Genomic DNA, 117849 nt, shown 5'->3' on the forward strand with positions numbered 1-117849 from the left:
ATTGGTGAATCGGATTCCTGTGAGTGTGGCGTTGATGATCCGGTGTGTGTTCTCTATTTCTGTGTTTTTACGAGAGAGGAAGAAAAGGATAACCAATTCCCATTCCTAGACGTGATGGTATAGAGAATACCGAATGGAGAATTCACCACAAAGGTATACAGGAAAGCCACACATACAGACCAAGTCCTGAACTATAAAAGCAACCACCCCAACACTCACAAACAAAGTTTAGATTAGATTAGATTACTTACAATGTGGAAACAGGCCCTTCGGCCCAACAAGTCCACACCGCCCCGCCGAAGCGCAACCCACCCATACCCCTACATCTACCCCTTACCTAACACTACGGGCAATTTAGCATGGCCAATTCACCTGACCTGCACATCTTTGGACTGTGGGAGGAAACCGGAGCACCCGGAGGAAACCCACGCAGACACAGGGAGAATGTGCAAACTCCACACAGTCAGTCGCCTGAGGCAGGAATTGAACCCAGGTCTCTGGCGCTGTGAGGCAGCAGTGCTAACCACTGTGCCACCGTGCCTGCCCTTTTGCATCAAGACACTATTCAAAAGGGCCACAACACACTGCAAAAAGAGGAAGAAGAACACCGAAACAATGTATTTGCCAAAAACGGATACCAGCGCAATTTCATCAACAGATGCCTAAGGGAAAGACAACGGAACGAGGACATGCCGCAACCCAAAGGACTAGCCACACTACCATACATCAGGAGCATTTCCAAACTGACAGCCAGACTACTGCGACCACTAGGATTCATAACAGCACACAAACCAACAGCCACTCTCAGACAACAACTCACCAGAACGAAGGACCTGATACCCAACATGAGCAAAATCAATGTAGTGTACAAAATCCCATGCAAGGACTGCATAGGACAAACAGGAAGACAGTTAACGATCCGCATCCATGAACACCAACTAGCCATGAAACAACACGACCAGCTATCCTTAGTAGCCACACACGCAGATGACAAGCAACATGAATTCGACTGGGACAACACTACTATTATAGGGCAAGCCAAACAGAGTACAGCCAGGGAATTCCTAGAGGCATGGCACTCATCCACAGATTCTATCAACAAACACATCGACCTGGACCCAATATACCGACCACTGCAGCAGACAGCTGGAACTGACAACTGGAAGTGGCAGATACAAATCACTATAAATGCCGAAGGAAACATCACAGAAGCGCTTCACAGGAGGCTCCCAAGCACTGAAGATGTCACCAGACAGGGGACAAAACGTTTGCAACACAAATTCCCAGCTCGGCGAACAGAACCCAAACAAACTCAGCAATGATTGCTGGGAAATTATCAAATTGCCATAAAAAGGGGATTCCAATGCCATACGCAGCTGTAAGTATGGCTGCCAGTGAGGGAGAGTTAGAAACTGAGGATGCACATGAGGCCAAAATTGGAGGCATGCGGAGATCCTGGAGGATTGTAAGGTTGGAGGAGATTACAAATATAAGTGATGGAGAAAGCTGAAAACATGTCTGAGAATTTTAAGATTGAGACATTAACTGTACACCGTTGCCAGTGAACGCTGGGGTGAGAGGGTGAGCTGGATACAATATGACTTCTGCTATGGATAGCTGAGTTTGTGGATGAGCTAACTCTTATAGAGGGTGTAAAGTGGGAAGTTGGCCAGGACAATGTTAAATTTGGAGGGAACCCAAAGGCCTCGAGAGAATTGCCTCAGTAAATGGGCTGGGGTGGGGCAGAAACAGCCAAATTTTTTGGAATATCTTTTTAAGTGGTTCTGGTCGTACAGTGGACATTGGGTCAGAACTTAACTCAGGGTTAATTAGATTGGAGTTGAACTTGTCAACTTGTCAATCAGTAACCAGGAAAGAGCATGGAGTTTGTGATGAGAGAAGAGAGTTTGTAACAGTGACTAGTTTGGCTCTTCCAAATACTTTGTTGAAGGGAAGTTCCGCTCATCCAAAACTGGATGCTGAACAAACACTATGGCCAATCAGAGACAGTTGACGAGCTGAGAGAGGTGGCCATGATGTCGAACTGAGTGAGGTCAGTATACATGTGAAATGTATTTTCGGATAATCACTGAGGGGTGTTATGGACCGGGCCAGACCCCCTTAAAACATTTCAAGAAAGTAGCACAGACCCTAACTTTGTTAGTTGTTTTAAGCAGGTGTAACGTGGATGTATCAGGAGGGATGTAATTGGTCAAACCATGTAGTTCTAAACAAAACAGAATTTATTTACAAGATTACCAAATGAAATACAAACAAAAGAGAACAGAATACCAAGTAACTTAATCTATCTGAAAACCCAACAAATTATACCAATTTAATGAAGCTGTTCCGTTAGGGCGGCACGGTGGCACAGTGGTTAGCACTGCTGCCTCACAGCGCCAGAGACCTGGGTTCAATTCCCGCCTCAGGCAACTGACTGTGTGGAGTTTGCACATTCTCCCCGTGTCTGCGTGGGTTTCCTCCGGGTGCTCTGGTTTCCTCCCACAGTCCAAAGATGTGCAGGTCAGGTGAATTGGCCATGCTAAATTGCCCGTAGTGTTAGGTAAGGGGTAGATGTAGGGGTATGGGTGGGTTGCGCTTCGGCGGGGCGGTGTGGACTTGTTGGGCCGAAGGACCTGTTTCCACACTGTAAGTAATCTAATCTAATCTAAATACTAGCAACGATCCCCCTAAACACCCCTTTGGCACAAAAGGAAAAATCAAACCCTGGATCTTACAGGAGAGATGTCAGAGAGAGAGGATCAGCCTGGACCTGCTTTGTTGGGTCCAGCAGCTTTTTCTACTGCCTGACAGCTTTCAGTATACAGAGGAAGCTCGATTCTTTGGCATTCGATTATCCAAATATCGGATTATCCGGCAAGATCACAAAGTGCCGATGCTCGGTTAAACTATATTATCCTGCATTCAATTATCTGGAATTTGGTTAAATGTATGAAATATTCCCCACCTGTGTCCTTTGGATAATGGAGGTTCCTCTGTATAGCCAGACAAGAGAAAAGCTGAGCTCGAAGAACTGGCCACTCCCCTTTCATTGTATAAGTGTTTTTTAAAATTTAATTTAAAAGCCTGTTAGCTATAATCAAACTGGCCCTAAAACCCTTCAACTTAGATTTTCGGAGTCCGTGTCTTTTACAACCTCACTGAAAAAACAACAAATACAAAGGAGCAGCTTTGTCACAGTGGAAACGGTTAGATGAAACATTGGAAGGTGCCAAGTATAAATTCTACACGCTCAGTTCGTACATAATCACACACAAAGGAACAGGAGGAGGCCATTCAGCCTGTCAAGCCTGCTACACCATTTAGTATAATCATGGATGATTGAACATTTCAATAACTTTTGCCCACATTATCCCCATAACCCTGTACACTACTGGTAATCAGAAATCTATCAATCTCTACCTTAAACACATTTTCACAGCCTTCTAAGGTAGAGAATTCCAAAGGTTCATAACCCTCTGAGTAAACCAATTTCTCTTTAGCTCAGGTCTAAGTGACTTCTCCTCATTATGAAATGTCTTCCCCTGGTTCTAGATTCACCAACCACAGGAAACATCATACCAGCATTTAATCTGTCAATCTATCCCTTTAAGTCTTTTTAAGTTTCAATGAGATCACCACTCATTCTTCAAAAACTCTGGAGAATGCAGGCTTATTTTCCCCAATCTCTTCTGATAGGACTGTCTCATCATCCCAGAAACAAGTCCAATATACCTTGATTGCCCTCTCTCTAAGGCAATAATTGCCTTCCAAAGTTAAGGGACCAAAACCACACATAGTACTCAAGTTATGGACTTACCAATCCAACTGAAGGAAGATCTCAATACTCCTGTACTTAAATCCTCGTGTGGTAAAGGCTAACTTACAATTAGCATTCGTAACATCTTGCTGCATTGGCATGCTAGCCTTCTGTAATGTATTGCTAAGAACAGTTAGGTCCCAATATGCATCTAAATCTAAACAATGGAATGAGGAGTGAGTTGCCTGCAATAGACTGGGTAACTTTATTAAAAAGCATGGTAGTGAACAGACAATGGTAATACTTAAAGAGCAAATGCACACATTATAGCAGTTATCCATTCCTTTTAGGGTTAAAGGAGCTCACAGGAAATGTGGCCCAACCATGGTTAAAAAAGAAGTAAAGGATGGTATTACATTCGAAGAGGAGTCATATAAAGTTGCTAGGAAAAGCAACAAGCCTGAAGACTGGGAGCAGTTTTGAACTCAGCTGCTGGGAGCCATCCCTCTGCCCTTGCTTCCAGATTCATCTCCCTCACTCTGCCTGAAATTACTAACTCCAACTTACTTCTCCACCCACCCCACACCTTGTCTATACACATGACTTGCTTTACACCTTGATCCTCTATAATCCTGGGCCTCTATAATCTTTCTGGCAGCAACTATGGTTACCTCCAGGTCAATGGTGTGAGAGATTTTCTAGCCTCTAACTGGCTTCATTGTGTGGGACCTCTGCTCTTGTGGTCTCAATTCCACGTGAAAGCCTGAGACCATGGCTCAAAGAGTCAGCATGGTTCTCTCACCAGCTGATGTGACCCTCTGCATCAAGTAAGTTTGCAGATGACACCAAAATTGGAGGTGTAGTGGACAGCGAAGAAGATTACCTCAGGTTACAATGGAATCTTGATCAGATGGGCCAATTGGCTGAGAAGTGGCAGATGGAGTTCAACTTAGATAAACGTGAGGTGAAGCATTTTGGGAAAGCAAATCTTAGAAGGACTTATACACTTAATGATAAGGTCCTAGGGAGTGTTGCTGAACAAAGAGACCTTGGAGTTCAGGTTCATAGCTCCTTGAAAGTGGAGTGGCAGGTAGATAGGATAGTGAAGAAGGTGTTTAGTATGCTTTCCTTTATTGATCAGAGCATTGAATTTAGGAGTTGGAAGGTCATGTTGCGATTGTACAGAACATTGGTCAGGCCACTGTTGGAATATTGCATACAATTCTGGTCTGCGTCCTATCAGAAAGATGTTGTGAAACTTGAAAGGGTTCAGAAAAGATTTACAAGGATATTGCCGGGGTTGGAGGATTTGAGCTATAGGGAGAGGTTGAATAGGCTGGGGGCTGTTTTCCCTGGAGTGTCGGGTGCTGAGGGGTGATCTCATAGAGGTTTATAAAATCATGAGGGGCATGGATTGGATAAATAGACAAAGTCTTTTCCCTGGGGTCGGGGAGTCCAGTACTAGAGGGCATAGGTTTAGGGTGAGAGGGGAAAGATATAAAAGAGATCTGAGGGGCAACAGTTTCACGCAGCGGGTGGTACATGTATGGAATGAGCTACCAGAGGAAGTGGTGGAAGCTGGTACAATTGCAACATTTAAAAGGCATCAGGATGGGTATATGAATAGGAAGGGTTTGGAGGGATATGGGCTGGGTGCTGGCAGGTGGGACTAGATTGGGTTGGGATATCTGTAGATCATTGACAAGTTGGACCGAAGGGTCTGTTTCCGTGCTGTACATCTCTATGACTCTAAGATTACACCCAAAGCCACAGACTCTCACACAACTGACAACATAGGCAGCACATATTCAGTGGCACAGAGTTAAAATCCTTTTCTCCATCTTAGAGTTGCTGCATGACTTGTTGAATGTTTCCAGTGTTTTTTGTTTATATCTATATTTCAGATTTCTAGTGAGTGTGGTATTGCTGTGACCTAGTTGTTAATAGTAATGTTTAATATGGAACAAAGTACATTTCCAGATTCAATGAGAATAGAAATTGCTGGAAAAAGCTCAGCACATCTGGCAGCATCTGTGGAGAGAAATGAGAGTTAATTTCTGTTAATTTCATGTCTGATCTGAAACCTCCAGGTCAATGGTGTGAGAGATTTTCTAGCCTCTAACTGGCTTCATTGTGTGGGACCTCTGCTCTTGTGGTCTCAGTTCCACGTGAAAGCCTGAGACCATGGCTCAAAGAGTCAGCATGGTTCTCTCACCAGCTGATGTGACCCTCTGCATCAAGTAAGTTTGCAGATTACACCAAAATTGGAGGTGTAGTGGACAGCGAAGAAGATTACCTCAGGGTACAATGGAATCTTGATCAGATGGGCCAATTGGCTGAGAAGTGGCAGATGGAGTTTAATTTAGATAAACGTGAGGTGCTGCATTTTGGGAAAGCAAATCTTAGAAGGACTTATACACTTAATGATAAGGTCCTAGGGAGTGTTGCTGAACAAAGAGACCTTGGAGTGCAGGTTCATAGCTCCTTGAAAGTGGAGTGGCAGGTAGATAGGATAGTGAAGAAGGTGTTTAGTTGATCACTTGATCTGAAACCTTAACTCTGATTTCTCTCCACAGATGCTGCCAGATTTGCTGAGGTTTTCCAGCAATTTCTATTTTTGTTTCAATTCCCGTTCTGAGTTTAATTTCAGTCGAGAGGGTGACTTACAGAGTTAGTTAGTCTCACTGTCCCTGAGATATGTGTGTGAGTGTGGAGAGCTTCATTACAGCATTGCTAGGATGTCCTTCTAAAATCATCTCTCTGGACTACAGAACAAAAGATATCCATCTGAATCACGGTATCCATGGATATCTCAAGAGACATTTTTGGAAAGTAAAATCATTCTGACAGTAGATGTTCAAAGTTGCGTCATGATACGGTATTTAATCAGGATTGGTTAGTCATGATTAAAAATTGACAAATACTGTTAGACACTCATTTCACATCCTGTTGAACCCAAATGTGCGTTAATTTTAACTCAGTTGCAGAAATCGTCAATCAGTAATCCAGTTACATTTTTCTTTAAGGTTTTATTGTCAAAACATTAGTTTCCATTCAAAGATCTGCTGTATTCAAGCAGCAATGTTTTCAATGAGCAGTCACACAGCCTCTTGCTGTTAGTGCTGCTATTCCAATGCCAGCCCAGTGGTAGTGTTCCTACCTGCGAGCCAGGAGGCCTGAGTTCAAGTCTTACCTGTCCCAGAGGTGAATAATAACATCCCTGAACAGGTTAGTTAGGAAATATCTATAAAGGAACAAATTTGCTCTGAATACACTTTAAGAGCAAATGGGATGCCTCTGAAGTGTTGCCATTGATCTAATGTAGACAAGACCAAGCCGCACACAGCAAACTCACTAAAACTTTAATGTAATCACAGTAATTGTTGGAAAAGCTCCACAGGTCTGGCAGCACTATGGAGAGAAATCGGAGTTAATGTTTTGGGTCCATTGATCCTTTCTCAGAAGTGAAACAAGATCTCATTACTCCTGCATGCAAACCCTCTTGTGGTAAAGGCTAACATACCAATAGCCTTCCTAACATATCGCTGCACTGGCTTGTTGGCCTCAGATGATGTCTTGATAAGGACATTTAGCTCCCAACATATATCTAAATCTAACTACAATGGAACTCAAAAGGAATGGGGGAGTGAGTGGGCTGTTCTGACGAAGGGTCACTGGACCCAAAACGTTAACCCTGATTTCTCTCCACAGATGCTGCCAGACCTGCTGTGCCTTTCCAGCAATTTCTACTTTTTGTTTCTAATTTCCAGCATCCGCAGTTCTTTCAGTTTTGAGAAATGTAATCATGACCTGATAACATATTTTATCGATGCTCATTGAAGGGTAAACAAATCAGCTCATTGGGGAGGATGCCACCTTGGAACAGTGCTGTGGGATATTTTCCATTTACCTGGGCAGGCAAACTGGGGTTTGGTTTCAAACTTCATCCCAAAGATGCTACATCTGACCATTTTGCATTCCCTCAGTATCCCAGCGGGACTTCAGCTGAGACTCAACCTTGATGGGAACCTCACTTTAGGAGGAATGTCAAGCCGTTAGTGATTTGGGTGAGATAGCTTTAATGCCACTAGACCAGCAGGTTGGAAGCTCAGGTTAGTGTTCTGGGGACACAGGCTCAATCCCACTATAGCATCTCATTAAATTTAATTTCAGCTGATAAATCTGGAATGCAAAACTAGTCTCCATGGTAACTATTGCCAATTGTTGCAAAGATCCATCTGGTTCACTAACGCCCTTTAGAGAAGGAGATCTGTTGTCCTTACCCAGTCTGACCAACGCATGACTCCATTAGGTACAGCAATGCAATTGACTCTTGACTGCCCTCTGAAAGGGACTTGCGAGCTGCTCAATTCCAGGGCAGTTAAGGATGGGCAACAAATGTTGGCCTTACCAGCAACTCCTGTATCCCAAGAAAGGAGAAGGAAAATAAAATGTAATGGTACCAGGATGAGGGGCTTCAATTATGTGGAAACAAATGTGTTCACCATACAGCACAAGGGTTAATAGGGGATTCATTCAAGATTATAAAACAATGGACGGTTTTGTTAAGAGTAAATAAGAAAAATATTGTGCCTGCTAGGTCTGTGACTAAAGGTCAGAACTTTAAAATGATTAGTAAAAATGAGGATGAGAATGACCTTTGTATGTAACAAGCTACTGTGATGTGTGGACTATACCACATGAGATGATAGTGGAATCAGATTCAATTCACTGTTTCAAAAGGTTATGAAATCTAACGGCTCCACGATATTTGCTCATATAGTCCAACTGAATAGTGCATCACTCAATATCCCTTAGATAACAAGTTGAAGCTATCATTGACCAGCATATAAATGTTGGCTACAAGAGCAAGTTAGAAATGGGAATTTTGTATTGTGTAACTCACTTTCTGACTCCTCAAAGACTGTTCACCTTTTGCAAGGCGCAATCAGGAGAGTGATGGAATACTCTCCATTTGATTGAACGGGTGCAGTTTGACACAAGGAGCTTGACACAATCCAAGAAAAAGCAGTCCACTGGCACTCACTCCAGCATTTTCAACATTCTTTCCCATCACCACTGATATACAGTAGCAGCTGTGTGTACCATCTACAAACGGCCTTCAGTAACTCAGCAAGGTTTCTTTGATATCACCCTCCAAACCTTCAACCTCTGCAGTCTAGAAGCACAAGAGCAGCAGATATATGGGGACACCACCTCTTGTAAGTCTCCCTCCAAGCCACTCGCCATCCTGACTTGGAAATATATCGCTGTTCCTCCACTGTCACTGGGTCAAAAACTTGGAATTCCCTCCATGACTGATCAATACCAGAGCGTAAACTGTTTTTATTCTAGGTCACATATACCAACACTAATATCATTCATGACTTGTTCCCCTATATACACCTTTTCAAGTTCTCATTCAATTGCGCTCAATTAGCACATTACCATCACTTGTTTCCTAGTTCCATTACTTCAGACACCTCTCCCAGACCTCATTACTAATAACATAACAGTATTTGTTGGTATTCTCCCACTCCATGGATTGCAAGAAAGCAGCTTTTTTCATTCATTCATGATATGTTGGCCTCATAGTGTCATGGAGTAATACAGCATAGAAACAGAACCTTTGGTCCAACCAGTCCATGCCAAACATAATCCCAAACTAAACTAGTCCCATCTGCCTGCTCCTGGCCCAAACCCCTCCAATCCTTTCCTATTCATGTATCCATCCAAATGTCTCTTAAATGTTGCAATTGTACCCACACCTCCACTTTCTCAGGAAGTTCATTCCATACGCAAACCACCCTCTCTGTAAAAGAATTGCCTCTTACATCTCTTTTAAATATCTGTCCTCTCACCTTAGCAGTGTGCTCCTTGATCTTGAAATCCCCCCATGCTAGGGAAAAGACAACTACCATTAACTCTACCTATACCCCTCGTTATTTTATAAACTTCGATCAGATCGCCTCTCATCCTCCTATGCTCCAGTGGAAAAATGTCCCAGCCTATCCAGCCTTTCTTTATAACTCAAACCTTCCATACTCGGCAACATCTTGGCAAATCTCTTCTGAACTCTCTCCAGCTTGAAAATATCCTGGTAGGACCAGTATCTATTGCCTGTCCATCGATGCCCAGAGGGCAGTTCAGAATCAGCCTCATTGCTGTGGGTCTGGAGTCACATGTAGGCCTGAACAGGTGAAGACAGAATTTTCCTTCCCCAAAGGACATTAGTGAACGAGATGGGATTTTCCTGACAATCAGCAATGAAGTCACAGTCATCGTTAGGCCTTAATTCCAGACTTTTTTTAAAAATTGAATTCAAATTTCAGCATCTTCTATGGCATGATTTGAATCTAGGTCCCTAAAACATTACCAGAGTCGCTCGATTAACAGTGAGGCAATAACACCATTATTCATTCTCTTCCCATTACCACCGTCTTCCTGACGATGGTTAGGAAAGGATAATAAATTTTGGCCCAGCCAAGTACTCCCACATTCTTATACTAAGTTAAATCACCACAGGCTTACCCGACCATTGGGTTGCTCGCTCATTAGAGAGAGACGACTAGTGGCGCAACCTGAGGGAAAGGAAGGAAGTTGCAAAGGAGAATCTTTTACAGTAAGCTCAGCTAGTGCAGGAATTGAACCTGCACTGTTGGCCTCACTCTGTATCATAAACCAATCGTCAAGTCGATTGAGCTAACCAATCCCCCAAGACCTGTGGATGAATAAACAAAAACCACTCTGTCCCAGAGATCTCTAACTTGACACTCAGTCTCCTGATCTGTACAGTGCTTTTACATGGAATGCAAAAGCAGAATATTTCTGGTTTAAGGAAAGAAAGGGCATTTGTGATGCAAACAAACTTGCTGCTTTGTTTTCTACTTCTGAGCCTGAGTTATGCCCAAAACATTATACTCTGCTCTTGATCTTTCTGAATGTTCAAAGGCCTTGCTATGTTTTCTGAAGCCCAGAAATGTATGCCGTGTTCCCAGCTGGGACCTAACCAGTGATTAATAAAGAGTCCATCATAATATCTCGATTATGTGTCCTACATCATGACATCAAGGATGTGAAGGCATTAGACAGAATGTGGAAAAGACCCATAAGAATTTGCTGGGGATGAAGACACTCAGTGATGTGGTGAGTTGGAGAGGTGGTGACCGTTTTCCTTGAGAGGAAATGACTGAGAACAGATTTGATAGAAGATTTCAAAACCATGAGGTGACATGTCGGAGTAGATAGGAAGAGGGCATTCCCACTGATGAAAGGCTTGAGAGTCAGAGCACACAAATCGGATGCAATTGGCAAAAGGAGCAACATAAACATGATGGAAAATGTGCTCACGCTGTGAGTGATTAGGAATTGGAATGCAATGCCTGAGACCATAGTGAAGGCAGACCCAAGCAAGACTTTCAAGAGGGGATTGGATTATTATTTGAAAAGGAAGAAAGTGCACACCAGTCATCTCTCTGTCTCTCTCTCACTCTTTAATGAGAGAGCACCCTTATGGTCTGGTAAAACTATGGTGATTGTTCCTTATAGAGGGATGCAGGAATCTCTGGCTGGGCCAACATTCATTGCCCCTAACCATCCTCAGAAAGTACACAGATGGAGGCAGGAGATTAGGTGAATTGTTGCTTCAGAGATCCAGCACAGATATGATGGGCTGATTCGCCTCCTTCAGTGCCTTGACCAGTCTGTGTTTGTGCGACTCTGTGCATGATGATGAAGCTGCTCTACATTTCTGAGTCATTTCTTTGTCCTTCAGTTTGTTTTCCTCTCACATACACCCAATAATTAAATATACCAAAAAAAAGACGTGTGAATGTTTGCAAAAGTCCAGATGATTACTGAGCTTCAATTCATTATTAATCAGATTCCTTGTTTTCCAAGTCTTTTTTGGTCTTCTTTGAGTCATTCTAGCATCATTCCATAGGAAGTGTTAAGTCAGGTAACGGTGAGCTATCAGACACATAAAAGCAAAGTTCTCAGGATGCAGCAGATCTGAAATAAAACAAGAAGTGTTTGACAACTTCTGTGGAGAAAGAGCAAAAATTTAAGGTGAACAAATATTACACTTCATCCACAGCCCTTTATAATGTAAATGTGAAACCATGTCCCAAGGTCAAAACTGGTCAAGGAATTTCCCAGTCTGCTGTCACTTGACCTTGTTGCTCTTCTCAGGAGCAAGAAAATTGACGGTCCAGGCCGGAGTCTTTCATCAGGAATGAGGCTGGAAGCTTCAGGGGTGGGGAGATAAATGGGAGGGGGGGGGGGGGGGTGCTGGGGGGAAGGTAGCTGAGAGTGCAATAGGTGGATGGCAGTGGGGGTGAAGGTGGAGAGGGGGTTGGAGGAGCGGATAGGTGGGAAGGGAGATTGACAGATGGAACAGGTCATGAGGATGGTGCTGAGCTGCAAGGTTGGAACTTGGGTAAGGTGGGGGGAGGGGAAATGAGGAAACTGCTGAAGTCCACATTGATGTCCTGGGGTTGAAGGGTTCCGTGGCGGAAGATGAAGCGTTTTTCCTCCACGCGTCGGATGGTGAGGGAGTGGTGGTGGAGGAGGCCCAGGACCTGCATGTCCTCGGCAGAGTGGGGGGGGGGAGTTGAAATGTTCAGCCACGGGGCAGTGGGGTTGATTGGTTGATTGGTGGGGTTGATGTTCTCTGATGTAAAGGAGACTGCATCGGGAGCAATGGCTGCAGTAAATGACATGTGTGGATGTGCGGGTGAAGCTTTGATGGATGTGGAAGGCTCCATTGGGGTCTTGGATGGAGGTGAAGGGGGAGATGTGGGCACAGGTTTCGCAATTCCTGCGGTGGCAGGGGAAGGTGCTCTGATCTTGACTAATCTTGACTCTGATCTCCAGCATCTGTAGTACTCACTTTTGCCTAGTTGATTTTAACCTGACTGCGAATCCTCTTCCAAGGATGCCTACCTTGAAGAAGTTCTCTTCTTCTCTCTACAAGGGTCTCAGCGAGTCTCTCTCTCACTGCAACCACCAGGTCATCTCCTCTGCCCTGAAGCTCACACCCTCCACCTCCTCCAAGACTTCCGGTTCCCTGGCCCCCAATGCCTCATCTTCACCATGGACATCCAGTCCCTTTACACCTCCATCCGCCATGACCAGGGCCTCCAAGCCTTCAGTTTCTTCCGCTCCTGACATCCCCACCAATACCCTTCCACTGACACACTTATTTGTTTGGCTGAACTGGTCCTCACCCCAGCAATTACTCCTTCCAAATCCTCCCACTTCCTCCAGATGAAAGGTGTAGCCATGGGCACCCTCATGGGCCCCAGCTATGCCTGTCTCTTTGTCAGTTACATAGAACAGTCCATCTTCCGGAGTTACACCAGCACTACTCCCCACCTTTTCCTCCGCTACATTGATGACTGCATCAGCACCACCTCGTGCTCCCACGAGGAGGTTGAACAGTTCATCAACTTCACCAACACATTGCACCCCAATCTTAAATTCACCTGGACCATCTCTGACACCTCCCTCCCCTTCCTGAACCTCTCCATCTCCATCAACGGTGACCGACTCAACATTGACATTTTTTACAAACCCACCGACCCCCACAGCTACCTGGGTTACACCTCTTCCCACCCTATCTCTTGCAAAAATGCTATCCCTTATTCTCAATTCCTCCGCCTCCGCTGTATCTGCTCCCGGGAGGACCAGTTCCACCATAGAACACACCAGATGGCCTCCTTCTTTAAAGACCACAATTTCCCCTCCCACATATTTGATGATGCCCTCCAGTGTATCTCATCCACATCCTGCACCTCCAACCTTGAACTCTACCCCTCCAACCGCAACAAGAACAGAACCCCCCTGGTCCTCACCTTCTACCCCACCAGCCTCTGCATACATCGCATCATCCTCCGCCATTTCTGCCACCAAACAGACCCCACCACCAGGGATATATTTCCCTCCCCACCCCTATCCACATAAAGACCATTCCCTCCATGACTACTTGGTCAGGTCCACGCCCCCTAACAACCCACCCTCCCCTCCTGGCACCTTCCCCTGCCACTGCAGGCATTGCAAAACCTGCACCCACACCTTCTCCCTCACCTCCATCCAAGGCCCCAAAGGAGTCTTCCACATCCATCAAAGTTTCACCTGCACTTCCACACGTCATTTACTGTATCTGTTGCTCCCGATGCGGTCTCCACTACACTGGAGAGACTAGACGCCTACTCACAGAGCACTTCAGAGAACATCTCCGGGACACCCGCATCAAACAACCCCACCGCCCCATGGCTGAACATTTCAACTCCCCCTCCAACTCTGCTGAGGACATTCAGGGCCTCCTCTGTCGCCACTCCATTACCACCCGACGCCTGGAGGAAGAACGCCTCATCTTCCACCTTAGAACACTTCAACCCCAGGGCATCAATATGGACTTCACCAGTTTCCTCATTTCCCCTCACCCCACATACCCCAGTTGCAACCTTCCAGCTGAGCACCATCCTTATAACCTCTCCCATCTGTCAATCTCCCTTCCCACCTATACGCTCCACCCTCCTCTCCGACCTATCACCTTTACCCCCACCTCCATCCACTTACTGCACTCTCAGCTACCTTACCCCAGCCCCACACCCCCTCCCATTTATCTCTCCATCCCCGAGGCACCTAGCCTCATTCCTGATGAAGGGCTTTTCCCCGAAACGTCGATTTTCCTGCTCCTTAGATACTGCCTTTCCTGCTGTGCTTTTCCAGCACCACTCAAATCTGGACTCTAATCTGCAGCATCTGCAGTTCTCACTTTCGCCTTGTTGCCTTGAGGTCTGAAAACCCACTGTAAATGTGTATGTGTGTGATCCTGGTTTAGTGAGTGTGGGTTTATACAGGTGTCCAAGACAGACTGGAGACTTGGAGTGAACCGGGGACGGTTGTTAGTGTGGGTTCTGGTGTGGGTGGTCAGACCATGTGTGACCCTGCACTCAGCTACTGCAATGTAATGTTTATGTGTAATTTGTTTATATGGCTTTAATGACAATCCTTTTAACTATGTCTTATTTCTATAAAGTAATGCACTACTTTTCTTTTTATTCCTCTTTTTTGTATCCAAGATTTATACTGAGGTTGGCACCTTAAGAGGCAACATTGTGAAACTTTTCATTGGATTCCTGTACTTCTGCATTTGGGTACACATGACAATAAAGGGTTATTTTTCAAAACAATTTCTGTAAATGTGCGAGTCTATTATCTTGGTTCAATATATATGTTGGGGTTGGTTAGCTCAGTTGTCTGGACAGCTGGTTTGCAATACAGTGTAATGCCAGCAGTATGGATTCAATTCCTACATTAACTGAAATTGCTACTCTCCCCTCACCTGAGGCACAGAGACCCTGGGGTGAAACCACCACAAGCACCACTAAGGCTGTGACAACTTCACCTTTTGAGAACAGAGGTGTGTTGATTAGTCCTCCAATCAAACCTTTCGAAAACTTCAAGCAGCACATGTTCTACATCAGGAACACAGCCATTTCTTCATCTCCAGCACCACCTGTAATGTCAGTTTCCAGGACCTTTGCAACAGCAGGCTTCTAATCCTGGCTGATCTCAGGCTTGATATCTTCCCCATTTAACATTCAGCATACACCCTTTCCTGTTTCTCTGATTGTGTTACAACAAAGGCTGCTGCATTATACAAGAGCACCTGGTGTGGTGGGTGCAGTGGGTTAGCACTTTGACCTGGATAAAAGGAGGGAACAGAAACAGGATAAATGGATCTTTTTCAGGTTGGCAAGCTGTCGGTAGTGGAGTGTCCCAGGGATCAGTGCTGAGACCTCGCCTGTGTTCCTGATGTAGAACTTGTGCTGCTTGAAGTTTTCGAAAGGTTTGGTTGGAGGACTAATGTGGGTGGCACAGTGGTTAGCACTGCTGCCTCCCAGCACCAGAGACCCGGGTTCAATTCCCACCTCGGGCAACTGACTGTGTAGAGTTTGTAAATTCTCCCCGTGTCTGCGTGGGTTTCCTCCGGGTGCTCCAGTTTCCTTCCACAGTCCAAAAGTGTGCAGGTTAGGTGAATTGGCCCTGCTAAATTGCCCGTAGTGTTAGGTGAAAGGGAATGGGTCTGGGTGGGTTACGCTTTGGATGGTTGGTGTGGATGCGTTGGGCCGGAGGGCCTGTTTTCACACTGTGAGTAAAGTAATCTATTTACAATCTATGTCAGTGACTTGGATGAAGGGATTGAAAAGGTGAGAGCTAAATTTGCTGCTGGTATCAAGAGAGGTAGGGACCAAGTTGTGAAGAGAAGGTCACAAGTCTGCAGGTGAGCGGGTTCAGCAGATGGATTCTAATATGGGGAAATGTTAACTATTCTGCATTTACAGGAAAGAAAAAGCAGCATTTTATTTGAAAGGAAAGAGACAGTCTGGGTATCTTTGAACATGAATCCCAAAGGTTGCAAAAAATCTCAAAAAGTTGTTTCTGAGAAAAACTGGAGAAATGGAGACACCAACTGAAAATATACTATTCTAAACTTGGTGGACATCACCCTACAATCTCAGGGCTGGTGTATTAGTGTGAAACTTTTCAATTTTGTGTGCTTATCTTGGTGCCTGTCTATATATCTATGTGACAATCTGTGTAACTGTGTGTCTGTCAGTAGATCTGTGCATCTGAGTGCCTGTCTGTATATCTGTGTGCCTGTCTCTCTGCATTACTGTCTGTATATCTGTGTCACTGTCTGTGTATCTGTGTGACTGTCTGTACATCTGTGACAAACTGTGTATCTGTGCGCCTGTCAGTATATTTGTGTGACAATCTGTGTGCCTGTCTGTATATCTGTGTGCCTGTCTGTACATCTGTGTGCCTGTCTGTATATCTGTGTGCCTGTCTGTGTATCTGTGTGACTGTCTGCGCATTTGTGTGCTTGTCTGTATATCGGTGCACCCGTCTGTATATATGCGCGGCTGTCTGCATATCTGCGTGCCTGTCTGTATATCTGTGTGACAATCTGTGTAGTTGTGTGCCTGTCTGTATGTCTGTATGACAATCTGTGTATCTGTGTGTCTGTCTGTATATTTGCATGACTGACTATATATCTGTGTGTGTGTCAGTATATCTGTGTGACAATCTGTGTATCTGTGTGCCTGTCTGAATATCTGTATGCCTGTCTGTGTATCTGCGTGCCTGTCTGCGTGTCAGTATGCCTGTCTGTACGTGTGTGCGCCTGTCTGTATATCTGTGTGACAATCTGTATATCTGTGTGACCGTCTGCGTATCTGTGTGCCTGTCTATATATCTGTGTGGTAAAAACAATAACTGCAGATGCTGAAAACCAAATACTGGATTAGTGGTGCTGGAAGAGCACAACAGTTCAGGCAGCATCCAAGGAGCAGCAAAATCGACGTTTCGGGCAAAAGCCCTTCATCAGGAATAAAACATATATATCTGTGTGCCTGTCTGTACGTCTGTGCGCTACTCTGTATATCTGTGCATCTATCTGTGTATCTGTGTGCCTGTCTGTATATCTACATGACTGACTATATAGCTGTGTGTCTGTCAGTATATCTATGTGACAATCTGAGTATCTGTGTGCCTGTCTGTATATCTGTGTGCCTGTCTGTGTATCTGTGTGACTGTCTGCGCATTTGTGTGCTTGTCTGTATATCGGTGCACCCGTCTGTATATATGCGCAGCTGTCTGCATATCTGTGTGACAATCTGTGTAGTTGTGTGCCTGTCTGTATGTCTGTATAACAATCTGTGTATCTGTGTGTCTGTCTGTATATTTGCATGACTGACTATATATCTGTGTGTGTGTCAGTATATCTGTGTGACAATCTGTGTATCTGTGTGCCTGTCTGAATATCTGTATGCCTGTCTGTGTATCTGCGTGCCTGTCTGTGTATCTGTATGCCTGTCTGTACGTCTGTGCGCCACTCTGTATATCTGTGCATCTGTGTGCCTGTCTATATATCTGCATGACTGACTATATAGCTGTGTGTCTGTCAGTATATCTGTGCGACAATCTGTGTATCTGTGTGCCTGTCTGTATATCTGTATGGCTGTCTGTATATCTGTGCATCTGTCTGTGTATCTGTGTGTCTGTCTGTATATCTGCGTGACTGACTATATATCTGTGTGCCTGACTGTATATCTGTGTGCCTGTCTGTATATCTGCATGACTGATTATATATCTGTGTGTCTGTCAGTATTCTGTGTGACAATCTGTGTATCTGTATGCCTGTCTGAATATCTGCGTGCCTGTCTGTGTATCTGCGTGCCTGTCTGTATATCTGTGCACCTGTCTGTATATCTGTGTGACTGTTTGTATATCTGTGTGACTGTCTGTATATCTGTCTGCCTGTCTGTATATCTGCATGCCTGTCTGTGTATCTGTGCGCCTATCTGTATATCCGTGTGACAATCTGTGTATCTGTGTGCCTGTCTTTATATGTGTGCCTGTCTGTATATCTGCATGACTGTCTATATCCATGTGCATGTCTGTATATCTGTGTGACCGTCTGTATATCTGTGTGACTGTCTGTATATCAGGGTGTCTGTGTGCCTGACTGTATATCTGTGTGACTGTCCACATGTGACAGTGTATGTGTACAAATGTTTGCACCTGTGCTGGTGCAGCACGCTGTTTAAGTTCAACCTTGAGTTCATCAGGGGTCCTTCAGCAGCACCCGCCAAACACACAAACTCTCCTTCTTGGCAGAATAAGGGCAGCAAATATATGGGACCATCACCACCTGCCAGTTCTTTTCAAGCCACTCCCTCCTGACTTGGAAAAATATCACCATTCCTTCAGTGTGAATGGTGAAAATTTTGGAATTCCCTCCCTAACGTCATTGTCAGTTGCCCAACAGCACACAGACTGCAGCGATTCAAGAATCCAGCTCACCACCTCCTTCTCAAAAGCTACATTGGCAATAAATACTGCTTCAGCCAGCAATACACCACCTCCTCTGACCAAGTGCTTATAACCTGCAATCTGAGCTTTCAAGGGCACCCTTATTTAGCAGATTGGAGATGGGATTCGGAACAAACATTACACCTCATCCCTTCCCATGTTGTCATCTCATTCTTTATCATACCTTAAATAATAATAAGTTTGATTGAAATGAAATTCAGGCATCACCCTCAGCACTGAGCATGTTGTATAACTAGAGGAGCTTCAGCAATCTGCGTTGCCATGGTGTCGTGTTTTAATGCATTGACCTTGCTGTTTCTCCAGGCCGACAATCTTTGTGCTTTTCAGTACAATTTGCTGCAATACATTTAAAAATCAAAAGCAAATTACATAGGAGGCTGGTGTACAGAGTCAGATGCCCTCTCAGAGTTCTGCAGTGGGCCATATGTTTTAACAGAATGTATCCCTTGTTACAATCAGGTGAGGAACAGCAAATCGTCTCCACTCTTTTCGACATCTTTGGTTGGCTACATCGAAGATTTATTTATTTATGTTCTGTTTAGCATGAAGCTACACCCCATTAAAATGTTGCTAACACGTTCACCTCAATCTTCGGACTAAAAGGATCAAAGGGTAACAGGGGAAGCGGGTCCCGGGGACTGATAAGCCATGATCATATTGAATGGCAGAGGAGACTTGAAGGGCCAAATGGCCTACTCCTGTTCCTATTTCCTGTTTCTGTGAAACAATCAACAGCAATTAATAAGGCTTTCCCGCATGAAAGAGCAATTTCCCCAAGTAAAATAAGAAAGAAACCTTATCAAACACAGACACACACAAACAGATAGTTATAAAAGGGTAAGTGTTCAGTTCAAAAGGAAGTTGACTAGAATATATCGCTAACAGTCTTAGAGCATACTTAAAGCATACAGTCATGAGGTTCCAGGTATTAAAAGCACATGATAGATTTGGAAATGAATAGAGTTTGTTTTTTTTATCACAACATTGATATTGTGTATCAACAATAAAACTCCTGGACTTTTTCTTTCTGTTATAACTACATCCAATGCTTTCACAAATCGATAAATGCATTCGGAATCTCACGCTCCCTCCCCCTTTACACCTGTGCTAAAATCCCAATTTATTCTGGATTACCTTTATTCTATAAATCTATTCCAGGATCTAAGTATTGAGATGAGCAATCATTGGACATCTCTAGTTGCCCTTCCCGATCACTGTACTCCACATACTAGATCCACCCCCACATCATTGAAGGCAGATTAGATTACTTACAGTGTGGAAACAGGCCCTTCGGCCCAACAAGTCCACACCCACCCTCCAAAGAGCAACCCAACCAGACCCATTCCCCCTTCATTTACCCCTTCACCTAACACTATGGGCAATTTAGCATGGCCAATTGACCTAACCTGCACATTTTTTGGAGTGTGGGAGGAAACCGGAGCACCCGGGGGAAACCCACACAAACAGGGGGAGAATGTGCAAACTCCACACAGACAGTTTCCTGAGGCAGGAATTGAACCTGGGTCTCTAAGGCTATGAGGCAACAGTGCTATCCACTGTGCCACTGTGCTGCCCACTATGGAGCTTCCAGGATTTTGATCCCGTGGCGATGTTACCCTCCTGGATGCAGTTGAAATTTTAAGACCAGATTGAGATTGTCAGGAAAGGACAGCGAAGGGTTATGTAACCTAAGAAATAGTCTGACCATATGCTGACAGGATTACCTTTCTCCTGTGAACTAAGTGACCAGTTCTCAGGATGAAGGGTGGTATCATTTACTAGGAACTGCTTCAGCAGCAACTACATAGAAACTCCAGTGTGGAAGTAGGCCATTCAGCCCATCAAATCCTTCCAAAGAGCATCTCAGCCAGACCGAGCCCTGTAACTCTGCAGTTCCTATGGCTAATTGTCCAACCTGCACATCTTTGGATGGAGGGAGGAAACAAACACAGACACAGGGATAATGTGCAAATTCCACACAGATAGAGAGTGGAATTGAACCACAGATCCCTGGCCCTGTTAGGCAGCAGTGCTAACCACTGAGCCACCATGCCACCCTGTATGTCACATCATCCTTGCAGTTACCTCACTACTTTTCTTGGGCTGTAGCTATGTAATCTTGCAGTAAGGACACAAGTACATTTCTTTGCCACCAAGTTGAGGCCTTGGCCAGTTCAAAACTTCCCCATGTCAAGTTTTAGCACATGCCTGTTCCCATGAGAGTTAAATGGTTACATGTCCATGTCAGGTCTGCGATTCAGTCATTTGGACCAGCTGGCTACCAGTATCCACCAAGTCAAATATCTATCAGTACTGTCCTGTCCTGACTCCCAGCCCCCACCCTTCATTACACTGAACTAATCCAAAACTCTACTCACTATATTCTAATCACATGCCTCATACCTTTATTCACTGATTTACATTCTCCCCTGGTCTGTTATGCTTCAATTTTAAAACGCATACAAATATCCTTGCCACTCTTGTGTAATCCTATGTAATTTTTGCCAGCTCTCCGATCCTTCATTCATTTTGCGCTCCTCCATTTCTGGCTTTGTGCATTTTCTGACACTTCTCGCTTCATCACTGGTAGCCATGCCTACCATCGTGAGCGTAAGAGTCATAGAGTCATAGAGATGTACAGCATGGAAACAGGCCCTTCGGTCCAACCCGTCCATGCCGACCAGATATCTCAACCCAGTCTAGTCCCACCTGCCAGCACCCGGCCCATATCCCTCCAAACCCTTCCTATTCATATACCCATCCAAATGCCTCTGAAATGTTGCAATTGTACCAGCCTCCACCACTTCCTCTGGCAGCTCATTCCATACACGTACCACCCTGTGTGAAAAAGTTGCCCCTTAGGTCTCTTTTATATCTTTCCCCCTCACCCTAAACCTATGCTCTCTCGTTCTTGACTCCTCGACCCCAGGGAAAAGACTTTGCCGATTTACCTTATCCATGTCCCTCATAATTTTGTAAACCTCTATACGGTCACCCCCAGCTCCAGGGAAAACAGCACCCCTGTTCAGCCTCTCCCTATAGCTCAAGTCCTCCAACCCTGGCAACATCCTTGTAAATCTTTTCTGAACCCTTTCAAGTTTCACAACATCTTTCCAATAGGAAGGACACCCGAATTGTACGCAATATTCCAACAGTGGCCTAACCAATGTCCTGTACAGCTGCAACATGACCTCCCAACTCCTGTACCCTGACCAATAAAGGAAAGCACACAAAACATCTTCTTCACTATCCTATCTACCTGCGACTCCACTTTCAAGGAGCTATAAACCAAGTTCTCTTTGTTCAGTAACACTCCCCCGGACCTTACCATTAAGTGTATAAATCCTGCTAAAATTTGCTTTCCCAAAATGCAGCACCTCACATTTATCTGAAATAATCTCCATCTGCCACTTCTCAGCCCATTGGCCCATCTGGTCAAGATTCTGTTGTAATCTGAGGTAACCCGCTTCGCTGTCTACTACACCTCCAATTTTGGTGTCAACTGCAAACTTACTAACTGCACCTCTTATGCTTGCATCCCAGTCATTTGTTATTATGTAAATGACAAAACGTAGAGGACCCAGCACCAATCCTTGTGGCACTCCACTGGTCACAAGCCTCCAGTCCTAAAATCAACCCTCCACCACCACCCTCTGTCTTCTACCTTTGAGCCAGTTCTATATCCAAATGGCTAGTTCTCCCTGTATTCCATAAGATCTTACCTTGCTAATCAGTCTCCCATGGGGAACCTTGTCAAACATCTTACTGAAGTCCATATAGATAACATCTACTGCTCTGCCCTCATCAATCTTCTTTGTTACTTCCTCAAAAAACTCAATCAAGTTTGTGAGACATGATATCCCACACACAAAGCCATGTTGACTATTCCTAGTCAGTCCTTGCCTTTCCAAATACATGTATATCCTGTCCCTCAGGATTCCCTCCAACAACTTGCCCACCCCTGATGTCAGGCTCACTGGTCGAAAATTCCCTGGCTTGTCCTTACCACCCTTCTTAAACAGTGGCACCACATTAGCCAACCTCCAGTCTTCCGGGCATCTCACCTGTGACTATCGATGATACAAATATCTCCTAAGCTCTGGAACTCCCTCTCTGGCTCTCTGTCTTCCTTTAAAACAAAGTGCTGACTTTCCCCAATAAATCAGCTCAGTGTCAATCTCATAGATTCACAGAATTCCTACAGTGCAAAAAGAGGCCATTCAGCCCATTGAGTCTTCACTAACAGTTCAAGAGCTGCTCCACCCACCTCCCACCAAGGCTCATGCTCTACCACATCCACCATTGTCTGCAGCACCTTCGCTCAATGGCTCTTGTCCACCCCATTCCACCATATTGCAACCCTTTCTGCCTACTGTGCTTCCTACTCACTGACTCAGCACACCTCACCACCTTTTCCCCATCTGCACCAGTGCTAACAGCTGTACCACTCACTACCACCTCACTCAGTCCTGACCACTGTTTCACTGCAAGAGAAAGGGTCCACGGTAGGACTGGAAGAGCCAAGATGGTGACAAAGTGCCCAACACCCAGAATAAGGAGGGGATTCAAGTGCTTGTGGGAGAGAGTGGGGACCACGTGTGACCTGGCGGGCCCATTCCCCAGAATGCATCAATAAGAAACCCCTCAACTTGATTGCCTTAAGTGACCAACTGACTGCGCCCAAGGCCCGGAAATGATGACTGATGATGCCCTCGACTGTGCCAGTGTCCTGCTGAGTGCCCTGGACTTGACTGAAGATGTCATACATGGCCATTTCGTGGAAATACCCCTGGTGTGTTTATCATGGGAGCTGCTGCCTCATTGTCCAGTTTTAACATGATATCATCCAGCAACATTTCCACTCCCTTGACCGCTATCACACAACACTAGCTTATCATCCAATAGGTTTATTTGAAATCACAAGCTTTTGGAGCACTGCGCCTTCACAGGGTGACTTCACCGAATGAAGGAGCAGCACTTTGAAAGCTTGTGATTTCAAATGAACTTAGAGTCAAAGAGTCATAGAGTCCTAAAGGACAGAGACAGGGTCTTCGGGCCAAACTGCTCTATACCGATCAAAACATCCATCCACGCTTTCCCTGCACTTGGCCCATATCCTGCTAATCCTTTCCAATCCATGTATTTGTCCAAATGCAATTCAAATGTTGTTACTATACCTGCCTCAACCACTTCCACTGGCAGCTTATTCCATATGCGTACCACCCTCTGTGTAAAATAGTTGCCCCTCAGGTTCCCTTTGATTCTTTCCCCATTAACCTTAAACTGATGCCCTCTAGTCCTCGACTCCCCAACCCTGGGAAAAAGACTAGGTGCATTCACCCTATCCATGCCTCTCATGATCTTATACACTTCTATAAGATTCCCCCCTCAGTTTCCTACGTTTTAAAGGAAAAAGTCCTAGCGCGTCCAACTCCTCGCTATAACTCAGACCAATGAGTCCTAGTAACATCCTTATAAACATCTTCTGCACTCTTTCCAGTTTAGCAATATCCTTCCTTTAGCAAAGTGACCAAAACTGAACACAATACTCCAAGTGCAGTCTCACCGACATCCTGAACAACAGCAACCTAACTTCCCAACTTCTATACTCAACTAGTTGGAATACAATCTGGTGTCGTGTGACGTTTGACCTGTCCACCCTAGTCCAACATAGCACCTCCACCCCCTTGAAGACACCAGTGAGTCACAGCACCTGCTCTGACTTTCATGGTGGAAATTATCACCATCTCCCCACTGTTTAGGAGAACAGCAAACCGCTTATAAATGAGGTGAGATTTGGCAATGATGAGATCTCACTGCATGTAGATATGACCTTCATCATTCTCTGGTGAGATTCTCATCTAACTACTTCAATCATATGTGTGCAATCGTCCTTTTTTTCTCCATGATGAGAATCCCATTTTCCGTTCTCATAATATTTTCCCAACAGACTCATCAGTGCCCACGTTGTTCCCAGTCTGGGCAAATCCTTCCCCATCTTTGAGATTTAAGCTCTTTACCTTCTGCCTTAATGTCTCCTCCTTTGGTTCGGTCTCAAATGTTACTTGTTCACATTCCTCGAGGTGTTAAAAACAATACAGATTGTTGTTGATCGTGAATGCATTACCACAGGAACGGAGAAATAATGAGCATTTATGAGATTCAGTTTTGAAGCCCTAATGGTTAAATTCTTTGTTGATAAGCATTGTCTAGGTGCAGCTGTTAAGTTTGGTTGTAAAACACTGTGGAACATCTTCAAGTCACAAAAAAAAAGTTAAATAAATGCAGGTTGGTTTCTTTCTACCTTAGCAGATGGACCAAGCTGTACTCCACCACATTAGAATAACTCAAACTGCTGTCGCATGGTTAATCACAAAATAAAACTTGATGTCAAGTCATGTAAGGGTGTCTTAGAACTAATGGACAAAAACTAGCTCAAATGTCAAGTATTTGAGAAGTGCCTTGAAAGGGTGGTGAATCTGTTGATCTCAGGAGGGTGTGGATGCCAAGTCAATGAGGGCGGCACGGTGGCACAGTGGTTAGCACTGCTGCCTCACAGCACCAGGGACCTGGGTTCAATTCCAGCATCAGGCAACTGACTGTGTGGAGTTTGCACATTCTCCCCGTGTCTGTGTGGGTTTCCTCCGGGTGCTCCGGTTTCCTCCCACAGTCACAAAGATGTGCAGGTTAGGTGAATTGGCCATGCTAAATTGCCCATAGTGTTGGGGTAGGGGCGGGTTGCGCTTCGGCGGGGCGGTGTGGACTTGTTGGGCCGAAGGGCCTGTTTCCACACTGTAAGTAATCTAATCTAATCTAATCTAATCTAATCTAATCTAATCTAAAATTCAAGACAGAGAAAGTTAGGGCCTTGGTTAGTAAGGGGATTAAGGGTTATGGGGAAAAGGCTGGGCAATGAGGTTGAGGAACATATCAGCCATGATTGAATGGTGGAGCAGACTCGACGGGCCTTATGACCTAGCACTGCTCCTACACCTTATAGTCTTATGGTCTAAGGATAGAGAAAGGTAGAGAGGTGTAGGGAGGGAATTCCAGAGATTAATCCCTCGGCAGCTGAAGGCTCAGCCATCAATAGTGCAGCGTTAATGTCAGGGATGTTTTGGGCTAGAAATGTTGCTGAGGGCTGAAGGTAGTGGAAATAGAGAGGGGTGAAGCCAGAAGAGATTTATAAAGAAGGGCAAGAATCTTTTAATCAAAGTGTTGCTGGACTGGGAGACAGCATGGCTCATGGAGTATAGGTGAGGTGAGAGATGGGTGGCTGGTCAAGACTTTGCATGTTAGCAGCAGAGTTTCGGATAAGCCCAGGTTTACAGAGGGTGCAAGGGAGCAGCTCATGAGCTCTTAACCAACATGTGTATACTGCGAGTGAGATTGGAATCATGTACTCTGCTTGCTAAATTGTGTTTTCATCAAGCTGTTTGAGGATTTGTGATTGGCAAGCATTTGAGGAGCAAAGCAAAACAGTCAGTTATTTGAGTCACTTATTACAAGAATTGAAAAGGCCTTAGCACTGATCCAGTAAAGCAGGTTATCACTTTGTCCCCAACTTTATAGGTAATCGTTTGCTCCTCATGACTGCACCTTGAGTCATCAATCACTTTTGCAATCTTTTGAAAGTGGAAACCAAAGATTAGAATTTTTAACCTTTGATTGTGCCTGAATGAGGTACACTTGGTTCAACAGTGGATGTATGACAGTCGGATGTCAGCTGATGTCAAGGTCATGAACTTGATTCTGCTCCACCTGATCTGAATAAAAAATTGCTGACTTTCAGCATGGATTGGGATCGAAAACCTCTGCCAATGTAAAGGTTTCCCTTGTCGACTCTGTCCAATTCTGCAGCAGCAACCTGCATTTATATAGCACACTTAACATCATTAAAAATTCCCAAGTTGTTTCATAGGAGCATGAATGGACAAAGAATCATAAGGAAACATAAGATCAGGTGACCAATAATCACATCAGAGAGGTGGGTTTATAAGAGTCTTAAAAAAGCAGAAAGAATGGGAGAGTAGATTTAGGACTATTGGTAGCTGAAAGCAATGATAAAGGGCTTTTGCCCGAAATGTCTATTTTCCTGCTCCTCGGATGCTGCCTGACCTGCAGTGCTTTTCCAGCACCACTCTAATCTAGCCGAAAGCAGTGGCCCAATGGTCAAGGTGATTTTACACATTCATGGGATGAGGGCATTGCTGACTAGGCCAGCATTTATTACCCATCCCAGGGGGCAGTTAAAAGTCAACTGCAGCTCTAGAGTGGCATGTAGTCCAGATAAGGACAGCATTTTCTTTCCCTAAACGGCATTAGTGAACCAGATGTGGTTATCATTGACAGTCAGCAATGGATCCATGGTCAGCATTAGACCCTTAATTTCTAGATATGTATTGAATACAAATTCTACCCCAGGTCCCCAGAACAGTATCTGGATCTCTGGATTAACAGCCAATTGAGAATGCCACTAGAGAAAGTGAGAACTGCAGATGCTGGAGATCAGAGTCGAGAGTGTGGTGCTGGAAAAGCACAGCAAGTCAGGCAGCATCTGAAGAGCAGGAGAGTCGACATTTCGGGCATAAGCCCTTCATCAGGAAAAAGGCTTGTGGGTGGGGGTGCCTGAGAGATAAATGGGAGGGGGCTGGGGCTGGGAGGAAAGTAGCTGGGAAAGCAATAGGTCGGGGGAGGTGGAGCGGATAGATGAGAAAGGTGATGGACAGGTCAGGAGGGCGGTGCCGAGTTGGAGGCTTGGGACTGGGATAAGGTGGGGGGAGGAGAAATATGGAAGCTGTTGAAATCCACATTCATCCTTTTTGGTTGCAGGGTGCCAAAGTGGAATATGAGGCGTTCTTCCTCCAAGCGTCGGGTGGTAACGGTTTGGCATTGGAGGAGGCCCAAGACCTGCATGTCCTTGATGGAGTGGGAGGGGGAGTTGAAGTGTTCAGCCACGGGGCGGTGGGGTTGGTGGGTGTGGGTATCCCAGAGATGTTCTCTGAAACGATCCGCAAGAACACGTCCTGTTTTCCCGATGTAGAGGAGATCACATTGGGTGCAACGGATATAGTAGCTGACATTGGTTGAGGTACAGATAAATTTCTGTCAAATATGAAATGCCACTAGGCTACCAAGTTCCCGTGTAAGTAATGTAGGGAAGCCTATCAGTGTGTACTGGGCTATTTAGGTAGCATCCATTTTCCTTAGTATCAGACATTAGTGTTGCATCAGTTTTATTTGGCCCATCCTTCATTAAGTCATAGGCGCAGGAGGAAATCATTCAGCCCATTGAATCTGCTCTACCATTTAATACAATCAAGGCTGATCGAATACTTCAGTGTCTTTTCTAGACACTGTTCCCTTAGCCCTTTACACCATTGATAACCAACAACTTACCAAACTCGATATACACTCAAAGACTGAGCTTGCACAGCCCTCGGGGGCAGAGAATTAGAAAGACCCACCATCCTCTGAGTTAAAACATTTCTCCACATTTCAGTTCTAAATGGGGTCCTCCTTATTTCTATATTGTGGTCACACACCCCTAAAGGTTATTTTACAAGATTACTACTTAACCATTTCTCATAACATGGTACCAGATCCGGAATAACTTGTCCTCTGGTTGGCCTTTCAGGATGTTGCTCGAGAAAACCATTCATAAGACACTCCAGAAACTTGCCCTCCACAGCTTTAGTGCATAACTGGTTCAACCAGTCTATATACAGATTGAAGCCTCCCATGATTACATGCTGTATGCTTCTTTTATCCCCTGAATTATACCATGCTCCACAAGACCACTAATCGGTGGTCTATAAATAACTCCAATCAATATCTGATGTCCTTTGCTGTTTCTTTGCTTCACCAACAGACTCTACACATTGTTCTTCCAATCCAAGATCCTCCCTCACTCATGTTGCGATCCCAACCTGAATTATTAACACTGCTTCACTTCTTTTCTCTTCTTATCTATCCTTCCTAAATGTTGGATATTCTTGAATATTGAGTTCTCAGTCCTGGTCACCGTGCAGCTATGTCTCTGTAATGGTCAACTAGCTCATGCCCATGTATCTCAATCAGTGTTTTGAGATCATCTGCCTCATGACTGCTGCATGCATTGAGGTACAGTGCCCTTAACTGAGTCTTTTTGGCATCATTCCGTTTCTGAGGTAATCTCAATGCTCAGTTTCATTTCTCCTGCCTCGGAATTTTTCAACTTCCTGTCACCAAATTTCATTTGTTCCGATTTGTTTACTTAAAACAGTAAAACATATTCTAAATTGTGAAGTAGTCATTACAGTTATCCAAAGGATTTCTATATGCAAAGCTAGAGTAGATTGATCGCCAGGCAGAGTCACAACGTTGTATATGCACAGCAGGTAGCATCCTTTAGGGTGAACTCTCTTAAAGACGTACATTAGGGGAGACTAGAACTAGGCTCAGAGTTTAAGAGTAATAGTGTTGACTCCCCTTTAAAATTGAGATGAGAATTTTTATTTTTCTCCCCTGATAGTTTTTGAAATACCCTTCCCCATTAGATAATGGAGGTTGTGCCACTAAATTTGTTCAAGGTAGAATGAGACAGATTTTTGTCGAGAACTATAGGGCATTGGTTTAAGGTGAGAGGGAAAAAATTTCATAGGGACCTCAGGAACCACTTTTTCACGCAGAGGGTGGTGCGTGTGTGGAATGAGCTGCCAGAGGAAGTGGTGGAGGCTGGTATAATTACAACATTTAAAAGGCATCTGGATGGGTATATCAATAGGAAGGGTTTGGAGGTATATGAGCCAAGTGCTAACAAATGGGACTAGATTAGGTTAAGATATCTGGTTGGCATGGATGAGTTTGACCGAAGGGTCTGTTTCTGTGCTGTACAGCTCTATGACTCCAAAAGAGTTGAGTGTAACAGGGGTGGGGGTGGGATATCAGACAAGAAAGTTGGGTTGTGACCACAATCAGACTAACCTGATCATATTGAATGATAATGATACGGAGGTGCCCATGTTGGACCAGGATGGACAAAGTCAGACGTTACACAACACAAGATTATAGTCCAACAGGTTTATTTGAAATCACGAGCTTTCAGAGCGCTGCTCCTTTGTCAGGTGAAGTCTCAGGTGACGAAGGAGCAGTGCTCCAAAAGCTTGTGATTTCAAATAAACTAGCTGGACTATAACCTGGTGTCATGTGACGTCTGACCTTATTGAACGACGGAGCAGGTTTCACACAGCCTAACCCCTCTCCTCAGTTCTACAGTCCTTTGGAAGAGTGTACATAGATAGACAGGGGAAATACCTCAACAGAATTTGATGAAGTAGGCACTTTAAGAGAGTTGAAATGAATATTGTGGTTTTCTGCTGTTAATTCTCTATAACTCTACAATTGACTGTGTGATCTTTGAACAGTAAAGGAATTAAGGGTTGTGGTGAGAGGGCGGGCAAGTGGAGCAGAGTCCATGAACAGATCAGCCATGATCTCATTGAATGGTGGAGCAGGCTCAATGGGTCAGATGGCCTACTCCTGCTCCTATTAATTATGTTCTTATGTCTAGTCTCAACTTGCTCACTAACTTTACCCTAATACATAGTATCCAGGAAATATTCCTCTTGAATTACCAAATTTTGAATGGGGCCACGTGTTTGTTATTTTGAATATGTACTGTGTTGAAGACAGCTTTGTTTGTTGAGATAAGGCAGGAGAAAGGTATGTCCTGGATTGTTCCGGCTGTGATCAAGCTGTATTCCAGCTAACAGTGAGCTGAGGTAGGAAAATACATAATGGCTGGCTTCCAGCAGATAAGCAAGTATAACAGGTTGAGAATCTCTGAGCCAAGTCACCTTTCCCACAGTACAGGCTCTGTTAATGTAAGTGCCCTGATTCTTGATATACCTTGAACCTAAAAAATATCTCTCAATGTATCAGAATTCTTACACTTCAATTTACAATCTGTCATTTTTAAAAACTTGTCATATTGTGACACCGACTGGCCTCAAATCCTGCCAAGGGCAGATAGTGGAATTTGAATTCAATGTTTTTAAAAAAACATCTGGCATTATGTAGGTGACCATAAATCAATTGTTGGGAAGAAACCCATCTAGCTCACTAATGTCCTCGAGGGAAGGATGTGACCTACATGTGATTCCAAACCCATAGTAGTGAGATTCACTCTCAACTGCCTTCTAGCTTATTAGGGATGGGCAATAAATGCTAACCCAGATAGTGAAGCTCCATGAATGAATTTTAAAAACAATTGTAACTGAAGATTATTGAACTTCCTTGCAGGAATGTGTAGTTTTCCACAAGATGCATGGTATTAGGAAGGTACCTGTGCAACCTTTGGCAAGAGGCATCGTTTGAGATTTCTTAATCTGCTACATTCGACAGAATTCGAGTCTCATCTATATCTCCTCCCCTTGTAGTTGAACCCTCTAACATCAGTAAATAAAGTACTGTGGATGCTGCAAATCTGAAATGAGAAACAGAAATTGCTGGAGAAATTCAGAGATCTGTTAGCATCTGTGGTAAGAGAAATAATGTTTCAAGTCCAATATGCTGCTTCTTCAGAACTAGAAGAAGAGTCATAGGGGACTAAAATATTAATTCAGTTTCTCTCTCCACAAGTGCTGGCAGACCTGCTGAGTTTTTCCAGTACTTTCAGTCTTAATTTCACTCTAAAATGACCAAAAGAATTGTAGAGAGAAACAACTCCTTTTGGTGGAAAGAGAGTAAAAGAATTAGGAATAACCTAATTTTAAAGATTGGCTGTTTGAGGGAACTTCAGGAAATTTTTCTTTGTGATGGATAATCTGCAAATTTTGAAACTCTCAGCTCCAAAATGGTTAGATGTCAATTGAAAGTCTCAAAGTTGGGATGAGCAGGTTTTTCACAACTAAACAGAAACTGCTGGAAAAACTCAGCATGTCTGGCAGCATTTGTGCAGAGAAAAACAGAGTTAATATTTTGAGTTTGGTATGGCTCTTCTTCAGACCTGAAAGATTTTGGATGATTGTTTTATTTATACTTTTGATAGAAGTGGAGGAGGAGCAAGGGGGCAGATGGAATAAAGGCCCAGTGCAAAAGTTGAGAGAGAAAAAGAAATGAAAATAGGTGAAATTAAAGTGTGAAAGGGAAAGAATGTCCTCTCTAATAAGACCAAAGTAAACACAAGACAAACAAGGCAAGGTGGGAAGGGGGGTTGGGGGGGGGGGGGGGGGGGGTCAAACAGAATGTAAGAAAAATGGAGAGCTGATGTAATGTCATCTGCATTAACTTTACATTTTATTTTCTGTTTTTCTCTCTCCACAGGCACTAATAAGGCATAGAACAAACATTAAGACCAAGACCAACCATGACCTTGAGGAATGGTCAAGCAGACTCAAAGGGTCAACAGTCCACTCCCACATCTCCACTGTTTGATCTTGGGAACTGACAGATGAGTACAGTTTGTACATCATGAGTGCTAGCACCAATCAGACAGCAAACCAGTCGAAGGTAGTGTTTAAAGAAATGGCAATCAACTGTCTCGCAGTTTATGGAGTAAGGTGGATGAAACTTCAGCAGTGAATTAACTAACCTGAATCCAACTGCTGCTATGAATTTCTGCTTCCTCAGTTCATTGAGGGCAAAACCACCAAGAGATTATGGTCTCTGTCTGCCAGTGAACAATTAATTTTCGAACTGTGTGTGTGTGTGTGTGTGTGTGTGTGTGTGTGTGTATAAGGACATATCAAAATTTCAACATGTTGCTAGCCCCACAGTTAAATATCTTGGAGTCACTGTTTGGCTAGAACATGCTGGATAATTGGCCATTTAAGTACATGATAAGGATGTTCATTGCATCAAACAGTGTCTGGAAACAAGGAGAGAATTCAATGGAAGAATTAAACAAGAACTTGAGTTTTGACAGCAATCCCAATGGCACAAACCATTCCAAGAATAAATTTTCATTTTGAGTCAATTTCTTCTTCCAATTTACTTTCCAATCTATCTCCGCTGAGACAAGTTTTACATCTAAGGCTGTATTGACCTGAAGCCATTTGGAAGTAAAAAATATTCTTCTGTCCCTTCCTGACGGTTGCTCACTGTGTGAGAGCCTGAGGAAATCTGAGGAAGAGTCACTGGAACCGAAATGTTAACTCTGACTTGTCTTCACAGAAACTGCCAGACGTGATGAGTTTTTCAGCGACTTCTGGTTTTGTTTCTGACTATTAATCTCATTGCTTTAGTGGGAGCTAAGGTGCACAAATTGATTGTCAGCTTATCTAATAGTACATCCTTGGGGGAGGCAACAGCCTAGTGATATTATTGCTAGTCTATTAATCCAGACACCCAAGTAATGTTCCAGGAACCTGGGTTTGGATCCCACCATGGCAAATAATGGATTTTAAATTCAGTAAAAATCTAGAATTAAGAATTAAGAACATGAAGCCATTGTCAATTGTTGGGTCACTAACGTCCATTAGAGTAGGAAACGGCCATCCTTATCAGGTCTGGCCTACATTAGGCTCCAGACCCACAGCAACGTGGTTGACTCTTAACAGGCCTCTTGGCATTTAGGGATGGGAAATAAATGCTGCCTTAGCCAGTGATGCTGTCGTCCTGTGAATTAATAAAGAAAAAGTACATTAATGGTTGGGATATACTTTGGGACATCTTAAAGTTGTGAAAGAATGTTCTTTTCTAACTTCCCTTTCATTACTTCATAGCAAATAATGAATTACTGATTTAATTCCTTCCCCCTTTTTTTGAGATGTGCATGCTTAAGAGGTCAACAGTTTCAGCATTTCACTGTCAACTACCATTACCTAAATTTGTGCTAATCTCTTTCCAGAATAATCTGCTGAGTAGAAAATTAACTAGTAAACCCTGTCATTGTCTCAATAGGTAAATGGTTTGGTAACTGAGACTCAGAGATCAATAATGTTCTCATTATTAATCTCTAAGCCAGGAACAAATGTGTGATAGCCAGAGAAACACAGGAAGTAATCTACAATTTACATTAGTTCCAAAGAGTCTTCAGACTGAAACATTAATTCTGTTTTTTCTCTTTCCACAGTTGTTGCCAATCTGCTGAGTTTCTCCAGTATTTTCATGAAGAGTAAATGTGCTATAGTCTGGGGTGGCATGGTGGTTCAGTGGTTAGCATTGCTGCCTCACAGCTCCACAGGCCCGGGTTCAATTCCCACCTCGGGTAACTGTCTGTGTGGAGTTTGCACATTCTCTCCGTGTCTGCGGGGGTTTCCTCCCACAGTCCAAAAATGTGCAGGAGTGTAGGGGGTGATTTGCTCTTCGGAGGGTTGATGTGGACTTGTTGGGCTGAAGGACCTGATTCCACACTGTAGGGAATCTAATCTAATCTTACCTGACCATAGGGCTGCTCTCTCACCATTGATGATTTAACCTGAGGGTCATGATTCCTCTGGTGGGGAGAAAGAGTTTGAGAAACAGAGTCCAACATAGTTACCTCAGACAGTACAGATTCAAACCCATGCCGCTAATGTTTCTCTGCATCACAAATCTGCTGTCCAGCCAATTAAGCTAATCGGCCTCTCTCTCCTCTCCATATTTATTTCTATACACATTACCTGCTAAAAGCTATGACACTGCTAAATGCTCTTGAGCATCATCAGTGTTTGGGGGAAGGTCTTGGATTATATAATACCTTTCAAGACAATATCCTATCACCAATTATGTATTTTTTTGAAGTGTAGACACTGTTAGAAACCTTAACAACCAATTTGCATTCAGCAAGGCTGCATGAACAGTGACAAAATAAATGGGAAAGTAAGTGTCACTTACAGAGTCCCCACAGGGTGGAAGCAGGCCATTCAGCCCACACCAAGCCTCCAAAAAACATCCCACCCAGATCCACCCCCCTTATCCCTACATTCCCTGCGGCTAATCAACCTAGCTTGCACATCCATGGACACTATGGGTAACTTAGCACAGCCAGTCCACCTAACCTGCACATCTTTGGACTGTGGAGGAAAACTGGAGCAATCCCACACAGACACCAGGAGAATGTGCAAACTCCGCACAGTCACCCAAGGTTAGAATCGAACCTAGGTCCCTGGTGCTGTGAGGCAGCAGTGATAACCACTGAGTTACCGTGTCACTCCAAAAGTTGAATTCAAGCTTCACCGCCTGCTATGGCAGGATTCAAACTCAGGTCCCCAAAACGTTACCTGGGTTTCTAGCTAACAGTCTAGTGATAATACCACTAGGCCAACACCTCTCATTTGGAACATGGCTGTGAAGACATAAATTCAATGATACAGTTCACTGTGAGTCACCCATCCCAACTATATTACCTGAAGCCAGAATCAGTAAAAGCATCCACCTTAGCATTCTGCAATATGCAGGAGAGATCAATTGGCAAGGCAGTTGCTTCCATACCTTGATCAGACACTTCCTGCACACAATAAAGCACTTCCTGTATTTTTGTCATACGTTTTGGTTGTTTTTCCAGTTTGCATTTATATCGGGTTCAGACACAATGGAGTGACTTCTATTCTTCTGCTCTGTTCCCATTTGAATGCAAACAGGAAATGCTGCAGTGAATAAAGATAGCAGAATTATATTGCATTTATTATTTACTATAGAGAAAAACGAACTAGAAAACTCCCTTGTGATTTGCTATGTCTTCCAAATGGGAAGCATACTTGTGTGAACATTAGGTGAGCCAAAATTTTGGCTGTTCTTGGCTGTGATGCCCTCCACAGCCATAAAGGGAATTCACTGCTCACAAAGGGAATCATTAATTCTTACCTCAGGTCTGCTCTGTTTCAAATCCTGCAATCCTGTCTGCTCCATAGTATTCCTCCTTTTAAAGAATCTATCTGTTTATTAAAAAGCCAAATTCATGGACTGTTTGTGCTGAATGATGGTTTGTGATCAAATATTCATGTGGACAGTGGATTGTTTGGCCATTGAAGCAGGAGTCAGTATGAATCTGTGCTTTAAAAAAAAACATAGAAAAGAGGAGAGCCCTCAAAGAGTGCAAGAAACAAAGGTGCTTTTTGTGTTGTTATTTATTTTACAAAACAAACCTGACAGTGAGTGAGAGAGGACTTGAGCAATGGATGACTAGCATTTGAAATACCCATTTTCTTATTAAGATCAATAGAGTTTTCGGTGTTTGGGAATTAATGTATGATACATAGAAATATATATAGAAAATAGGAGCTGGAATAAGCCATTTGGCCCTTTGAGCTTGCTGTCCGTTCAGTATGATCACGGCGATCATCCAACTCAGGCCCCTGTTCCCGTTTCATCCCCATATCTGTTGATCCCTTTAGTCTAAGAATGATATCTAACTCCTTCTCAAAAACATTAAATGTTTTGGCCTGTACCTCTTTCTATGGCAGAGACTCCACAGGTTCACCACTCTCTGAGTAAAGAAATTTCTCCTCAGCTCAGTCTGAGACAGCCTATCCTATAACTTTCAACTTTAACCCTTGGTTCTGGACTTCCTGGTCATCAGGAATGTCCTTCCTAAATTTGCCCTGTCTAGTCCTGTTGGAATTTTATAGACTTCTACTAGATTCCTCCTCTATCTTCTAAACTCCAATGAATATGGTTGTGACAGATATCACCTGATGAAGGAGTGTCGCTCCGAAAGCTAGTGTGCTTCCAATTAAACCTGTTGGACTATAACCTGGTGTTGTGTGATTTTTAAGTCTGTACACCCTAGTCCAACACCGGCTTCTCCAAATCATGACAGATATAGATTGTTAAAAGAAGTGGAATTGAGGTAGAAAAATTAGCTATGATGTTATGAAGTGGTCAAGCCAACTTGAGAAGATGAGAGTCCTATTTAGAGATGAGATAAGATTAGAGTTCCTACAGTGTGGAAACAGGTCCTTCAGCCCAACCAGTCCACACTCACCCTCTGAAGAGTAACCCACCCAGATCCATTTCCCTCTGACTAATGCAGCTAACACTATGGGCAATTTAACATGACCAATTCACCTGGCCTGTACATCTTTGGACTGCGGGAGGAAACCAGAGCACACAGAGGATACCCACGCAGACACAGGGGGAATGTGCAAACTCCACACAGACAGTCGCCTGAGGCTGGAATCGAACCTGGCACTGTGAGGCAGCAGTGCTAACCACTGAGCCGCCATGCCGCCCGAATTCTTATGTATTCCTGTAGAAAAAAATCTCAAACGTCATTCGGGAAAGTTCAAAGAAGAAAGAAAATGATTGGTTTTCATTAAAGAATCTACTTCTTTCACTGTCTCCATACATTTTAATATACTTCAAAATGCCACCAAGTGCAGTTGTTGCTGTAACTACGGAAGCCTGGCTGTCAATTTGCACACAGCAAGGGCAAGAGCTGCATGGACATCCCAAAAGCTGTAAACTCCCCTCCAAGCCATTCCCCATTCCTGACTTGGAAATATATCACTGCTCCTTCAGTGTTGGTGGGTCAAAATCCTGGAACTTCCTCCCTAACTGCACTGTGGGTGTCTTTACACCACATGGACTGCAGCAGTTTGAGAGGGTAGCTCATTGTCTCCTTTACAAGGCCAGTTAGGGATAGGCAACAATGCTGACCTTGCTAGGATACCAACATTTCCTGAATGCACCATTGTGGATAATGAGCAGCTAACCAGTCCAAACAAAAGTTGTTGAGGGCATGGGGCAGCATGGTGGTTCAGTGGTTAGCACTGCTGCCTCAGAACATCAGGGACCTGGGTTTGATTCCAGCCTCGGGAGACTGTCTGTGTGGAGTTTGCACACTCTCCCATTGTCTGTGTGGGTTTCCTCCTACAGTCCAAAGATGTGCAGGTTAGGGTGGATTGGCCATGCTAAATTGCCTGCAGTGTCTGGGATGTGCAGACCAAGTGGGTTAGCCATGGGAAACGCAGGGGTAGGATGGTGTACTCATGGTGGGGACACAATGGGCTGAATGGTCCACTTCCAGATTGGAGGAATTCTATGAGGGAAAACTAATGACCAGATCCCAGAGGGCATTTTTTCGAAAAAAACTTAGTGCATGGGATCTTTTACATCCACTTGTAACTCAACCAGTACTTCTACTGAATCGGCACTGTTGTGTGATCAGTGTTGTTATCAGTAATGACTCTAGACTGGCAAATAATTTAGTTGCCCATATTCTGTTGTGGCACAGGTTCTAATCCAGCCAGGGCATCTAGTAGAATTTCATTTCAATTAGCAACATCAGATATTTAAGTAATTACAACTGTAAACTCGAGAGATTCGTAGAACTTTTCCTCATTGAATCCTGACAGTGTGGAAGCAGACCATCCAGAGCAGGGACCCTCCAAACAGCATCCCACCCAGACCCACCCCGTATTTCCCACGGCTAACCCACCCAGCCCTGGACACCATGGGCAACCCATCTAACCAGCACAGCTTTGGACTGTGGGAACACCTGGAGGAAACCCACGCAGACACAGGAAGAACGTGCAACCTTCACACAGACAGTGAACCCGGGTAGCTGGCGCTGCAAGGCAGCAGTGCTAACCACTGAGCCACTCTGCAAACCCATCTGGTTCATTAATGCCGTTCAAGGAAAGAAATCTGCTATTCTTCATGGTCTGACCTACATGTGACTCCAAACCCATAACCATGTGGTTGATACTTAACTGCCCTCTGAAAGGCAAGACCCACAATTCAAGTGGCGATAGGGGAATGGGCTACAAATGCTGACTTTGTGGGAAGGGGGGGGGAGAGTGGGTGGTTGGTTATAGCTTCAACCTGCCATTGAAAATACACTAACTGCCCCCACGTTAAGCTGTAACGTGTTCTTTTACCAGTTTAACTGCAGCGAAACGAAACATTAACTGCTGCTCATGCGTTTAACCGAACTCGCTAACAGTTTAAGAGAACTTTAAGGAAACTGGAAGTCTTGCCCAATATTTTGATTGTGAAAGGCACTGAGTAACTCTCACCTCCGCGGTGGGTAAACCATTAATTACTGCCCAGGGGTTGACATCAGAGTACAACAGTGCAAAGTCCTGGCAAAGGGGTGTGTGAGCAAAGGGTTAATACCTGGCAGAAGCAGAGTATAAAACCTAGAGGAGCTGGCTGGTGAACTCAGAACCTGCTGGAGGTGGAGTCTTAATCCATTAAGTAGCAACAGAGCAGAGGCAGCGCTGTAATTTCACACGCCAGCTTTTTTGTTGAGTTGAGTTGCCCCTTTCTGAGCAGTGCCTTGGGAGATGTGGGACGACCGCCGCTGGGGACTCTTCAAGCGGAACCTTCAGCCCACCCTGACCCTGTGGAGCGCCTTCTGCTCCTTTGGGCTGTGCATGGCTTTCCTCGGGCCGACCCTGCTCGACCTCCGCTGTCAGACCCACTCCAGCCTGCAACAGATCACCTGGGTCTTCTTCGCACAGAACTTCTGCGTCCTCGTCGGGACAATCATTGGCGGCGTCTTCAAGAAAACGTGAGACTTTTTGCATTAGCCAGCGGCTTGTACTTGTCCCTGTTTCATAATCTCCCATCTTCTAATATCCCCCCTTGTTTCCCCCCAATCTTCAGCGTTTGCACTGTCTTTCTGTCTCTGGAGTTGGCTGTTTGCTACTTTAACTGCATTAGTTTACAGTCAGCCGAGGGAATCCATTGGATTACAAATATTGGCATAAATCAAGTTCACTTATAATGGCATGGAATTCCTATTCACTGCTTTGGATCAGACTTTTGGGACTATGGTTGATATTGCACAGCCCGTTTGTAATCCGGCTGTAATCACACCGGTTGAATCAAATACTGTATTTTTTTAAAAAAATTAATCAGTTTCCTTTGGGATCGTACTTTGCAAGTGTTAGTTTTTTATTTCCCCATCCTCACCCCCTCCTCTCACCACTCATGAGAAGGATGGAAGGTAAGTTATTGAAGTTCTCCTAATCCAGTAAAAGTTGACATGTGACTTGCTAAGGAAACATTAAAATACGTCATTAGACTTTGGGCAGGTGGGGCGGGGGAGAGGTAGCAGGTTTTGGGGAGAGATTTGGACCTCTCTTGTTGTTTGTTCACAGGATTAAGGTCTCGAGGGCAAGGCCAGCATTTATTGGTCATTGTTTGGATCCCAGTATCTCAGGCACAGTTAGGATACTCGATCTGCATTTCGTTAACACCTTTCCCTCAGTACAATCGTCTCAAAATACCTTACAGCTGAATAGGTTGCACAGTAGCATAGTCATTCTGGGTGCAACCAGGTAATAAATACACTTGAATGCCTCAACCTGCAAGTTTCCTTCCAAACCATATACCATACGGACTTGGAACCAGGTCACTCTCCTCATTGTTGTTAACTCAAAATCCTGAAGCCCCTTCAGGTTGGGATATCTGGTCGGTACGGGCAAGTTGGACCGAAGGGTCTATTTCCATGCTGTGCCATTCTATGACTATGTACGCCTAACAATACCCTACATTTACTGACACCGTACTGACTTCAACCATCCCCTTCTGAAGGACTGTTACTGATGGACAAGGAAGGTTGCTTTTGCCAGTAACGTCTACAAATCAGGATGTTGGAATAGTCCTAGTACAGAAATTTCTAATTCATAGAATCCCTACAGTGTGGGAGCAGGCCATTCGGCCCATTGAGTCCACACCAACCTCTAAAGAGCATCTCACCCAAACCCCACTCCCTACCCTATCCCTGTATCCCTACATTTCCCAAGATTAATCTACCCTATGCATCCCTAGACACTATGGGCAATTCAGCATGGTCAGTCCACTTAACCAGTACATCTTTGGACTGTGGGATAAAACTCATGCAGACATGGGGAGAATGTTCAAACTCCAAACAGTCACCCATGGGTGAAATCAAACCCAGGTCTCTGGCGCTGTGAGACAACAATGCTAACCACTGAGCCATCGTGCCACCTTTACAATAATAATATGTAGGTAGGGGGGAGCAAAGCAATGAGAGGATTTAAAAACAATGATTTTGAAATCTCGTTGCTTATCCATTGAGCACAGAGGTTATGGATGAATTATGTTCGGAGGCATGTTTAGGCCATGGGCAGTTTACAACAAAAAGATCATGAGCAGTTTTGGGTGACCTCAACTTTATGAAAGGTGAGGCATGAGAGGTGCTAAACTCTGTTCAATCTACTTTCCCATTCCGTCTGTTGAGATATGGACTAAATTGAATGATCTCCTGTAGTTTGAAGTGCTAGAAAGTAAATTAATTCCAGCAATACTGGGGACTATGAATATTCATAGGACTGAGAGTTAATCCCTAATTTGCCAATAGTTTAATTTTTAGGGAATTGATTTTGACTCTATCCAATTTATCTGGGATTGACATGGTTAATTTTCAGTTCTATTCCATTTAACCTGGAATTCCTCCCCATTTCAATTTGAAAGAATAGTTACATTCGCAAAGGACAGAGGTGAAACATTTTAATCTGTAGACGATAAGATTGTGTGCAAACGTCGACAGGTCGTGAATTTTAACAAAACAATTTTCACCTTGATCTCCTCTTGCAAGAAAATACCAAACCTCTCATTGTGTGTGCATTTTTAACAGATTATACTGCTTGATGTTGGCTGTGAATAAGTGATAGAAAGTTCTAGAAGCAGTGCAGTTGTAATCCCCAAATTCAGATATTAGGAGAATAGACACTCCCATAAAGTTCATAGATTTCTTTTTAATTACTGGAAGAGGCCATTCAATCTATGATGCCTCTGAAGGAATTGTCCAAAATTTCCAACTTTCTGATTTTTCTCCAAAGCCCTATAAATCTTTCTTTCTCAAATATTAATCTAGAGACTTTTTGTTGAAAGTTGTTTTTTTGTTGTTGTTCACTCACGGTAGCCTTTGAGATGATGGTAATGAGCTTGGGATAGGCAATAAATGCAAGGCAGCCAGTCCTGCCCACATCCCACAAGTGAATGGAAAAATGAAAACAAACATTGTTTGGGGGCAGGAGTAAGCCATTTGAACTTGCTCCTGTATTTGATAAGAAGCTTTTCCCACCATCCTTGCATGAACTTTATTCCATTTTTATTCACGTTGGGGTTGTGGGCATTGCTGGCTAGGCTAATGTTTATTACCCAGTTGTCTTTGAGTGGGTGGGGGTGAGCTGCTTTCTTGAACTGTTGCAGTCTTCAGCGTGTGGAAAAACCCATAGTGCTGTTAGGGTGAGTGTTCCTGGAATTTGACCAAGTGACAGTGAAGGAACAGTGACATATCTCCAAGTCAGTGGATAAGGAATGACCTGAAGAGAATTGGAAGGTATGGACAGGGTGAATACTCAAGGTCTTTTCCCCAGGATAGGTGTGTTCAGAACCAGAGGGCATAAGTTTAAGGTGAGAAGGGAAAGATTAAAAGGGACCTAAGGGGAAATGTTTTCATGCAGAGTGTGGTACATGTATGGAATGAGCTGCCAGAGGAAATGGTGGAGGTTGTTACAATTACAATTAAAAGGCATCTGGATGGGTATATGAATAATAAGCACTTAGGGGGACATAGGCCAAATGCTGGTAAGTGGGACTTGGTAAGGATATCTAGTCAACATGGATGAGTTGGACCAAAGAATCTGTTTCCATACTGCACAGCTCTGTCTCTAAGACTCTAAAAGCTAAGGCTGAGAAAAGTAATCCAGCCCATTTAAATTCATACACCCAGAATGATGGTTGTAGAATCTCACTAATTCCAGGATTTATCTGAACACTTTATCTGGAGAAGAAAGAAGGAGAAAACAGATGTTTTAGGATGTTTGAAATGCGTCTGCAGCTGATTGCGTGTTGTACTGTATATACAGTTGTATTTTATGAAATACAGCAAGTAATTTACCTGCACAAAAATCCCTTAAACTGTGACACGACAGTGACAATGCTACAATCTTTACTGATGTGATTTGAAGAGTAAGTATTAGTCAGCACGCCCCTTTCTTCTTCTTCAAAATGGTGCTAATGATTCTGTTATGACCATCTGAGAGGACAGATGAGGTTTATTGTCTCATCCAAAAAAGAGTACCTCCAACAACACAGCATACCTTCTGTAGTGCACTGGAGGGTCAGCCAAGATTTTGTCCTCCAGTAGCTCAAGTGTGATTTTAAACTCTCAATCTGCTGTGTCGTTTAGTGCCATGTGTCAATCCAGAACTTAACTCTTGTACTTTTCTTTTGGGTGCCTCTGGCCAGGTGAGCAGTTATTAAATGTTCAACTTAGCCGCTTGCTAGCAGTTCTCCGTTAGATTCGTGAAGCAGCCAATTGACACCTGCATCCAGCTGAGTTTAATGATACATCAGGGGTTAACTGAGAATGGAATGATTTTCCCATGCTCCCAGAAAGTCTGTTGAGTTTGCTTGTGATCTTCTTGGGCACAGGGGGGGTCCCACTTTCAAAGGCACTTTGTGCCAAATCAAACAACACCTGGGATCAAGCAGAGGATGGCTGCTGAATGCCACATCTCTGGCCCTGCATCCAGGTTCAATCCATTCCTCCCCAGCCCCCATCCCACCCCAAACCTCCCAACTCCATCACCCTCCATCCCACCCTCACTCAGATCTGGCCTGGGGTCATTTAAGAGTACCACAGTGGATCAGTGGTTAACATTTATGCTTCACAGTGTCAGGGACCTGAGTTCAATTCCGCCCTGGGGTGACTGTGTAGAATTTGCATGTTCTCCCTACGTCAGCATGAGTCTCCCCCCAAAAGATGTGCAGGTTGGGAGGATGAGCCATGGGGAAATGCAGGGTTACAGGGATTGGGGTGGGGGATCTGGGTAGGATGCAGTTTGGAGAGTTGGTGTGGAAGTGATGGACCAAATGGCCTGCTTTCACACTGCAGGGGTTCTGTGATCCTGGTGAACAGACTGGCATGAGCTGCAATGAGACAAAAACAACTGCTGATGCTGGAATCCAAAGTAACCAGGCAAGAAGCTGGAAGAACACAGCAAGCCAGGCAGCATCAGGAGGTGAAGTGTTACATCTGAAACATTGACTTCTCCACCTCCTGATGCTGCTTGGCTTGCTGTGTTCTTCTAGCATCCTGCATGTCCACCATGAGCTGCAATGAGTCCCATCGCCAGGAGAGGTGCTAGCCTCTGATTAACCGAAGCTCAACTTGGCACGATTTCTATCACTGGGACCTTCAATCCTGATGTAAGCTTGAATAGTAGCCAGTTAAATGCCTGATGGGCATTTAGTTCAGTTAGGCCCCAGTGAGCTGATGCAGGCTCCTCCAACTGGCGGACACATGACATCCTGTCCATAGTCATTAATCACAGCCTTTCAGCCTATCGTTCCTGTGTTGGTTCTTTTACCAAGAGCCAATGTCCTGCCTTATTCCTACAAACCATCTCTATTCAAATAATCATTCAAAGTTCTCTTGATTTGAATGTGTCTCCACCACATTTCCAGGCAGTGACACTGATAGTGGCCTTTATTTAAGATTTATATAATTAACTAAATTGAAATTCCCTTCCTGCTGCAGTGGAATTTAAACTCATCATTCTGGGTCATTTGCCTAGCCTGGTCACATGCCCAGTAACATAAAACTAAATTGAGTAGTAGGTCTTATTTGAAAAATGTGGTGCTGGAAAAACACAGCAGGCCAGGCAGCATCCGAGGAGCAGGAGAATCGACGTTTCAGGATTCCTGAAGAAGGGCTTATGTCTGAAACGTCGATTCTCCTGCTCCTCGGATGCTGCCTGGCCTGCTGTGTTTCTCCAGCATCTGCAGTCCTCACTTTCTCCTAGTAGGTCTTATTTCTAGGATACAGAATTGAAAAGGAGAGGAGTTATGCCAAATTTTTATCAAATTTTAGTTTGACCACATTTAAAGCATTACTGCGTTTCTGGTTACTATCAGGTGAAAGATATAAAGGGACTGCAGAGAGATCAGAGGTGTAAGAATGAAACATGAGGCTAACAATATCAGGAAAGGATTGGTCTAATTCTCTTGAAGGAAGATGGCCAAGGAGTGACCTAATAGTGGTCTTTAAAACTACCAATGGCTTTGATTGAGGGGATACGAAGAGAATATTTTCTTTTCTCTTTATGGGGAAAAAGCATAGCCAGAAGTGATTGATATAAGATGATCACCAAGAATCCAATAGGCTGTGCTGTGTTTAGGGCTGACGGTTTTTGGATACTTCTTTGATTCTTTGCTGAAGTACTGGTGGGAATTGGGAATCCTGAGATTCCCAATATACACTATTGGAAACATTTAGAACAGATGGAACTTCAAAGTGCTGGCAGTGGAAAATGTAAAACTAGGAATGAGATTGGGGTCATAGGTAACCAACCAGTTTGGAACAAGGGCGCAACATCTGTTGTGCTTTTATTGGAATGGCAGTATGGAGTGAGAATCACTTGCTTTCAAGTTGAATTGTATATATTAATATAGGGACATAGAATCGAAGGAGACAATATTACTCAAGGATCTGCTTGCTCATTCATTTAGATCAGGGTTGATCAGCATCTCAGCTCTTTATAACACCTGTCCCTCCTATTTCTGGAAACCTTTCCCCATCCAAAATCTGTCAGGCTCGTTTTGAATGCTCTTTAATCACTGGCATCCACAACCTTTTGTGGGAAGGAGTTCCCGATTTATGTCACATATCACTCCTCCATTTGACGGCCACACTTACAGCTGCCTGTATCCTAATCACCGCAATTCCCATTCTGAACCTCTCTGCTTCTCAACCAATTTCTCTCATCCTTTCAGATGATCCTTAAAAACCCGTACCTCTGACCAAGCATTGGTCACTTGTTCATAATATCATCTTGTGTAGTTCAGAGTCAGATTTTATGTGATAATACACTTATGAAGCTGTCTGGGATGGTTTACTTCATTAGCAGCAGATCTTGTTGACATAGAAATTTTCCACAGAGGTTGGGTTGAACTCACAGGCTGTCTTTTACAGGGTATTGACTATTTACAGTGATGATTGGGATCAAACACACTTATATCAATTTTAGTCCTGGTCATAACTATAGTGTAAATAAAATTTGGCTGTCAGGAACAGAACTGTACAATGTGGTAAAGTGTGGGGGTTATGCACTTTAGTAGAAAGAATCAAGGTGCAGACTATTTTTTAAATGGGGAAGGGCCTCAGAAATCTGAAACACGAAAGAATAAGGAGTGCTAATTCAGGATTCTCTTAAGGTTAACATGCAGGTTAATTTGGTAGCTAGGAGGGCAAATACAGTGTTAGCATTCATTTCAAGTGTGCTAGAATATAAGAACAGATGTACTACAGTGTAGATGGATGAGGGAGGGAGTTTAATTGAATCTTACAGAATACTGAGTGGCCTGAATATTGGATATAGAGGAGATGTTTCCACTAGCAGGAGAGACCATAAAATGAAGACTCAGAAGGGATGACCCTTTAGAATTGAAATGAAGAGGAATTTCTTCAGCTAGAGGATGGTGAATCTGTGGAACGTATTGCTGCAGAGGGGTGTGAAGGCCAAGTCATTGAACATATATAAGACAGAATAGATGGGCTCTTGAATAGTAAGGGGATCAAGGATTTTGGAGAGAAGGCAGTAGAATGGGATTAAGAAGCATATCAACCATGATTGAATGGTGGAGCAGACTCAGTGGGCCGAATGGACTAATATTGTTCCTATATCTTATGGTTTAGTGGCCCACATACTCAAAGTTGAATGGCCCACATCCACCTATTGATTTGAATGAAGTATTTCTCATCTCAGTCTTAAATGATTGACCCATTGCCCCAAGTCTGTGCCTCTGTTTCCACTGGCTGGGATATCTAACACAATCAGTCAGCATCTACCCCATCAAGTCCTTTTAGAATTATGTATGTTTCAGTGAGATCGCTTTGGATTCTTCTAAATTACAGATAACATAAGAGCAGTCCTCACATTTGCCTGCAGATAACATAAGCCCACCTAACTCCCCCTCATCTCTGAACAACTCCCAGGGACCAATGTGGGGAACTCTTGCTGCACTGCTGACAAGGACATTAAAAATATGCAGACTACACTAGATGTGGCCACTTGTAAATGCATAATTGGAACAACTCGTCTTTATGCATGTGCTTGAATTCTTTGCAATATAGGCCAACATACCATTTGCCTTCTAAATTGCTAGCTGCAATTATATACTGACTTTCTGTTCCCCTGTCCTGACACACCCACACCTCTGAATATCAATACTTACAAGCTTCACAGCTTTTGAAAAAAAAACTATATGTCTGACTAAAGTAATTAATGCCTACTTCAGTTGGTGTTGACAGCCAAACTTATTTTTCTTAAATCAAGAGAGACACCTACCTTGGCTCTAACGCTGGAAGGTAATTTGATTTTCCAGCATCCCGGATGTAGTTTTCTTTACAAGGTGTAATGACTTTGTTTCTAGCCAATTGCATAGCAACAACATTTGCAAACGTAAATCTTAGAACCAGTAAAGAAACTGTTTTAGCTGCAGGTTGCTATAGAATGGCCACAGCACATAAAGAGGCCATTTGGTCCATTGTGTCTGTACTGACTCAGCAACAGACGTGTGTTAGCCACTGTTAGTAAACAAAGGCCCGGGGGTGGGCTTGAAGCTGAAGTTGAGAGTTTCGCAGCCTGTGAGCTTGGGGAGAAGGAACTAGGGCAAGCCAACAGAGATGGATGTGATGAGTGAGTAGTACTCAGGGGGACAGGGCGTGTAAAAAGAATGAAACTATCTAAGGTTCCAAGTAGCTTTTTGAATGCAACTCGTGATCTGTTTAGAAACTGAGTTTGATGTGTGCAGTGCACCGATTTAGTGACTGATACTGCAGCAGCCAATTTACAACAAGCTGCCCACTGCAGGCTCACCTGTGGCACCAGCGGAACAGAAATGTCCAAAATTGTAGAAGCAAGAGTAGGCCATTGGGCCCATCAAGCCTCCTCTGCCATTCAATATGATCATGGTTGATCATCCAACCCTGGTACCCTGTCTAAGAAGAGGAGAGTTGACACAACACAGCCGTCCAAAATGTTAAGAAATTGACAAAAACATAAAAGTACATGTCCAATTCAGTTGTGATCAATGCTGCTGTCAATGCCTGTATTTATAGAGAAATGCAAGAACCTGTTGAACTGGTCTCCTAACTCGCCAAACCCTACAGTTTTGAATTTAACCACCCACCTCACAGATTTGGAGATACCGGTGTTGGACTGGGGTGTACAAAGTAAAAAATCACACAACACCAGGTTATAGTCCAACTACCTGATGAAGGAGTGGCGCTCTGAAAGCTAGTGCTCCCAATTAAACCTGTTGGACTAACACCTCACAGAGATCTTTTGTTTCTCTCCATTGATTTAGCTCTTGATGGATTGTCAAAGACAGCCCAATAACTTTATACTAAAACTTGCTTCAAAAGAACAATATATTCTCTCTGGCTGTGTTATGCTAAACGTATCTACAGTAACAACTTGGATTTATATAGCAGCGTGTAATAGAATTTCTCAAAGCTCTTTACAGCAATATAGTCAGGTAAATGTTCAGTGCTAGGCCAGGCCAGGCATTGCAAAGTTTGTCCAGAGTTAAGGTGTCAGAATCATTTTAAATGGAGCAGGAAGATGTGGAGAGGCAGAAAAGTTTATGGAGAAAATTTCAGAGGTTGTAGCATCCAGACAGGTAAAGACTCCACTTCCAATAGTTGAGTGATTTGGAAAAAAAACAGGGAGGCATATGTTGCCAGTATTGGAAAAGTGCAGAGACCTGGGAGAATGTAAGACTTCAGGAAGTAAGAGGTACAAATGTGTAAGGACTTGAATGTGAAGATTTTATGTTTAAGACCTTGCTGGGCTGCAAGCCAGTATTAGTCAGTGAACACAGAGGTCATGGGTGAATGGGAGCTGGAGTGGGTTAGGGTACGTGTGAAGCTTAAACAGTGTCAGATGGGAGGTTGAGCAGAAAAGTATTCAAAATAATTGAATTTGGAGGTGGCCAATGCATGGATGAGAATCTCAGCAGCTAACGGGCTAAGGCAGGATCAGATGAACTCTCACGAGTGAGGATGTAAATCTGGAACCATGCAAAATATTTTTCTTTTTGAAGGAATGTGGCAACATGGTAGCTCAGTGGTTAACACAGATACCTCACGGTACCACGGACCTGAGTTCGATTCCAGCCTTAGGTGACTGTCTGTGAGGAGTTTGCACATTCTCCCTGTGTCTGTGTGATATTCCTCTGGTTGTTCCAGTATTCACCCAGTGTGGAGGATTGGCCATGCTAAATTGCCTGTTGTATCCAAGGATAAGACCATAAGACATAGGAGCATAAATTAGGCCATTTGGCCTATCAGATGAGCTCTGTCATTCAATCATGGCTGATACGTTTTTTAACCCCATTTTCCTGTCTTCTCTCCATATCCTTTGATACCCTTGGCAATTAAGATCTTATCTATCTCTCTTTTCAATATACTTTCTGACCTGGCCTCCACAGCCTTCTGTGTCAATGAGTTCCATAGATCCACCGCTCTCTGGCTGAAGAAGTTCCTCCTTATCTCTGTTCTAAGAGGTCTTCCCTTTACTCTAAGGCTGTGCCCTCTGGTCCTTGTCTCTCCTGCCAATGGAAACACCTTCCCAACATTTGTGTGTAGGTTAGGTGGGTTAGCCATGAGAAATGCAGGGTTACAAGAATAGACTAAGGAGGTTAGTAAGAGTTTTATGGTCAGCCTTAGTGAGATTAGGTTTATATTCCAGATCTTATTACTTGGATTTGAATTCCACCAGTTACCATGGTGGAATTTGAACCCCAGCCCTCGGTGGCTTAGACTGGGAATCCAGATGACTCACCCATAGCCGTTAGCACTATGCTACTACCATCCCATCTCTCTGTTCACATCTTTGCCTTACACCTGCAATATGGTAGTTGATAGAGGGTCAATATGAACTCAGTGGGCTGAATGGCCTGCTTCTACACTATAGGATTTTATGAACTTTCTGTTAATTCCTCTCCTGTATTCCTACCCTACAGCCCTGCAAATTTCACCTTTTTATGCATACATCCAAACCTGTTTGAAAAGCCCAACTCTCGAGATTTGAGCAGTTGGTTGTAAAGTTCCGAGAGCTGTGTGTTGAAGGCTGTGGGAGAGTTCACTCTGGCGCCCTAGTTGTTATATCAACATCACTGAACCAGTTTATCTGATCGTTGGCATGTCATGGATTATGTGAGTTTATGTAAATTTGTGATCACATTTCAACCGTGCCCACACTGCAAAACGTACCTCATTAGCTGGCAAGTGCTTTAGGGCATCCGGAGTCCTTGAAAAGTGCTACATAGGTCTTTATTCCTTTAAATTTGTTTTTAATGTCCCATCAGGCGTTACCTCTCATTATCATATGAATATATTGACATAACACCTTCAGAAATCTCACATTGCCCAAAATAGCTTCACAGCTTATAAAGTACTTGGCTAAAATGGAGGATCTCCACACGGAGAAAACTCCCTTTGATAACACAGCTCAGACTGTGGACCTAAACCATTCAATCAGGAAGTCACATAATTGGTCTCCTGTACTTTATTTATTCTTATCATGGGATGTGGGCATTTATTGCCCACCCCTAGTTACCCTTGAACTGAGTGCTAAACTAATTGACAGCAGTTGAGAGTCAACCACATTGCTGTGGACCTGGAGTCACATGTAGATCACACCAGGTAAGGACAACTGATTTCCTTCCCATTGGTGAGTCAGATGGATTTTTACAACAATTAGCAAGAGTTTTATGGTTAGCCTTAGTGAGGCTAGATTTATGTTCCAGTTCTTATTGATTTGATTTCTCCAGTTACCATGGTGGGATCTGAACCCCAGCCCTCAGAACCTTAGACTGGGACTCCAAGATGACTAGCCCATAGCCATTAGCACTATGCTATTGCTATCCCAATCTCTCTTGCTTGCAACAGACATGCAATATGGTAGTTGATGTGGCAGGGTAAAACTGACATGAGGCTACTTTTGGACCAAATGGCCTGACTTTGCCGAGTAGCTTCAGTGTGTTTTTGTGTCACATTAATGTTAATGATGCAACATTACAGTTTGTACCGACTGCACTGTCTACTTGCCAAGCAGGATCTACAAATACAGTGGCTCTAATGGGGCAATGTATTGGACAAGTTGCCCTTATGCCTCTCTGGTATTGTACTTGGGGAAGTATCGTTTACATCACTGGCACTCAGGACCCTGCTATCATAGGAATAGAGACTATTCAGCCCCTCAACTCTGCCAATATTCAGTTAGTTCATTACCAATTTGTATTTTATCTCCACGAACCCCCCTTCATCCTACAGCTTGTAATATCATTTACAAATGCCATTCATTCTGTTGTTTCGTCAATCTGAGTTTTGAAGTGTTCACATGATCCCTTTCAAAAGCTCTTGGATGGAATTCGAGATTTTGATTGCTCTTTGTGAGAAAGATTTCTTCCTGATATCATTCCTGAATGACCTGGCTTTATTTTTAAGATTATGCCCCCTTGTCTTAGACTTCCATCCCAAAGAAATTGTTTAACTTTAGCAAATCTATCAACTCTAAGCATGTTAATGAGCTCACCCATTTTTTTTATAATTGAGGGAATATAAATATTTACTCATATAATTTACCCTTTTAGATGTGGTGTCACACTGGTGATTCCGCACAGCACTCTCTCCAAGGCAGATATATCCTTTCTAAGGTGCAGTGCCCAGAACTGAATTCTAAATGCAGCCTGGAACTGAAAAAGGGGCACTTAGGAAGTAATAAATTTTTAGATGTTGGCAAATTTGATGGGCCAACAGTTTATCAGAAGAGGCAGCTTAGAATTTGCATAACAAAACATGCAGGTGGACAGAACAATGCAAGATCAAATTTAATGTTAAGAAGTGTAAAATGCTACATGTTGGTTAGGAAAATGGACAACATAAGCAGAAAGATATTAAAGTAACCAAAATTAAAGTTGAAAGGAGTGTTTGGGAGACTACAGACATGTATTAGAATAATGCCAGGGATGATCACCATTAATTATCTGGCTGTCGTGAAACAGGATCATGCTCCTCAGAGCAGGAAAGTGAAGAGGTGATCGAAATTGTGAAGAATTTTTAATAAACTAGAATAGGAAACCAATAAGGCAGTTCATATTCAAGGACACTGTCTTAAGATTCCCCCAAAAAAAGAGCTAGAGTCTTTTTTACATCTTTGTGATCTGAAATGCACCACTTGATTTAATAGCAACTTCCAAAAGGGTCATGAAATATATGTGCAAAGGAGAAATTTTCTAGACTGAGAATGACCGTGGAAGTAAGCTAATAAGATCTTCTTTTCAAAGATGGGCTGACTGGCCTTCTGCTGTACAGAAGGATTTCTGAATTTTATGAATCTTCTTCAGCTCAGCACTACCCAGTCCATATGAAAAAACCATCCAGAAGATCAACAGAAAGATGTACTATGTGGCCAGAAGGAGTTAATAATCAAACTTTATAGTGCTCTAGTCAAATTGCATTTCAAACACTGCATCCATTTTTGGTTGCCAAGCTACAAGACGCACAGAAATGCTCAAGACAGTACCGAGAAGAGCCTTAAATGAGGCAAAGAGCTAGTGTAAGAGGCTTGCATTTAAAGTGAGAAGTGGGATTTTCAGTCTTGTTGTTGATAAAGACTGCCTCACTGCAAAATGTGGGGATAGGATTTGTGAGAGGTACAGGGTTGTCTAGCTGAATGGTAGTCTGGCACACTGACCTCTACACCGCTGAAGCCAAATGCCAACTCGAGGATACCTCTTCCTACTGCTCCCTCGACCATGACTCTACCCCCCATCACCAAACCATCGTTCCCAACCATACAGAACCTCATCACCTCAGGAGATCTCCCACCCACAGCTTCCAAGCTCATAGTCCGGGAACCCCGCACTGCCCAGTTTTACCACCTTCCCAAGATCCACAAGCCTGACCACCCTGGCCGACCCATTGTCTCAGCATGCTCCTGCCCCACTGAACTCATCTCTACCTACCTTGACACTGTCCTATCCCCCCTAGTCCAGGAACTCCCCACATACGTTCGAGACACCACCCACGCCCTCCACCTCCTCCAAGACTTCCGTTTCCCCGGCCCCCAACGCCTCATCTTCACCATGGATATCCAATCCCTCTACACCTCCATCCGCCATGACCAGGGCCTCCAAGGCCTCCGTTTTTTTTCTCTCCAGACATCCCCAACAGTACCCTTCCACTGACACTCTCATTCGTTTGGCCAAACTGGTCCTCACCCTTAACAATTTCTCCTTTGAATCCTCCCACTTCCTCCAGACCAAAGGGGTAGCCATGGGCACATGTATGGGCCCCAGCTATGCCTGTCTCTTTGTTGGCTATGTAGAACAGTTGATCTTCCGTAATTACACCGGCACCACTCCCCACCTCTTCCTCCACTACATTGAGGACTGCATTGGCGCCACCTCGTGCTCCCGCGAGGAGGTTGAGCAATTCATCAACTTCACCAACACATTCCACCCTGACCTTAAATTTACCTGGACCATCTCTGACATCTCCCTCCCCTTCCTGGACCTCTCCATCTCCATTAGTGACGACCGACTTGACACTGACATTTTTTACAAACCCACCGACTCCCATAGCTACCTGGATTATACCTCTTCCCACCCTATCTCTTGCAAAAATGCCATCCCGTATTCCCAATTTCTCCGCCTCCGCCGTATCTGCTCCCAGGAGGACCAGTTCCACCATAGAACACACCAGATGGCCTCCTTCTTTAGAGACTGCAATTTCCCTTCCCACATGGTTAAATATGCCCTCCAACGCATCTCGTCCACATCCCGCACCTCCACCCTCAGACCCCACCCCTCCAACTGTAACAAGGACAGAACGCCCCTGGTGCTCACCTTCCACCCTACAAACCTTCGCATAAATCAAATCATCCGCCGACATTTCCGCCACCTCCAAAAAGACCCGACCACCAGGGATATATTTCCCTCCCCACCCCTTTCCGCCTTCCACAAAGACCGTTCCCTCCGTGACTACCTGGTCAGGTCCACACCCCCCTACGACCCACCCTCCCATTCTGGCACTTTCCCCTGCCACCGCAGGAACTGTAAAACCTGTGCCCACACCTCCTCCCTCACCTCTATCCAAGGCCCTAAAGGAGCCTTCCACATCCATCAAAGTTTTACCTGCCCATCCACTAATATCATTTATTGTATCCGTTGCTCCCAATGTGGTCTCCTCTACATTGGGGAGACTGGGCGCCTCCTAGCAGAGCGCTTTAGGGAACATCTCTGAGACACCTGCACCAATCAACCAAACCGCCCTGTGGCCCAACATTTCAACTCCCCCTTCCACTCTGCCGATGACATGGAGGTCCTGGGCCTCCTTCACCGCCACTCCCTCACCACCAGACGCCTGGAGGAAGAACGCCTCATCTTCCACCTCGGAACACTTCAACCCCAGGGCATCAATGTGGACTTCAACAGCTTCCTCATTTCCCCTTCCCCCACCTCATCCTAGTTTCAAACTTCCAGCTCAGCACTGTCTCCTTGACTTGTCCGATCTGCCTATCTTCTTTTCCACCTATCCACTCCACCCTCTCCTCCTTGACCTATCACCTTCATCTCCTCCCCCACTCACCCATTGTACTCTATGCTACTCTCTCCCCACCCCCACCCTCCTCTAGCTTATCTCTCCACGCTTCAGGCTCACTGCCTTTATTCCTGATGAAGGGCTTTTGCCCGAAACGTCGATTTCGCTGCTCGTTGGATGCTTCCTGAACTGCTGTGCTCTTCCAGCACCGCTAATCCAGTATTTGGTTTTCAGCATCTGCAGTCATTGTTTTCACCTTCCTTCTAACCATAACCTTTTCCATGATTCAAGGATCTTCCTACATTACAAAGAATCCAAAGAACAGAGACAGGGCAGCTGGCACAGTGTGTCCCTGCTGATGTTTACACAAGCCTCCACACTCCCGCCTTTATCTTCCCCTCGACTCCTTTCACCTTCCATGCACTTGCCTGACTTAGATTAGTTCAGGTGAACATCTTATGTAGTCGCAATTTCCATATTCTCACAAGTCTCTGACCTGTAAGATTTCTTCTGAATTTCCTATTGGCTATCTTGTATTTATGACCTCTGTTTGGGGCCCTCACAGATGGAAACTTCTATCGTACATTGAGTTTACTGTATCTCCTGAAATGCAAGTGTGCTTTCTTTCTTTAAACATGAAAAGATTTCTTAAGAATGTGTTTACAGAATTATTGCAGAATAGAAGGAAAGCATTCGATCATTGTGTCTGCCCCAGCTCTCTTTCTAGAGTCAATCTCCTTCCTTTTTCCCCTCTGCCCACACACCATTTCTGTCCAAATAATCATTAAATGGCCTCCATTGAACCTGCCTCCACCACATATCCAGGCAATGCATTCTAATCTGCCACCTAACTTTATATTCCCATCTTTGTTTTATTTCTGTGAATACATTTGGTTAACAAAATTTTTAAACAATTTAGGATTTAAATTTAACAATTTATTTATCACCTTTACCTGTTTGCAAAAAAAGAATTCCAAACCTTTGTGTGTAGAAGTGGTGTCTGAATAGTTCTGAGGAAGGGTCACTCGAGCTGAGACATTAACTCTGATTTCTCTTCACAGATGCTGCCAGACCTGCTGAGTTTTCCCGGCAACTTCTGTTGTTATTTCTGATTTACAGCATCCACAGTTCTTTTGGTTTTTACTCTATGTATCCACTCAGTTTCCCTTAATCATAGGATCCTTCCAGTGTAGATAGAGGCCATTCAAGTCTTCAATGACCCTTCATCCCACCCCATCCCCCTAACATTTGCCATAGTTGACCAACCTAGCCTACACACAACAGGACAATTTAACATGGCCAATCCACCTAACCTGCATACCTTTGGACTGTGGAAAGAAACTGGAGCACCCGGAGGAAACCCATACAGACAGTCACCCAGTGCTGGGAATGAACCTGGGTCCCTGGCACTGTGAAGCAGCAGTGATAACCACTGTGCCACAGTGCTGTCCTGTCTTAAGCATCAATTGAAGCAATCTTTATCGTCCAAGTTCAAGGGGTAGATTGTCTCTGTTGGCTAGCTGTTTTACAATATGGAGTAGTGCTACTGCCATGGGTACAATTCCTGTGCCAGCTGAGGTTACCACACAGGGTCCTCCTTCTCAACGTGTCCCTGGCCTGAAGTGTGGTAATCTCAGGTTAAGCCACCACCAGTCATCTCCCTCTCTCTAATGAGAGAGCAGCCCAATGATCTGGAAGATTATGGTGACCTTACCTTTGAATACAACGCTGGCTTTTCTAATCCCTTTCATCATTTTAATTTAACTTGCCTTCAATACCAAGGAGTATCTGAAAAGATAAAGAATAGACGAGGGGAAGAGATAGTTTACATTTAGGTAGAACTTTCATGCCCTCATGACATCATCAAGAGCTTTACAATCAATGAATCCTATGTTCTATGCTCTAATTCCTTTTGAAATGGAGTCTCTGGTGGAAATTCCTGCAGTTGGGTCATTAAGACTCCAGTTCTCTGCTTCAACCACAATCTTCACATGGTAATCTGTACTAGATTTTAATCAAGTTTTTTTTTTATATTCCTCTCATCAGCTCTTGGAGCAAGATTGTACCTTTGTTGAATTAAATGACACTTCATTTTAATTTTGTTTGAGGATGTGTTGTGTCAGGTGGAGCTGATTGAACCTTTTTCATACAATGAGCTACAATGCCAGTGGAGACTTGGCCCATTCTAGTAAATCCTTTCTGTACTTCCTTCAAAATCTTCGCATTCTTCCTAACCTACGGCACCACAATAAGCCGTGATACATCAGCTGAGAAAGACGCTAGTTTTACTTAGATTTGGAATACCTACTTGCTTTTATCCCCTGGTCCTCTCTGGCCCAGAACACAGAAGTAAAGTTGCCACCCAAGTGGATAGGGTCGTTAAGAAAGCATATGGTGTTTTGGCATTCATTAACAGGGGGATCGAGTTTAAGAGTGTGAGGTTTTGCTGCAGCTCTACAAGTCCCTGGTGAGACCACACTTGGAATATTGTGTCCAATTCTGGTCAACCTACTATAAGAAAGATACAGAGGCTTTGGAGAGCGTGCAAAGAAGGTTTACCAGGATGCTGCCTGGACTGGAGGGCTTGCCTTATGAAGAAAGGTTGAATAAGCTTGGACTTTTCTGTCCGGAGAGAAGGATGAAGAGAGGAGACCCGATCGAGGTGTACAAAATAGTGAGAGGAATAGATAATCAATAGCCAGAGACTTTTCTCTATGGCAGGATTGACTGGTACGAGAAGTCATAGTTTGAAGATATTAGGAGGAAAGTATAAAGGAGACGTCAGAGGTAGGTTCTTTACGCAGAGAGTTGTGAATGCATGGAATGCGTTGCCAGTGGTGGTGGTGGAAGCAGAGTCATTGGGGACATTTAAGCGATTGCTGGACATGCACATGGGTTGAGGTGTACGTAGGTTAAGTTACTATATTTTACATTAGGATTAAATCTCGGCACATCGTGAGCCAAAGGGCCTGTTCTGTGTGGTAACTTTCTATGTTCTATGTTCTATGTTCTAAATCTTGAACCTTCTGAATTACCCCAGTGAAAGCAGTCGGGTCCCAATGGAACCTATTTGTACTCCTGAAGTATTCAATAAGGCAGATTTTATCAATACAAAGCCAGGAAATTATGCTAAACCAGAAGAAAATATAAATTTGATCCTAGCTAAATTGTTCAGTTTCTGGGAACCCCTGATTTTAGGAAGGCTTTGGAGAGGGTATCAAAAAGAAACACTGCATTGGGACAGGCAGAAGCTATGGGACAGACTGGAGAAGCTGGAATTGTTCCTGTTGAAGCAATAAGGCTAAAAAGAGATCTGATAAAAGTATTGGAAATCAGCAAGTGTTTTAATTGGGTAAGTAAAGAATTGTTTCCAATGACTAAAGGACACAGGTTTAAAGTGACCGCAGAAGACTCAAAGTTGAGATGAAATGAAACAAAGAACTGGGGCTGCTGAAAATCTGAAACAAAAACAGAAATTGCTGGAGAAACACAACAGGTCTGTCAGCATCTCTGGAGAGAAAGAAGAGTTAACACTTCAAGTCCAGTGACCATTCTTTGAGGTGAGGAGTTTGATTAGTTAGGATTTGGAGTGCAATGCATGCTAGACAGATTCAGTAATGGCTCTGGCAAGTACCTGCTGAAAAATGATTGTAGAGCAATGAGGAAAGAATGAGAGTCTGGATTAACTAGGATGCTCTTCAAAACAGTCAGTTGAGGCACAATGAGCTGAATGACCTCCTCCAACGTTCCACTATTCTATGCTGGAAATATTGGTGGTCTTATTTGCAATTCTATTCAATATGATCATCTCTCTGATGCAACAGATCACAATTAGCTTGCAGAAATTGTTACCAATCAGTTACCAATTGATCAATAGCATCTAACAGTTTAATTGCTGTTTTACTGACCAGATCAAACAAGATCATATTAGATTTTAAACTCATCAATATGATTTGGCGCTTAATAGTAGATGTTAGTCCATTTATCCCTTGGGTCTCAGCTTCAGATAGAGTCATAGAGATGTGCAGCATGGAAACAGACCCTTCGATCCATGGTCAATATGATTTCCTCATTAGTGAAAGAAACAGATGCCAATAAATGTGGCAACAGATGGAAGGCAATGTGTTTGTGGAAAGTGAGTTGCCTTTAATTTTATTCCATCTTACAAATAAGCAACTATCCAGCTGCCAGTTTGCAAATGCATGATTTATCTTGGGATCCATAAGTGATAGTGCCCTTCTCAATTAGACAGTGGATTACATTGTTCCACTACGGCCCACTCACAGCTGCGAACAACAAGTTGCATTTATATTGTGTCTTTAACGTAGTAACATAGAGATTGCAAAGCACTTCATTGGAGAGTTATCAAATAATATTAATCACTGAGCCACAGGAGGTTATATTAAGTGCAGGGTTTTGTCAAAGAGATAAGTTTTGAATTGCGCTTAATTTTTAGTGGGGGCCAGATAGGTTTGAGGGGGGGGGGGGGGGAGTTCTGGAGCTTAGAGCCCCCCACAGTAGAAGGTGCAAATGTCAAAGGTGAAAGAGAGCATGAACACTACAGAAGAAAGCAGAATTGAAATTGGACTCCAGTTTCTCCTGAGGGAAAGTCTGTACAGGGCGAAAGTGTGGACTGCAGATGCTGGAGATTTCAGAGTCGAGAATGTGCCGCTGGAAAAACACAGCAGGTGAGGCAGCATTCAAGGAGCAGGAGAATCGACGTTTCGAGCAAAAGCCCTTCTAAAGCCTATACAGTACAGGCTGCTACGTCTCAATGATACCTCACCATGTGATTCCTTCTGCTCTCTTCTGGACTCTTGAAGGTATTGGCAGTGTCAGGGCCAGACTAACTTGCACAGTGCTAATGGGGGGAGCGGTCGTTGGGTGGAACTGGTTTGCATAGTTGGATTCTCAGTTGAATAATTCACTTGGCAAATTTTTTGAGGAGTATATTTATTTGTGATAATAATGTTCCACCCAGTGAAGGCAGCACGATTTAGCCACCCAGCTCTGCACTGAAATCAAAAGTTTAATCGCACCTCTCATTTATTTCTAACATTTCAGGCTAATTTCAACTGCAGTTAATCATGAGTCATGGAATGTGTTGTCAATGTATTCTTGTCATGAATGTAAATGACCAGTGGCTATGTTAACTGTTTGCAAATCTGAAAGCTGGAAGCGAAATAATGCCCAATGCCACCTCAGCAACAATCTGTGTTTATGTAGCATAGAAAAGAGTCCCATGGTGCTTTAACAAGGTGTCAGCAAAGACAATTTGACTATGAGCCACATAAAGAGCTATTAGGATAGGTGAGGTAGGGTCTAAGATGTAACTTAAAGGAATGAGAAGCTGAGACGTTTTGAGGGGAAATTTCAAAGTCTAGGACCCAGATCAGTGAAAGTTCAGTAGTGACAGAAATTGGAGATAAGCAAGAGACTGGAAGGAGTGCAGAACTCTTGGCGGATTTTAATAAATAAGGACACAAGCAGGCCATTCAGTTTCTTGAGCCTATTCTACCAGTTAATAGAATCATGCTTAAGCTTCTACCTGACCTTTTCTCCTGCTGTATTCTCTAAGGCTGCCATTATGGCTCAAACATAAATTCTACATACAGGAGAACACTAACTTTGGTACCAGATGTTAGTTTTTCTGTTCACTGAAACTCGGTTTGTCAATGAAACTGATTATCTAACACAAACAACTTTGGTCTGTGGTTTCATGCTCACTGGGAGTTTCTCAAATACAGGTTTTTCCATAAAAACAGATCAATTTCCCTAAACAGTGCCTGACAACATTTACATTCCTTGAATACATGTAAGTCTAACTAGTTTACCCAACACGTTCCTGTATCCCATCAGTCCACCTTTTCTTCAACAATCCAGTCATGAATTTTGGCAAAATTGTCTGCCTTCTCATCACCACTCCCTATCTCTTCCTCCTTACAGTTTGATAACTTTCAGTAAAATCTGCTTTCTTCCAACTCTGGGATTTTGCTATCATTAACCTCCTTTCCAACACCATTGATGTCAGTGCTTTCAGCTATCTCGGTCGAAACTCAAATTTGCTAAGTAAACCTCTCTCCCCATCATATTTGATGTTCCTTAAAACCATCCACTTTGATAAATGTTTTGGTTATCTGCCGAAATAATTCACAATGAAATAGCTCACTCTCGGCTTGGCATCAGTTTTTGTTTTAATGTTGCTGCAAAACAGTGCTGTATAAATGCAATATATAATATATAAAATGTGCTGTTTTTGAAGATTGACTCTTGGTCAAATAGCCTCTTAACTATTTCTCCTGTAACCCTCCATGGTCTGATCAGGATCCCACAGACTGTCTCCTTTCACCAGGTGCATCCTGTAGCAAGTCCTCATGTTGCCTTGTGCCAGCTTTCTCTCTTCTAAACAATACCAATGTCACTTTGCATGATACAAGTCCAATTCTATACACTTGCAAGCCCCATTTAATCTGAATAGGGAACAGCATAGATGCAGGTTCTAAATTATGTTTATTTGTCCCATTCATAGTTAGACCGCTTCTCATCTCCCCTTCCCACAATATCCCACCCCCCATCCCTACAGCAAGAAAAACCTAACTAAATATAACATATCCTTCAATTGTCCTTTTGGTGATTTGTGTGCAGTTCCCAGCTGATAATGACTTGTTTTCGATTGTTGATTTAACTGCACATGACTTAACAAATAAAGTAATAATGTGCTTTCCATTGTATTGCTCCTACCTCTGTTAAAAACCCTTGACGTACAAATGTCATTTCAAATCATGATTCCAGGTTTATTTCACTTAAGTCTGGGTAACCCACGCTGAATGAAGTGATTGTTCACTTTAATGAGTCACTATTGTGGAATTTCAATGCATGTCTTAACAATAGCAAGTTTCAAAGTATTTCTATGTTTTGCGAATCCTTCTAACCCAGCAGTCCCTTGTGAAAGTACGACTCAGTGCAGCTGCACTTTTGTGGGAGATGGGAATGGTGGGCGGATAGACAATAAAGGGTCAGAAGGTTGAATGTTAAGGTCTCACTCCCAAGACTTGTGCGCAGAATGTAAGCTAACTCTCTGTCTGTGCCAGTACTGGAGGAGTGCTACTCTGCAACAAATTTTGAGCATTGCTGGGGAGCAAAACAAACACATTTTATTGAAGCTTTAACACCTTTGCATCCATCAGGGCAATTCTGAAGTGGCACAGTGGCTAGCACTGCTGCCTCACAGCACCAGGGTCCCAGGTTTGATTCCAGCCTTGGATGACTGTCTGTGTGGCGTTTGCACACTCTCCCTGTGTCTGCGTGGGTTTCCTCTGGGTGCTCCGGTTTCCTCCCACAGTCCAAAGATGTGCAGGTCAGGTGAATTGGCCATGCTAAGTTGCCCATAGTGTTAGGTGCATTAGTCAGAGGGGAAGTGGGTCAGTGTGGGTTACTCTTCGGAGGGTCGGTGTGGACTGGTTGGGCCGAAGGGCCTGTTTCCACACTGTAGGGAATCTAATCAAGGGGCAAGTTTACTTTTATAATGTGAGAAGAGAGTGTTAATGGATTGGGCGCACTTGCCAGATCCATAGAAATTATTTCCACTGACAAACCCAGGACAAGGGAGCAGATCCTTATAGTTAAAGCTAGAGTGTTCAGGGGTGACGTTAAGAACTCCTTCACATAAGACTCCTGGAAGTTTGGCACTGTCTCCTGTACAGTTGAGACTGGTGGGGACTGTGTATTTGAAAAGCTCAAAACTAAGAGTGAGAAAATTCTGTTAGTTGGGATAGTCAGAACTCACACCAGTTCTGACTGATTATAACCCTACAGGTTTATTTAAAATTACAAGCTTTCGGAGCAATACTCCTTTGTGAGGATTAAGGGTCAGCGGTCCAATAGTTTATGATTAGATTAGATTACTTACAGTGTGGAAACAGGCCCTTCAGACCCTCCGAAGAGCAACCCACCCAGACCCATGCCCCTATATTTACCCCTTCACCTAACACTATGGGCAATTTAGCATGGCCAATTCACCTAACCTGCACATCTTTGGACTGTGGGAGGAAACCGGAGCACCCGGAGGAAACCCACACAGACACGGGGAGAATGTGCAAACTCCAAACAGACAGTTGCCCGAGGTGGGAATTGAACCCGGCGCTGTGAGGCAGCAGTACTAACCACTGTGCCACCGTGCCGCCCGTGATGTTAAATAAACCTGTTGAACTATATCCTGGTGTCATGTGACTTCTGACTTTGTCCACCCCAGTCCAACACCAGCATCTCCTCAGCTTGGTTAGTCGGGTTGTTAAGGGTTATGGACTCAAGATCGCTAAACAGAGCTAAGATATAGATCAGTCATAATCTAACTGAGCAGCAATCCAGGTTGGAGGTGCTGAATGGGCTATTTCTGTTGCAGTGGGTATGTAAGAAATCTGTACTGTTGCTTGGGCTCTGTGGCATTCTTGTATCAACTGGAACAGCCATGCATAATATTGGTGGCGAAACCCTCATACTGTCTCCTGGATAGCTTATCTGCTGGCTCTCTGTTGCTTATTTGTAAACAATCAAAGGTAAATCTGAACATTATTGGATGAAGCAAATTTTTATAGAAGTTATTATTTACGGAATATGAGCATCTGTGCCAGCATTTATCACCTGTTCTCCAATTGCCCTTGAATTGAGTGGATTGCTAGGCCAAATCAGAGAGCGGTTAAGAATTAACCACATTGCTATGGAATGGACTCACATGTAGGCCAGACCAGATAAGGACTGCAGATTTCCTACCCTAAGCAGTATTAGTGAACTAGATACATATTTGCAACAATTAACGATGGCTTGAAAGTCATCTTTACTAGCTTTTTTTAATTTAAAGTTTGAATTTATGTTTAATAATCTACATTAGGATTTTGAACTCATGTTTTCAGAACATTAAAACTGAGGTCTTGATTGCTAATCCAGTATGGCACCACCTCCTTTAAACAGTTGCTTAGTAGGAACAGAATGCGATGATACGACTCTTTAATCTATTCCACCATTCAAAGTGATTATATCTGATTTGCAATCTAACGCAATAGATCTGCCTTTGACCCATACCCTTCAATAGATTTGGTTAACAAAAAATTCCCGATCTCAATTTTACTTTTACCATGTCCTGCACGAATAAATGTTTCCTAAATTCAGGTCTGACTCTACGTTTTTGACTATATCCCTATCTCCCCAAATGGCAGAGGTAACCACTTACTGACTCTAATTGTTCTGTTTAATGTCTTGTAAGTTTCAATAGCATCATCCATTAGCTTACCAAATTCTAGGGAATACCACTGCAATTTGCTTGATTGCCACTGAGAAATCAGAAGTTCAAGTGTCCCTCTAGTAACGCAGGCAGAAATTATTGGAAAGCTCAGCAGCTTTGGCAGCAACCGTGGAGAGAGAAACAGAGTTTGTTTCGGGTCCGGTCATCATCCTTCAGACCGCTACCACAACCAACCCATTGTCAGCAATTAATGGTCCTCACTAAGCAGCGATTGATTCTCCCATGGTGACCTTTTACCCATTCCTTTGCCTGTCCAACTGTTGTTCTGTCTGTCTCTAGGCCCCATTTCCACGTATCATTTATGCTTCTTCTCTCCCCTCACCACACCTTCAGCATATACACCAACTCAGATCTGAAGAAGGGTCACTGGACCCAAAGCGTTAACTCTGCTTTCTCTGCGCAGATGTTGCCAGACCTGGTGAGTTTCTCCAGCAGTTTCTGTTTATTTTTGTTTCTGGTTTCCAGCACCCGCAGTTCTTTGTTTTTTTTTACTGGTTATTCGACTAAATCTACCCTGCTCTGACCCCAAGACCAATCCATCCTTCCTTAAGGTGTGATGTCTAGAATGGCTTATTTCGGTCCTATACTCCGGTGTAAAATCACACTGACTCTTACCACTCCAGACAACATTCCCAGTGCCTTTCTGTTTCTTCGGCAGAGCATAACTAGGCACTGAACCTTGAAGAATACATTGGCCTTGGAGAGAATGCTGTATGAATTCACTAGGATGACGGGCTCGGTTTCAGTGGTCAATCTGACAGAATGGGACCTGGAAATGTGGCTTGTTTACCCCATGAGTAAATGAATAAAGGTGAAAAAAAATCACTATAAAGTCACAGCATCAGCTATGGTTTAGAAACCCTTGAATGATCAGGCATTCTAACTGGTGAGGAAGAAATTAGAGATTGCGTTTGGTGGGTGAGTCCAGTATTGGGGCTTACGGGGAATGCATGTCCCTGCTACAGTTTGCTGAAACATTTTCATAATTTCTCACTTATTTCAAGTTAAGTATCTGGAAGGTACCTGCATGTAGTGGAATTTGCTTTGAAGCTCATTCACTATCGATTATGACTCATTTGTCTCAACTACATGAATTTGTTTTTCTCAACAGGGAGGAAGGGAGAGGAGAGGAGAGAGGTGTCTGCAAATCTCGTCAGTTGTAATACCATTTCCAAGTACCATGCCCATGATTTGAAAAGCCATGCTTGTTCCCCATGTGTTTTAATAATTGTTTCCTGTTTATTCTCTTCACTAGGTTCTCCTGCTCCCTGAGTGCTCTATTTGTCTCCACTCTCCTGATATCAGCTGTGTTCTCCATCATCCCCTTCTGTAACAATGTGATCATCCTTGCTTTCGTCTTGGCTGTGGCTGGACTGGCCATGGGCTGCATAGACACCATCGCTAACCTACAGCTGGTCCGCATCTACCAGAAGGATTCGCCTGTCTTTCTGCAGGTTGGCAAACACTTCTTGGGCAATATTAGTCTTCAGATAGATTTATTTAACCAATTCCTCATTATCTATAGGATCATGAGCATAAGAATGTTAAAAAATAAATGCAGGGAACAGCTCAATCGACTGAACCTACACTAGAATCCCTTAAATTTATGGGTTATCGTCTACCTTGGAAGGTTCCGAGGCACAGTGAGTAGTGTCTATCCCTCTAGCTCAGACGTCCAGGGTTCAGGTTTGACTTGATAGCCAAGAATGGAGTGTTGACAATATGACCAAACACATTAAGAAACCAAGACCTATAAATAGAGAGGCGGGACATACCACCAGCGCTTCACCAGAGACTCTCACTGATGATGTGACCTAGTATGGTGACGAAACATCTGAAAGCAAGCCTTCAAGCTCAGCGAGCTAACTTACAAACTTATCATTAACCTGAGCTACAAACTTCTCAAAAATCGTTAATGTTGATTATCACTTTATGTAGCACCTACCAACACATCAACTGTCCACAACTTTTCATGAATAATAGTGCCTTTGCAGTTTTTCCCCATCCACCTTCCCACCAGTGCTAACTATCCCCACCCCCCCCCCACCCCAATCATTGCCTTCCCATTGCCTGTGCTGATATCATATAACTTAATAAGGCTATTAGCATAAATTAAAGACCACCATCCAAGTTCAAATACCACATGTACAAAACTCTTTCTAAAACCCCTTAGATTATATAGTACCTTTAAAATAGGATGGATGCTCTAATATGTCACCAGGGTGTTATCGAGTGAGCCACACAGGAGTTGAAATGACAGGTAACTAAAAATTTATCGAAAGAAGTTGGTTTTAAAGAACATCTTAAAGGCAGAGAAGGAGGTGATTCCAGAATTTAGGGGCTACATTGCTGGAGACTCGGCTCCAATGGTGGAACAATCAAAATCGGAATGAACAAGAGACTCCAACATTGGAGGAGTGTGGAGATCTCGGAGGGTTGTGGGGCTGGTGGAGTTTACAGAGAAGGGGACAATGCAGGGTGCACAAATGAAACGAAGGAAGAGATTTTTAACACACGAATGAGAGTTTCGAATTTGAAGTATTTTGGCTGAGAGCTAGTGTGGATCGGTTAGCACAGGAGGTGATAGGTGAACAGGAATCAAAGTGAGTTCAGGATACAAACAGCAGAGGTTTAGATAAGATTGGGGTTAGGCAGGTGAGAGGCTGCTGGTGTGAAGCTTTAAATCTGACTGTTTGGAAACTTTCCAATCTTATGAAAATCTCTGTCTCAAACTGAACAAGACACTGTGTCACAGTCACCGTTGTCAATTCACCTACAGTAAAGAAACCGCAGTGGTTCAAGAAGGAAGCTCAGCACCACCACCTCAAGGGTCAGACATAAACAGGGTGGTTACAAAGGAATTTGGCATACTTGCCTTCATTGCTCAGTCCGTTAAATATGGGAGTTGGGACGCCATGTTGAGGTTGTACAGGACATTGGTGAGAACTGGAGTAGTGTGTCCAGTTCTGGTCACCCAATTATAGGAAGGATTTTATTAAGCTGGGGAGGGTTCAGAAGAGATTTACCAGGATGTTGCCGGGTATAGCAGATTTGAATTCTAAAGAAAGTCTGGATAGGCTCGGAATTTTTTTTAATTGGAATGGAAGAGATTGAGAGGCTACCTGATAGAAATTTATAAAATAATGAGAGTTATAGCTAGAACTAATGGTAGTTGTCTTTTCCGTAGGATAGTCAACTTCAAGACTAGGGGTATGTTTTTAAAAAAGAAAGATTTAAAAAAGACATGGAGGTGCAAATATTTTACACAAAGGGTGGTCCACCTGTAGAATGAACTCCCTGAGGAAGTGGTTGATGTGGGCACAATAGCCCCATTTCAACCAGGTATGCTGTTTTGGCAAATGCAGGGGGTGATGGATTCTCAAGGGAAAGTAGCACCAACAGCCAAGTTTCTGGTATTGAGACTGGCTCTAATGCAACGAGGGGTACGTCAGGTTCCAAGAGACCAATTGTGTTAGGGGACTGTCTCATCTGAGGCACAGAGAGACGTTTCTGTGGCCAGCAGCGCAAAAGCAGAATGGTGTGTTGTTTCCCTGGTGCCAGATCAAGGATGTCTCAGAGAGGGTGCAGAATGTTCTCACGGGGGAGAGGGACCAGCAAGAGGTCATCATACACATTGGAACCAACGACATAGGAAGGGAAAAGGTTGAGATTCTGACAGGAGAATACAGAGAGTTAGGCAGGAATTTAAAAAGGAGGTCCTCAAGAGTAGTAATATCTGGATTACTCCCAGTGCAAAGAGCTAGTGAGGTCAGGAATAGGAGGATAGAGCAGATGAAAGCATGGCTGAGGAGCTGGTGCATGAGAGAAGGATTCACATTTTTGGATCATTGGATGACTCTCTTCTGGGGTAGAAGTGACCTGTACAAGAAGGATGGATTGCACCTAAATTGGAAGGGGACTAATATACTGGTAGGGAAATTTGCTAGAGCTGCTCAGGAGAATTTAAACTAGTAAGGTGGGGGGGGGGGTGGAACCCAGGGAGATAGTGAGGAAAGAGATCTATCTGAGACTGGTACAGTTGAGAAAAGAAGCGAGCCAAACAGTCAGGGTAGGCAGGGACAAGGTAGGACTGATAAATTAATCTGCATTTGTTTCAATGCAAGGGGCCTAACAGGGAAGGCAGATGAACTCAGGGCATGGTTAGGAACATGGGACTGGGATATCATAGCAATTACAGAAACATGGCTCAGGGATGGGCAGGACTGGCAGCTTAATGTTCCAGGATACAAATGCTCCAGGAACGATATAAAGGGAGGCAAGAGAGGAGGGAGAGTGGCGTCTTTGATCAGGGATAGTATTACAGCTGTGCTGAGAGAGGATATTCCCGGAAATACATCCAGGGAAGTTATTAAAGTGGAACTGAGAAATAAGAAAGGGATGATCACTTTATTGGGATTGTATTATAGACCCCCTAATAGTCAGAGGGAAATTGAGAAACAGATTTGTAAGGAGACCTCAGTTATTTGTAAGAATAATTGGGTAGTTATGGTAGGGGATTTTAACTTTCCAAACATCGACTGGGACTGCCATAGTGTTAAGGGTTTAGATGGAGAGGAATATGTTAAGTATATACAAGACAATTTTCTGATTCAGTATGTGAATGTACCTACTAGAGAAGGTGCAAAACTTGACCTACTCTTGGGAAATAAGGCAGGGCAGGTGACTGAGGTGTCAGTGGGGGAGCACTTTGGGGCCAGCGACCATAATTCTATTAGTTTTAAAATAGTGATGGAAAAGGATAGACCAGATCTAAAAATTGAAGTTCTAAATTGGAAAAAGGCCAATTTTGATGGTATCAGGCAAGAACTTTCAAAAGCTGATTGGGGGCAGATGTTTACAGGTAAAGAGACGGCTGGAAAATGGGAAGCCTTCTGAAAAGTAATAACGAGAATCCAGAAACAGTATGTTCCTGTTTGGGTGAAAGGAAAGGCAGGTAGGTGAAGGGAATACTGGATGACGAAAGAAGTTGAGGGTTTGGTTAAGAAAAAGAAGGAAGCATATGTCAGGTATAGACAGGATAGATCGAGTGAATCCTTAGAAGAGTATAAAGGCAGTAGAAGTATACTTAAGAGGGAAATCAGGAGGGCAAAAAGGGAACATGAGATAGCTTTGGCAAGTAGAGTTAAGGAGAATCTAAAGGGTTTTTACAAATACGTTAAGGACAAAAGGGTAACTAGGGAGAGAATAGGGCCCCTCAAAGATCAGCAAGGTGGCCTTTGTGTGGAGCCGCAGGAGATAGGGGAGATACTAAATGAGTATTTTGCATCAGTATTTACTGGAAAAGGATATGGAAGATATAGACTGTAGAGAAATAGATGGTGACATCTTGCAAAATGTCCAGATTACAGAGGAGGAAGTGCTGGATGACTTGAAACGCATAAACGTGGATAACTCCCCAAGACCTGATCAGGTGTACCTGAGAACTCTGTGGGAAGCTAGAGAAGTAATTGCTGGGCCTCTTGCTGGGATATTTGTATCATCAGTAGTCACAAGTGAGGTGCCAGAAGACTGGAGGTTGGCTAACAGGGTGCCACTATTTAAGTAAAGTGGTAAGGACAAGTCAGGGAACTATAGACGAGTGAGCCTGACATCGGTGGTGGAGGGAATCCTGAGGGACAGGATGTACATGTATTTGTAAAGGCAAGGACTGATTAGGGATAGTCAACATGGCTTTGTGCATGGGAAATCATGTCTCACAAACTTGATTGAGTTTTTTGAGGAAGTAACAAAGAGGATTGATGAGGGCAGAGTGGTAGACATAAGGACTTCAGGAAGGTGTTCGACAAGGTTCCCCATGGGACACTGGTTAGCAAGGTTAGATCTCATTGAATACAGGGTAAACTAGCCATTTGGATACAGAACTGGCTCAAAGGTAGTGCTGGAGGGTTGCTTTTTAGACCGGAGGCTTGTGATCAGTGGAGTACCACAAGGATCAGTGCTGGGTCTGCCAGTTTTCATTATTTATATAAATGATTTGGAAGTGAGCTTAAGAGGTCTAGTTAGTCAGTTTGCAGATGACACCAAAATTGGAGGTGTAGTGGACAGCGAAGAAGGTTACCTCAGATTACAACAGGATCTTGATCAGATTGGCCAATGGGCTGAGAAGTGGCAGATGGAGTTTAATTTAGATAAATGCAAGATGGTGCATTTTGGGAAAGCAAACCTTAGCAGGACTTATACACTTAATGGTAAGGTCCTAGGGAGTGTTGCTGAACAAAAAGACCTTGGAGTGCAGGTTCACAGCTCCTTGAAAGTAGAGTCGCAGGTAGATAGGATAGTGAATAAGGCATTTGATGTGTTTTCTTTTATTAGTCAGAGTGTTGGGAGGTCATGTTGCGGCTGTACAGGACATTGGTTAGGCCATTTTTGGAATATTGTGTGCAGTTCTGGTCTCCTTCCTATTGGAAGGATGTTGTGAAACTTGAAATGTTCAGAAAAGATTTACAAGAATGTTACCAGGATTGGAGAGGCCAAATAGGCTGGGGCTGTTTTCCCTGGACCGTCAGGGGGTAACCTCATAGAGATTTATAAAATCATATGGTAAATAGACAAGGTCTTTTCCCTGGGGTGGGGGAGTCCAGAACTAGACGGCATAAGTTTAGGGTGAGAGACGAAAGATATAAAAGAGACCTAAGGGGCAACTTTTTCACACAGAGGGTGGTGTGTGTGTGTGGAATGAGCTGCCAGAGGAAGTGGTGAAGGCTAGTACAATTACAGCATTTAAAAGTCATCTGGATGGGTATATAAATAGGAAGGGTTTGGAGGGATATGGGCTGGATGCTGGCAGGTGGGACTAGTTTGAGTTGGAATATCTGGTTGGCATGGACGAGTTAGACTGAAGGGTCTGTTTCTGTGCTGTACATCTCTATGACTATGACTCTAAAAGCCATTTGGACAAGTTCATGAATAGGAAAGGTTTGGAGGGATATGGGCTGGGGGCAGGCAGGTGGGACTAGTTTAGTTTGGGATTATGTTCGGCATGGACTGGTTGGACCGAGGAGTATGTTTCCATGCTGTATGACTCTGACTCTACAGCAATGAGGAATGGACAATAAATGCTGTCTAGCCATTTAGTTGGAGTGAATTTTTGAAGAAATTAAAAATAGTGAAAACAAGTCCCTAAACTCTCTAGGAGGGCAATGAGGGAGCAAAACCTCCAACTGCACTGTGCCTGACAAGGGGGAAGGATTTGAGGGTAAATTATTGTTTGTATAAGAACATGGGTCATGCTGGCTGGAAACAAAGCAGGTGCATTTGACATAAATTAACTCAACCCTGCTTCTCATGCTTTAATATTGGCATTTTATTTGGAAGTAATAATAGTGATTTGAATGAACTATTTTCAACGAATTAGCCTGAGGATAATAATTGATCTGAATTTTATTCAAACCTCTCAGCTAAAGGCAAACACTGTAATGAATTAAAGCTCTAACACTGAAGGTCAGAGAGGAACGTGGGCTTTATTTTCTGCATATTTAGTTCTTTCTCCTTGTTGTGGTTTGCTTGACTCTGAGCAAAATGTAGTTCACTTCAAATGTCATACTATTTTGAATGTAAAGAAACTGCTCGGCATTTCTGTCCTACTTTGTTTACATTATGCAAATTATTTAAGTTACACCTACCATTGAGTTTCACAATCTTAAACATGGACTTCTAATTTTCCAGTCAGATGCTTTCTGTTTTAGAAAAGGTTAACTCTTTACTGGACTGGAATGCAAACAAGTCAAACAGCAGAGTTCTACGAACTGGATTTAAATGTAGTTCATGTCGATACACTTGAATTTCTGTTTGATCCAAAAACACTGACTTAGAGCATAATGCTAAAGATCACATAACACCAGGTTGTAGTCCAATAAAAGGTTTAATTGGAAGCATTAGCTTTTGGAGCGCTGCTCCTTCATCAGGTGGTTGTTGTGAAGGAGCACCATTCTGAAAGTTAGTGCTTACAAATAAACCTGTTGGACTATAACCTGGTGTTGTGTGATTTTTAACTTTGTACACCCCAGTCCAACACTGGCATCTCCAAATTAGAGCATAATGTTACCTTTGGGCAGGCATATGTTGGGCTGTATTTCTTGATGCTTTGAGATATCCTCATTATCTTCTTGGAGTGGTGTGGTGACTCAGTGGTTAACACTGCAATGTCATAATGCCAGGGTCCTGGGTTTGATTCCACATTCAGGTGACTGTGTCACTTTGCACATTTCCCTTTTCTGTGGAGGTTTCCACAGGTGTGGAAACAGGTCCAGAGGTGTGCAGGTTAGGTAGATTGGCGATGATGAACTGCCCATAGTGTCCAGGGCTGTGCAGATTAGGTGGGTTAGCAATGGGAAGTGTAGGGGGTGGGTCTGGGTGGGATGTTCTTCAGGGGGTCAGTGGCCAAATGGCCTGCTCCCACACTGTAGGGGTTCTATGAAGGGCAGCAGATACATTGGGACACCATCCCCAGAGGGAGAGTTTTCAGTGATCCTGTGGGGCTCATTTCTTAAACAAATTGTAAGGAGAAAAAAAGAATCGTGATTCTAAGAGTTTTTCTTTCTTTCTTAATTGATTGACTGATGGAAAACTTTTGACTTGGCTTAACGATTTCCTTCTCTCTTTGCTAACAGGTTCTCCATTTCTGCGTTGGTTTTGGGGCATTCCTCAGCCCCATGATAGCTGATCCTTTCCTTTCCGAAACAAATTGCATACAGAACAACCGCACTGTGAATGGGACGTTCTCTGACTTGACCCACATTCGGAAGTCCCTGGTCCCCCACCATGTCGTCAATGAGACCCAGTTCGTGCTGCCGACTGATGGACTTGTCATCTCGCAAGTGTCCTACGCCTTCTGGATCATGGCCCTGATCAATGTAAGATATGACCAAATCAAGGAAGATATGAACTGAAGTGAGCGGACGGTAGTGACAGGCAGGAAAAGACTAGCTCGCTGGTCCATGAAGCCTGACCCAGGCACCTTAATGGAATCTCCCATCCCCCAGCCCTCTGGGCACTCCATTCCTCTGCCACAGCCAACCCCCACTTTACCTCCAGCCCACCCTGCAGATTTGGCAGTTCAGGGGAGTTGATGGCCTAGTGGTATTATCACTGGACTGTTAATCCAGGGATCCAGGTAATGTTCTGGAGACCGGGCTTGAATCCTGCTGTGGCAGATGGTGGAATTTCAATTTAACAAAAATCTGGAATTAAGGATCTAATGATGACCATGAATCCATTGTTGATTGTTGGGCAAAACCCATCTGGTTCACGTCTGTCCTTCAGGGAAGGAAACTGCCATCCTTACCTGGTCTGGCCTACATGTGATTCCAGACCCACAGCAATGTGGTTGACTCTTAACTTCCCTCTGGGCAATTAGGAATGGGCAATAAATGCTGGCCTAATCAATGATGCCCTCATCCCATGAATGAATTTTTTAAAAAAGAACAAAATCCCAAAGGGAAAATGCTCATCTGAAAATTAATTTCTGATCCCCTCAGATAGTTGGAACCAGTCAAGAAGATCTTATCTGTGGAAGTACTTCCATATTTTTTGTTTATTTAATCATGGGATGAAGGCATCACTGGCTTATTTATTGTTCTTTCCTAATTGTCCAGATGGCAGTTCAGAGTCTGTGGGTCTGGAGTCACACATAGGCCAGACCAGATAAGCACGGCAGTTCCTTTCCCTGATGGACATTCGCGACCCAAATGTTTTTCTGTAACAATCAATTCATGGTCATCCGTGGAATCTTAATTCCAGTTTTTTTTTAAATCCAACTGAAATTCCACCATCTGCCATTGTGGGATTTAACTCAGGTTCCCCAGCCCACTTCTGGGCTTTTAGGATTAATAATCCACTGATAATACCCTGAGGTCATCACCTCCCCACAACGTATAGGACGTACCCTAATCTGGAACGACCTAAACCACCACCACCTCTAAACCCAAACACTTCTTGAAGGCGAGAAAGATGGCAGCCAATTTGTACACAAGGTACCACAAATGGCAAATACATAAATCACCCAGATAGTCTGTGACAAATGCAAAAATTGCTGGAGAACCTCAGCAGGTCTGGCAGCACCTGTGGAGGTACAGAGTTAGCATTCCAGGTCCAGTATGACTCTTTCTCAGTTGCTTCTTTAACCAAGCAATCTGTACGTGATCCAGGCAAGTGTAGGATCAAACAATCAGGCAACCTTCTTTAAGGAAGGATGCAAATACATTCAAAGCAGTTCGGAGAAGGTTCACGCGATCGGTATCTAGGACGGAGGTGTCACATTACCTGGAAAGGTTGGATCAGCCGGGTCTATGTCCCTGGAAGTTTAGAGGAATGAGAGGTGATCTTCTTGAAACATGTAAGACCTTGAGGACATTTGACAGAATCGATACTAAGGGGGTGTTTTGTTTGTGGGACTAAACTATAAGGAGCACAGCTTAAGCAATGAAGGGCTCTCCCATTTAAGAGGGGGATGAAAATAACATTTTCTCTCGGGAAGTTGTGAGGTTCTGGAACTCTTCCTCAGACATCGATGGAGGCAGGGTCATTGTTTCGGTTTTAGCGGAGGTTATTAGATTCTTGACTCTGAAGGGAGTCAGTGGTTATTGCCAATAGAGTAGGATGTGGAATCGAGGCCGCAGCCTGATCTTACTTACTGATGGAGCAGGTTAGAGGGGCTGAATGGCTTAATCATGTTCCTATGTTTTATGTTAGTTGTATGAAAGGAAGCCATTCTGTCCACATTGAGTGTGCTGGTACTTTGATCAGTTCCACCTAATTGTCTTTGAGAGTTAGCACTGCAGTGACTAAACTTTGAACATATATCATTGATTACAAAGTGCTTCAGAATCTCTGAGGATGTGAAAGGTGCTGAATAAATGTAGGTCTCTTCTTGCTTTATTCAGTTTTCTTCTGCTTTTTCTTCAGGCAGCATGTTCTAAGCCATTAAATTCTACCATGTTAGAAAAGAAGATTTGCCCCTCTGGTTCTTTGGCCACTTGGCAACGACCATCTCCAACAAGAGACAATCTAATCACTGCCCCTTCACATTCAATGGTGTTACCATCACTGAGTTCCCCCACTATCAACATCTTTGAGGTTACCACTCACCAGAAACTCAACAGGACTCACCACATAAACACAGTGGCTACAAGAGTAGGTCAGAAGCTAGTAGTATTGCAGTGAGTAACTCACCTCCTGACTCCCCAAAGCCTGTCTATCAGCTACAATGCACAAGTCAGGAATGTGTTGGAATACTCCCATTTGCTTAGATGGGCGCAGTTCCACCAAGAAGCTTGACACCATCCAGGACAAAGCAGTTCACTTGATTGGTACCGCATCCACTGCCAGCACCACCAGCTCTCAGTAGCAGCAGTGTGTACCACCGACAAGTTGCACTGTAGAAACTCAACAAAGATCCTTAGCCAGCATCTTCCAAACCCACAACTACTTCTGTCTAGAAGGACGAGGGATGCAGATACATGGGAACACCACCACCTGCAAGTTCCCCTCCAAGTCAATCGCCATCCAGACTTGGAAATATATCGCCATTCCTACAGTGTCACTGGGTCAAAATCCTGCAATTCTCTCCCAACAGCATTGTGGATGTAACAGCAGCACATGTTTCAAGAAGGCAACTCACTACCACATTCTCAAGAGCATCGAGGGATTGGCAATAATAAATGCTGGCTCAGCCACTAACTTCCATGTTCCACGAATGAATTTTAAAAACCTTAAGTCAGTGTCATCTGCTTATTACTTTCCCCGCCATTCAAAATCCTTCACTCTGGGTCCAGATCTAATGTTGCAATTAATTATTTATCATCAAGAGGGTTCTGAGTATTTAACATTTTGTTGACTTTGACAAGTAATCTCCTTTAATCCTGTCATTGTTGTGTGCTGACAGAAATCATTACTTGAAGCTAGGAATTATTCCAAACATATTGTTCACCAAAAGCTTTGCGTCATCCATTGATTTTTTTTTGCCAAGCTGCACTGTGAGCTGATAATTGAATGCAGTTTGCTACTTTTAAGCTAATGTAAGTTAGGAAGAGAGATTAAAGAAATTGGAATTGATCTCTTTGGAGAGAAGAAGGTTGATAGAAGGTGACGCTGGAAAAGCACAGCAGGTCAGGCCATCCGAGGGGCAGGAAAATGAATATTTCTTCCAGCATCTGTAATCCTTACTGTCTCCAGTAAGTTGACAGAAGATTTGATGAGATTGACTAATGTTGACAGAAGATCTGATGAGATTTCCAAAATCATAAGCAGACTAGACAGAGTGGATTGGGGGAAAATGTTTCCCCTCCTAAAAGGGACAAGAATGAGAGCACATAGATTTAAAGTGATATGTAAAAAGAGCAAAAAAAAGGGAGATAAATCTTTCACACTCAATGAGTAATTAGGGTATGAAATGTGATGGCTGTAGGTTCAATTGAGGCGATGGACAATTATTTGGACAGCAACAATGTACAAGAATTTGGAGAAAAAGCAAGAGATCTTGACGGAAGAGCTGGTGCAGACAAGATGGGCCGATTGGTCTCATTCAGTGTTGTTCCACTTCTGTGTTTATTTCAATCTTAAGTAATCTCCATCTACTGTCTAAGAACTGGTTTTAAAATTTCAATGTCACTCCTGACGCTAATCATTTGTCGTCCTTGCTTCTTCACTTTAATCTGCATGAGACTTACTAAATGGCACAGATGGAAGTCAATCAATGGAAGCATGGAAACAGACCCTTCGATCCATGCCAACCAGATATCTTAAATTAATCTAGTCCCATTTGTTAGCATTTGGCCATATCCCTATAAAGCTTCCTATTCATAAACCCATCCAGAAACCTTTTAAATGTCATAATCGTACCAGCTTCCACCACTTTCTCTGGCAGCTCATTCCATACACACACCTCCCTCTGTGTGAAAAGGTTGCCCCTTAGGTCTCTTTTATATCTTTCCCCTCTCACCCTAAACCTATGCCCTCTAGTTCTGGACTCCCCCACCCCAGGGAAAAGACCTTGTCTATTTATCCCATCCATGCCCCTCATGATTTTATAAACTTCTATAAGGTCACCCCTAGCCTATGATGCTCCAGGGAAAATAGCCCCAGCTTATTCAGCCTCTCCCCATGCTTTTTCTCTGTACAATAATCCAGTCAGTGGCTATTGCTGTATTCATGTAGCCCTGAGAGTTTATTTCTCTTGTGTGTGCATCCAGCTTCCTTTTGGAGTCACTCATTATCTCTGCCTCCACCCCATTCACAGTCAGCAAGTTCCAGGTTGTCGATATTTGCTGTCTACGTTCTCACAATTTCCACTGAATCTCTTGCCCAAAACCCTAAGTCTAGTCTTTGTGCCATCAGCTCAGCTTTTCTTAGCCTACCTTCTCCAAACCTGTCATCATCTTCTACACCTCGATCATCCCAAGAAAAGCAACCTCCACTTTTCCAAGTAACTTTGCAGCTAAACTTTCCCCCCCCAATCCTTGGAATCATTCTGGCAAATCACTTGTACCTTCTCCGGGACCCTCATGTCAGTGTAGTGGGCTCCCACTAAAGACTTTTTTGCAAAAGATTCTGGAGGTCTGAACAACATGCAGAAAATGGCCCACAGATTGGCCATCTATAGCGGGAGAAGCAATTAACTTCCAGGTCAATCACCTTTCTTTTAACAACGGGGGAGAAGGAAGGTTTGTGGGGCTGAGGGAAGCAAACTTGATCCTCACAGCCACAGGCAGTGCTGCCAAAACATTCACTTCCTTCACAAAGCCTTTGGGGTTTGAAAGACCAGAGACACATAATCTGTCACCGTGGGTAAAAAGTGAAGTTTGAACTTCATTCAAATATGGAAATTTCCAACTCGCTACTTGGGAGAAATCTAGCTGCCTGCTCACAGCCCATCTCCACTTAACCCAGAGATAGGAAGGTTGGAGGTAGGGCATTCGATGTTTCATATTTCTGCATCCTAGCCAAGTGTCAGGTCCCTCAGAGAAGAGCGATGAGGCACATGCTTGATAGCCGTTATACAGGGCACCATTTCCAGTTCAGGTCACAAGGGCCCCTGATGTTATTACCAATCTCACCTTCAGCCTTCTCCCTCTGAGTAGCACAGTATGATGAAGCACTCTGTGAGTTTACTCCTGGACATAAGATGCTCGGGCTAATTATCTGAGTGACTGTCTATAGCCAAGATGTACTCATACTTTCCAATAACAGTCACAGGATGGTGATTAGAAGATCCAATAAAAGTTCAAATAAAACCCTTTTGTATAAGCACAGAAGGAGACCAATTGGCCAATCATGTCTGTGTTGACTTTTTAAAAGCACCAGCCATTTAATGATTCTTTACAGAGACTCAGGAATGAAGAGCTTATGCCCGAAATGTCGACTCCCCTGCTCCTCGGATGCTGCCTGACCTGCTGTCAGTCCTGAAGAAGAATCACTGGACTCAAAGCATTAACTCTGCTATCTCTCCACAGATTCTGTCGGACCTGCTGCATTTCTCCAGCAATTTCTGTCTTTGCAAAAGATTCTTTGTCTCAGATCTGCTAAGAATATTCTGGAGACCTGTGTTCAAACCCCACCATGTCAGAGGGTGACATTTGAATCTGATATAGAACATGGAGTTAAAGGTCTAATACTGACCATGAAACTGTGTTCGATTGTTGGAAAGCTCACCTGGATTCACTCATGTCCTTTAGGGAAGGAAGTGTGTTATCTTTACCTGGTGTGACCTATATGTGACTCTAGACACACGGCAATACGGTTGAACCTAACTGTCCTCTGGGCAATTAGGGATGGGCAATAAATGCTGGCCTAGTCAGCAATGCCGATGTACCATGATTGAAATGTAAAAAAAAATCATTCTAGCCATAAATCCTGCACAGAAGAAAGTTTGAACCTGTTATTTCTCAGTGCCAATGCTAATAGAGTGTGCATTCTAGTTTTAATGGCTAAGTACAGACAATGCTTGGGGGGGGGGGGCGTTCATAATAGCTCTTCTTATTTTAACCAATACTTTTTTGTTTCTCTGCAGCTGCCAGTGCCTATTGCTGTACTTTTCCTGATGTGTAAGCAGGGAGTTGGGGGTTGCTGTGGAAAGAAAAGTGTGCCACTCTTACCAGCTGAGGAACTTCCCCCTGATCTGCAGATGGACAGATTAGCACCAGGACAGGAGAAGACATTGCATGCTAAAGGTTGGTCAAGAGTGTGCACAAAGAGGTGGAATATCAGCGCAGAGTAAAACGCATGTGTGCAGGTGTATCTGTCTTCACACGTGATGTGGAGGTGCCAGTGTTGGACTGCGGTGGACAAGGTTGAAAATCACACAATGCCAGGTTATAATCCAACAGCTTTATACAAGCTTTCGAAGCAGTTACCTGAAGAAGGAGCAGCGTTCCAAAAGGTTGTATTTTCCAAGAAATCTATTGGACTGTAACCTGGTATCGTGTGATTTTCAACTTTGTCTTCACACATATATTCACGCGGGTATGTTAACTTGATTTAGTGCAGTATACTTTTGTCTGAGAGCATGGTGACTCAGTGGTTAGCACTGCACCCAGGTTCGATTCCACCCTCCAGTGACTGTCTGTGTGGTATTTGCACATTCTCCCTGTGTTTGTGTGGGTTTCCTCCAGGTGATCTGGTTTCCTCCCACAGTCCAAAGATGTGCAGGTTAGATGGATTGGCCATGCTAAATTGCCCATAGTGTCCAGAGATGTGCAGGCTAGATGAGTTAGCCATGGGAAATGCAGGGTTATGCAGAATAAGCATAGCTGGGTAGGATGCTCTCTGGAGGGTCACTGTAGACTTGATGGCTGAATGGCCAGCTTCCCCACAGTAGAAATTCTACGAAGTCAGAAGAACGTGGGTTTGAGATTGACTTCAGGGATTTGAGCACATAATTCAGGCTGACCGGGTCTGTGTAGCACTCAGAGATTGCTGCATTGTCAGATTGCTGCAGCCTTTGGATCAGGTGGCAAATTCAGCACTCTGCCTCTTGTCCGACATCTCCAAGCACTTTCTTGAAGAAGATAGTATAGCTTCTCTTTAGTCTCTTAGCCAATCTCCCAAAAACCATAGACTACCTGATCATTATCTGCTTTACTATTGTGGAGATTTCCATTTGCAAATTGGCTGCTGGATTTCTGATGTGATAACAGGAACTAAATTTCAAAAGCACTTCATTGACCAAAAAATGCCTTGGGACATTGTGAAGTTGTGAAAGGTGCTATGTAAATGTAGGCACTATTGGATCTGTGAGACAGAGAAAGGTGAGTGAAAAACACCAGAGCAGAAGAATTTGACTATGTATGTTAGTGAAATTCAGAGATAGAGAACTGGCAACATTATATACATAAAATCATGGAATAGTTATGACACAGAAAGAGCCCACTCACTGTTTGAATCCATGCCCACTCTCTGCACAAGCAACCCAGCTAATCATACAACTTCACTCTTATCCAGGATACCCACATACACTTTTTCTTCAGATGCTTATCAAATTCTCTTTTGAAATCAATAGTTGAATAGTTTTTTAAAAATGTATTTCTGGGATGTGGCCAGCAATTATTGACCATCTCTAATTCCCCAGAGGGTAGGCAGGAGTCAATCACATATTGCTGTGGGTCTAGAGTCAAGTGTAAACCAGACGGGATAAGGATGGCAGATTCCCTTACTGAAAGAGAAATAGTGAACCAGATGGGTCTTTAAACAATGATAGTTACATGGCTGCCATTAGGCTAACTTTTATTTCAGAACCATATTGAATTAAAGTTTCACCGTGGTATGAATTTGACACGTGTCCTCAAAACATTAGCCTGAGGTTCTGGGTTACGAGCTTAGTCTGTCACATCTACATGCCTAATACTGTAAAATAACTCATTTGTGAAACGTATTCAAAGATTTTGAATCCCCCTCAAGTGGTCAACCTATATAAAAACAAATAAACTTCTATATAGTGACCATATCAAAGACAGCTAATCTTATGATATTGCCACTACCCTGTCCATCTCTATCACTACTGCATTCTCAGACAGCACATTAAACATCATAACCACTGAGAGCATTAAAACAAAAGTTTTCTTCATGTCACTGATTGTTCATCTGCCAATTATTTTAAATCCATGTGGTCTGGTTCTTAATCCTTCCACTAATGGTAACAGTTTCTCTCTATTTGCACTATTTTAGACCTTCATTAGTTCTGAATATTTCTGTCAAATCTTACCCCAGCCTCCTGTAAGGAAAGCAGATCTGGTTTCGACAATCCATCATGCCACTGAATTCCACAGTCCCTTGGAAATAATCTCTTAAAAGTTTGTTTTCCTAAACCTTCCCTGAATGACTTCAGAATAAGAGGGGAGAAATGGTATACACAGGTACAGGCTCGTGATTATTTACTGTGTCTCTGACAGAATCTACCTTCCCGAAAGTTCATACACCTCCTTCACGTTGTTTTCAGTTTGTGAATACAGGCTTGGCAGATTGCCATCACTTCTCTGGAACGCTGCTGAAGTAGGCAGTTAAAGATGAGAACTTAAAGTTTCTTTCCAGAGTGGTCAATCTGTACCAACAAGAGATATGAACCGGTTATCACAGAACATGCTAATTACACTTGTTAAACAAATAGACTGAACTTCACATTCTTCTTTGGCAGTTCAATGCTATACTTCATGAACTATTATCAGTCCAAATTACAAGGCTTTCCCTTGCAGTTTGATGGATACGTTTTGGCCTATATTCCATGACATTAGATTTAAAAGTAATAGATTTTAACTGTTACCTAGATTCTAAAATGCTTTACAATATCTTCCTGCTCTCTCACCCTCTCTTCTTGCTTCTCAAAGCATGGAAGATTGCTGCGGTGTGGCACGTGGAATTGTCCTCCTGGCTTTGCGTGATGCATCTTTGTAACATCTGCTTCTGTGAAACAAAATTGTGGGTCCAAACTCCCCTCCAGAGTCTTGTGCATAAAATGCAGTTGCTGGGCGAGTGCTAGAGTGTCTTTCTGATTAAATGTTTCACCAGAGACCAATCTGCCCTCTCCGCTAGGCATCAAAACTCTTGTGGAACTATAGCAAAGAAGTTCAGAGGAGTTTTCCCTCATTCACATTCCCTCATTTTTATTCATTAATCAATGAGCTGTTTGTATGATCTTGCTGTTTGCTGAGTTCACATTTAATTGACAGTGTTAAAGTGGGGGGTATTAAAGGATCAACTGTCTTTGATATGGTCACTGAATCAAAGCTTGTTTTTATAGTAGATTGACCACTGAAGGGGATTCTCAATATTTGAATGTGTTTCGTTAATGAGAGCTATTTTACTGTATTAAATATGTATATGTGAGATTTATATTAACCTGTCTGGAAATTTAAAAAAAAGACCTTTGCATAGCTCATGCCCACAGAGCATACTGGGTGAGTGACTGTGATATGATCATGGAGTGAAGGCCATGTATGAGGTGATGTGGAGCTGTCTTGGAGATTACAAGGTTACATGAATGAGACATGAACATGGAAGATGTAACTGGGCGTTGAGGTGGCATGATGGTAGTGCAGAGGGATGAAGGCTGGAGAGCCAAATAGTCTTTCAAAAACTCGAGTGAAAAACTCCAGTTGCATAGTGGGATTTCAACCCAGGAGCCTGGAATGTTAGCTTGAGGCCACTGGGGTTCATAACCAGCAGCGTTTCCATCAGGCTGCCATCTTCCTGGCTCAGTGTGCTGTACATTTTCCAAGAAGTACTGAACCTTAGCACATGCAACACTCATTCCAAGAAGGGAGGACAGTGTGGCATCTCCCCCATTACTGTTAACATGGCTGTTTACACAATTAGACTGTGCATTTTTGTAACACCTGTTGCAACCTCAGCACATTCCAAAGCAATGTCCAGCCAATGAAGTATGTTTTGAAGTTTAGTCATTGTTATATTTTCGAAAGTGTACACAGCAAGCTCCTGGTGATGGAACAATTCTTGCAGTGCGGTTGGTGAGAACCATTGAGGTTAGAACTGAATGGTGAACACACGCTGTGGTGCATCAGGAAAGTTGAGGGAGGTTGATAATCTTCAAACCTGTTTGCAAAACACTGCAGTTGTGTTGTGTAAATAGCTGGATGCGGTCTGCTATGTTTAAATAGCAGCAGTGTTGCATACAGGAGAAAGTGAGGACTGCAGATGCCGGAGATCAGAGTCGAGAGTGTGGTGCTGGAAAAGCACAGCAGGTCAGATATCCTCGGACGCTGCCTGACCTGCTGTGCTTTTCCAGCACGACGCCCTTGGCAGTGTTATGTACAGTCTAGGACATAGGATTTGCATCCACCATTCACAGTCAAGATTTCACCCAGTTAACAACTGACCTTATTCATGCAATGAGCAGACTAGAGAGCTTTTATTAAAACAAGGATGAGTGTAAATGTGTGGTATTCTTGCCACCCATATAGGGCATTGTGAGACCACACCTACTGTGTGCACTTATTTCAGGAGGCGGACTTTGGCAGGTTCACTGGTTGTATAATTCTGAATAAAAGATTACCATCTAAGATTGTTGTAAAAATCTATCTAGGTCAGTAAAGGTGAAGGTGCCCTAGTCTTATCAGACCATAGGGCTGCTTTCTCCTTACAGAGGGATGATTAGTGATGATTTAAGCTGAGGATCAGCACACCTCAGTAAAAGGAGAGCCTTTCATGATAACCTCAGCCAGTACAGGAATTGAACTCATACTGTTAGCGCCGAGAGTGTGGTGCTGGAAAAGCACAGCAGGTCAGGCAGCATCCGAGGAGCAGGAGAACCAACGTTTTCGGCATAAGCCCTTCATCATGAATGGATGCTTATGCCCAAAACATCAATTCTCCTGCTTCTTGGATACTGCTTGACCTGCTGTGCTTTTCCAACACCACACTCTCAACTCTGATCTCCAGCATCTGTAGTCCTCACTTTCTCCACACTATTAGTATCATAAACAAGCCTTCCAGCTAACTTGCTACATGCAAATTGGCTACTTTCGAAGTTACATAATTACCAAGAAATCTGAATTAACGTAATTACCACTAAAAGTGCATTAATCCCAATTTCTTGCAGTTGTCCCATATCCTTGAATGTTATGATATTTGAAGTACTCATCCAAATGTTTTTTAAAGGTTGTCAGTTTTCCAGCCTCCACTCCCTTCCCAGGCAGTGTGTTCCAGATTCCCACCACCCACTGAGTGGAAAGGTTTTTTCTCAAATTTCCTCTCAATCTCCTGCCCCTTACCCTAAAGCTATGCCCTCTCATGATTGACCCCTCAACTAAGGTGAACAGCAGTTCTCTATCCACCCTATCCATACCCCTCACATTCTTTTACACCTCAATCTTCCCCCCCCTTATTCTTCTCTGTTCTAAAGAAAACAATCCCAGCCTGTCTAGTCTTACCTTAATGCTCAACCTCTGATGAAGAGCTTATGCCCAAAACGTCTCCGATGTTATCTGACCTGCTGTGCTTTTCCAGCGCCACACTTTTCAACTCAATTTCTCCATCCCAGGTAACATTCTGGTGAACTTCCTCTGTACCCCCTCTAGTGCTATCACATCTTTCCTGTAGTGAGGCATCCGGAACTGCTCAAACTAGTCCAGCTGGGGTGCTTGTCTTGTGGTTTTGAAAGGTGCCATATAAATGCAAGTCTTGCTAACCTGTACTCACCAAACCCTTTGCCAGTGGAACTAAATTTATTTTATTTACCAGATGAAAACACTCGCTGATTTTGAACAGCTCTGTTAAATCTCCTCCTAACCTGCTCTGCTTTAAGAATGACAACCCTAACTTCAATAACTTGGCCTCTTCCCACTTCTCGTCCTAAAGTACATTTGTTGGAACTCTCGGTAATGTATCTCCTTAGCAGTGTGGTGAGCTAGGATTACCCAACATTGTGAATTAGCCACGGGATCTCACAGGATTGGAATATGAATCTGTTGGGCATGCCAACATCACAGAACAATAATCCATCCTCCTTCTCCCAGTTCCCCTACTTCAGATACTGTACCATAAAGTGACTGGCAGAGAGAGACTTGAATACGCAGACACAGTAGGCTGAATGGCCTCTTTCTGCACTGTCGGGATTCTTCGAGTAACCAGACATTCTGGGGGAGGCTATGATATGGTGTCACTGACACTGGAGCAGTAATCCTGAAGTCTAGGCAGATGGTGATATTTGAATTCAGTAACAATGTTTTTTTTCAAAAAGCTGGTCTAACAGTGATCATGTAACCACTGTCAATTGTCAGAAAAACCCACCTGGTTCACCAATATTCTTTAAGGAAGAAAATCTGCCAACCTTAATTGGTCTGGCCGACATGTGACTCCAACATTGTGGTTGACTCTTAACTACTCTCTCTGCAGTTCAGGATGGCCAGTCAATGTTCTTTATCTAATGAATGAATAATTTTAAAAACATTCTGTCTTGTGGTCAAATGTCCAATGATCAGATCTGTAGGCGTTTGGGGTGGCATGGTGACTCTGTGGTTAGCACTAATACCTCACAGTGCCAGGGACCTGGATTCAATTCCACCGTCAAACGACTGTCTGTGTGGAGTTTGCACATTCTCCCTGTGTCTGTGTGGGTTTCCTTCCGGGTGCTCTAGTTTCCTCCTACAATCCAAAGATGTCTAGGCTAGGTGGGTTAGCCATTAGAAATGCAGGGTTACAAGCATAGCAGGGTCTGCGTGTGATGCTCCTCAGAGGATGGTATGGACTCTATGGGCTGAATAGTCTGCTTCCACGCTGTAGGGATTTAGTCAGGAATATCTCTTGCTTGCACTGCTAAGCCCCACTAACCAGAGAGGTTAAAAATCTGGAAAACCAGTACCTCATCATACAAGACCAATAAACAAATTAAGTTTTAGGGATAACCATTTACTCACACTCCACATGTTGCTCCCTTATTCCCTCCAGCTGCTCTTTTCTTTCCTGATTTAAATTTGGGATTGACTGAGGTTTTCCTGTTTCCTAGCATCATATTCTTCTGTTTATCACCTGTGTACAACAAGAATTGGCAAAGTCATAATGTGGGTTCTTTATTTAGAGATTAGACTGTATACCAACAGTGCTAACTGGGTGGCTGTGTAGACATGTCTGACCAATAGAACTGCTGCTTCATTCCATTAACAGTAGGTAGTGATGGACAATGTTTTGGATACAGCCACTTAAAGGTACATGTACATCACATCCCAACACCCAAGCGCCTGACAATCCACAGAAACCCTATTCCCAGCTCTAGGAACAGGTGCTTGGTAGTCTTGAGTCGCGAGGGAGTTCATGTTGGTGATGATCAAGTGGTATTATTGTAGGACTATTAATCTAGAGCTCAGTTAATGTTCTGGAGATACTGGTTCAAATCCCACCATGGCAAATAGTGGAATTTGAATTCGATAACAATTCTGGAATTAAGAGTCGAATGATGACCACAAAACCATTGTTGATTGTTGGAGGGAAAAAAAATTACCTGGTTCGCTAATGTCCTTTTAGGGAAGGAAATCTGCTATCCTCACCTGGTCTGGCCTACATGTAACTCCAGACCCACAGCAATGGGGTTGACATAACTGCCCTCTGAGCAATTAGAGGTGGGCAATAAATGCTGCCTAGCCAGTGACGTCCATATCTCTTGGATGAATAGATTAATTTGAGTGAACAAATGACTTAAAATGAGGAAGGACTGGGGGAGAAGAGGTCAAGTAATGATATGGATATTCTAAATACTTTTGCCAAGATGCAGCTATTGATTTACGGAGGTGATTGCGTTTCCAAAAAGCTTCATTGTCTGTGAATTGCTTTGGAACATCCTGAGGTCATACAAACTCTTAAGGAAATGGAAATGTTTTTTTATTCAAAATGCATCGACAAGGCACACATAAGTAGGAGGTGATGTGAAGTTTATTTTGGTTAATGGTCATTGACCAAAAAGCCATTGTTAGGGTGAAGTCTATTGTGTTTCTTGCCAACAGGTATAAGGCTTAAGTGACCTACTGGATTTGTGTGGACTGATAATTTGTAAACCCAACCTTTTAAACAGTTAGTGTCACTGATCACACCCAGTGAGCCAAGCTGTGGTTGCTCAGCAACTAAATGCAACCTCTTATCTTGACCCTTCTGGCACTTGAGAGAATGTCATAAGTGCCATTAAGGATAAAAACTAACCTACATATATCATTGCACCATTAAGTAGTTTCTCTGAGGAGTGATGTTAGTTCAGTTGGTAGCTTTCTCCCCTCCATGTCAGAGGGCTGTGGGTTTCGGACTCACTCAGTGTCTTGAACAGGTAACCCAGGTGAACATTTCTGTGTGATGCAGAGGGAGCACTGCGGTGGCACTTTATTAAAGGGACATTGAATGAAAGCCTTGTCTTACTGCTGAGGTAGAAAAGCTCATTCCAATGGCACGTCTTTACAGAGAACTTGAGCATTGGACTGACCAACATTAAGTTCTCAAACAACATCATAATAATTATCTGGTTATTTATCAGACATTGCTATTTGTAGTATCTTGCTATGCATGGATTGGCTGCTGATTTTCCTACTTTACACCAGTGATAACATTTTGAAATTACGTCATTGACTGTGAAGTACTTTGGGATGATCTGAGAATTTGAAAGATGCGAGATTAGTGCAAATTTGTTCTTTCATCATCATTGCTTGGGTGTTAGTTCAGTCAGTGTCGTGATTGGAACCAGGTCAATCTTGTTAACTATGAGATCCTTGATTGGAGTTGTTAACCTGGGCCAATCAGGGGGTCCAGGCTGACAGATATAAACAGGGGATTAAAATAAGCACTACTGCTGATTAGCAGTAGCGTGGGGGCTTATAAGGAGAAAAAAAAAACAGAAATAAACAGGGGATTTATAATCTCCTCAGTTCAGGGACTGACTCGGAGCTGTCTGGCAACAGCCAGTGTACTGTGCACAAGTAAATAAAGAAGGGTGACTTGGCCTCAGTGCAGTTATTTCAGTCAGCTGGTTGGCAGTGCAGTGATGCCAACAGCATGGGTTCAATTCCTGCACCAGCTGAGATGACCATGAAAGACTTTCCTTCTAAACCTCTCCCCTCACCTGAGGCATGGTGACCCTCAGGTTAAACCACCATCAGTCATCTCTCTCCAATGAGTTAGATGATGGTGACTTTTTTTTAAATTTAACCTATTTTTTTGTAATCAGCCTGTTCAGAGATATTATTACATGCCTCTGGAGCAAGTGGGACTTGAAACCAGGTCCCTGTGCCACACACGGGCCGTGGTGACAGTATTAGGGTGCTGACAGATTAGGTTCAAGTCAAAATAATGGCGAGTCAGATGAAACATCGAGAGCCTATCTGTGTGGTTACAAAAAAAACAAGCGTATACGGTCTTGGCAGGTGGATGTAGAGAGGATATTTCTTCTTGTGGGAAAATCTAGAACCAGGCGAAGTAAAAGATTGCTTATTTAAAACAGAAATGAGGAGTTTTTTTTCCCTTGAGGTTTGTGAGACTTTGGAATATTTTTAAGGCAGAGATGGAAAGACCCTTGATTTGTAAGGATGTTATTGGGAGTAGCGGGGAGTCTGGATTAATCAGATTAGCTACGGCCTTTTGCTGGAGGGGTTAGGTGGTCTATTCCTGTTGCTAATTTGTATGGTTGAATATTTATATTTCTAGAGAAGCTTTCCCACAGCAAAACTTCTAAAGGCACTTCACTGGAGAGTACTCAAACTACATTTTGATACCAAGTTAGACAAAGAGATATTGGGAACCATAACACTGTCAGAGAGGTAGCTTAAAATCTGTACCCCGGCTACCATTTTATATCTTCAGGAGGTGAAGATGGAGGAGGAGTGTATTGAAGAAAAATGGGAGAGAGAGAAATTACAATGACAGGGTGGAGATACAACAATATGTGTTTACAGTAAACAAGGTATGATAGCAACTGGAATGAGGTCTGTGCTTAACAAATATTTTGCAACAAATAATATCCCAGGCCACATTGATGTTCCTGTCTTACCTAGAGTGAATGTTTAGGTCTCCATTTTGTGTAGAGCAAAGCTGTGGCTATCTGACCAGACAGGGCAACATTTAGGGGCGATGGGGACAAAGCAGGTGAATGTGGAACCAATTGGAATGCTCTTTTCCAAGAGCTGGCAAAGGTCAGGATGAGGTGAATGACATTTTTCTGTGTTGCATCACTTTGGTTAGATGACAGATGATTATTGTTTGTGATGTGGTTTTGAAACGGTGTGAAGCTGTTTGAAGCCAGTTTATCTGGTGACTGTGAAACTGCAAACCGGTCGTTAGCTCCTTGATTTTATCAGGGCTGGAGAAACACCTAATACTTCAACCTTCAAATGGAATTTAGTGAAGTTCTTTATTTTTGTTTCATTGGGATCACTATCATCTTGAAATCTCATCGATATCCAAAGTTTATCATAAAGATACTTGTATCTGAAATATATCCAGGAAAAGGAAAGACTTAGAGTGTCTCACTACCCCAAAGAGCTTCTTAGGCAATGAAATACTCTTGAAGTGTGGCCACTGTCATGTAGACAGGAGAGCAGTCTATATATGCATGGCAAGATCCCACAAAGAGCAATGTGTTAATGACTAGATAATCGGATTTAGTGATGCTGCTTAAACATTGATGAATATTGGCCAGGATCCTGGGGAGACCTCGCTTTCTCCTCTCTGACATACCACCACATAATCTTTTGCATTCACCTTGAGAGAACGGCGAGGGTCTCGCACAAAAGGCCACCTCCGATGACACAGTATTGTCTCCGAGTATCAGCACAGATGCTGGACAATCAACCTGTTGTTACACTCCACTAGTTAGGGACAAAAAAATCTGCAGATGCTGGAATCCAAGGTAGACAAACAAGAGGCTGGAAGAACACGGCAAGCCAGGCAGCATCAGGAGGTGGGAAAGTCAGTCCCGATGCTGCCTGGCTTGCTGTAGTGTTCCAATCTCCTGCTTGCCTACTTTCCACACCACTGGAGCAGGTGGAGCTATGAACCCATGTCCTCTGGCCCAGAGGACCACCTCTATACCACAAGAGCCCTCAACATTAGTTGCAAACTGAGGTTTCTGGAGTAGGATCAGTCCACAACCTCCCAGGAATACACTCAACCAAAGTTGGTAACCTTCCTCAGAAGTGCAGGCATTCCCAAGTTCCTCTAGTCCTCCTCAGCAGTAGAGCTAGCGGAAGAAGAGTGTTCAAGAATGCTGAGTTAATCATGCTGTTAGTTTTTATCAGGATCCTGTCAAGGTGAATTCTAAATAGCCCAAGGACATCAATTGTAAAGATGCATGAAACTTAAAGAAAGACATGTATTTATGTTGGACCTTCCATGATCTCAAATCACTTTTCAGTCAGTATAGCACTTGTAATGGAACAGGAACTGCACTTTTTAGGAAATGTGACAATCAATTTGCACACAGCAAGCTGCTACAGATACAGTCAGTTCTTCTGTAATGTGATAGTTGTGTTCTTGGGCAAGCTCATGCTTTGGAAACAGCACTTAAAGTATTGGCAATGTAATCATGTTTTAAAAGTTGGCACTGTAGAAACTGTCCCCAATTTGCCAATTGCTTTACGAAATGTAGGTTATAACAGAATGGCCTGTAGTAATGTGATGTTGATTAACCAGTCTGTTTGCATGATGCCGATTTAAATATTGGCAAGCTCACCAGGGAGAACTCCTCTGCACCCCTTCGGTACATGCCTGAATTGGCAGCTCTGAAGATGAATCCAAACAAGTCACATCTCTGACAGTGCAGTATCCCTTCAGTAACACTATTGAAATCTCAACCCAGATTACTGAGCTCTGAACTCTGGATTGAGATTTAAACCCACAATCCATTGCCCCAGGTAAAAGTGTAGCCAGATTGATGCCATGAGTGGAATTTTATGGAGCGGATGTGATAACAGGATAACGTGGTCATAAACTTTGTCTTGGTGCTCATAGTGCTGAATTGTTTTGGTCAGCCTTAGGCAACCTCCTTGCAGAGGGATGGACTTTCTCCTCAAGAGGCTAGAGCACCAGTATGGACTGCAGTTGGCCTGAATGGCCTATTGCTGTATTGTATATTCTATGTAGTGATTCCCGTCTGTAAATGAAATCTTTGTTTTTTTTTCTCCTCCCTTTGCAGAGCCTGATGGTCTTATCGACTGCCTCAAAGGACTGCGTCTTCAGGAAGCTCCTTGTACTTTCTTTGTTGTCCACATTATTGGTGCTGTTGTGCTTTTTATGACCGACGGGATTTTGGTACGTACCCACTCCTTTGTTGTTGTCTTGTGAGAAGAGAAGGAACCCTGTGAGGTTCCTGCTTCCTGTATGCATGTTCATGTAATTGTTGCAAACTCATATTGAGAACTTACTTTCTGTGGAGTGGCTGTGTCAGGGGATGCTGTGAGGAGGGTGGGACAAACAAATGGGGAGGGTGGCAGGGGAAACAGTGGAGGGCCCCAGCATGGACTGGGATTGGGGTGGGGCGCGGTGGTGGCAAATAGGTAGCTATCAACAATTAGGAGTGTAGACAGTGGGTTTGGGTTGCACTGGGGGAGTTGCCATAGAGGGGAAGAAGATTGGCAACTGGAAAAGGCGGGAGTTGCCAGGGGCAGGGAGGGGAAGTGAAATGAGGGAGAACTTCAGGCTGAGTTTGACGGGAGAGATAGGTGAGACAGATTTCCTGTGTGGAATGGAGAAGGGGAGAGACTTGCCTGCGTGGACTTGGGGTTGGGGTGGAGAGATGGACTGGATATGGGGAGAGACAAGATAGTGAAATGGAAAAGTTAGTACAGGCAATAGGAGGGACAGAGGTGGAGAAATAGACAGACAGTGTAGATTTCACAAGACAAGAAGGAAGGGGAAGGATTGAGGGCCTTCACACTCTGATTGGGCAAGGCTGAGTCTGCTTTTGGAGAGCCTGTCTTATTGGTTGTTGATGGTGTAGAGAAATAAAGCTGTAGAGTTTAGTGACAATGTACCTGACGTGTATTTGATCTCTGACAGGGAGAGTACTCTGGGTTTGTATATACCTACGCTGTGGAGAAACCTCTGTACATTGAGCCGAGGGTAGCTGGCTACCTCAGCAGTCTCTTCTGGGCTTCGATCACCCTGGGCAGACTGGCTTCTATTCCAGTATCTGGAAAGTTAAAACCTGTGACTATGGTGTTTATAAACCTGGTGAGTATTTTTACGCCAAACTTTGCTCTCTCACTAACCTAACTAATGACACTTGCTATTGTTTGTATGTTAGTGTCAATGATACAGCAGCTTCAGACAGGGTTCAGAGTTGTCACTGTTATATTCTATTTCCCCTCTGTGGTCTTCTGTATAGAAATGAATGGAAGCCTCATTAACATGTATAATTGGGTGCTGTGCACTTGCTTGAGTAACCTACCAGTATCTAGGCTATTCTTTGACCATTTTCTATCGCAGCATGTTTCAAATTTAAAATCACTGCTGTTTCTCCCTATCTTCCCCCCCCCCACCTCTTCCAAAGAAGTCATATTGGACTCAAGACCTAAGCTGTCTTTCTCCAGCAGACAGGATAGTGAAGAAGGTGTTTGGTATGCTTGCCTTTATTGGTCAGCGCGTTGAGTATAGGAGTTGGGTGGTCATGTTACGGCATTCTTCAAAGTTGAGCATAGAAATCCAGGCTGTCAGTCGACTGCAACACCCAGGGAATGCTGCACTGTTAGAAGTGCTGGCTTCTAGACTAGCCAGTAAACTGAAGTCTGCCTGTCCTCTTAGATGAGCAGAGTGTACATTATTTGTTCATCTCAGTATTTGAAGTATCTATGACTACAGTGCACCCATTTCTCCCTCTATCTGTAAATCAAAAGAGCTGCAGATGCTGGAAATCAGAAACGAAAACAGAAGTTGTTTTATTTTTCTATTTTTGTCTTCCTGTATCTAGTTCTTGTAATCGTTTTGGCAAAAAAACCTGATTCTATATATCATTTAAAAACATTGTTTTGATGTTTGCCCTTTCTGTGTTGCAGGGTGGAATCATTGGCACCTTTGTCCTGATGCTGTGTTTCCCAGTCAGTGTTGTTTGTCTTTATGTGGGAACAGGACTTCTGGGTTTTTTCCTGAGCAGCACCTTTCCCAGTATGTTGGCTTATACCGAAGACATCTTGAATTACCAAGGTTCGTTGCACCGCCTGTCAGATGCCGTGCTTTTAATTCCTATCACACTGCCGTGGAATTTGCGTTTCTTTATAAATCGCATAAGTTAAGCTGTGCAAAGTATAGAATTTATAGCACAGAAACAGACCTTTCAGTTCAATTCTCCTGTGATGGTATTGATGCTCTGTATGAGTCTTCTGCCATTCCTCCTGCCTCATCTCAGCCTTTCAGCCTGTCCTGCTGTTTACATTTCTCTCATGTGCACATCTCATTTCCTTCTGAAAGTATCTAAGCTTTTTTCCTTAATCACTTTCTATGATGGAACGTTCCAAACTTTAACCACTGTCTGAGTAAATGTATTTCTCCTTATTTCCCTCATGTACTTATTAGTGACTTTACAACCCCGTGTTTTGATTTATGCTTCCTAAACCTTACAAAATCTTAAAGCCTATTGTATGTTCTCCTCCAAGTCCTCTCTTTACTAAAGAAAGAAAATTCCAACATGCTTAATTTTTCTCGAAGTAGACAAGCAGGAGGCTGGAAGAACACAGCCAGCCAGGTACTTGAAACATCGACTTCTCCACCTCCTGATGCTTGCTGTGTTCTTCCAGCCTCCTGTTTGTCTACTTTGGATTCCAGCATCTGCAGTTTTTTTGTCTCTAACTAATTTTTCACGAAAGCTGTATTCTCTTTGTTCTGCTGAATCCTTTCTGCACCTCTCCCAATGGTTCTTTTGCCTTTTTATAGCATGGCAACTAAAACTCTGCATTTACCACAACTGAGTCGAATTCCTGAGCAGGTTTATCATAACTTCACTCCATGTGAATAATTTACTCTTCAAAGCAGCTTCCATCCAACCATCGCTTTGTGTCCCTCTCACACCTTTCCTGCCAGACAAACTGGGCTAAAATCCAGGCTTATAGATACATAGGAACAGGAGGCTCCCATTCATTCTTTGAAGTCATAGCTTGCCTTCACCTAACTCCATGTATCCCATTTCTGTCCCAAATCTCCAAAGACATTTTGCTGAGGGGAGGCAGTGGCGTAGTGGGCTGGTAATCTGAGATGTGGGCTTTTGGTGTGGGCACATGGAAGCTCAGAACCCACCATGGCAGATTGTGAACATGAGTTCAAACTTTTAAAATAAAATCCTGAATTACAAAATAGCAGCCTAGTCATCTTGTAATCACTGCCAATTGTTGTTGGACACTAATGCCCTTTAGGGAAGGAAATCTGCCATTCTTACATGATCTATACTACATATGATTCCAGGTCCACAGCAATGGACTTATCTCTTAACTGCCCTTTGGTCAAGTAACTGAGACAGCAATGCCCACATCCTGTGAATGAATCCATCAGTCATTGTTTTAAAGTTAACCCTCGATCCAGGTGGCTATTTATGGAAGAGCATTCCAAATTTCCACCTTTGTGTGAAGAAATGTTTTCTAATTTCAATCTTGAAAGACCTAGATTCTAGACTCCTCGGAAAAGGTTATTTGTCTGTCTCTGACCTCCTTAACATCTCGAAGATGTCAATTAAACTAGATCATTTAATCCCAAGGACTAAACCTTGGACCATCAGTATCATTCTGATAGATCTACTCTTTGTCACTCTCTCCATTGCCTATATGTCCTTCTGGAGTCCTCCAGTGCTTTGTGTACCAGAAATACAATTTATACATCTTGGATTCTAGTCAAGCGCTTGTTATCCCCAAGTGACATTGCTTTGTTTAATCTCTCTCAGGAGGTTAATTGTGGAGTGTGATCAGAGAGAAAACTCTAGAGGTTTCATCTCTGACTCTACCAGGTGATTGAAAGCATTCGGGATGCTTCACAACTCTATCTTTGTACGTACTTTGAAGCCAATTAGACAGTTCCTAATTGTTTCTTTTAACTTCATCTGTTAGGATGTGCGACAACTGTGCTGGTGACTGGGGCGGGAATCGGTGAGTTCGCCCTCCAGATGCTTGTTGGATCAGTGAGTAAATGTTTATTTTTCTAAAAATAGAAATTATGCCCAATACATCTAACAGCTTATATTCAAGGCACCCAAAAGGAATTAAAGCAGATTGATTTACAAAACGTATTTGAATAAGGCTTGTGGAAACTTCTTAATAACTTTAATGTATCCATTATTGAAATCAGAGTAATTGTTATTGGATGTTTTCCAACTTGGAAACTGGATTTACAGTAGAACAGAGGAAGTGCTGTAAGGGATGTGACAAAGGTGTTCAAAATGATGAGGAGCTTTGCTAAGGCAAAATGAGAAAACACCTGTTATACTGGTTGATCAGTCATTCACTAGAAGATAGAACCAAACAGCATAGAAGAAGGTCATTTGGTTCATCATGTCTCTGCTGGCAGAGCTCCCCCCCACCCCCCCCCCCCCCAAGTTAGCCCCACTCCCCAGCTTCATCCTATCACTCTAAATCATTTCTGCTTCCCAGAATTTATCTCCTTCCGTTCTGAAAGTCATCAGACCTACTCCCATCAGCCTCCAAGGCAGCTAGTACACTCCCTATCATGGGTCTCAACTTGTTAGAGTTTGGAAGGATGAAGGGGGATCTAATAGAAACTTACAGAATACCAAGAGGACGGGTAGAAGGCGTCTTCACTAGTAGGAGAGACTAGGACCCATGGTCCCAGCCTCAGAGTGAAGGGACAATCCTTTGAAATTGAGATGGGGAGGAGTTTCTCCAGCCAGAGGGTGGTGAATCTATGGAACTCACTGCTGCAGAGTGCTGTGGAGGCCGAGTCACTGAGTATCATTAAAGACAGAGATTCTAGATTGGGTAAGGGAATCAAAGGTTATGGGGAGAAGTTGAAAAGTGTGGTGCTGGAAAAGCACAGCAGGTCAGGCAGCATCTGAGGACTGGGAGAGTTGACGTTTCGGGCAGATGAAGGGCGTATGTCTGAAATATCAATTCTCCTGCTTCTCAGATGGTGCCTGAGCTGCTGTGCTTTTCCAGCACCACACTTTTCAACTCTGACCCTCCAATATCTGCAGTTCTCACTTTCTCTTGGTTACAGGGAGAAGGCATGAGAGCAGGGTTTAGAAACATCAACATTTCAAATAGCGGAGCAGACTCAATGGGCCAAATGGCTTAATTCTACTCCAACCTCATAAGGCATTATGTCGCTGAGTACCAAGTCGGATTTGAATCCAGAACTTTATGACAGGTGTGTCACAGAGAAAAGACAAACTCCTATTTCTCTGCGCATTTCTGTTACCCATTGTCTTAGATCTGCATCCTATGATTTCTGACCCTCCTGCCTGTGGAAACAGTTTTCCTCTATCGACCTGAACACTTCATAATTTCATACCTCAACCTCCCCTGAAGAGAATAATTCTGGCTTTTCTGAACCCTCTATGTAGGTGAAAGCATGTATATTTTTAAGTTAATCACCAAAAGTAAATAGGGTGAGCGGAGAGGGGCAAATCAGGAGTAATCTCTTCCATACAGAATGTTATTCAGACATGAGGCAATAATATTTGAAGCAGAACCCATGATGGCTTGAAAAGTGGATAAATATTTGGAGAGGGCACATTTCAAATGACATGGAGGAAAAAGTAGATTGATTGATTAATTGATTGGGTGAGATGGAGAGCTGTTTTAGGAGCTGCAGGAGAAAATCCTACTTTACTTCTGCGTAATGTCCAACTTTTCAAAGTGGGTGGGAAGGAGTTAGTGTTGATCATACACACTGCATGAGGTCAGTCAGGGATTAGTCCCTGCCCCAAGTTCCATAAGTTCATGGAGATTGAAAATGGCCTCTTTCTGATTTTGTTGACCATCGGTTTTACAACATGTTGACTAATTCACCTTGTGATTCCTTTCAGGTTATTCAGTCACCTGAAACTGATATATTTCTTGTGTGCGGACTAACGTTTGGCTGTCTTGCTCTTCTCTTCTACCTGGTTCTTATACTGGTGCACAGACTACACAGTCATCAGACCATGGCAGGTAAGCAGACAGTCACTGGGTCAGTCGACAGGGAAGACCTTTATTCCAGAACATTAGACTTTGACCTAGAAATTGGTCTGCACTGTGCCACTTGCACTTTCAACAATCTTGACTTAGTCAGAAATTTCATGGGGCCTTTTCTCAGGTTCTCTTGATGAAATTTTGGAAATGGGAGTGGTATTTTGGATGACCTCAAGTTCCAGGAGTTATGATCAGTTGCCTTGCATCCGCACTCCCACTCCCATTAATTCTGCAATCCTCCTACTAATCCACTGACAGAACATAGCCTGAGGATTTGGGTAAACAGGACAGATGACAACGCATTGATATGGCTTCTAAATTTATACAATTCCTCGTGTGAAGAATACTTTCTAATTTGATTTGCTAATAGAGTCATAGAATCATACAGCATGGAAACAGACTCTTTGGTCCAATTGGTCCACACCAACCAGACATCCCAATCTGACCTGGTCCCATTTGCCAGCATTTGGCCCATATCCCTCAAAACCCTTTGTTTTCATATACCTATCCAGATACATTTTATTTGTTGTAATTGTACCAGCTCCATCTCTTCCTCTGGCAGCTCATTTTATACAAGCACCAGTCTCTGTGTGAACCCTTAGGTTCTTTCTAAATCTTTCCCCTCTCACCTTAAACCTATGCCCTCTAGTTTTGGACTCCACCTTCCTAGGCTATTCACCCTATCCATGCCCCCATGATCTTAAAAATCTCTATAAGGTCACCACTCACCCTCCGACGCTCCAGGGAAAATTGCCCCTAGCCTACCCAGTCTCTCCCTATAGCTCAAATCCTCCAGTCCCAGTAATATCCTTGTACATCTTTCCTGTACCCTCTCAGGTTTAACAACATCTTTCTTATAGGACAGTGACCAGAATTGTATGCAGTATTCTAAAAGTGTCCTCACCAGCTGCAACGTGATGTCCCAACTCCTCGATTCAATGCACTGACCAATGAAGGCAAACATGCCAAATACTTTTTCCACCACCCTGTCTACCTGTGACTCCACTTTCAAGAAACTGCTTGGCAATACTCCCCAGGACCTTACCATTAAGTGTGTAAGTCCTGCCCTGACTTGCCTTGCAATAATGCAATACCTCACATTTATCTAAATTAAATTTCATCTCCCACTCTTTGGTCCATCCCATCCAATTAAGGTCCTGCTGTATTCTGAGATAATCTTCTTCACTGTCCACTACAGCACCTATTTTAGTGTCATCTGCAAACTTACTAACTGTACCTCCTATATGCACATATATAAAGGGTGAAAAGCAGTGGAACCTGCACCGATCCTTGTGGCACACCACTGGTAACAGACGTCCAGTCCGAAAAGCAACCCTCTATTACCACGACCCTCTGTATCCTATCTTCAAGGCAATTTTGATACCAATTGGCTAGCTCCCCTTGGATCCCATGTGGTCTAACCTTACTAACCAGTCTACCATGTGCAGCCTTGTCGAATGCTTTGATGAAATCCATACCGACAATGGCTACAGCTCTGCGTTCATCAATCTTTTTGTCATCTCTTCAAAAAAACTCAATCAAGTTAGTGAGACACTGTTTCCCATGCACTAAGCCAAGTTGACTATCACTGATCAGTCCTTGCCTTTTCAAATACATATAAACCCTGTCCCCCAGAATCCCCTCCAACAACTTAGCCACGACTGACCTAAGGCTCAACAATCTGTACTTTCCTGGCTTTTCCTTGCAGCCTTTCTTAAATAAAGTACCACGTTAGCCAACCTCCAGTCTGCTGGCACCTTACCCGTAACTATCAATGATGCAAATACCTCAGCAAGGGGCCCAGCAATTTCTTCCCTAGCTTCCCACAAAGTTCTGGGAAATACCTGATCATGTCCTGGAGAGTTATCTACCTTTATGCTATCTCCTACATCTCCTATTCTGTATTATCAGCTGTTTTCAAGATGTCAATGTTTATTTCCCCAAGTCCCTTGGCTTCCATGTCCTTCTGCACAGTAACTACTGATGTGAAATATTTGTTTAATATTTCATCCATCTCCTGTGATTCCACACGTAGATGGTCATGTAGGTCTTGAAGAGGCCCTATTCTCTCCTTAGTTACTCTTTTGCTGTTATTGTACTTACAGAATCGCTTTGGATTCTCCTTGACTCTATTTGCCAAAGCTATTTCATATCACCTTTTTCCCTCCTTATTTCCCTCTTAAGCACACTCCTACTGCCCTTATATTCCTGTAGGGACTCACTCAATCCACTTGTCCATACCTAACATATGTCTCCTTTTCTTGACCACAGCATCAATTCCTCTAGTCATTCAGCAGTCCCTACACATACCAGCCTTGCCCTTCATGCAAATAGGAACATACTGTGTCTGAACACTAGCTAGCTCATTCTTAAAGGCTTCCTATTTCCCAAATGTCCCTTTACCTGTGAATAGCCTCCCCCAATCAATTTTTAAAGATTCTGTCTAATACAGTCAAAATTGGCCCTACTCCAATTTAGAATGTAAATTTTTTGATCAGTTCTATCCTTGTCCATCACTATTTTAAAACTAATAGATTTATGATCAATGCTCCCCACTGATTTTTCCTGCATTATTTCCTAACAGAAGGTCAAATATTGCTCATTCTCTAATGGTTGCATCCACACATTGATTAAGAAAGTTCCCTTGTACACACTTAACAAATTCCTCCATATCCTTAACATTATGACAATCCCAGTCTATGTTTGGAAAGTTAACATCCCCCACCATTACAGCCCTATCATTCTTACAGATATGAGATCTCCTTACATATTTGCTTTTCAATTTCCCGTTGACTAGTGGGGTACTATAATATAATCCCCACGAGGTGATCTTCCTTTTCTTATTCCTCAGTTCCACCATATAACTTCACAGGATAATCTCCTAGGAATATTCTTCCTAAGTACAACCGTAATGCTATCCCTAACCAAAAGCACCACTCCCCATCACATGTACTGAGATACAGTGAAAAGATTGTTTAGTGTAAGTGCATCTGGGTAATAGAGCAGAATGCAGAATATAGTGTTATAGCTACAGGGAAGGTGCAGAGAAGGATCAACTCTAATATGTGAGAGGTCTGTTCATAAGTCTGATAACAGCAGAGAAGAAGCTGTTCCTGAAGCTGTTGGTACATGTTTTCAAAGTTTTGCATCTTCTGCCCAATGGAAAAGAGTATATCCAGGGTGGATTTCTTCGGGACACATGAAGAGTACTAAAGCAGGATGTCACTAGAATGAGGGGACATAGTTTAAAAAGGAAAGCATCTACCATTTAAGATGAAGACGAGGACCCTCCTTCTATGAGAGTCATGAGTCTTTGGACATTCTCCTCCCTAACATGTGCAGTGGTGGAGATCATTGAACACCTAGCAGAGCTAGATATATTCTTGACTAACAATAGAGTCAATGGTTACTGGGGACAGGTGAGAACGTGGAGTTGAAGGGACAATCAAATCCTTGATTGTGACTGATTGTACCTTCAATCTTATTGAACGATTGAGTAGCCTGGAGGAGCTGAATGGTTTACCCCTAATAATTTGTATGTTCATATGTTATACTTTTGCTCAGTTGATTCACCACACAATATTTGTCAATGTGTTCTGGGGCTGAAAGAGCTGCTGCTCATTTTTCACATCCCGTTGTCTTTATTTCCTCAGCACCTTCGAAAACAGGCACGATAGAGGAGTCAAAATTCTCATACCAGAGCTGAGGTTTAGCAAGCGACCGGCCACTGTAACATGCATTAGTTCTGAATGGACGTAATGCAACATTGGAATAGACTGAATGCCAGTACAGGCTTTAACAATGGACATTGCTGCGTTTAAATCATCACGCAGCTACCCTCGCCTATTTGAGAAGTGGCAAGGTCGCTTTTGTCTATACTTCTGCTTTAACTGATGCGTCTCACTGATTGATGTGGCTGCAGTAATCTTCCTAAGAGAATGGACATTGAAGGTATAATGTACCAGAGATCACCTTAATAATCATGTGGAACCTGAATTAACTGCTTCAAGTTTTTTTTTAAGTAGAACTGTTTTTTAAAAAAAATACACACTTGATTCTATCAGGTAATTGATCTATCTTGCTTAATTCTCTTTTTTGTTTGTTTAAAATATATTGCCAAATGTGAATATAGTGAGAACTTGGAACATTTAGTTGCAATTTCATTATTGGTAAAAATGAAGGTTTGTAAAGTAGATGCCAATGTACAAAATCTTAATGCATTAGCCTGAAGTTCCTCTTTTTCTATTTCTTAATGGAAGACAGTTCAAGTTAAAGGGGTCTGTAACTCTGCTAAAGGTTAATTGTATTTTTGTGAGAGTGTTTGAGGCTTGCAAGATGGCATTCACTGTCCTTCTGATTTGCAGAATCAGCCATGCTGCTGTGGGGCTTGAGATATTGTTTCAATGCCTTGGGACTTTGCTATTATAGATGGTCCTTATGCCACAGAAACTGTGGCGCTCCAAGATGAACACCAGCATTTCTTTCTCCACTGAATCTTGGGATTGGCAATTAATGTCAGCTTTGCTAGCAACAATCTTCAACTGAATTAACCAGGTTATGGTTGGGGGTTCCCTTTCCCGAAGGCTATTGGTGTTTGGGTTTTTACAACATTATCTATACTTGCTCTTTTCCAATTGGTGTCGACCCAGTCTTTACCAGAGTTACTACACTCAATTTCTTGCCATGGTGGGAATTGAGCCACCATGTTCTGGATGATAAGTCCAATGTTATAGCAGAGAGACGAATTTCTGGCAAGTCTGTTAAGTATTTGTGTATTGGTTTCCTTCCATTCTCACAATGGGGGCTACGGAGTAGAAAAGGAAAGACTTGTACATGGACACACAAAGAACTGTAATCACTGTTGTAATGTGAAGATTGCAGCAACTATTTGGTATACAATATGGGTAACTTTGTTAATTAATTTTACTAGATTGGTTGAGGGAGGAAAATTTACAAAGATACTGGGAGAACATAAGAAATAGGAGCAGGAGGCCATTCAGCCCTACTGATGGCTTCACCATTCATGTCTGATCTTCTCCTTTAAGTCCATCATCTTATCCAAGCCTCTGATTTTCATAGTATCAAAACACTACTGATGTCAGACTTGAGTGTGCTGATAGACTCTTCGACAGCACCTTCCAAACTTGCAACCTCAACCCTCAAAGGACTATGGCAGCAAATACATGGGAGCACATCGTCCTGCAAGTTTCCTTCCAAGCCCCATTCACCGTCCTGACTTGAAAGTAAAACTCTGTTCCTTCGCAGTTCTGGGCTGAAATTGTGGAGTCTCCTTCCTAACAGTATTTTAGGTCTAACTACAGCACATGGACTGCATCAGTTCAAGGAGGCAGCTCACCCTAACCATTCTCTAACCAGGGATGAACAATAAATGCTAACTCAACTAGTGATGCCCACATCCTGAGAATGAATAAATGATAGGGCAACTGGTTACCCACAGTATGTGAGTTAAAGACTTGCAAGGATGCACTGTCTTTTTACATGGAGACGTTGCTCCTCATCTAAGTCCTAAATGGTCAACCCCTTATTCAGAACTTCTTGATATTAAATTAGATTACTTCCAGTGTGGAAACAGGCCCTTCGGCCCAACAAGTCCACACCGACCCGCCGAAGCGCACTCACCCAGACCCATTCCCCTATACTTACCCCTGCAACTAACACTATGGGCAATTTAGCATGGCCAATTCACCTAACCTGCGCATTTTTGGACTGTAGGAGGAAATCCACGCAGACACAGGGAGAATGTGCAAACTCCACACAGTCAGTAGCCTGAGGTGGGAATTAAACCCGGGTCTCTGGCGCTGTGAGGCAGCAGTGCTAACCACTGTGCCACCGTGCCGCCCACTAACTGTGGGAATTGTGGGAAGGATGTTCCAGATCAGTGGGGGGGGGGTCAAGAATGAGGGATATCCATCAACTGATAGCAAAACATTTACTCCTTAAAGGATTGGTAGCTCTAATGTTGTAGCACTCCCCTCAAGTGTAAGGTGCAGGAGTGGCAGCACAGGTGATGTACTCAAATCCCACCTTAAGCATTAAAGAGAAGGAAAAGCGATAAATATAATGACCTGACAGCAACCCCCTTACCACTGGGTGGGTGAGAAATATAACCCAATGTCACACTGGGCCAGGCACCTTCAGGAGAATTCCAGTCTATAGTATGAACACCATTCATCAAAGGGAAGATTAAATTCTATGACGTTCTTGATAGTTCTTCTGGATGAGCTGGATTGCAGCATAATCCTAACCCTTTTACCAAATATGCATTCAGATGGGTTCATTTTTTTTGTAGGAGGCCATTATTGCCCTCATGTCTGTACTGTCCCTCCAATGAAGCAATTCACCTCATGCCACTTCTTTACCTCTTCACCGTGGATTGGATTGGATTGCTTTAGCAAGTTAAATGTCAGAATCTGGTTGCATTTGTTTTGAAGTCAAATCCATGTTTATCAGTTCGTGGACAGTTTCAGAAGAACAAGCTAATCTCTGTTTAGAAATCAAAATGAATTTCATCATAATTGGAGAGGTACTGTTGTGTTTGGGGCTGATGAACATTCCTGAGACCAACCACAGCAAGCTTACTTCTGCACTTAACTATAATTCTATCTAGTCTAACTGGGCTTGTCATTTTTCTGACACTGAAATTCTTCCCCCAAACTCGTTACTTATTCTCTTCGAAATACTCTTCTGTAGGGACTAGAAAGTCCTCAGGTCAGGTGCAGGACAGAGTAAAAACCCAAGAAGTAATGGATTCTGTTTCCAAACTCAACCTCAATCATACCAATGTCTCATAGAAAACATAGAAAATAGGAGCAGGATTGGGCTATTTGGCCTTTTTTGAGCTTACTCCACCATTCAGTATGAACATGGCTGATCATTCAACTTGAAATCCTATTCCTGTTTTTCTTCTCTGTACCCTTTAATCATTTTAGCCCCAAGAACTATATCTAACTTCTTCTTGAAAACATTCAATGTTTTGGCCTCAACTGCTTTTTGTGGCAGAGAATTCCACAGGCTCCCCACTCTCTGGGTGAAGACTTTTCTCCTAACTGACCTACTCTATATCCTTAGACTGTGATCCCTCATTCTTGACCACCCCCTCCCCACCCCCCCCCCCCCCACCCCCACCCCCTCCCCACTGATCTGGAACATCCTTCCCACAATTCCCATACCTAGTTCTGTTGGAATCTTGTAGATTTCTACGAGATGTCCCCTCGTTCCTCGAAACTCCAATGATTATAAATCTTAACTGGCCCAGTCTGTCTTCATATGTCAGTCCTGCCATCCCAGGAATCAGTCTGGCAAACCTTTGTTGCATTCCCTCGTTAGCCAGCGTATCCTTCCTTGGATAAGGGGTATAAAATTGCACACAGTACTGCAGTTGTGGTCTCACCAAGGCTTCATTTAATTGCATCAAGACATCCCTCCTCCTGTATTTGAATCCTCTTCTTATGAAGGCCAATACACCATTTATCTTCTTCACCTCCAGCTGCACTTGTACATTATTCATATTATCTATAATCTACCATTACAATTACCCACTCAGTCAGTTTGTCCAACTCCCACTGATACATCTCTGCATCCTTCTCACAGCTCACCAGTTTTGTGTCGTCTGAAAACTGGAAGATATTACTTCTTGTTCCTGCTTCTAAATCATTCAGAGACATTGTGAATAGCTGGGATCCAAGCATTGATTCCTTTGGCATCCCACTAGTCAATGCTTACCTCTTGCTTATTCCTACTTTTTGTTTCCTGTTCTCTAACGATGTCAGTACACTCCCCCCAATCCAATGCACTTTAATTTTTACATCTTAGTCTCTTATATGTCTCATGACTCTCATTTCCATTCACATACTTGTCTAGACTTGAGATTATCTCATAAAGCTGTAGTTCAAATTCCATGTAGAACTACACTGGGATCAGCAAACTCATTGCTTTCAGGATAGTCAGGTGTGGCACCAAATATCATTGATATCAACCTTGATGGGGAGAGGGGTGGGAAATGTTACAATGGTTACTGTGGCTGTGTGCTCCTTAGGTAAGGCATAACATAGCCAGGCTCCAGCCACATTTTTCATTGAACTTTGGGAGTGTAGGACAGCGACTAATGGATTATTATAATAGCCCAGATCCCTTTCCCCACCCTTAATGTCAAATAGAAACCCATTCCTTCAAAGTCCTTCCAGAATTATATTGGCACTGGGATCAGAGGAAAGCTTTCTAATTTTCTTTATCATGTAACTAATACAAGATCAGTTATTTCTCCCTCTTGTCAGAAATGGGCTGAGAATGGAAATCTGAAATGGGGATATCCGTAAAAAGGCTTTTGAGGAAGGAAGTATACAGAATTAAAGGGAAAGGGCTGGAGAGTGGAACTATCTAAATTACTCTTCCAAGAGAGATAGTGAGGACACAGTGGATTAAATGATCTCTTCCTGAGCTGTAACCATTCTATAAGCCAATAATACAGATTGTTCTGCTATAACGTATTTTGTTAATACAAATTCACTATAAGATGATTGACAAATTGGGGACACTGTTTCTAAGTGCAAAGTTTTAAAGCGTGTATTGGTTTATAGTGCATTTCCAGCCCCATCAGTTTCCATGGTGCTGCTTTTACACGATGTTCTTATAACACGGGCTTGCACAAGAACGGAACGACCACGTTTTAGCAGAACTGACTGTATGGTGATGCATAGAAACAGCAGTATATTCCCAGGCACCAGGACAGTAAATAAATGTGGAATGAATGCCATAATCTGAAGTTTTATCTGAGGTTACAAGATTAGTTGGATAAAGTCTGTCTTAATTCTCCTAATATATTCTCATCCTGTCTGAGGAAAAGGGACCTTATCCAATCGTACTCACAGCCTAACATCTCTGAGAAATACATGAGGATATTTGTTTATAGATGTGCCAAGAGCTATTCTTATTTGATCAATGTAGGAGTGACCATTTAAGCCCTGCTTCCCATTGTCAGTCATGCCTCAGTGATAGTGCCCTTACCTCTGAGCTTGAAGACCAGCTCCTTTCCGATGTTTCTGCACAGTCCATTATAACACTGAGGATAACTGCCATCGGATTTTTAATAGCACCTATTTTAAGAGAACAGTGGAGCGCTCTTGTTGGTGTCCTGGGTTAATATTTATCCCTCAGTCAACATTCTCAAAATACCCCACAAATATCTGGCCATAATCACATTAATCATGTGCTGCGTTTTCTGTATTACATCAGTGACTGCACTTTAAGAGCACTTCAGAGGCAGTAAAGCACTTTGACAAGTCTTTGCCTTTTTAATGGTGAGTTCCACAATTAATTTATTAGTCACTAACTGCCTCACTCACGGCACAATAAACTAGCTGGAAGAGTTACTATGTGGTGGTAACAGTTAGCTGTAGGCTCTTCTGGCACATTGGTAATGTCCCTACCTCTGAGTCCGGAGGCTCAGTTGAAGTCTGACCTGCTCCAGAGGTGTATAATAACATCTTTGCACAGGTTAATTCTATTATCAAATACTATGCCAATACCACCAGGGCAAAAAAAAACACATTTTGTAACACTTGAATCAGATAAAGTTGCTCTAAATAATGTAACCTCTTTTTGTTTTTATTCTTTCAGTGTTGCAGAAAGTTGAGATTTCATTTTTTTTTTCCTTGTAGACTGAAAAGGAGATGCTTTATGTGTTTTGTTATTTAAAAATGTTCTTTATGAAATTTGATTGGTTGTATTTCAACAGTTGGACTTTAATCAGCTGATTAATCAGTGCACTGGATTCAGGAAGTGCCTTGTGTTCTGACAACAAAGGAAATGTTAGATAATATATATTAAAGATATTATGACAAATCATTTGCTTGCATCTTGTTTGTATATCTCTATAAGTTTGGCCTTTGATCCTAAGATTGGGTTAGATGAAGAATATTCCATTCTTTCACACTTCCAAGTTTCCAATCCAAACCATTGGATCACAACTTTTCAAAGTGAACCTTTTCATGATGGCCTTCCATCCTAACCTCTCCATCCCAATGTATCGAATCAGTCTCCTCTGTCCCAGCACTCCCATCCAAACCTCCTTCCACCCCTCCAATGCCAACTTCTAATTATATCAATCCAAATGTTCCAAAGAAAACCCTGCACTGCCTCTATATTGAAACACTTCCCTTCGACCATAGAATGTAGCAGCATATGAAGGTTATTTAGCGAATTGAGTCTGCTGAACCTTTCATGGAATCATGATTTGGAGATGCTGGTGTTGGACTGGGGTGTACAAAGTTAAAATTCACATAACACCAGGTTATGGTCCAGCTTTCAGAGCACTGCTCTTTCATCAGGTAGCTGTCCGTTGTTGTCACAACCACTAGTGCTCCGAAAGCTAATGCTTCCAAATAAACTATAACCTGGTGTTGTGATTTTTAATAATGGGATTATGGTTGATCTAAATCCTCAACTCCACTTTCCTGCCTTTTCCCCCATAATCTCTGTTTCCCTTCCTGATTAAAAATCTCTCTATCTCAGCCTTGAATATACTTAATGGCCCAGACTTCATAGCCCTCTGGGATAAAGAATTAATTCATTCATTAAAATAAAATAAAAGAGTTTGATTTATAAGGAGAAGCTGGATAAGCTGAAACCTTTTTCACTGGGGAGTAGGAGGTTGAGGGCTGATCTTTATTGAAGTTTATAAAATCATGAGGGGCGTAGGTAAGGTGAACGGCAGGTGTCTCTTCCCCAGAGTAGGGATTTCAAAACCAGGGAGCTTATCTTTAAGGTGAGAGGAGAAATATTTAAAATAAAATGAGGGGTAATTCTTTTATACAGAGTGGTTCATGTGTGGAGTGAACATCCAGAGGAAGGGGTTAGGGTTAAGGTACAGGTACGACATTTAAAAGACATCAAGATAAGTACATGAATAAGAAATGTTTGGAGGGATATGGACCAAGTGCAGGCAGGTGGGACTAGTTTAATTTGGGATTATAGTCTGCATGGACTGGTTAGACCAAAGGTCTGTTTCTGTGCTGTATGACAACTACAGAAACTAAAGATTTGAAACAAAAAGAATTGCTGGACAAACTCAGCAAGTCTGGCAGCATCTGTAGCAAGCGAATGCAGAGTTAATGTTTTGAGTCCAGTGACCTTCCTTCAGAACAGTACGCTCATTCATTACCATCTGAAAGAAGAAATTCTCCCTCAATTCCGTCTTAAATGGGTGACTTGTTATCTGATACTGCTTACTCCTGATCTGTCTCCTCAAGTTGATTGTTACAACCCAAGACTCATGGCCTCTTGCTCTGATATTCTGGAATTAACTGAAAGTTATACCATGGGCTGATATTCACAATCCTTGTAGGAAGTTCAAACATTCCCTGGAATATGTTCCGGAAATGTTAGAATCAGGGATTTTCACACACAGTATTTTTCATGCATCCACTGTCTTGAGTATCAGGTCACAAATGAAGTGTAGAAGTTTCATAAAGATGCACATGTAAGCGTGAGGTCATATGTTTTGTTCATGTTGGGGTGGGTCTGCGTGAGATGCTGTTTGGAAGGTTGGTGTTGACTTGATGGGCTGAATGGCCTGCTTCTATGCTGTAGGGATTCCATCCTATTCTATGATAAAACTAGAGATTGGGTTATCAGAGGCTGACATGTGGATGTATATGGAGTCTATATTTGCAAGGCTTTCTAATTCTCGGAAAACCCTGCCTCCCAATATTGCCTCTTGGATTCCTGGCTTTTTCTGTAGCAGTGTTGCCAGGGCGTTAATTAGAGACTCACTCAGCAGCATAGCTAATTCAGAATCGTCTATGGTTTGTCACAGGGAAATCTTTTCCTGATAACCTAGTCGAGAGTTTCACATTTTGGGTGAAATTCTAACTAAATCTAGATAGGTTGCCCAACCATTAAGTTGAGGATTCTCTTTTACCTTTCATTCACCCCCATCCCCACCATGCTTTCCTTAATTCTCGACACGTCTGAAGCTTGTTGACAACACCATCCTCTCCCAAAGCCTCTTCCTGCTCTTATACTACTTTTAATGTCTGATCATTACCAGAGTATCATTATCATTGACAATCACTCATTGTCCACCTAGGTAATTCAGTATCCCTGGTCATGGGTTGTGTGACTCCTTGTCAGGCTGATGTTTCCAGAAAGCTCAATTGGTCCTTGGGCCTGAGATTGCTGGCATTTCTTTCTCCATTTCCTTTTACTTCCTCTTGCCACCGGGTCTTCTCAAAGAATTTTGTCTATTCATACAGGAGCTTTGTCCAAGTCAGTTTCTTCTGAATGAGGGCTTCCCATTGATGCTGAGGGAATCTCTTGAGGGAAGCCTTCAGACAGTCTTTGAAATGGTTCCTTTGTTCTCCTCTTGTTTGAGTGCCATCCTTGAGCTGTGCTGAGAAGATTTGCTTTGACAGTTGGAATTCAAGCTTCCTGAGTATGTGGCCTGCCCAGAGGAGTTGGTTTTGAATGATCATGGCCTCAATGCGAGTGTTATTGGTTATTTCAAGGATGCTGATGTTAATACACCAGTCCTCACAGCTAATGCACAGAATCCGTCTCAAACAGTGTTGATGATACGACCCAAAGTCCTTTAGATGGCATCTATGCATAGTCCAAGTTTCAGACCCTCAAAAAAGAGTCAAAAGGAAGACTGCCTGATACAAAAGGATCTTGGTATCAGCACAAATGTCACAGGAACATAATTTTCATTGAATTTACAATGTCTTGCACATTATTAAAGTTGGTGCCTATCTATTCCTGTCACTGTGACCTCTCTCACCACACTTGACAAAGGAGTGTTGCTTCAAAAGCTTGTGATTTCAAATAAACTTGTTGGATCAAAACCTGGTGTTGTGAGATTTTTGACTTTGTCCACTCCAGTCCAACACTGGCACCTCCACATCATAACTATTTCTCATTCACAGGCTTCCCCAGCTGCATTGTCTGAAGTCATGGCATTACGTCCCATGTACCTTAACATTATCTCTCTGTTCTTCTCTTGGTGGTAAATTATTAGACTGTACCCAACATTCAGTATTGGATGAACAGAAATTTCCTCCAATTTGGTAATGTGAAGTTGTTACTTCTGGTCCCCAGCTCCAGACTGTAGAGTTCCCTAACTGTAGAGTCTGCTCCACTTCTTGTGTGGAACTAAAACAGATTGTTTGAAGAGTTGGTGTCATGTTTGATGGAAAGTTGAGATTCCCCCGGCCATGTATTTACACACTATTACTAGAATCACCTATTTCTATCACTCCACTTTGGCCATGTCTCATTGATGTGCTGCTGAAACTCTCATTCATGCCTTTTTTTTATCTCTGTACTTGACAATTACAAATCACTCTGGACTGGTCTCCTCTATTCTGCCCTCTGTAAATGTGTATCATCCAAGGGTCTACCTTAAAAAAGACACAAGGGGCAAATCTTTTACACAGAGGGTGGTTTGTCTGTGGAATGAGCTTCCTGAGGAAGTAGTGGACGTGGGTACAGATGCAACATTTAAAAGACACTTAGATAAGAACATGAATGGGAAAGGTTTGAAGGGATGTGGGCCAGGGACAGTTGGGTGGGACTAGTTTAGTTTTGGACTATGTTTGGCATGGACTAGTTGGACCGAAGGGTCTATTTCCACGCTGTATGACTAAGTTCCATTCACCCATCAATCTTGTGTTCACTGATCTACAGTGATTTGCAGCTACAATTTGCAAACTTATTTTCAAATGACCCTGGCTATGCTCCTTCCAATTTCTGTACTCCCCAACTTCCCATGATCTCTACATTAATCTAATTCTAGCCTCTTGGGCATCCTAGAACATAGAACATGTTCTTGGGCGGCACGGTGGCACAGTGGTTAGCACTGCTGCCTCACAGCGCCTGAGACCCGGGTTCAATTCCCGCCTCAGGCGACTGACTGTGTGGAGTTTGCACGTTCTCCCCGTGTCTGCGTGGGTTTCCTCCGGGTGCTCCGGTTTCCTCCCACAGTCCAAAGATGTGCAGGCCAGGTGAATTGGCCATGCTAAATTGCCCATAGTGTTAGGTAAGGGGTAAATGTAGATGTAGGGGTATGGGTGGGTTACGCTTCGGTGGGGCGGTGTGGACTTGTTGGGCCGAAGGGCCTGTTTCCACACTGTAAGTAATCTAATCTAAAAAAAAACATAGAACAATACAGCACAGAACAGGCCCTTTGGCCCACGATGTTGTGCCGAACTTCTAACCTAGAATAAGCACCCATCCATGTACCTATCCAAATGCTGCTTAAAGGTCGCCAATGATTCTGACTCTACCACTCCCATGGGCAGCGCATTCCATGCCCCCACCACTCTCTGGGTAAAGAACCCACCCCTGACATCTCCCCTATACCTTCCACCCTTCACCTTAAATTTATGTCCCCTTGTAACACTCTGTTGTACCCGGGGAAAAAGTTTCTAACTGTCTACTCTATCTATTCCTCTGATCATCTTATAAACCTCTATCAAGTCACCCCTCATCCTTCGCCGTTCCAACGAGAAAAGGCCGAGAACTCTCAACCTATCCTCGTACGACCTATTCTCCATTCCAGGCAACATCCTGGTAAATCTTCTCTGCACCGTCTCCAAAGCTTCCACATCTTTCCTAAAGTGAGGCGACCAGAACTGCACACAGTACTCCAACTGTGGCCTAACCAAAGTCCTGTACAGCTGCAACATCACTTCACGACTCTTGAATTCAATCCCTCTGCTAATGAACGATAATGAATGATCCTGGATTTTAATTACTCTATTGGTGGCTGCAAGAACATATGACCATAAGATATATGAACATGCTTAGATTATTCAGTCCACTGAGTCTATTTCACCATTCGATCATGGCTGAAATGTTTCTTAACTCCTTTCTCCTACCTTCTCCCTGTAACCCTTGATCCCCTTACTCATCAAGAACCTATATATCTCTGCCTTAAACACACTCAATGACTTTGCCTCCACAGGCCTCTGTGGCAATGGTTACACAGATCCACCACTCACTGGCTGACGAAGTTTCCTTATCTCAGTTCTAATGGGTCGCCTCTTCAATCTGAGGCTGTGCCCTCAGGTCTGGAGTCCCTCCTACTAGTGGAAACACAGCTTCTACACATCCACACTATCCAGGCCTCTCAGTATTCTGAAAATTTCATTCAGATCCCCCCCTCACCTTTCTAAACTCTATCGAGTACAGACCCAGAGTCATCAACCACTCCTCATATGACGAGCTCTTCATCTCCGGGATCATTCTTATGAACCTCCTCTAGACCCTCTCCAAAGCCAGCAAATCCTTCCTTAGATATGGGTGTCAAAACTGCTCACAATATTCCAAATATGGTCTGACAAGAACCTTATACAGCCTTAACAGTTCATCCCAGCTCTTGTATTCTAGCCCTCTTGAAAGGAATGTTAACATTGCATTTGCCTTCGTAACTGCTAATTGAACCTGCATGTTAACCCTAACAGAATCCTAAAGGGGCTGAATAGCCTCCTGCTCCTGAATCCTTATGCTGCCTGCATTGAGTCATTCTTCTAGATAGCTCCCTGAGTGACTGCAAGCATGAGCAACAGCGAGCGTTTCTCTGCTGCCACCAAATGGTACCACAAGATCCTGCAGGAGTCAAACTATTTGTGAAAGAAAAAAAGTACATCTGTAGGTCAGTAAAGGACAGTCTTGTATTTTTGAATTGTAGCTAGGACAGTGCAGATTAGAGTGGTGCTGGAAAAGCACAGCAGGCCAGGCAGCATCCGAGGAACAGGAAAATCAATGTTTTAGGCAAAAGCCCTTCATCAGGAATGTTTTTACCTCGGGCAGTGCAGTGTTTATGTTTGCTGGCCTTGTAATTTTCTGCTGAACTGGAGTAATTAATCTAGAAGGTACCAGTTCAAATCCCACTACAGCTGCCTTGAGAATTTGATTTTAGTTTTTTTAAATGTATTATTATCAACAAAACATGACCTTGAAGCTGCAGGATTGTTATTTAAAATCCATAACTGGGTCCCCAAAGTCCTTTAGGGCAAGTAATACTGTTACTTTTACACAAGCTAACACATATATGAATTCAGTCTCATGAATAGGAAGAGTTTTGAGGGATATGGACCAAATACTGGCAAATGGGACTAGATTTATTTCGGATGTCCAGTCAGCATGGATGAGTTGAACCAAAGGGTCTGTTTCTGTGCTGTACAACTCTATGACTATGACATCCATTTTAAAATATTTTCAGACTGCGGGTATCATTTCTTGTCTCAAAAAGGAGCTAGTAGAACCATTGGAAGTGATTTAATATAAGTGTGTGGTTTAGTAAGTCACTTCAAGTCAACCACATTTGGAGACATAGAGTCATAGAGTTGTACACAGAAACAGACCCTGCGGTCCAACTCATCCAGGTCAACCAGATATCCTGAATTATTCTGGTTCCATTTGCCAGCATTTGGTCCATATTCCTCTAAACCCTTCCTATTCATATACCCATCCAGATGCCTTTTAAATGTTTTAATTTTACCAGGCTCCAACACTTCCTCATTCCATCCACTCACCACCCTGTGTGAGAAAAAGTGTGCTCCTTAGGTCTCTTTTAAATATTTCCCCTCTCGCCTTAAACCTATGCCCTCTAGTTCTGGACTCCCCCACCCCAGGGAAAAGACCTTGACTATTCGTCCTATCCATGCCCCTCATGATTTTGTAAATCTCTATAAGGTCACCCTTCCACCACTGACACTCCAGGTTAATCCCCAACAGGGAGGAAGTTTGCACCCTCACCTTTTCTGACTGCTGGAAATGCAGCTATCCTCAGGGAGGATGGTGGAATGGCAGTTTCACTGGAGTGAAATCCAGAATGGCAGCTAATGGTCTCGGTACATTGGTTCAAATCCCACCTGTGGCAGATGGTGAATCTTTCAATTATATAATGAAATCTGGCGTCAAAAGCAAATAGCTTGCCTGTGGTGTATGACCACAGGCAATTGCTTTGAATCACTGCTTTGAAAAACTCATCTGGTTCACTGGCGCCCTGTATGGAAGGAGGTCTGGCCAATGGGATGCAGCTGATTGTTAAGATTAGATGAGATTACTTACAGTGTGGAAACAGGCCCTTCAGCCCAACAAGTCCACACCAACCCACCGAAGCGCAACCCACCCAGACCCATTCCCGTACATTTACCCCTTCACCTAACACTACGGGCAATTTAGCATGGCCAGTTCACCTAACCTGCACATCTTTGGACTGTGGGAGGAAACTGGAGCACCCGGAGGAAACCCACGCAGACACAGGGAGAATGTGCAAACTCCACACAGACAGTCACCTGAGGCGGGAATTGAACCCGGGTCTCTGGCGCTGTGAGGCAGCAGTGCTAACCACTGTGCCGCCCACTAACTGTTAACTGTGTGGGCAATAAATCCTGGACTAGACAGTAACACCCACATGCTGCAAATATCTAAAACATTTACCTGGAACACAGGGCAGGTTAAAAGGAGACTTGAAAGAGATGCTTTCAAGCAAATAAAATCACGAACAGAGTGACAAAGAAAAAATTGTTTCTGTAGCTGATTGTTTGGTAAAAATTGTCAGCTAACATAAGGAAAGCGTGTTTAATGTAGCAGATAAGCCTAATCTGCAATGATAATGGAAGCAGAGTCAATGATAATGTTCAAAAGGGCATGGATCAATAGTCAAAAGGTTGAAACGAATTTTATAGGGTCACATGGCAAGGCTGTGTTAGTTGCAATACGTAACTGTCCTGTCTGCACGTGTTCCACTGAATTTGGCATCTTGGTGAGGGGGAAGGCTTTCGGAAACCTGTTTTACAGATCGTGGAGGGAAAGCTCTGTTTTTCAGCCTCAGATTCTCCACTCTCTTTCCCCCAGCTTCCTGATGTCAGTGGGTGGCACATCCACATGTTTCCTGTGACCTGTCGTGGCTAACGTCAGGAGCTGTGCCTGCAAGTGTAAGGGGGCCTTTGCTGGCATTCTGGACAATGAGGCCAATGTGGGAATTCTGGGAGTAATTCAGTGGCTAATCCAGAGAGTTGGCACAAGCATGATGGGAAGAATTCATGTCCTCCTGTGATACTTTCTTCTATGATTCCATAACAAAGAGGCAGGAGCCTTCATGACTACAGTTTTTATCATAAAACTCCTGGATGAAAAATATGGAGTACATGGATTACCCACCTTGGGTCCTGATTCTTTTGTATCTCAGATTTGGGACACCTGAGGCTAGATGACTTCTTCATAAGCAATAAAACTTGGTCGTTGTCAGCTATTTATTTTTCATTTATTCACAGGAGCTGGTCATCATTGGTTAAATGAGCATCCATTGACCATTTCTGTATGCCCTCAAGAGTCAAGTGATGAACTGCCTTCTTGAACTACTGCCATTCATTTGGTATAAGGATGAAGTGCCAGGATTTTACAACAACAAGCACCCACATTTGTGTAGTTCTATTAAAAACTCCCAAGAGCCTTCAAAGAAAAACTAAACAAAAAATTTAAAAATGACAGAAAAGCTCATAAGGAGGTTTAGGGTCAGATGATCAGAGGAAGTGCTTTGCAGGAGGAAAGCTGAGTAGAGAGACAGAGGATTTTAGTGAGGGACTTTCAGAGCCTGGGGCTTAAGGAACTGAATGAAGGCCACCAATGACATAGCGATAACCATTTGGAGGGTAAAGAGGTTCAAGAAATTGGAATTTGCTGAGCACAGACATCTTGGAGGGTTATGAGTGGGTCACAGAGATAGTGAGGGGCAAGGATGAAAATTTTAAACTCAAAAATAGTGTGCGCAATCCTGGTCTCCTTCCTATCGGAAAGATGTTGTGAAACTGAAAGGGTTCAGAAAAGATTTACAAGGATGTTGCCAGGATTGGAGGATCTGAGCTACAGGGAGAAGCTGAACAGGCTGGGGCTGTTTTCCCTGGAGCGTCAGAGGCTGAGGGGTGACCTTATCGAGGTTTACAAAATTATGAGGGGCATGGATAGGATAAGCAGACAAAGTCTTTTCCCTGGGATCGGGGAGTCCAGAACTAGAGGGCATAGGTTTAGGGTGAGAGGGGAAAGATATAAAAGAGACCTAAGGGACAACTTTTTCATGCAGAGGGTGGTACGTGTATGGAATGAGCTGCCAGAGGATGTGGTGGAGGCTGGTACAATTGCAACATTTAAGGGGCGTTTGGATGGGTATATGAATAGGAAGGGTTTGGAGGGATATGGGCTGGGTGCTGGCAGGTGGGACTAGATTGGGTTGGGATGTCTGGCCGGCATGGACAGGTTGGACTGAGGGGTCTGTTTCCATGCTGTGCATCTCTATGACTCTATGTTACTTGCCTCAGGGCCAAAGTATTTCAGTGAGCATAGGAGTAAATTATGAAAAGGGCTTGCTCTGACTGCAAGACCTGAGGTGAGAAGCTCATCTCAGGGTCAACAGCAAATTGGGAACAAACTATGAAGTGGAGGTGCCGGTGTTGGACTGGGGTGGACAAAGTTTAAAATCCCACAGCACACAGGTTTCAAATAAATCTGTTGGACTATAACCTGGTGTTGTGAGATCTTTAACTGTGAACAAACTAATTTAATCTCAAGACTGTTACTGAGGACAAGAATTGAGTTTGTAACTAGGCAGTGCAGATCAGAAGGGAGACTAAAGATTGAATAGTTTCTGGCAGAATTTCGGATGAGGCAAAACTACAAACAGTACAAATGCAATGAAATGGATTCCAGGACCATAGACCATAACTGGCTTATTACAATGAAGAAAGTTTCTACTTATCCAGTACTGACCCAGCTACAGTGAGCAACAATATATTAATACAGGGTCAAAAACAGAAATTGCTGGAGAAACATCGCAGGTCTAGCAGCATCTGTGGAGACAAAGCAGAGTTGACGTTGAGTCCAGTGACCCTTCTTCGAAATGTTAATTCTGCTTTCTCTCCACAGATGTTGCCAGACATGTTGAGATTACCCTGTAATTTCTATTGTTGGTTCCCTCAGTACCCACAGTTCTTTGCTCTAAATCAATTCAGGATGGTGTGTGACTGGCTTGTGGTGGCATTCCTACACACCTACTGCCCATGTCCTTCTGGGTGGTGGGTTTGGAAGGTGATGTCGAAGGACCCCGGAGGAATTGTTACAGTGTATCATGTAGATAGCACATACTGCTGCTACTGAGCGTCAATGAAGGCTGTATCAGGAAAATTTAGCACTGGTTGAATAATAGAATCTCACAGCACAGAAAAGGCTATTTCATCCATCAAGAATATACCAGCGCTGTCCTTTATTGGAATCACATACCCTGGAATGAAGGTGTGATGGGATAAGGAATGTTAATAATGGGTAAACCCTCAGCTTAAATTGAGACCAATTAAATGTTTTGCTTCCAAAAAAAGTAATTTTGTCCTTGTGTAAGCATCTCAACACACTGATTTTGCTGCGTAAGTTTCTCAACATTTACCCAGTACTTGTTGTGCGTAAATTTAAGTGAATGCAGACATCATCTTACAGGTGAATAGGCGGCATTGCATGTAAAAGGGACTGCATTTATATAGCAACTGCCACCAACTCAGGATGTGCCAAAGTCCTTAGTTAATGAAGTATTTTGTGACGTGTAGCCCATGTTTTAATATTGTAAATGTGGAAGCCAATTCACACACAGAAAGTTCCCCCAAATGTTGGTGAGATAAATGAGCTCTTCCCGAGTGGTAGGCCCAGCATCGATTTTGAGCCCAGTTTAGGACCTGGAGGCTTCAGTGTACTTTTAGCAATGACAATACCATACAATCAGAGAATCCAAACAGTGTGGGAGCAGGCTATTTGGCCCATTGAATTCACACCAACCCTCTGAAGAGTACCCCACCCAGACCCACCCCCTATTCTATCCCTGTAATCATGTGTTTTGCAAGGCTAACTCACCTAGCCTGCACATTCCTGGACAGCATGGGGCAATTCAGCAAGGCCAATCCACCCTAACCTGCACATCCTTGAATTGCGGAAGGAAACCGAAGCACCCAGAGGAAACTCATGCAGACGTGGGGAGAATATGAAAACTCCACACAGACAAACACTCGAACCTGTGTCTCTGGTGCTGTGAGGCAGCAGTGCTAACCATTGAGCCTAACTGGAGGCAAGATGGCACTGAAGAATAGCGACATGGTGTCTGCCGTGGCAGCCCTGTGCTTCCCGGTCATGGCTATGCCCCGGGTACCTGATGGCAGAGGGGGTAGCGTTCCTGCTGTGGGGGTGTGTGGGGACCCGGGGAACCTGAGTGTTCACAGACTGAGGGATG

At 43.3% G+C, this 117849-nt stretch overlaps 1 protein-coding gene across 1 annotated transcript; it reads left to right on the plus strand.

The window, feature by feature from the left end:
* Positions 1-38761: 38761 nt before the first annotated feature.
* On the plus strand, positions 38762-103690 carry mfsd4aa (major facilitator superfamily domain containing 4Aa). Its single transcript, XM_072563877.1, has 10 exons — positions 38762-39086; positions 64718-64916; positions 72093-72335; positions 78488-78647; positions 90590-90705; positions 91453-91626; positions 92448-92595; positions 94482-94552; positions 96416-96539; positions 100214-103690. Exons 1-10 carry the CDS (start codon positions 38860-38862, stop codon positions 100264-100266), a joined length of 1515 nt encoding a protein of 504 aa, XP_072419978.1. The 5' UTR covers positions 38762-38859; the 3' UTR covers positions 100267-103690.
* The last annotated feature ends 14159 nt before the right edge of the window (positions 103691-117849 follow it).

The sequence above is a fragment of the Chiloscyllium punctatum genome, chromosome 45 (genome assembly GCF_047496795.1).
Source record: "Chiloscyllium punctatum isolate Juve2018m chromosome 45, sChiPun1.3, whole genome shotgun sequence".
Taxonomy (NCBI): Eukaryota; Metazoa; Chordata; class Chondrichthyes; order Orectolobiformes; family Hemiscylliidae; genus Chiloscyllium; species Chiloscyllium punctatum.

Excerpts from the sequence above, each read along its gene's own strand:
- mfsd4aa (XM_072563877.1), top strand. The coding sequence starts at position 38,860 with ATGTGGGACGACCGCCGCTGGGGACTCTTCAAGCGGAACCTTCAGCCC. Across the intron at positions 72,336-78,487 it reads GGATCATGGCCCTGATCAAT|CTGCCAGTGCCTATTGCTGT; the intron begins GTAAGATATGAC and ends GTTTCTCTGCAG. Across the intron at positions 92,596-94,481 it reads AGACATCTTGAATTACCAAG|GATGTGCGACAACTGTGCTG; the intron begins GTTCGTTGCACC and ends TTCATCTGTTAG.